We start from the raw sequence: 144,179 nt of genomic DNA, 5'->3' as shown, positions 1-144,179 counted from the left end.
TTTTTTAATTTTTTTTAGTTAGAGAAATGAAGCACATGGAACCTGCAACTCCCAATGCCCATGAGGTTAAAATCACTAGTTTTGGGCCTTTAACGGACACCGAGATCCAAATAGTTGACCTTGCCTATCCCTTCCCATTTGCAGATCTCTGCTATGAGATGTTTACCAACCATGTAATAAATGAGTAACCTTTTAGGGTTGTTAACTCCGAACTGTATTACCAAATTTCTCCTCCTGTTCACCTCCTCCCTGAGTTTATATCTTGGTTGGCCGAATCCTATCAAAAGGATAAGAATCACTTTGTTTATTCCTCAAGAGTTATAATCCTCGAGGTAACGCCTTCTTAATCCAAAGAGCTTTGAATTTCACTGAGTCTTCCACTATGCACATGTTCACCGATGCTTCCCTAGCCAACCATTTTGAAATGCGCCCAGTGGAGGAACAACAATCATTCATGGGACAAATCCTCACTCCTGAGGTCAAAACCCTACCTGTAGAAATTTGGTTTCCATTGACTCTCTTTTAGGCATCATTTCAACCTATTTTAGCTGCAATTCCTTGTCTGATAGGCAAAGATACCCCCCTGAAAATAAACAGGGTCGCTTTGGGATGTTTTCATAAAATGAAACAACCTAGGTGCTTACTCAATATCCCAAGATATCTTTCAACTTCCATTTTCTTCCAACTCAGCTATTTCTGGGTATCCTCTTATTTCTAATACTACTCCTTGTTGTTCTACTTGTTCCTATATGCTCACATCAAAGAGTTTCAATACCTTAACCTTGATGTGTTTTCCCCTAACAAAGAGAGAAATTCAATCTTTGATTGGAATATCTCAGTGAGAAAAATACCTAGTTTGGGTGGGTATTTTCATTACATTTCATATTTCATGGTCATTGCCTACCAAATCATCCATGGGGTCCCACCTCCTAGAATCTTCCCAGAGCAAATGGAGCTCCTCCAAATCAACAAGGAAGTTGTCATTGGAGACTATTACTTCTATGAGGACTACACAAAAATTTGGGTTTACTGATGTGAACTCCCTTCGTATCACCTACCAAAATTTCTGCCTATGAGGATCTTCACCCTTGAGTTCATCAGAGAAGTCCTCAATATAGATCTACTCCACTTTGTATTGGCAAAGAAAGGATACATTTTTAAAATGGGACAGCCAGTAGGACCTTTTGTGATAAGCACCATACATGCCTTCAAAATATTTGAGGCCCTACTTGAAGCCATGGATTTTGAAAAGGGACAAATTTAGCATTACAATCCCTGAGGCATCCTTGCTCGAATAAGGGAAAATATTAAAGCCTCAACTTACATACATGATCCTAAGCCTGAGGTTGAATGGAAAGCTAACTTTGATTCCTAGCCTCTTATTTTTGAGATGGAGACCGAATCCCCAGTCAGCATGGACAAAGCACAAAAGAGGACTTCTGACTCATCAGGGACAACTGACATGGAGGAGGAACATGTTCATAAAAAGGAAAGAAGTCAAGGGCTTGAATAAGGACAAGGATTGGAGTAGGAACATGAAGAGGAAGAACATGGTATACAACTAGAAACACTAGTGTCTAACAACCCAGGTTTCTAGATCAATTTGCAAATACCCCCAGTTGCTTCATCTACATCCTCAACTGAGGTAGTATTCCTTGAATCGAAGAAGAGTCTTTATGCTGCAAGAACAAGTTGGTCACAAGGAAATGCCATCCAAGTAAAAAACAGAAAAGCAAAGGAAAATTTGCACCAAGAAATGGCCTCTAAGATAATTCCTCGTCACACTAGAGAACTAGCAACAATGGACTTGGAGAAAGAAGAGATGAATAATATTGTAGCATCCCTGAATAAAAACCCCACCTTCTGGCTCTCAGTTCCAGGACTTGGATGTTTATTTAGAATTAATTAGTGTCCCCTTGGTAGATAAATTCAACTTACACAGGCAAGTCGGAGAAATGTTGTATAATGACATTAACAAGAACCATATGACCATCAATTGGGCCCAAACTTATATAGAGAAGATCTCCAACAAGGTGAAGATGGAGAATATCAAGTCCCACGCGATTTTTCTACAAAAGGAGGCCTATAAATATTTTATCATGAAGATGGGGGTATATCTCGAGGACAAGGCAACAATAACAACTTTTGACAGGTCACTGAGCAAGAGAACCATGATTTAAGGAAAAAATTAAAGATGTTTGGAGGTGAACATGTTCAAACTCTTGAGTTGATTCAGGTTGAAGAGGAGAATGAGGCTCTAATACAAGAGCTGACTGAGAGCAAGGACAAAGTCGCTACGTTGGAGCAGACAATAGCTGAGTTGTGTTATGATCTTGACCTGTGAGAAATTCCAGAATACCAAATATGTGAAGAAATAGAACCGAGAACATAGAACAAAATGAAAAATAGCAAGTATTTTATTATTCAGAGATGAAAGCAATGTTCACTTGCCTCTTCGAGGGGGAAACCTCCCGCTGAGCAGAGCTCGATTACAAAATAAGACTCAATATTTCTTAATGGGGAGTCTCTATCCCTTATATAGGATTCATACATACAATACCATGGGTCATTACCATGGTTCTGTCAATACCATCTATCTAATACCATGGCCCATTTGCAACTAACTATGGTCCCTTTCTTAAATGCGGGTCAGCCACTTACAATTATTAATATGGGCTTTATTGACTCTTTAACTAACTATAACTATGACTCGACCCTGTTACATAAATAAGGGGGTTAGGGTTGGACCTTAACAAGTTGTAGAATAGGTTCACCTCTCATATCTACATGATAGCAATGACCAAGGATCCTCAAAATCCCACTGAGCGCCTCACTCGGACATTGAACGAGTTACAGCTATCTAAAGGGGAATTAATGAAGGATTAGAGGGATCTATATGCTTCTAAGGCCCAAGTAGTTCAGAAAGAGAAACAACTCCGAACTTCAAATGCAATGCTAACAAGGTCTCTAGAGATCTACAATTCACCACTCAAGAAAACAAGGAACTAAAGGCCAAGCTCAAAGGGAACATGGCTCTTATTGAGACTAGACAATTGATATGACATGATATGATCCATGAGATCAACCTTAGTTGGGAACATATAGCCTTGATACAGGACCAAAAAATTCTCAGTGCAGAATGTGCTCCTTCTCTCCTCAATGACAAACAGGTAAGCCTAAATAACTCTCAGTATGCTAAGAAATACATTCACTTCCTAAATGAGAGGTAAATTGATGAGCTAAGGCAACTAGATATAGTCGATAGAATGGGTGTGGTGGTAGATATTTCTAAAGTAATTTCTAAGGAAGAAGCTAGATCTAGAGTAGAACAAAGTCTTGCTAGGCTGCAAAAATAGGTGGGTGCTTTCAATGAGGAATTCAAAAAGCTTCTACAAGCTAGGTTACCATATTTGTGGTGAAACAATGGGGACCTGTTTACATGAGAACTATATAATCAGAAAATGATTGTGTTCAAAAGTAAGATAGGGATAGCCCCCGAGAAGACGTCGGTTCTCAAAGGGATAACTATAATGAATTTCCTTAAAAAGGAATTTCATCTTCTTGAGTTGGTCAAAAGTACCTTTCATTGCAAATTAGACTATTCAGGGGTGATCCATCTCTGACTCAACTACAAACAGTTCAGCTCTATTCCTCCATCTCCTCCAGCCATGTGGTAATGGTGTGAACAATTTGCTAACCCTCCACTACTACAGATGGTTCATCCTCATGCTCCAATGACTTCCCATCAAGCATATTCATCATCTGTAGGTCCTAAGGACCACTTAGATTGTGCCAGCCATGGAATTTTATTTTACTTTCAAATGTTTTTACTTTATGATTTTACTATACTTTGTTAAAGACATTATGTATTGGTTAGGACAACTCTGCCCTCGTACATGCTAAAATTTTGAAGCATGTTTTAAGATGATGTGTGAGATCAAGAAATAATATTATTCTAATGGCCTATCACTATTTAAGAAGGCCTATATATTTATGATCTCAAAAAATGAAGAAGGGTTCTGAATTTTGGAAGAAATCTCTATTTATTTTTGTGGAAAGAGAGTTTCCCAGTTGTATCATGCTTTTGCACATATTATTAATGGATGATCTATAGTGATTCTCATGTTTTGGTGTTATAATATGTCTTCTATATTTAGTATTTTCACCTATGTTGCACATTCTTCTCATATCTCTATGGCATATAGTCACTAGATGCATTTCTTTTTATTTACAAATTCGTTTTAAATCAGACTTTGGTTGAAGGAATGTCTGTGTGAATGACTGGAACTAATCTTTAAAGAGAACTACTGAGATCTTAGCATCCATTTCGATCTTTCATTAATATCTTCACTCTGAATTTTGTAATGTCGAATTCTTTTTCCTCTAAGCTCCGCATAGACGGATTCCTTTCCTTCTATTCTTCTACCATAACTCCTCTAAAACAAAATGGGTTGTAATCTCCTGAATAAAGTTGGCCACTTCTGGTTGATACATTATATTTTCTTGTGACTGCAAATCATGAAGGCTTGATAGAATGAGTAATTTTCCATGTGTTTTGAACCACTCATAAACAAAATTACAAGTGACTTTAGTAAGGTTATCTTTACTTTCTAATGCATGATTATAGATGCACCTATTTCGGATGACTCAAGCACTAGTCTCTTTGCAATTTGGAGCTTGTCTCTAAGAACTACAACATATTTTTGCGCCATTGGTGGGGAATGTGTTAGAGAATTTTTCCCCTGGGATACGACATTCAAGCATTCTTTGTTAAGGTTAGCAAAGAAGCCCAGATTGCAGGTTCATCACCTTGGAGACTCCACTAGTTAATTCCTGAGGTATCGTCTTGGCTTATAGAAGACATCACACTCGTTCTGATACATCTTAACAAAAGACATCATCCATGTCTAATCCATAAAGGTTAATCTCCAAGAGAATTTGGAAAGAAAAGGCTCCCACCACTGATGCCACCATGTCTTCCCATCTTGATGCCTCTTCATCTAGTTTTGAGCACGTTGTCATTTATTGGCTAGATTTCACTTCAAGAACTCTTGTATACCTTGAAAAAAAATATATTTCTCCCTGATATTTTCCCCTTAGAGATTAAATAATAGGAGATCTCAGTTACACCCCTTCTTTCTAATTTCCTCTACCTCCTGATGTTGAAGAGGGAAAGAACTCTCACACCTATAGCCCTATTCGTGATTTGACCACTTCCACTAGCCTCAACCCAACTATCCTCCCTCCTGTTATCCAAATACAAAGAGATTTGATAAATCTAGCCCCACCTTTACTAGTACCAATGGATGTCCTAGGATTTTTATTGAACAAATATTCTCCATTAGACTTGCCCCATCCATTAAATGTAATGCCTCAAGATTACCTTAAGCTCCTACCTAGGTCCAATGGAGAAGATCAGATATCAATACAATGACATATAGAAGTCTTTTGTGCATTTGTGGAGAACCTAAATGTTGAACATATGGATGTGGTTCTAAGGCTCTTCATTCAATCTCTTGATGGGGAAACTTATAAGTGGTTTAAATTACTACTAAACACCACCATAACTACTTGAGAAGAGTTAGAGAACTCGTTTATGTAGAAGTGGGGAGAAAAGAGAGATCACGGGTATATCCTAACAGAATTCATTGCTATAAAGAAAAAGCTCGATGAGGATATTTCGGAATTCATAAAGAGGTTCAATAAACAATATAAAAACCTGCCAGTCGAGATCAAACTTCCTCGAGAAACAACCCAGGTAGCATTTGCTAGAGCTTTTGAATCTGAATTTGGTTTTACACTAAGAGAAAGGAAATCTCCCACACTGGATCAGATCTAGGTAGATTCCATTGAGGTAGAGGTTAAATTTACAACCACAGGGAATTCAAGAGGAAAGACTGATCAAGGGGACAAGAAGAAAGGAAAAGAGGAAGCATCCTCCTCCAATTAGATAAAGGAGACCCAAGAGAAAAAGTTAGAATAAATGGATAAGCTAATCAAGAGCTTGTCCAACAAACTAGTTAAACTTGAACTGGAGAATAAAATCCTCCCAAGACAGAATTCCCAAGCTCCCAATCAAGGTTTCAATCCCTAGTATCGAAGGCAACCCTTGCAAATACAACAAAGTGAAAGGAAGGAACAACTGGATCATATCCCCCCCATTATGTATAGAAGATGACCCAGATGAGAAGCCACAAGACTCTCATGAAATTCAAGGTAACCTATACTCTTCCTTCTCAAATGAAGAGAAAGAAGCCAGGACTTGCTAGGAAAGGTTGCATGAAGTAGATGTAATGTTGAAAGATGAAGAAATAGGTGATTATTGCAAGCAATTTGCAGAATTCATGCAAGTCCAATGACACCGGAAATATGATCTCAGGTATTATAGGAAAAGGTCCAGAGAATAGGACCATAATGAAAATGCTCCCCCCCCCGAGATCCCTGGAGAATTAGACAAGGGAAAAGGGCCTCTAGACCCAAATATGCTAAAAAAGAAGGCTTAGTTAAATCAGGACCACTGTATGCTTGAAATCCTTAAACAAGAGAAGCCTCCTCTTCTCAACAAGCAAGAAATTCAAAAAGAGAAAGAAACAGTTGAATTTGGTAATGCAAAAAAGGGTCTGAATGTCTTCAATCTGCAAAAAGAACTAGAAAAAAGTCAATATCCCAATCCCTCTGACTGAACTCATTAAGAATCCTAATTACAAAGCTCAAATCTCCCAATTTATGCATCCATCCACTTTGGGCCCTTCACATGATTGCTTGAATCTTCAAGAAGAAATACCAATGGTATTTTTTGATCCCCACGTTGAAGAATAGGATCCCTCAGTGGAAACTTTCTATGTTACTTTGATAATACATGATCTACTTCTCCACAATTGCATGTTTGATTCAGGTGCCTCTCACAACCTTATGCCCTTAACAATAATGGAGCAACTTGGCTTGCAAATAAAAGGGCCTTACAAATATTGTTACTCTTTTGATTCAAAGAAAGTGAAATGTTTGGGGATGATAAAGGACTTGGTGGTGAACTTAGCTCAAATTCCAGTCAAGAGCATGGTAATGGACATTATGGTCACTGATATCCCTGCCAGATTTGGCATGCTTCTGTCTAGATCATGGGGCTCTAAAATTGGAGGATCTATTAAGTTAGATTTGTCTTATGCCACCATCCCTACTTTTGAAGGGGAGGAGAGAATATTGTACAGGGAGTCTAGGTTCATGAAAATAGTTACAAAATTTGAAGGTTCAAAAAATTCACCTGTGTATGAAAGAGAGAGTGATCTTTCTTGCCTACTATTCGAGGAAGATGACGACATCCTTGAGGAAACTCAGGTACACTCGGAAATCCAACTGACCAAAGAAGGTAGAAACAAAGATAATTTATAGAAATTATACTTTGATGGAGTGAACTCTAAGGAAGGTAATAGAGCAGGTGTGTTTCTGGTATCACTGGAAGGTAATCTCATTCCTCTCTCATTTAAACTAGAATTTGAAGCAACCAATAATGTTGTAGAATATGAGGCTTTATTTCTTGGCTTACAAATGGAAATAAATATGAATATAGCATGTCTATCAATATATGGGGATTCTAAGTTAGTAGTGAAGCAAATAAGGAATGAGTGTCAGACTAAGCATCCCAGCCTAAGGACATACATAAATGAAGAATGGAACTTAATTGATAATTTCTTCTTGGCATTCAATGTTCAGTTCTTGCCTAGGGAAGGGAATAGAATGGAAGATTCCCTAGCTATAGATGCTAGTAATTTCAAGCCTCCTCAAAATCCACTCCTTAGATGTGAAGTGGAAGTTAGATATCGACCTTTTGTGCCTGATAACATAAATCACTGGCATGTGTTCGAGGATTATGAACAAATCAAATCATTGGGGATTTTAAAGTTTAGCTATTGATCAAGAGGAGGAAAAGGAGGAAGAGAAGAATAAGTATCTTTGGGAGGATACCATATCAGGGCACAAAGTCTAGCAACTGAAGGGAAATACCATTCCAAGTGGTCTAGTCCCTCTAGAAAGGTTATTCAACGTGAATGATGTACCCACAAAGTCGATTGAGAAAGGGACTGACGAGCAAGTATAATATTGTAACATTGGGGTAGAAGAGAAACCCCAACTAATCAAACTATTGAGAGAGATCCCTTCATTCTACAAATAGAGGTATTTAAATCTTTTCAAAACTTATAAAGATGTTTTTGCTTGGTCATATGATGATTTGAAAACATTTGATAATAACATTATTTAGCACAAGATTCCCCTCAAAAGTGGAATAAAACCCTGTAAGCAAAAGATGAGGAAAATGAACCCTCTCTTACTTCCATCTATAGAAAGAGAGGTCAAGAAACTGCTGCAAGAGAAAATCATAGTACCACTTAGATATTCAGAATGCATGGCAAACTTAGTCCCAGTGAGAAACAAGAATGGGGAGATAAGGTTGTGTGTGGACTTCCACAATCTAAAAAAAGCTTCATTAAAGGACAACTATCCACTGACTAAGATGGATCACATATTGCAGAAAGTGGTTGGTTTAGTTAGGATGTCCATGATGGAAAGATTCAATGGATATAACTAGGTGGAAGTAAATCCAGACAACCAAAAGAAAATGAAATTCTCTACACCTTCGGGTACTTTCATGTATGCCCGTATGCCATTTGGTCTCATAAACACTGGAGAAACATTTCAAAGAGCCATGGAAATAGCCTTTGTGGGGGAACATGACAGATTTGTAGTAGTCTACTTGGATGATATCATAGAATTCTCAAAAATTTATGAAGAGAACATCTTGCACTTGCAACTTACCTTCACGAAATGTAGAAGATATGGAATATCCTTGAATCCTAAGAAGTCCCAGTTTGCTTTGAGTGAAGGAAAATTGTTGGGACATATAGTTTCACAAGAAGGAGTTAAATTTAATCCCAAGTGGGTAGAGGCAATCATCCACATCCCCTACCAAGGAACAAGAAGGAAATCTAAGTGCTTTTGGGAAGAATCAACTTCTTGAGGAGATTCATACCCAATTACACTGAGATAGTAAAAGGATTCACAAAGATTATGATGAAGGAAAATGAGGTAAAATGGAACCAAACTTCTCAGGAATCCTTTGCTCGAATAAAGGTAGCCTTTGCAAAAGCACCTATTTTAGTCATTCCAGACTATGCTGCACCTTTTTATATTTTTTTCCTTTGCTTCCCCTCATATTGTTGCAACTGTTTTGTTACAGAAGAATAAGGATATGAACAACTGATAGCGTTTTTTAGTCATGTGCTAAGAGACGTTGAGCTGAAATATAATATTCTACAAAAATAGGCCTACGCTTTGGTCAAAGCGTTAAAGGCATTCAGAGTTTATGTCCTGCAATCCAATGTCAAGGCCTATGTCCCAATGACTGCAGTTAAATACATACTCACACAAGGAGACAATGAGGGAAAAAGGGGAAGGTGGATCTCTAAGATTTAGGAATATGAATTGGACATAAAGTCTACGAAGCTCATAAAGGGCTAGGGATTGGCCAAGATCCTGTCAGAATCTAACTGCCAAGCTTTGGGAATAAATTTTCTAGGAGGAGAGGATGAAGCATGAGTACAACGGAACTACATCAAGACCGCAGAACAAAAAAATTATATCAAATACGAAATGTCGGCCTAGTATAAGAATATCATTCATTATCTTTTATTTCTGAGGTGCCCACTAGGAATGGATAAGTCCAAATATCAAACATTGAGGCTACAAGCTCAAAAGTTCATCATATCAAATGGTCAACTCTATTGGAAAGATCTTGTTGGGATCCTGTTGTTGTGCTTAGTGGAAGGAGAAAATCATAGAGTAATTGAAGAGTTCCATGGAGTTGTTTGTGGAGGTCACTACAGTTGGAAGACCACTACTCATAAGATCCCAAAAGTCATATTTTATTAGCCCACACTCTTTGGAGAAGTTCATTCTTAGGTCCAGGCATGTCAGAAATACCAAGTCTTTGATGAAAAGAAAGAGTTAGTTCTTCTCCCTTTGATCCCAGTACATGTGGAAGAGCCTTTTAGACAATGGGGGTTGGATTTCATAGGAGAGATACATCCACCCTCTAGTGGTCAACATAAATGGATACTAACTTCCACTGACTATTTCACGAAGTGGGTGGAGGCCATCCCAACTTGAAATGCTACTGATTCTGTGGTGATTAAGTTTCTAGAGGAGAACATCTTGTCTCATTTTGGTTTCCCTACGAAGATCATAACAGATAATTCTTAGGTCTTTAAGTCCACTAAATTTATCAATTTATGTCAAAAGTTTAATATCACAATAGGGCATTCCACTACCTACTACCCTCAAGAAAATGGGTTAGTCGAGTCCTCTAATAAAACAATGGTAAGGGTGTTGAAGAAACCATTATAGAAAATCAAAGAAACTAGAACTCCTAGCTGAAATTTTCTCTCTGGGCTAACAAAGTAACCCCTAAACAATCCACTGGAAAGTCACCCTTCAAGCTGGTATATGGCAAAGCAACAATATTCCCAATCTAGTTGGCTATGCTAGTCGCGAATTTATCACAAGAAGAAGAGGAGGAACCAAATGCAGTAATTCAAAGGATAAATAAGTTGGTCGAACTCAACAAGACTGGAGAACAAGTAGGGGAAAAATTGGCCAATTATCAGTTGAAAATTAAATCTTTGTTTGACAAAAAGTCCAAAGATACACCTTTACAGCTGGGTGATTTGGTCCTACAATGGGATGTTAGAAGAGAGGATAAAGGAAAGCATGGAAAATTTGGCCCGTTATGGCTCGGTCCTTTCAAAATATATAAAGCGATAGGAGATAACACCTATATGCTAGAAATATTGGAAGTAGAATCACTGGAACTACTAGTAAATGGTTATTTCCTCAAACTCTATTTCTAGAATTAAAGGTACTCCTCCCACATGCATTGTAAATACCGGTGTGTGCATGTAAATATTTTTTGATGTTTCAAGTTTTTAAATGTTTGCTTTCATAAAAAAAAAATGAAAACACTCCATGCCCAAGAAAGAAATTACCAGATTGTAGGTTCTCGATGCATTGAAATCCAATGCCTCATCCCCAATTGGAGCCAATGTTATCTCCATCTCTCCAAAGTTCCTTCCTTGGATGGAAATGATATGTAAGACTTATAAGTTGACAACGAATACCCATTCATTGATGCTTATATCCCATGAAACCATGTGTCGGGTCGAAAGGAGGGATGGATTTGCAGTGGAATTAAACAATTCAAAGCATACATATTAATTTTTTCAAAGGTTCAGTTCATAATTAAAGGGCGAGAAGCTTCATGTTTGGGTCGCCCCCCCATCTAAGCCCCATGACTGTTTGCATCAACTCTGGCAACACACATGCACTTGAGTTAGTGGTAGAGTGGACCCCTAGCATTGAAAGGTTGGCACCCATCCAATGATTGTGATCCATTTTGGCGCCTGACACAGAGTGCATACGATCCACAGTGTAGTCCGCCATAACAATGTGGGAACCATCCGCCAGATAGACCTCTCCCATTGGCTCAATGATATTGGAGGAAACATGTAAAAGGTAAATGGTATAGGTAAATTGATGGCCTGTCTGCTCCCTCGGATCCTATCCTCTATCATCCTAGACCAATCCTTGAATGCCACGTGCCTTCCTATGCCTGCACCTAACTTCGCCACCTGTGTAATTGTCTCTTTCCTTTACATAAATCCCAGAAGCCCTAAAATTAACACACGACAACAATTATTCAGTCTCAGTCAAAGAACATTCTGCCTAGACCATTGCACAGGATTCACCTCTCTACACACTCCCAAAGGTCAAGGACACCTCCTAAATTCATTTTCAGTCTTCCCTGTGGGCTCCAGGTAACCTGAAACCCCGACCTCCTTGTTTTTTTATTTTTGTTATACTCAAAGAAATGAATCACACAACACCTGCAACTCCCAACACCCATGAGCACTGGTGCTAGGACTTTAATGGACACTGAGATCTAGATAGCTGATCCTGCCTATCCCTTCCCACTCGCGGATCTCCGTTATGAGATGTTTGTTGACCATGTAAGAAATGAGGACCCTTTTAGGGTTTTTAACTCCATATTGCATTACGAAATTTCTCCTCTGGTTCACCTCCTCCCCAAGTTTATATCTTGTCCAGTGGACTCCTATTAAAAGGATAAGAATCGCTTCATTTATGCATCAGGAGTTATAATCCTCGAGATAACACCCCTATTAATCCAAAGAGCTTTGAATTTCCCTGAGTCTTCCACTATGCATACGTTCACTGATGCTTCGCTAGCCGACCATTTCACAATGCTCTCAACCGAGGAACAACAATCATTCATCCTCGCTCCTAAGGTTAAAACCCTACTTGTAGAAGTTTGGTTTCCATTAACTCTCTTTCAGGCACCATTTCAACCTATTTTAGCCGCAATTTCTTGTCTGATGGGTGAATATACCTCCCTGAAAATAAACAGGGCCGCTTTGGGATATTTTTATAAAATGAAACAACCTGGGTGCTTACTCAATATCCTAAGATACCTTTTAGTTGCCATTTGCTTCCAACTTAGCTATTTCGGGGTCTCCTCTTATTTCTGCTGCTACTCCTTGATGTTCTACTTGTTCCTATATGCTCACATCAAAGAGTTAAAATGCCTTAACCTTGATGTATTTTCCCTAATAAAGAGCAAAATTTAGTCTTTGAATGGAATATCTCAATGAGAAAAAGACCTGGTTTGGGTGGGTATTCTCATTTCATTTCATATTTCATGGCCATTGCCTACCAAATCATCCATGGGGTCACACCTCCTAGAATCTTCCTAGAGCAGAAGGAGCTCCTCCAAATAACCGAGGAAACTACCATTAGAGGTTGATACCTTTATGAGGACTACACAAAAATTCGGGTTTATGGATGTGAACTCCCTCCATATCACTTGCCAGTATTTCTACCTATGAGGATCTTGACCCTTGATTTCATCAGAAAAGTCCTCAGTGTGGACCTACTCCACTTCATACTGGAAAAGAAAGGCTACATTTTTAAAATGGGACAGCCAGTAGGCCCTTTTGTGATAAGTATGAAACATGCCTTCAAAATAGTTGAGGCCCTACTTGAAGCCATGGAGTTTGAAACGGGACAAATTTTTTGGCATTATGATCCCCAAGGCATCCTTTATTGAAGAAGGGAAAATATTAAAGCCTCAACTTACATACATGATCCTAAGCCTGAGGTTAAATGGAAAGCTAGATTTGATTACTGGTCTCTTAATATAGCAATGGAGACCGAATTCCCAATCATCACAGACAAAGAACAAAAGAGGACTGCTGACTTATCAAGGACAACTGACATGGAGGAGGAACATATTCATAACAAGGAAAGATTTCAAGGGCCTGAACAGGGACAAGGATTGGAGAAGTAACAAGAAGGGGAAGAACATGGTCTATAGCTAGAAACACTAGTGTCTGATAGCCTAGGTTTCCAGATCAATCTGGAAATACCCCCAATTTCTTCATCTACATCCTCAACTGAGGTAGTGGTCTTGGAATCATAGGATAGTCATTATCCTTCAAGAACAAGTTGGTCGCAAGGAAAGGCCATCCAAGTAAAAAAAAGGAAAGAAAAGGAAAAGTTGCACTAGGAAATGACCTCTAAGATAAATCTTCGTCACATGAGAGTACTAGCCACAATGGACCTGGAGAAAGAAGAGATGAAGATAAGATTGCAACATCCATCAATACAAATCCTACCTTCTGGCTCTCAGTTCTAGGACTTGGATGTTTCTTTATATTTAACTAGTGTCCCCTTGGAGGATAAAGTCAACTCACATAGGCAGTTTGGATAAATGTTGTATAATGACATTAACAAGAACTAGATGACCATCGACTGGGCCCAAAATTATATAGAGAAGATCTCCAACAAGGTGAATATGGAGAAGATCAATTCACAGGCAATTTTTCTACAGAAGGATTCCTATAAAGATTTGATCATGAAGATGGGGGTAGATCCTGAGGACAAGGAAACAATAGTAATTGTCTTACAGGACACTCATAAAGAGAACCAAGAGTTAAGGAAATGATTAAAGATGCTTGGAGGTGAACATGTTCAAACTTCTGAGTTGATTCTGCTTGAAAAGGAGAAGGAGGCTCTAATACAAGAGCTAACTGAGAGAAAGAACATAGTCTCTGCCTTAGAGCAGACAATAGTTGAGTTGCAGAATAGGATGGCCTCTCATATCTGCAAGATAGTAATGCCCGAGGATCCTCAAAATCACACCAAGTGCCTCACTCAAGCATTGACCGAGTTATAACTATCCGAAGGAGATTTAAGGAAGGCTCAGAGGGATCTAAATGCTACCAAGGCCCCAGTAGCTTAGAAAGAGAAACAACTCCAAACTTCAAATGTCAATGTAGACAAGGTCTCTAGAGATCTACAAATCACCACTCAAGAAAATAAGGAACTAAAGGCCAAGCTCAACGGGAACATGGATCTTATTGAGACTAGAGAGTTGATATGGGATGAGATCATCCATGAGATCAACCTTAGTTGGGAACATATAGCCTTGATACAGGACCAAATAATTCTTAGTGCAGAATGTGCTTGCTCTCTCCTCAATGAAAAACATGTAAGCGTAACTAACTCTCAGTATGCTAAGAAATACATTCACTTCCTAACTGAGATGTCAATTGATGAGCTAAGGCCACTAGATATAGTCGATATAATGGGTGCAATGGCAAATATTTTTAAAGTAAGTTCGAAGGAAGAAGCTAGAGCCAGAGTAGAACAAAGTCTTACTAGCCTGCAAAAAGAGGTGTCTGCTGTCAATGAGGAATTCAACAAGATTCTACAATTTGGGTTACCGAATTTGTGGGGACCTAATGGGCAGTTGTTTACACAAGATCTATATAATCAGAAAATGATGGAGATCAAAATTAAGACAAGGTAGCCCCCCGAGAAGACGTTGGTTCTCAAAGGGATAACTATAATGAATTTCCTTAAAAAGGAATTTCATCTTCTTAAGTTGGTCAAAAGTACCTTTCATCTCAAATTAGACTATTCAGGGGTGATCCATCTCTGACTCAACTACAGATAGTTTAGCTCTATTCCTCCACCTCCTCCAGCCATGTGGTAGTGGTATGAGCAATTTGATAACCCCCCACTACTCTAGATTGTTCATTCTCATGCTCCAATGACTTCCCATAAAGCATCTTCATCATCCCACAGGTCCTGAGGACCACTCAGATTGTGCTAGCCATGGCATTTTATTTTACTTTCAGTGGTTTTTACTGTATGATTTTACTATACTTTGTTATAGACAATATACATTGGTTAGGATAGTTGTGCTCTCACACATGCTAAAATTTTGAAGCACGTTTTGAGATGATGTGTGAGATCAAGAAATAATAATATTCTAATGACCTATCACTATTTAAGAAGGCCTATATATATGTGATCTCGAAAAATGAAGAAGGGTTCTGAATTTTGGAAGAAACTTTGTTTATTTTTGTGGAAAGAGAGTTTCCTGGTTGTATCCATGTATGCTTTTGCACAGATTATTAATCGGTGCTATAGTGATTCCTGTGTTCCGATGTTACAATATGTCTTCTATCTTTATTTTTTTCACCTGTGTTGGACATTCTTCTAAGATCTCTATGGCATATAGTCACTAGATGTATTTATTTTTATTTACATATTCATTTTAAACCAGACTTTGGCTGAAAGAATGTCTATGTGAATGACTGAAACTAATCTTTAAAGATCACTACTGAGATCTTAGCATTCATTTCAATCTTTCATTCATCTCTTCACTCTGAATCGTGTATATGTAGAATTCTTGTTCCTCTAAGTTCTGCATAGGCGGATTTCGTTCCTTTTGTTCTTCTACCATAACTCCTCTAAAACAAAATGGGCTATAATCTCTTGAATAAAGCTAGCCATTGTTGATTGATACATTATATTATTGTGTGACTACAAAGCATGAAGGCTTGATAGAATGAGTAATTTGAAATGTGTTTTGAACCACTCATAAACAAAATTACAAGTGAATTTAGTAAGTTTCTCTTTACTTTCTAATGCACGATTATAGATGCACCTAATTAAGATGAATCAAGCACTAGTCTCTTTGCAATATGGAAGTTGTCTTCGAGAACTACAACACACTCTATGTTCCTTATCTTGTGGCTATTCCCCAACTTCCTGAGGTTCCTCCTTTGGAGCTAAAATATCCTCTCTCAGTGGAATCTGAAGCTCCCTCTCAAGAGAGTGCCGCATCACTTTATCCTCATCAAAATTTACACTGCTTTGCACAACTGTCATCCTGAGCGATGGTAAGTACACATGATAGTTGTGATGAGTTTTTGTGTAACCGATAAATTCCCCCAACTTAGCTATTGGCTCAAGCTTCTTCCTAGAATCTTCTTGAAGTGAGACACATATGGATTTCTCCCTGAGAAAGCCTCCTCTGGTGTAATCATTCCTAGAATCTAATGAGGACTCTCGTTCTGCAAGTATATTGTTGCGTTACATGCCTCTGCCCACAAATGCAGTGGTATGCCTTGGTTATGCAACATCACCCTTGTTGCTCCCAAAATACTACGATTCTTTCTCTCATCCGCCCCATTCTGCTATGGCTTGTGGGGTGTTGTCAACTCCTGTCAAATATCTTCTTTTGCACATAGATTTTTAAACTCATTCGACATGTACTCGCCTCCATTATTTCTCCTAAGAGCCTTCACCTTCTTATCGGTTTCTTTCTCTACCGGTGCCTTGAATTCTATGAACTTGGAGAACGTCTCATCCTTCTTCTGCATGAAGAAGATTCAACACTTCCATGAGAAATCATCTACAACAATAACATAATATTTGTTCCTGGAAGTGGAGGACACCAAGAAAGGTCCATAGACATCAGATTGGATCCTTTCAAGGACAACATGTGCTTTGTTGTCTCGATCATGGAATGAGGATTTTGAGTACTTCCCCAAGTTACACCTTTTGCATGTATCTTACTACTCAAGTGCTCCTTTGGGGAGGCATGTGGTTATTTTTTGCATAACCTCCATATTGCCATGATGAAAGTAGTAAGGTATTCTATGCCAAAGTTTATTGACATCACGACTCTGCACCTTCTCCGCCTTCAAGCTTAATGAAAAACATCCTTCCACATCTATTTTATATAGGTTCTTCACACAAACCCCAATCTGCTTCACCTGTCTCGTGGTTATGTGTCTCAAGAATGATTTCCCTTTGTTGAATATCACATCATAACCATAGTATTCCAACATTGTAACTGAGATGTGATTTTTCTTTAGGCCCATAACAAACATGACATCCTTGAGTCTAAGAGGGATGCCCGACTCCCTTTGAAAGGTGGTTGTACCAATCTCGGTAGCGTTGTACCTTCCATCATCTCCCATCTCAATGTGCATTTGGAGATATTTCTCCTCCAAGTCACTTAAAAAATGTCTAATCCCCGTCATGTGGAACGAGGCACCATTATCCAAGTACCACACGCTCCCCATCACTTTGCTTTCCATGCATGCAATAAGGGTGAAGTCAAGCTTGAACTGTGAAGCCAAAGCTTCACCTATCACTCCTCCTTAGGTATTCTTGCTTGAATTTTTGTGTGGACATTTCGTGACATAGTGCTCGAATTCATGACAATTGAAGCATTTAATTTTGGAAAATTCTTTCTTCTTGCCCCCTTAATTGAATTCTAGTTTGGGATGGGATTTCTACCCTTTTCCCTTCTTCACATTTCCATCCAATGAACAATTTTCTTCATCCTTGCACTTGGATGAAGTCCCATATCAGTTATTCCTCCTTATTTCCTCTTATACCAGATTAGACCATCAACGTTCCCAGTTTGGTAGTTTCTCCCTCCCATTCACCGAATCTTGGAAGTTATGCCGGCTCTTGGGAAGGACTAGAAGGGCTAGGCTTACCAAATCATATTATGCAACATTAACACCAATCCAACCAAGTTCATCACTACATTGTGTGAGCTTTCTCAAATACTGAGGTATGGAGTCATTCTTCTGCATCTGATATTTCAAAGTTTATCCTTGAGTGCCAGCTTCTTGTGGTCACTACTATTCACGAACAATTCTATTAGTGCTTTCCACATTGCGAACAAAGTTTCTTTTCCATGGATATTTGAGACAATGTGATCCCATACTCCCTCCAAGATTATGCTCCTCACCTTGGCTACATCTTTCTTCCACTAAGTTAGGTTCCGGGCATCAGATGCTTGTGGTTTTACAACACCTGTATTGATGTATTCTAGCAAGCCATTGTCATCCAATACTGCCTCCATGTGATCCTTCCATGCAATGAAATTAGAGCTTCCTTCCAAAGGATACTCTAGTCTCAACCTAGTGAAGATCATCTTCCCAACTCTTAGGAGATACTGCAACAACAAACTACAAATTTGATTGCACTGAGAAACAACTTTGAAATTTCTTCTCTATTGTGAATCTAGCTTTGATACCATGTAGACATTATGTGTAGATATGAAACTACTCATTTACTAAATCACAAGACTCAAATCTACTCTACTGCTCTACAAAATTCAAGTCATAGTCTAGAACACAAATCATAAACATGCATCAAGATATAACACACATAAACAAATATTTATCTAGGGGAAAGAAACTTCTCAAAACCCCTTCCTATCTGTATTGCATTAATCAAAGAATAGAGATGAATACATATGCTTGCTCAGGCCTAAGCACAACTTGCAAGTGTATAGTTTATCCCTCTACCTCACTGATTGACTTTGGCCAACACTTAACCAATTTTCAAACCCTCCAAGCCCCTATTTCTTTGTGTTGTTCCTTGAGGAATTAGGCTGCTATTATTAGGGAATTCCCTCAATTGGATTGCGCAATTCCTTTAGGCTAATCCTCTGGCTACATGCGCCACATGTACACATTGGAATAGTCCACAAATGATAATACACTTCCTTGGAATCTCCACCCCAACTAGATAACTTGAATTCTATGCATGCAATAATTATTTTGGGTTGGTTGATTAGTTAACTAGATGATCACTGAGTGTGACTGAAATCACACTTGACAACTTGAACTTCCACTAGTTTATCTAACAGTTAGAGCTAGTTTAACCGACAATAACTCAATTTAACTGAATTAGATCACTACAAATTAGAAATCACTCATGCTTAAATGAACTCAAGTCTTCCAACTAGAATTAGCTAAGCTAACAGGGTGACACAAGCCATGTCACTCAAGTTAACTCATCCAAGTTGTCTACTGAAATGGAACTTTAAATTTTCTCTAGTTTGACAAAGGAAAATCAAATTGAGATTTTCCTTACTGCATTTTCAACAATTGTAACCCAATATTCCCATGTTAAGACTTTTATATCAGTGATGTTTCTCCCTTCTTGGGTTAAAGATCAAGAATATTTTTTTTGTTTTCTGCTTTCTATTCAATGTCAAAATCATAACTGTCAATCCATAAAATCCATATTAAAATCTAATGGTTTCCCTACTCTAACAGTTTGAAATTGGAGAACATACCCTTCATATGCTTAAAATATGTTCTTATAGTAAAATAAACATGTTTTAGAAATAAATTGAAACATTTAATACCATTCTTGACTGCAAGAATCTCTTTATGAGATGAAGGATTGTGATTTTCTACATCTTTGAATGCTCTTGAGGCATACATACAAATTTATTCTCGTTTTTTGTGCTTTTGAAGAAGCATTCCTTCTCATCATCTGAAGCATCTATTTCAAAAATGAAGGGAAGTTCTATATTTGGAAGATGTAGTTGGGGAATATTTTCATTTTTCTGCTTGATGATCTAGACTACTTTGGTCATTTTATTAGTCCAAGCAATGCCATGTTTTAGCCTTTGCTGAAGGCATTTGACATCTTTTGCTTGGTTTTAAAAAAACTACCTTATATTATTTAAACTACCAAGGAATATCTATAGTTTTCTAGGATCTTGAATTTCATCAGGAAAGTCTTGTAGGGATTTTAATCCATGATCATGTAATTCAACTTTCCCCTATGTAAGAATAAGGCCAAGATACTCAATTTGATTTTGGTTTATGAAAAATTTTGAATCTACTATAGAGAGCACCAAATCATGTGAATAGATTTTGTGATGTACAATTGTTAAATGTTGTTGATGCTATCAAATATCTTTAGAGCACACTAATAAATCATCTATATAAATGAGAACAAAGTCAAGATCTCAAAATGTGTCTTCCATCCTTTTCTGGAATTCAGATGGAGCATTCTTTAACCCAAATGCCATCACACACCATTGTTATTCTCCAAAGGGAACTATGAAAGTTGTTTTAAATATATTTTTAGGGAAAATCATTATTTGAAAGTGGATCTTGAAGGAGAAGAATGTGATGTTGATATTGATGATGTAAAACAAATTCACTAGGAGTAAGTGATGTGTAACTTGTTGCAACTATTGAAGGGAATGCTTGGGAGAAGAATTGTTAGTGAGATGTCTCCTACCTCATTCATGTAATTGACTCCTATTGCAATAAATTCATGGACACTTTACTTGATGGTTTTGAGGCCCCTCTACATAATGGCATTGTTTGGTCATCAATTATTCCTCGCTATCAATTTTCTTTAATAGATCCTCATATTAATTAAACTCTAAAAACCTATATCCAATTCTCAAGTTTTGATATGTCACATTGATCTAATATTGTTTAGTTTCATACCACTATATGTCTCTAGTTTATGTCCACAACTACACCATCCTTTAATCCCAAGCTTATTGCTCGTGGATAGTCTGAAGGTGTGGTGGCAAGTCTTGGAAATGTTCCTCCCATAACACTTGGATTTTTAAAAATCACACTTCTCGAGGAATGGGAACATATATATAAACCATAAATTCATAAATATATTTCTGAAATAGAACCAAGAAGATTTCAAATTGACAATATAGCCAATGGCTAAGTAATTATATAGCGATCTACCTCCTCTCAAACTCCAAGACATGCTCCTGAATTGTTAAGATTAGGTCGATCACAATCCAAAAATGTTGCCTCTACTTTTGGTATATCTACTTTTGATTTTGATCGTAGATCACATGTACAATCACACATAATACTTCTTTCTTCTACCTGTAAATATTGCTTTGAAGAATCTAAAGCCTCTCCTTCAAGAGTCTCTCCTCTAAAAGAAAATAAAAGCTTTGAAGTTATAAAATTTATTCCCTCTACAACAGATGGTCATAATGGGTAGCATTCATATTGTCCTGAACGCATTCAGATATTAATTCTAACCAAAGAAATAAAAAAAAATCTCGTTCCCTTCCTAGGGAGAAGGAATATGAAAATAAAATATATTTTGAAGAAAGAAAACTTGGTCAAGGGAATTTTACCCCAAAATTTGCAAATGAATCATTAGCGTAAGATATTTAATTTATGCATTATAGAAAACCCTTAGAATTAGAGCCTTTTGAAGTTACCAACTTGCATAATTATAAAAGTTACTAGTCTCTCTATCATGCACAAAATATTGATAATCTAGCGGAGGATATCATCATGACAAAATAACATCTTGCTCAATTGCATCCCACTGTAAATGTTATCAGTGAATTATAAAAATAACATACAATGTGTTAATATACTAAGAAATGATTTTATTTTAAGAAAAGAAAGGAGGTTGCTAAAATCCACCCTACTAAGTCAAAGATTTTTTTTAAAAGTGGCAAACTCTTCCAAAGTCTTTAGTCTATTATATTTGCAAGAAAAGAGGGCATTGGGCTAATACATGCCTAATAATTTCTAAAAGAAAAAACCAACACAAACTAATGGATATTTTTAATTCAACTTATGAGATAGAAGGAAGGGAACACATTTCTCATTATAATTTGATGGTAAAAGTTTTTCTATCACAAAGTCTTCTTCAGATTCTAATACTAACTACCTTCAGCACAAGTTAGCTCAAAATTTAATTTTTTATTAATCTGACTCTGGTACAGAACATTCTTTTCTATTTGATTGTTTCATGTTCACTAACATTTATTCTCTCAAGAATTCCATTCAAAAATTGCAACAAATTCAAGCATCACTTACTCTTGGTGAATTTGTTTTGCAATGTCGATATCAAGATCACATTCTTCAACTTCAAGATCAACTTCACAGTCTTGAGCAACCCAACATGGTTGACTCCTATTAATACTAAACACCATCATATTAGGCTTCATACCAACAACTTGATAAGTCTCCGTTAGACCAAGTGACCCTACCATCCTCCAGTATTGCGAACCTGCTACAATTGTAAATGAAGATTAGAAAACAAAGATTGTAGAACAATGGCTAGAATCACAAATTAAACAAGAAGAAAATGATCTTAAGCAGAAAAGGAAAACAATAGCTGAATTTGTAATTTTTGCTAATGTTGATATCAAAGAACTAAATAAACTAAGAGAAAATATTTCTAAGGTCCTTTCTAGCCAAATTGACAACCATGTTAAATAAGTTCCTAAAGATGAAAGTTTTGCTGAGCAAGTTGACAATTATGTAAACAGTCATTTATTTGAGATTAAAGGATCTGATGATAGATTAGTCATCACCATACATATAAAAGTAAAAGGATTGAAACAATATTAATTGGATTCTCATATAGATATAGGTGTTATGAATAGTTGTACCAGATACAAGGCTATCCCTTAATACTATTGGAAGCCAACACAAGTTCATTTCAAAGAAATTAATAAGGCCATTATGACAATTAAGGCCTATACACCCAAATTTCCTATAGTATTGATGAGCATCTAACTTATGTAAATATTATTTCTTTGATGATGGTTTTGATATACTACTAGGCCAAGATTTTGTAAGAAAACATGGATTTTTTTTTTAATACTAGAGGAATCAACAACTAGCTAGTCTCGTACTCACATGACAGAAGTTTGATTCCAACTGTTACTGCTATAAACTCTAGGTGCCTATGTAAGCCCCTTCCACACACACACATTATTCAATGGATTTGAACACTGAACATCGTCACACATAATACTTCATTTACATGACCATTGTGAGTTGAGCTACCCCATGGGAGCTAGAAAACATAAACCTTTTACAGTAGACTTATATACAATTACTTTTCATATTCAAGGGCAACTAGTCAAGCTACAATGCAAGCATGATTTTACTATTAGAATATTTGATATATAACATGATCCATTTGACAAATCTATAGATGAATTATCCAGGATTCATAAAATTGTGGGACATGTTGAGCTACATGGGCAAGAAGAATTGTGAAATATTTCAGAAAAGCTCCAACAAGATTGTACTTATGATTATCTAGATGCCTTTTGGTCCCATGAAAATTACTTTGTTAATATACCCTATCTAGTAGATTTCCATGGAAGACCTTAAAAGTCCTAAGCTAATTTATGTCTTTGCAAGAATTGTAGTTATGTAAAGAATAAATTGATGATCCATTGAAAAGAAAATTGATTGAACCTAGCAGAAGTCGTTGGGCCTATACAACCTTCTATGTGAATAAACATTTTGAATAAAAAAGGCGAAAAAATAGATTGGTGATCAACTACAAGGCTCTAAATGATACACTCTTACTGATAAGGTATCCATTACCTTCTAAAGAATTTTTATTTGCAAATATAGGGAAAAATAATATCTTTAACAAGTTTGATTTGAAAAGTGGGTTCTGACATATAGGGTTTTTCCCTAAAGATAGATTTAAAACAACATTCATAGTTCCTTTTGGACAATAACAATGGTGTGTGATGCCCTTTGGAAAAAATAATGCTCCATTTGAATTCCAAAAAAGGATGGAAGACATATTTCATGATTTTGACTTTTTTATCATTTATATAGATGATTTATTGGTGTGCTCTAAATATATTCAATAGAATCAACAACATTTAACAATTGTACATTGAAGAGTCGCTTCACAATGTCTGGTGCTCTCTAAAGTAGATTCAAAATTTTCATAGGGAAAACTTGAATTGAGTATCTTGGTCTTATTTTTACACAAGGGAAATTTGAACTATAGGATCATGTATTAAAAGCCTTGCAAGAATTTCCTGATGAAATTCAAGATCGTAAATAAATATAGAGAGTCCCTGGTAGTCTAAATTATATAAGACAATTTGATGAAAACCAAGAAAAATATGTCAAATGCTTCCAGAAAAGGCTAAAATCGGGTGTTGCTTGGACTAATAAAATGACCAAAGTAGTCCAAATCATCAAGAATAAAATCCAAAATCTTCCTTGACTACATCTTCCAAATATAAATATTCCCTTCATTTTAGAAAAAAATGCTTCAGATGGAGTATGAGAAGGCGTGCTTCTTCAAAAGCACACAAAACGAAAATAAGTTTGTATGTATGCTTCAGGAGCTTTCAAATACAGAAACTCTCTATCCTTCTTCTCATAAATAGATTCTTGCAGTCAAGAATGGTAATAAACATTTCAAGTTATTTCTAAAACCTATTTATTTTAGTGTATGAACATATTGAAATCATATGAAGGGTATGCTTGGAGTCTAACAAACCAGTGGAGGAATTGTCCAAATCCTTAGTCAAAGAATTCTATGGTAGTACTCCTCAAACTGCTCATCCATATCTGTTTCGATGACTTTGCAAAATCAAACAATTTTCATAATTCTATTGTACAATGCAAAATATTCTCTACAAGACTCCTGATCCTAATAATGTTTCTTATCACTGGCATTATTTAGAAGTAATTCCTAGTTGGATTCTTGATCTTGCTTGAGAAAGTATTGAACTAAAAAATACATAGATTGAAAATATCTCACTTACAAGCCTTCAATATGAAATATTATTTCCTTACAAAAATAATGTCTTCATCACAGAGTACATAAGAATATTAAGAGGCAATTAGGATTCAATCTAGAAATTTTCAACATTTATGAAAAAACATATCATTTTTGGTGTTATAATAAAAGCAAGAATTTTGTTCATGCTGCTAAATGTACAAGTAAATATTGCTCATGTACAAAGTGTAAATATTTTAGGAAAGGGTTTTATTTTAATAAAAACAATGAGGTTGTTAAAATCCACCCTACTAAGTTGAAGACTTAATTTAAAAAGTGAAAAACTTCTCCAAAGTATTTAGTCTATTATATTTTTAATAAAAAGGGCATTGGGATAATTCATGCCCCCTAATGGCTAAAAGAAAACATTGACAAAAACTAATGGATATTTTTTATTTAGCTTATGAGCCAGAAGAATGGCAACATGTATCTCATTATAGTTATGATGATAAATATTTTTCTATCATAGAGTCTTCTTCAGATTCTGAGACTGAGTATCTTTAGGAAAACTTGGCTGAAAATTCCATTGTTGATGATTCTAATTGCTGTAAAAAACATTATTTTCTATCTAACTATTTAATTTTCACTAACGTTTCTTCTCTCAAGCATCCCCTTCAACATTTGCAACAACTTCAAGCATTATTTATTCCTAGTGAATTTGTTTTTCTCAACCTAATCTTAAAAAGTCAGGAGCATGTCATGGAGTTTGAGAGGAAGTAGATCACAATCTAATTATCAGGCCATTGTCTGTACCAACAATTTGTAATCTTATTCGTCCTATTTTAGGAAGAAATTTTTGCCTTAATGGTTTATATATGTGTCCATTCTTGGGAAATGTAATTTCTGAAAAATCAAATATTATGGGAAGAGCATTGCCTGGACCTACCACCATGCCTCTAGACTGGTAGTAAGCTTTGGATTAAGGGATGGCATAGTTGTGGACAAAAATCAGAGACAAACAATATTATGCATATGAGAAATACCAGATCGATGGGACATATCAAAACCTGAGAATCGGATATAGGATTGTAACAATTAATTAATATGAGGATATGCTAAAGAAACTTGGTATCGAGGTATAATTGATGACCAAACAAGGACATTATGTAGAGGGGCGTCAAAACAACCAAGGAAAGCATCTATAAATTTATTGTGATGGGAGTCAATTACATAAGTGAGGCAGGAAACATTATGTCTAGGGCGGACTAAAGGATTAACATTGGATTAAACCCAGATGCACATATTTATACCAATGATGTATTCCCCATTCAATATCTTTAGCTTTAATAAGAGGAATTTGATATATTGGATATGACAAGGAAATGGGAGTGTTGGTTGATATAAAACAAAACATATTTACTGCATGGAATTAGAACATGAGAAGATCATAAATTTTTTCAATTGCTATAGAAAGGAGTTTCCAATTAGGATTAGGATAAAACTCTTGTGCAATAACTATGATATCATACAATTTATCTTAATAAAGATTATTAAGAAACCTTGGAATCCAAGATGTGTCTTCTTTAAAGAGGTACTTTCATTGAATTCATAAGAAGAACTATTTCTTGAGATTTATTCCATTGGGGCTCTTTACACTGTGCTATGTAAGTAGGAAAATAATCCTATAGAAGCAAGAAATAAATGCACCTCCAAATAGGAGCAAAAAATTAATACGAACCTTCTATCCTTCAAATGTCCAACTCCTCAACAATAGCCTACAACAGGTTCCTCAATTTCAAGTTTACTTCCAGTCTTTCACATCTCCCTTACTAGAAAATTGAAACACATCACTCAAATACTTTTGATACAATTGAAGAGATAAAATTAGGTTTCAACAAAGGCTATAATATGAATTTTATAGGATCTTAAGATAGATGAACAACATATCAGGTATCGAGACATATGAGAATAGGATTTTGAAAGTAGAAACATGTAAGGTTTATTAGTTTAAATATCAACATTATAGAGAATCGATGTGCATTTTAACCTCAATGTTCTCAATTGAGGAAAGAGGATATAATACACTTCTGAATATATAAGACTCAGGGCACCATATTGACAAGCATCAAAACACACTAATACACACAGGAAGACACACTGACTCTTGAAGACTCTTTGGGATGTGATGCCTGAATGAGGAGGCTCGTACCTTATTTATATGAATTATGAGGAATTGGATGAAGAATCTAGAATTACTATTGAAGATCCTTTCTCTAGTGAGAGACAAAATATGGTGCAACCTATCTTCACATATCTTTACCTTTTTCAAAGAATATTTTAACAATAGTTGATACATAGTCATCATTGAACAACCCACGAAAATTGAATATTTACATAGTGGAGTTTTCCTTTTTGAACAACCCATGGAACCAAATATTTACACAATGTAGTTTTTTTTTGTCTAACAACCCATAGAACTGAATATTTACACACCGAAGTTTTAATTTTCGGACAACCCAAAAAACAAAATATTTTAAATATTTTTTTGTAAAATTATATAAAACGTGGTCCATAATACTTTCATATTTTTGGATGATGAAGAAGTAAGAAGTCACGTGGATCATTGAGATCGCTGATCCATGATGGTGTAAACATATTAAAATTAATGAAAATTGTTGATAAGTACGTTATGGGAACAAATTCTTCTACAAGAACACATAATTCTCCATAGAAATAACTTCAGATTTTGAAGTGAAGAAAACTTGGAGGTTCTTCATGAGTTAAATCCAATTTTGATGTGATGAAGTTCATCTGGAACTGGAACCATGCATTGAATTGGCTTCTTCCTCCATATATTGATGTAGAAGCTATATAAATTGGGGGCTTGTGAGAGAGACTAATGACTCATCTCTAGGACAAAATCTATACATAAAAAATAGAAACTAAGGAATCCAAAGAGTTATTTCTCCATAGGACATGTATACTTGGACACTCTTATATTTCTTAATATATAGAAACAATGTACAAAATTTTGTATAGCTAAGATAAGGATGGGAAATAAAAATATAACTAGTATAGGGATTATGGGCATGACTACAAACTAGCCTTAGTTCCCTATAGTAAGGATCTTTTATCCTTATGTTTATCCAATAGGATAGAATTTTATGTAGAACAAAAGAAGGAAGGCTATACATGGTTTCAATGAAACAAGAATCTCTTTATGAGATGAAGGATAAAGTGTTTTTGCATATTTGCACACTCCTGAGGCATACATACACACTACTCATTTTGTGTGCTTGTGCAGAAGCACTCCTGCCATACTTCATGTGAAGAATCTATTTATAAAATGAAAGGAATCTCTGCATTTGGACGATGTAGTTGGGGCAGATTTTTTATTTTCTTCTTGATGATTTGGACTGCTTTAGAAATTTATTATTCCAAGCAACATGAGGTTTTAGCCATTGTTAAAGGCATTTGACATGTTTTTCTTGGTTTTCATAAAAGTACCTTATATAATTTAGACTACCAAGGAATCTTTGTAGTTGTTTACGATCCTGAATTTCATCAAGAAAGTCTTGCAAGGATTTTAATACATGGTCCTATAATTAAAATTTCCCCTCTATAAGAATAAGACCAAGATACTCAATTTTAGTTTGGCTTATGAAAATTTTTGAATCTACTTTAGAGTGCACTAAACCATGTTAATAAACTATGTGGTGTAGAATTATTAAATGATGCTGATGCACTCAAATATATTTAGAGCACACTTATAAATCATCTATATAAATGACAACAAAGCCAAGATCTCCAAATATGTGTTCCATCCTTTTCTAGAATTCAAATGGAGCATTATTTAACCCAAAATGCATCACACGAAATTGATTGTCCAAAAGGAACTACGGAAGTTATTTTAAATCTATATTTAGGGGAAATCCCTATCTGCCAAAACCCACTTTTCAAATAGAACTTTCTAAAGATATCATTCTGCCCTATATTTTCAAATCACCATTCTTTAGAAGGTAGTGGATACTTGATTGGTAAGAGCACATAATTTAGATCCTTTTAGTTGATCAATGATCTTTTTTCCCCTTTTTGGTTCAGAATGTTATTTCACATAGAAGGTTGGATAAGTGTAAGGCCTTCTGTTGAATTCAATCAATTTTATTTTCAACAACTCATTAATTTATTCTTTACATGGCTGTAATTCCTATGGACACATTAAATTTGTTGAGGCATTTTGAGGTCTTCCATGGAAATCTTCTCGATAGTGTACATAAAAAAAGTACTTTTCATGGTACCAAAAGGCATCTGGATAATGAGAGGTACAATCATGCTAGATCTTTTTCTGCTTAAGAGAATTTTGTTTTTCTTTAATTTGTGATTCTATCCATTCTTCTACCATCTCTATTTGACAATATTTGGTGGATGGTAGGGTTTCTTGGTCTGATGGAGACTTATCAAGATGTTGGTTCGAATTCTGCTATGATGGAATGAAATATTCATAGGTTTCCACCATGGTGGGTTTCTCAAGACTTCGAAGTTGATATTGAAGCCAAATAATGTGGTCTTGATATCTAAGACACAAAACAAACTCACCAAGAGTAAGTGATGCTTGAAGATGTTGTAACTGTTGAAAGGAATACTTGAGAGAAGAAATGTTAGTGAACATGAAACAATTAGATAGAAATAATGTTCTATACAAGAATAAAAATCATCATAAATGGAATTTTGAGCCAATTTGTGCTTAAGGTAGTCAGTCTCAAAATATGGTATTTTGAGCCAATTTGTGTTGAAGGTACACAGTCTCAAAATCTGAAGTAGACCTTGTGATAGAAAAATTTCCACTGTCAAAACTATAATGAGAGACCTACTCCCATTTTTCTGGATCATAAGTTGAATTAAAAATATCCATTAGTTTTTGTTGGTGTTTTATTTTAGCCTTTAGTGGGCATGTATTAGCACAATGCCCTTTTTTCTTGCAAATGTAACACACTAGATACTCTGGAGGAGTTTGTTGCTTTTTAAATAAAGTCTTCGACTTAGTATGATTTCATTTTTCAGCCTTCCAACTTTTATTAAAATAAAATCCTTTCCTAAAATATTTGCACTTTGTATAAGAGAAATCTTTACTTGTATATTTATCAGTACAAACAAATTTCTTCCTTTTATTATTACACTCAAAGTGATATGTTTATGCATAAATGTCATAAATTTCTAGACTGAATCCCAATTGCTTCTTAACTTTCTTATGTACTCTGAGACAAATACATTCTCTTTGCAAGGAAAGAACTATTTCATATTGAAGGCTTGTAAGTGAGATATTTTCAATCTATGTCTTATTTAGTTCCATATTTTCTTGAACAAGATTAGCAATCCAACCATGCATTACTGCTAAATAATGTCATAGATAAGTAACATTATCAGGATGGAGAGTCTTGTAGAGAATTTTTTTCATTGTACAATAGAATTCTAGTAATTGTTTGATATTGCAAAGTCGTTGAGACATACAATTGAGCAAGATGATTAGTTGGAGGATGAGTAATACCACAAAATTCTTCAACTAAGGCTTTGGGCAATTCCTCTATTGGTTTATCAGACTCCATGGCACATATTTTATCCTCATGGTGGAGACTATCCCACCACATGCAAACTATACTAGTAAAACCCCATGTAATTCAAAGAGCTAATTCTTTCCATGATATCCTATTCTTATATTGGTAATTTTGTGTCATAGCCCATACATTAAGTCTTTGGATAATAATAAAAAAATCATCCTTTTATTTGTAACTCAAATTAATAATAAGACTAGGGTCTTCATTTTCTTTGCTCCATGTAGGATAATTATATGTATTAGAAGGATCATAAGGGGCTCTGGAACTAGATCCAAATTTAGCTTTGCACCATTTTCCCCAAGATTCAAAAGAATATTGAGCTTTATCTTAGCTTGTTGTTCTAGGAATTTTAACATCAAAATATTCAAATCCATTATGCTCACATTTTATCTGAGGTATTCTGCACTTTAAGAGAGTTTTTTTTTCTTTAGATAAATCTATTGTGGGCTGGATTTTTATGGTTTTCTCTTGGAGTCGACTTAGCTGCTTTAGGACTAAGATTTTATAATCCTTAGAACTAGAGGGATAATGTAGTTTTACGGTTTGTTGTTCAAACTCACTGTAATTTGGAGGGGAAGCTGGATCAGTGGATGACAAAGTATCTTTCAAATCAACAAGGGCTGACATAATAAGAGCCAACTTATTTTGGATATCCTCTATACTTTCTTGATGTTGTTTTTGTAATTCATTGATAACATTTACAGTGGGATGTAATTGAGCATGATGTTATTTTTTCATGATGACATCATTGTCCATATCATCAATATTTTGTTCAATACAGAGAGACTAGTAATTGTTATAATTCTATAGTTTGATAACTTCAAAGACTCTACTTTTGATGGTTTTCTATAATACAAAAATTCAAGATTTGACTCTAATTCTTTGTCTACAAATTTTTGGGTAAAATTCCTTGGACCAAGTTTTATTTCTTGAAAATATATTATATTTTTAGCTTCCTTCTCTTTAGGTAGGGCACTGGAAAACATTTTCATTTCATTGGTCAGAATTATAATCTAAATTCATTCAGGGTAGTATGAATGTTTCCAATTATGACCATTTGATATAGATGGAACACATTTTATAATTTCAAAGATTTTGTTTTGTGTTGGAGGAGAGACACTTGAAGGATAGGATTTAGATGCTTCCAAGAAAAATTTATAGGTAGAAGAAGGAAGTAATCTGTGACTATACATGGGATATAAGATCAAAGTTAGAGGTAGATATATCAAAAGTAGAGTAATTGTTTTTGGATTGTGATTGACATAATCCTAACAAATCAGGGGCATGTCTTGGAGTTTGAGAGGAAGTAGATCACAATCTAATTACCAAGCCATTTATTGTATCAACAATTTGCAATCTTCTTGTTTCTATTTCAGGAAGATGCTTCTGACTAAATGGTTTATTTATATGTGTCCATTCCTTGGGAAGTGTGAGTTATTAAAAACCAAGTGTTATAGAAAGAGTGTTCTCAAGACCTACTAACACGCCTTCAAACTGTGCATGAGTAGTATGCTTGGGATTAAGGGTTGGAATAATTGTTGTAGACACAAACTAGAGAAAGACAATAGTATGCAACTGAGAAATAGATCGATGGGACATATCAAAACCTAAGAATTGGATATATGATTGTAGAAATTCATTAATGTGAGGATTTATCAAAGAAACTTGGTATCAAATAATAATTGATAACCAAACATGGCCATTATGTAGAGGGGCCTCGAAACCACCAAGTAAAATGTCCGTGAATTTATTCTGATGAGATTCAATTACATAAGTAAGGTAGGAGACATTAAGCCTAGGGTGGACTAAAGGATTTACAACAAATTGGATTAAACCCATATGCACATATCTATGCCCATGATATATTCCCCATTCAATATCTTCAACTTTAATAAGAATAATTTGATATACTAGCTGTGACAAGGAAATGGGAATATTGACTAATGGAAAATGAAATAGATTTGCTATGTAGAATTGGAACATGGGAAGATCATAAATTTTTTCAACTTCTATAGGAGGGAATTTCCAATTAGGATTAGGTTGAAACTCTTGTGCAATCATTCTAGTATTGGACAATTTATCATGAGAAAGCTTATTAAGAAACATGGGAATCCAATAATGTTGTACCTTCTTTAAAAATATACTTTCATTGAATTCATAAGAAGAACTATTTCCTACCATTTCTTCTATTGGGACTCTTAACATTGTGATATGCAAGAAACAAAGTAAGCCTAAAGAAACAAGAAAGGAATGAAGCACCTATAAATATGAGTACAAACTTCATATGACCTTTCTGGCTTTTAGACATCCAACTTATTGGAAATAGCCTATAACAGGTTCAACAATTTCACATTTACTTCCAGTTTTTCATGTCTCCCTTACTAGATAGTTAAAGAACAATTCTCAAATACTTCTGAGGCAATTGAAGAGATCAATTCAAGATTAGAGAAAAAATAGAACTAAATAAGACACGGATTGAAAATCTCTCACTTTCAACCCTTCAAGATGAAGTAGTTTTTTCTTTATAAAAATAATGTCTTTGTTGCAAAGTACAAAAGAATGTTGAGAATTAATTGGGATTCAATCCAAAAATTTGTGACATTTATGCAAAGATATCAATTTGGGTGTAATAATACAATAAATAAATTTGTTCATGCTACTAAATGTATAGGTAAAGATTTATCTTGTAAAAAGTGTGAATATTATAGTAAAAGATTCTATTTTAAGAAAAGTAGGAAGGTTGCTAAAAGCCACCCTACTAAGTCAAAGGTTTTATTTAAAAAGTGTTGAACTCCTCCAAAGTCTTTGGTATATTATATTTGTAAGAAAAAATGGTGTTGGGCTAATAAATTCCATTTAAAAACTCTTGTCCAAAAATTTAGATCGTTTAAAACTCTCGGTGTAAAGTTAAAAAAGTATAAAATAGAAAAATTCGGGTGTTCACAGTCATTCGTGTCATCGCCCAGGAAAACCTTATCGCAAAGTTGGTCATGGGAAATTTTTAGAGAGCGCCATCACCTGCCAAGTTTATGGTGGGTATTTTATAGCTTCCATTACCAACAACACAAGGGCTTTGTCATCATCTGCATAAGGTAAGAATGCCCTCACCTGCCAAGTTTTTCGTGGGTAGTTTATAGCTGTCATTACCAGTGACACGGGGGCTTTATTATCATCTGCACAAGGTATGAAAATTTCTACGACTTTAGGGGTGTCCATGGAAACTACCTTGTAGATTGTAGCGGATGTGTCCAACTAAGAATTTCTTAAAATTATGTTTGAAGTCTAATACTATGTGAAAAATATATTAAATTATTGTGTGCCATACACAACCCATCAAATGGGCCTATAATCCACAGGTCCCAGGATTGAAACCTTGCTCTAATAAGTTCAGATGTGGCTTCCATGTGCTAGCTAATGATTTTTAAACAACCCCGTTACTCCGCATTTAGTCTCCACGCCTCTGCAAGAAGCTGAACTAATCCATATTCCAGACTATTAACTTGTATATGTTCCTGTTTTACTTGGTTTTCTACAACCTCGTCTTGTAGATATTTCGCCTTTTTTCAAATGCGTTTTCCTCTTAGGGATGTTTTGCTATTCTATCCTTTTGCAATGGGGTTTCCTTGCAGATCTCCACAAGCTGGAAATGCATTTTTTGACCTTTTGATAACATGCCTCACAATTCTTTGGTGCTCAATAGAAGTGTAAATACAATAATTTCCATTCCAAAATATTTAATTCGCAGTGTGATATTCTGTGGGTTCTTAGAATTTGCGTTCTTGCAAATTTCCACATCAAAGATATGTGATCTGCCTCATTTGTTCATCCTCTTAACTCACATGTTGAAAGACACGATTTATGGGTTAGGTTCTACAAAAAGTCAGAAGGGAAAAGTTGCTCTCCTCTAGTAGTCCATCTTCGGTCAATTGGAAGTCAGCAACCCTCACTTCATTTTCATACAAGTTCACACACAACAGTGAAATGTATTAAATTATGTTTTAAGTTTAATATATCATGTGTGGGAATTAAATGAAGTGTAAAGGATAACTACATTTTTTCACAATCACCTAAGTTATATTTAATTGACATCCACAACATAGTTATAATTGATTAGCATATAATTTATATTCTTCATTGAGTGGATCTTATGGTTAAGAACATGTGCTTCTTCATGAGAAATCATAGGTTCAAACCCAAAGAGGGTAGAGTATGTACACCTCTAGCCCTATACAACATTGTGCTTACATTTTTTCTTTCGCCATCACACAAGAAAAATCTTCATTTCCACCCTTCTTGTCATTTGTATTACAATATGGAATGCATTTTTATGAGAGTTGACTTTGTTCCTAAGCAAGAAATTCCTAACTTCAACTTCTCAAAGCACTTCTTGACATCTTTATTTGTCAATATCTTCTGTTGGTTGTCCTCTTCTGGTATTATCCATTGTACAAGTCAAAAACTTATATACTAAAGGATATGAAAGGACATCACTACCCTTGTCTTGAAGAGTGGAAAACTTTAAAAAAGGTTTGCCAATATTTAAGATTAATATTAATAACTAGTCTTGAAAGGAGGTTTGAAACCATTATGTATCTGATCTAAATTATCCTTGTTCTTATCCTTCCAATAATTTTGATAAGTCTCTCTACCCTTTAAGATTAATATTTCTCTTGAAAGGAGGTTTGAATCCATTATGTATATGATGTAAATTATCCTTGTTCTTATCCTTCCAATAATTTTGATAAGTCTCTCTACCCTTTATTTTCTCATATAGGTACTTGGCCTTTCTAATGTTTTCTACTAGAGTCTTGGATTCATCAAATTGAATTTTTTCTTCATAAAAGGATGGGAAACAACTTAAATACTTCTATATTTTCACATCCTTCTCATTAAGAAAGACCACATACCTCAACAACTCCAAGAACTTCCTTTCATACTCTTTTATGGTCATATTTTCCACCTTGAGTTTGAATAACTCCATCTTCTTGTCATAGTATCATTCTAAAAGATATTGTTGCTAAATATACTTCTTGAAGTTCTTCTAAGAAATTCTTTTGTCTTTAATATGATTTAATTTCTTCAATTGGTTATTAGATGATAAACAAAAATCATGGCCTCTAGATTAGATGAGTAACTATGCAACTAAAAATATCTTCTAATTCCAACCAACCAAATTTCAACATCATCTCCTCTCTTGTTTTCACCATCATTTTTTGGTGGCTTAATCTTCCTAAACTCATTTGAAAATATATCCCAATTATGTATTCTTATTTTTGGACTCCTGGGATACTCCTTGACTCTTCAGATGCAGAATAATTCTTGGCTAAATGTGTCAAGACGAGTAGTGATGTATTTGAGTTATACTAGGAGCTAGAAAAATAACTTGAAAGAAAAAAAAAGGTATCTTGTCTACCTCTTCTCCACAACCAGGGCATGAACCCTTTAATGCCACTAAGTTTTTCCTCCAGAGGCCTTGTAATGCTCAAACTAAAAAATGCATTCAAAGAAGTTTGTCATATTCCATGTCATTGTCAAATGATTCGTAAAGGCTAATGAAACTCCTACAAAGAGAGCATTGTTAATGAAATATATAGCTAATATAAAACCATCTCATCTTCAATAAAGATTGATCATCATATTTTCATGCCATTGAGATAAAAAGAGAATATACACAATATAGACCTCTAAATGTTTGCAAGACCACTCTACTTTATTTTCACTACAAAGAAAAGAATTTATAGACCACTGGAATGGTTATTGTACGATATAAAAATTTCTTAGAGATGGATGTTTGTTCATTATAAAGGCTCATTCCCTCCTCTGTCCAACCCTTAACAGGCAAACAATCACTATATACAACACCATATAACAACTAAGTTGTGGACACTAAAAACGATTTCTGACATGCACCATAACAATGAACTCAAACAAATCCACATTGACCTCTACCCATATAGATATTTTTCTAAAACCAAGGCTTTGATAACACAATATAATATTCCCAAATCCAAGCTAGGTCATGTCATGATACATTTTTTTTTATACCAACCCTTTTCTAGCATTATTATTCTTTCATATTAAATAATAAAAATATTTAAATCCATTTAACTTTAATTCTTTTCGAATGCCAATCTTCAAGATTAATATTAATAACTATTCCTCTTCTATATAGGAATAATGAAATTTAACAACCCCTCCAATGGCTCTTTGTTAGGAGGAGTTGTGTTAGATTCCAACAAACATATTAGATGACATTTCCACGAGTCTTCTAGGCATACTATAGGTACAAAATTGATTTCTAGTAAACATGTTCAATTCTATGCTATAAATTCTATGCTTAACATGCGAACAATCTTCTTTGACACACATTTAATGTGAACAAATATCTTTGTTGATAGGTGCATTAGTCTTGCTTTAGGTTGGAAGTAATGATTTTGAGTACACTGCCTTCAAGAAACAACCAAATTTTTGATAGAGTTGGTTCAAGTAAAATCTGAATATAAATCTTGAAGTGAGATGTTTAATGCATGAAAATTTATTGCACGTGTCTCATACTTGTGATTGACAATTTTGTGTAAATTGTACAACCCTTGCATATAGATCTATTGATAGGGCTTCAGGAACAAGTATACATGATTATAATGGGTCTTCTTCGCATGGTAGAGGTACATGCTCGATTTCTAGTTAACATGTTCAAGTCTAGACAATATATAAATTTAATATTTAACATGTGAATAATTTCTTCTTTCACACACATTTAATGTGAAAAAATATCATCATCCATAGGTGAATGCTCTCAGCATGAGGATGGCCATGTTGATTCTCAGCGAGTCGTCCAAGAGAATTCAGGTGAGGAGCATACTTAAATCTTGTTCAAGATATTTTTAATGTTAAAAGTTATCCCATCTCTCATACTTATGAACAATTGGCAATTTGATGTTTTGTACAAGGCATAAGAGCTTTGAGTTTGTTTGTCCAGAAGGGGAAAATCGTCCTCCAAATGATCACTTAGAGAATGAGAAAGTTCATGGACCAAGTAATTTTCAATGTAGGAATTTTTTGAATGCGAATTGTCCAAGTGAAATTAATTTATATCTAAATAGTGTGTGAACATTTATCATGTTACAGGGTTTGATCGTGCTCCTGTGGGACATCGTCATGGTGGGAGAGGTTGTAGGGTCCAACAGTATGCCCACAATCAAAACTATGAACCTATTTACCCCCATCCTCGAGATGTTCCTAAGGAGGTTCCTTGGGAAGACAACATCTCCACTCTTACTCTTGATGACTTCAGGGTGCATTCAATGAGATTGCAAAATGAGCTAGAAAATAACAATCTCTCTAGTTCTACTAGAGATTGTCTCCAAATAATTTTGCATAGTTTGGAGAATCTTGTAGCGGCGTATCATGGGGTTGGACCAATGATTGAGGTTTTTTATGACATGATACATAGGAGGAGAGCATCAATTATGGGTAGGAACTCCTTTAAATAAGTGAAAGAAAGGGTCACTAAAGAAATGGCCTTCTCATTGTTTGACTTGTGACTTGAAGATAAAAATCGTTTGAAGGTTGCAAGATTTAATGACCCTAATATTGCATCATTTCTTTATCAGAAGTTCATATATGCCAAACGCAAAGTTACCCAATAATGATGAAGTGCCACAATATTTTGTGAGGATGTTGTATCCCTAGTTTTGGGAGCACATGGATCAAAATTATAGAGATACAGGATCTGAATTCTATGGAGCTGGGAAAGGTCATACATATGAATGACCTGATGCTATGTGATATGTTGCATTTATGGCTCCAGAACCTCATTTAGCACCTCGACCACCTAAAGTTGTTTCATTTTGAGATGAATTAGATGTTGCATCCAACACATGAGCTCAAAGAAGGGAGAAGACTAAGGAGGTTGTTCAGGATGTTTTGTGGGTAGTATCAGTTGGATTAAGAAAGAGGAAGTGCTTAAAGGGTGAGGAGAAAATTACACCATTTGTTAATGTTCTGGATGAGGTGCAGAGAGAGATGTATCGATAGGATCTCGAGATATATTTTGGAAATAATACTGGGGGGGGGCACTGAATTAGTATTATTAAGTAAAATATTTTTCATTCCATAATCAAATTTGTATACGCTACTTCAGTTAGTGAAAACTGCGTATATACGCAACTGTAATTAAGGAAACTAGCGTATAACTTGCATACTTATAATTTAATTTATTCATCAGATGTTGATCATTAATATGTGCATCAGAACCATATAAGCAGTAACCAGGTATAGTAAAACAGAGCAAACATTCACACACAAGAACGAAAGATATAAGGTGGAAACCTAATGTGGGTGAAAACCACCTGCTGCAATTCGTCTCTATCTTCTTTTAATAAGAAACTTTTGTTTACAATGGTTCTGTACTTGTGCAGTCTTATACCAGTATGTAGGCTTCTACCTGTAGAAGGCTACAACCTTCTCTTTTCTTCCAGGGACCACGTTTCATAAATTTTCAGACTGGATCCATCAATAACAATAATCAATCATCAAATAAATCTGCATCAACCAATCTCCTTTGCACCAATCAAAACTGAATCAACCAATCACTTCTTTGAAAGATGTAACCAGAATATAGTAACAGTAACTAGAAACCAATCCTGAACTCAGAACACTGCAACAATAAATAGAATTAGCTAAAACATATATTCATGAGATGTACGCTACTTCAATATGTAGAACCTACGTGCATACGCTGCTGTATTAAGGCCAACCTGCATATACGCTATTTTGAATTACCGAACCAGCGTGTATATGCGCCTTTGCTACGCTGAACCTGCATACAGATCTATAAAAGATAATCTTACCCTTTTTAGTTATTCAGACATCAGTAATACCCAGATCATCAGATTTATAGATCAAGTCATGTGCTAAATATAACAGATCAAAATCACACAAAGATACTTCTCTTCAAGCCTTAAGATCTTGACCCATCAATAGAACTTATCCTTCTCCTTGCGCTCAGGTTCCTCCTTGATTCAGATCCAGCTATGCACCATAACCCAATGACCAATATTCTAGATCTTTCTCTTCATAAGATATTCAATCCTTGAGTGTGCCTTTGCCTAATGATCTCCTTACCCTTTTATAGTCTTAGGCCTTTCTTCAATACCATGGTCCAAAACCACTTAGAACCAATACTTGGGACCCAATACCTGGGTTCAACATTTCGGACGAGATACCATGGTCCAAAACCATAGGTCCAAAAACCAAGGACTAAATACCATGGACTAATAAATAAGTTTTCCCACATGTACGCGCTTCTCCTTGCATGAAAGTGCATGCATACGTATACACGCCTTTTGATCGGCTATCCCACGTGTATACGCAACTTTGTCAATAGGAACCTGAGTATACCTTCTTTTCCTTTATTCTAAGAGCCTGTGAGCCTGAGCTGTCATCTAAGTGATTTTCCAAGTAAGTTGCCATCAAGGACAATACCTGTGCCATAGTGCCAAACCTGTGTCATAATGCCAATAATCTCCCCCTTTGGACTTGATGGCAACCCCAAGATACTCAAAGTCATTCTTTCCCTTTTTCATCAAGGGAAAAGGGTTATGCTCCTCCTGAGTACATTCTGAAATCTTTGTTCTGCTGTGATGTCCATGCTCCCCCTGACTGTAGGCAAGGTTTGCAAAAGAGATGTTCTTCAAGAAAGAACATGACTCTATACATCATAAATGACCTTCCTATCACCAAAGATTCATACATACATCCATCTCCCAACCAAGTGGGGATTGAATCATCCACCCAACCAAGTGGGGATACACCAAAAGTTAACACATGATAAAATAAGAACATTACATCATCCATCCCAGGCATAGTGGGGAAACCAAAGTAGGCTGTTACATGACCTTGATAATAAAATAAATACATGACATAGAGACTAAATATCTAAGACAAGACTATGATAATCATCAATAACTAACATCAACAGTGTCTGTCAATCCTCATCCAGACCAACAACCATGATCTCCCTCTGCACCTGTTCCACCTGAACCAAAACCCGCTGCGAATTTGAACCAAGATCTTCTAAGATAATGCCAACAGTGAATTGTTAGAAGTATATGCTCCCCATGAACCTGTGCTAGATGGTCTCTGTCAAACGCACATCAGACTCTTTTCATCCTGAGTTTGGCCCACTTTTTGTCTTCAACCAACATATATGCGATTGTATCCATAGAAACCAGCGTATGTACGCAGATACACTTCATAAAACTCGCGTACAACCACTGTTCTCTGAAACAGATAAGTGTCAATAGCAAGATGATGCATCAACTAATCCCAACTTCTGTCTGAGGTATTCAAATGTCTCCCTGGGCAGCGGTTTGGTGAATATATCAGCAACCTATTCCTTGGAGGGGACATGCTCCAATTTGACCTTTTGTTCAAGCACTTGTTCTCGGAGAAAATGATACTTGATAGGTATGTGCTTGGTCTTGGACTGCATGACAGGATTCTTTGAAATGATGATTGCACTTGTATTATCACAAAAAATGGAGATAGGTGGAGTACAAGTGATTTGAATGTCTTGTAATGTTTGCATCATCTAAAGGAGTTGCGTGCAACAAGAAGCAACAGCAACATATTCTACTTTAGCTATAGATAATGCAATTGAACTTTGTTTCTTGCTGAACCAAGATACTAATCTGGATCCCATAAAGAATGCAACACCACTATTGTTTTTTCTATCATCCAAGCTTCCTGCCCAATCTGTGTCTGTATATGCATGAAGTGTGAGATCTGTGTCTCTAGGATACCATAAACCATAGTTTTGTGTTCCTTGAAGATATTCGAAAATCGTCTTCACTGCCTAAAGGTGTGCTTCCTTTGGATTTGCTTGGAATCTTCCAACTATTCCCACTGCATGCATGATGTCTGGTCGGGTACTTTTCAGATAAAGAAGACTACCAATCATGGATCTATAGGTTAGTTTATGTACTGTTGTTGATTCATCATTTTCGTTGAGCATCCTGTTACCATAGGAGTACATACTAGTTTCGAATCTTCCATGCCATATTTCTTCAAGATCTGTTTGAGGTACTTGGTTTGTGATAGAAAGATACCGCCTTTGTTTTGTTGGACTTGTAAGCCAAGAAAATATGTGAGCTCCTTAAGTAAGGACATTTCAAATTCTTTCTGCATCACCAAAGCAAAGTTTTGACTCATGGTTTCTTCATTACTACCAAAGATGATATCATCAACATACACAACAAGTATTAGCAATTTATCATTGTAAATTTTTATATATAGATTGCTATCTGTTGATCCTTTTGAAAAACCTTGTTTATGGAGGTATTTGTCGAAACGAAAATACCAAGCCCTTGGAGCCTATTTAAGGCCATAGAGAGCCTTTTTGAGTCTGCATACAAGTTTTGGATCATTTCCAAGGATGAATCCATCTGGTTGCTCACTGTACACTTCTTCTTCTAAGTCTCCATTTAGAAAGGCAGATTTCACATCCATTTGATATACTTTGAACTCCTGAAATCTAGAAAGGGCAAGGAACATTGTTATGGCATCAAGTCTAGCAACTGGTGCAAAAGTTTCTTCAAAGTCTATACCTTCTTGTTGAGCATACCCTTTACAAACAAATCTGGCCTTGTTTCTAATAACATCTCCATTTTCATTCAGCTTGTTTTTTAATATCCATTTTGTTCCTATGACATTCTTATCATTTGGTCTAGGAACCAACTCCCAAGTGTTATGCTTTTCAATTTGCTCAAGTTCTTCATTCATGGCCTTGACCCAGCATTCATCTTTGCATGCTTCACTTACATTTCGTGGTTCAATGGAGGAGAGAAACGCTAGAGAGCTTAAAGCTTCTGAAATAGTTCTTCTTTTTTGTACACATGCCCCTTTCTGCCCCAAAATTTGAGTCTCTGGATGATTCTTCTGGACGTACCTGGATGGAGTCTTTTCTTCTACCCTTATCTGTTCTTCTGGTGCCTCATAGGTTTCTTCTTCATCATTAGTCTGATTTGATGTTGAAGGATAGTCCTCATCATCTTCGAAATCTTTGGATTTTACCTGCCTTGGATTGTTTCCTGCTTCATCAATCACTACATCAATACTTTCAACTATTTTTCCGAGTATTTTATTGTAACACTTATATCCTTTACTTCGGGAAGAGTAACCAAGGATAATGCCTTCATCTGTCCTAGGTTCAAACTTGCCAAGGTTTTCATCAGTCCTTTTGATGTAACATTTGCTTCCAAAAATTTTGAAGTATTTTAATGTAGGAGTATTACCATACCAAAGTTCATGAGGAGTTTGAGTGCTGTTTACACGGACGTTTGTTTTGTTGAGAATAGTAATGGCAACAAATGAAGCTTCACCCCAGAAGGTTGCGGGAGTTCCAGGCTCATCAAGCATAACACGAGCCATTTTTTGAACTGTTCTGTTCATCCTTTCCACTACTCCATTTTGCTAAGGAGTCCTTGCAGTAGAGAATTCCCTTCTTATTCCAAGTTCTTCAAAAAAGTCAAAAAATTCATCCGAGGTAAATTCCCCTCCTCGATCAAACCTGAGGCATTTGATTTTGCGATCTGATTCATTTTCAACCAAGGCTTTGAAAGCTTTGAACTTTTCGAAAGCTTCATCTTTATGCTTCAGAAGTCCTATCCAACACATCCTAGAAAAATCGTCAATGAACAATATAAAGTATTCTTCTCCACGAGGTGATTTTTTCCTTGATGGACCACATAAATCAGTATGGACAAGTTCAAGTGGCTTACTAGCTGATCCTTCCTTCTCAGGGAAATGAGTTCTGGTTTGCTTACCAAACTGACATGATTTTCATATTGTATTGTCTGGAATTTTGATGTCAGGAAGATCACAAACAACCTGATATTTGCATGCTTTCCTTATTTGAGGGAAGCTTAGATGCCCCAATCTTCTATGCCATAGCCAATGTTCATCATTCTTGCTTAGATAGCATTGTTGTTGTCCTCCCTTGAGTATGTATAAATTATTTTGAGTTCTTATGCCTTTGACCATTGTTTCTTCTGTATCAAGCTCACGAACAATACATCCATTTGATCGAAATATTACCTCATTTCGTTGATCACACATTTGGCTAACACTCAATAGATTATGCTTTAAGCCATCAACATACATAACATTTCCTGCTTTGACTTTTTCTTTCAAAATAACAGAACCTTTACCTTTTATGAGTGCAGGGGTGTCATTTCCAAATGAGACCTTCCTTTCCTTTTCTAAGGCACTATATGACTAAAGTTTTTCTTTATCACCTGTCATACATTTCAAGCATCCACTAACGATGTACCAATGGTTTTCCTATCCTTCCACATATAATGCTATACCACATCTTTTTGGTTTTGGTTCTTTCTTTCTCCATGTTTTGGAACCCAATGAAGCTCGCTCCTTCTGAGATGTTTGCTGAAACCTACCCCTGCATTCAGAATCGTCATGACCGAAGTTGTTACAAATAGAACATTCTATTTCATTTTCAAGAGCAGAAAAGTTATTGTAGGTCATTTTCATGATCCCAATCACACTCCTTTGATTTCGTGCTTCTCTAGTCATGATGGTCTTGTAGGCAACACATTGAGAAGCTTTGTGTCCAAAGTTATGACAAGAGAAACATTGGCCATTAAAGAAATTCCTGCGATTATCAAAGCTATTGACCATGTGATTGTATTTTATATTAACATTCATTCTTGAAGCAAAATGATTTACCTGCGGTTGGTTGTAGCTTCTGTTCATCCTTGAAGTAGATTGACCTCAATTTACCTGGAGATCTGGTTTATGCCTTTGCTGACGATAGTCAACCTATTCACTTGTCCTTGCTACATCAAGATAACTTTTGGAGGTGGATGGCTTCTATGCTTGAGATGCTTCTTTAGTATATCCAAGGCCTGTCTTGATTAGAGGAGAACACTGCACTTTGATAATTTCATCTAAAGTTTCAAATCCTTTAGCAAATCTAAGATTAAGAGCTTTTGTTTTCTCAATATCTTTTCTAAGTCCCACAATTTCACATTCTAATTTTTCATTGTGTTTTTTTCTTTTCAGCAAGTTGGAATGTTAGATTATCTATGATCATACTCTTTTCTTCTGAATATATTTTAAGTTTAGAAATTTCTTCATAGAGATCATCTTCATCTATAGCATCCAAGAAATCATCATCTTCAAAAGCCATCGAAAGTCTATAATCATTACCATGTTCATCTTCTTCACTATTTGAAAGTCCATCATTGTCTTCATGAGTATAATAACTCTTCTTACTTACCGTCTGTTTTCTGCTCCATTTAACCAATTCCTTACCTCTATCAAGCTTATCCTTATGAGGACATTTGGCTGCATAGTGACCGACTCTTCCACAAGTAAAGCATTTGAAAGGTAGCTTACCTCTGAATCTTCCAGATCCCCGTTGAAGGTTCTTGACAAAGTTTTATTCTTCCTCTCCTTCTAACATATGTCCTGACTCATTGTATTCTCCTTTTCCTGAAGTTTTTAATGCGGATTCTCTCATGTTTGATGGACCCCCTTTTCTCATTTCAAAAGCAGTTAGAATATTGTGTAGCTGTGACATAGTAATGCTCTGAAGATTCTACTTTTCTTCTATGGCAGAAACTTTTGATTCAAACTTAGAATACAAGGATCTTAGAACCTTTTCAACTAAAGTAACTTATTTTATTTCTTCACCCAAAATTTTCATGCAATTAACAATCTCATCTATACGTAAGAAATAATTAGCCACACTTTCATCATTGTGCATTCTAAGAGTTTCTTATTGAATTATGAGAGATTGTAGTTTTACACGTTTTACCTGATCGTCTCCTTCATAGCTTAGAATGATCTTGTCCCATATTTCCTTGGCAGTTTTGAGCTGCATAACCTTGATGAATTTTGATTGAGATAGACTTCCCAATAGAGTATTGACATCCTTTGCATTTGTTTCATACCGCTTTTTACCAACCATATCTGTAGGAGTTGCTGATGGAAATGTGTATCCTCCTTCCACAATATCCCAAAATTTTGTACCCAGATATTGAAGATAGGTTGTGGTTCTTACCTTCCAATAGATGAAGTTGCTCCCATCAAAGATAGGTGGCCTGATGGATGCCTCCTTTTCGTAGTTTCTCATGATGAAAGATCTTCCTTCAAGCGATCAAGCTTCTTCTAAAGGACCTGCTTTGATACCAATTGTTGGAAATAATACTGAGAGGGAGGGTTGAATCAGTATTATTAAGTCAAATATTTTTCATTCCACAATCAGATTTGTATACGCTACTTCAGTTAGTGAAAACTGCATATATACGCAACTGTAATTAAGGAAACTAGTGTATAACTTGCAGACTTGTAACTTAATTTATTCTTCAGATGTTGATCATTTTTTTTTTGTAAGCTTAGGTAGGACCTTCTCATTTTCAAGTTTTTACATGTCCGTTACTCACCCCATTTCAGGGGAGGGTAGCACAAGAATCGAACCCAAGATCTCCGGTTCGGTGAGACTTCATTTCCACGGCCATTTCCACTTGAGCTACCCCATGCAGACTTCTTCAGATGTTGATCATTAATATGTGCATCAGAACCATATAAACAGTAACCAGATACAGTAAAATAGAGCAGACAGTCACAAACAAGAACACAAGATATAAGATGGAAACCTAATGTGGGTGAAAACCACCTGCTGCAATTCGTATCTATCTTCTTTTAATAAGAAACTTCTGTTTACAATGGTTCTGTACTGGTGCAGTCTTATACCGGTATGCAGGCTTCTACCTGTAGAAGGCTACAACCTTCTTTCATTCTCCAACTTCTCCTGGAAGGGAGCTACAACCCCCTTAGCTCTTGTACTAGCTGAAGTACTAGTACATAGGTGCTGACCTACAGAAGGCTACAACCTTATCTTTTCTTCTAGGGACCACATTTCATAAATTTTCAAATTGGATCCATCAATAACAATAATCAATCATCAAATACATCTGCATCAACCAATCTCCTTTTCACCAATAAAAACTGAATCAACCAATCACTTCTTTGAAAGTTGTAACCAGAATACACAGTAACCAGAAACCAATCCTGAACTAAGAACACTGCAGCAATAAACAGAAGTAGCTAAAACATATTTTCATGAGACGTACACTACTTCAATATGTAAAACCTACGTGCATACACTGATGTATTAAGGCCAACCTGCATATACGCTATTTTGAATTACCGAACTAGCGTTAATACACGCCTTTGCTACACTGAACCTACGTACAGATCTATAAAAGATAATCTTACCCTTTCCAATTATTCAGACATAAGTAATACCCAGATCATTAGATTCATAGATCAAGTCATGCACCAAATATAACATATCAAAATCACACAAAGGTACTTCTCTTCAAGCCTTAAGATCTTGACCCATCAATAGAACTTATCCTTCTCCTTGCGCTCAAGTTCCTCCTTGATTCAGATCCAGCTATGCACTATAGAAATTTTGAATAATATGACACTTATTCAAAGATATTATCCCGATTATACACTATTGCGGAATACATGCATAATACATAACCTCCTCTACATTGATCATCAATTTAGCAGCATCAAAAACAATGAAACATCAATCGCATGCACACATTAACACAATATGTAACCCGGGGAAGGATTACAGCTAAAAACCCCACACTATCTGTATATTAATGATTGAGACATGTAACAATACATAGTACAATACTCCTCTGAAGTATCCAGCACTATCTCCACCTATTACACACAAAACTAGCTCAGATACAAACAAGTCACAGGTTCAAATCTCCTCCGCTGCTTTGCCTGCCTCCACTGCACAATCCAAAGTGAAAAACACGTGAGCACAAGCTACAATTGCCTTGATATTGGCCCACACTATGCAATCCTCATTGGCATTAACTCAATCCCTGCATGTGCAAATCGCATGCACAACTGATAGTCACAACTCACCCTTTCACTGACCTCTAACACCTATCTCTGTTGAACTGTCCATGCATTGAGTTAACTGATGTATTCTTTAGTTGCTTTATGAGTTAATAATTAGTGAATTAATTAACAATCAATTCACACAACTCATCACTAGTGTATTCTTTAGTTAGACTAAATACAACTAGTTCAACCAAGTCAAATTGAACACAACTCCATCAACTCCACATCCAACTCCACAGAACTCACATGCATGAGTTCTAACTGAAGTCCTCCATCCAATAGCTCAACTAACACATAAGAAGCCACGTGATTCCTTTTGTCAGCTGCATGTGCCACATCCGTAGCTCGAACTGAAGTGCTCCAAGAGAATAAGATAATGTTTAGAGTCCAAATATTACTATTAAGGGCTAATAATATTTGATTGTTTCTATTTTTAGCCCGGCAGTCTAAAAATAGACTCTGATCACTCCACTGTGAACCAAAAATAGAAGTCCATCTGTTTTTCCCAACATGACCAATCATCCATAAACAACATACTGCAACTCATAGACTGTGATCCATATGTCTAAAAATAGACATGGTCTAAAAATAGACTTTGCGCCAAAAATAGCCTGCGGGCCCACTTAGTGAAGGCGACTCCTTTCCACTAAGCTCCATCATCTTGTTGCATTTTCAACATGCACCATAACCCAATGACCAGTATTCTAGATCTTGTTTTTCATAAGATATTCAATCCTTGAGTGTGCCTATGCCTAATGATCTCCTTCCCCTTTTATAGTCTTAGGCCTTTCTTCAATACCATGGTCCAAAACCACTTAGAACCAATACTTGGGACCCAATACCTGGGTTCAACATTTCAGACAAGATACCATGGTCCAAAACCATAGGTCCAAAAAACAAGGACTAAATACCATGGACTAAAAAATAAGTTTTCCCACATGTACGCGCTTTTCCTTGCATGAAAGTGCATGCATACGTATACACGCCTTTTGATTGGCTATCCCACGTGTGTTGGAGAGGTAAATCCCCTCTACGGATAGAGGCGATCCCTACTAGCCCAGAACGGGTCTAGCAACAATTAGTCAATGCTACTATGCAAGTTCATAATTGCAAATAAAAGGTAGGCAATGAAAACCTACTTGGATTCCAACGCTAATGTTTGATAAAGAGACGTCGCCCTCGCTCCTTCGCTTTGGCCGGTCACAATCCTCCACGATCCTCGTGAATAGACACCTGCACACACAAAGAGAAACACAAACACAAGCGTGAAACCTAATAAATGCAATTATACATCAGTCAGAAAGGACATAACTCACATTAACCATTACAAAGACAAATGAGAGTGGAACCATAATAGTAGTCATCTATTATTAATAATCAACAAAAGAGAATACAACCAATGTTATGACGTTGAGTCCTCCTTTGGCTGGGTGCTCATCTACACAAGTCTTGCAAAGCATGATGGGATGGGGAACAAGCCTCTCTCTCTCTAGTAACAAGATCTCCTTACTTAGATTAAGCCTTATGGACACAAGGAAACCTCTTGCAACTCTTCTTGATCTCTTGATATCTTCCTTACAACATCAACATTACCACTACCATTACTACTAGCTTGCTCAAGGTATGGAGACAAGCTTTTATAGATGAAGGAGGGAAAGATAAGATCAATCACATTAATCATGGATTTGGCATTATCACTTGGAAACTTCCATGGAAGGGTGGCAAACTACTTCCAATTCAAGGAGATTCGAAGCCAAACCATCCTCACCTAACATAGCTTCAGTTGGTGAATGAGTTGGAGAGAACTTTCGGAAGTTGATTTGTTAAAAACTTTGCCCAAGTAGGTTGGCGCGATTGCGACTCTGGGACAGAGCGCCAATTGGCGCGCCCTCTTTAGAGGATTTCCCTCATTGGCGCGAGCAGTACACAAGGGACCCGCGCTAATGCAAAAAGGGCTATTTTTATGGGCAAGCTGCAGGAGATGTCTTCAGGGCACATGAAGCTTGTATTCAGAGGGGAACAATGCAAGTGGTTTCAAGTCTTGTCACTTCTCACAAGTCCCGGGATGAGTCCTCCAAGGTGCAGGAGAGGGATAATGGGGACGGTGACAAACGGTGACAAATTACTGTGTAACAACGTGTATACGCGACTTTGTCAACAGGAACCTGCGTATACCTCCTTTTCCTTTATTCTGAGAGCCTGTGAGCCTGAGCTGTCATCTGAGTGATTTTCCAAGTAAGTTGCCATCAAGGACAATACCTGTGCCATAGTGCCAAACCTGTGTCATAATGCCAACAATATATGCAACATCTTGTAGAGATCATGTGGAGTAATCCTTGGATCACGATAGTCATAGCCTTGGCGAGGCATGTTCTAGGAAGCTATGATTAATGAACTATAAAATCACACTTACAAGATTAGCTATAATTCATGTTACATATAAATTTATTATGTTGAACTATATATACATTTTGTCTCCAAAAATCACTTATATATTTATTCTAATTTATGCAGTTTTCAACATTTTTGAATGACGAAATACTTAAACAAATGGAACAATTGTTGCTTAATGAACTCATTGATGTACATAAACCCTAAGTATTACCATGTATATAGATTTTTTTCTTCAAATTGTGAATGAATTAAAGTCACATAAATTTTATGGTGTTGCTCATACATTTTATGTTCACCTTTTAGGTTAGTAGTAGACATGAAAGAATCGATCAGGAAACTAAGCCCAAAGGAGATGGCACAAAATCTACACAATATGGTATTTTCATACCCTAGTAGCCTATTATCCATCTAGTTGTTTGGACAAATTTTCTTAATATTGATTGTAAAATCTAATTAATGGTATGTTATTTTAGAAATCCCATATATGACATGTTTGGTATTTATTAATTTCTTTTGATTAATTAAATTATGTTCTTGCAATTTAATGAGATTTCTCTCAAGGTATGTGCAATACAAGTTCATGATGTAAGTGTTTTTCATTTTTATTTGAAGGATAAAATTATAGTTTCCCATGTTGCATTAGGTGATCCGTTGGTCTATCTAGATCTCATAGATGCATGGTTGCAAGCCAATTGTTCTATGACATTCATTTTATATTGTATTACTAGAATTTAAAATTCATGTTTATGTTATCGAGTGACAACACTCCTGTTTTCCTTGAATTGAGAGATGGCCTTGATATTTATTTTATTAGAATGGAAACATCTCCTATATCATAAACTAATAACCTCAATGAATTCCATGTGCTTGTACTTCTAATAAGTCCGTAATCCTAGGAGCTCTTGTTGATGCCTCAAACTTCTCCATTTATTTTTATTATGGAAAAGGAGTGGTAAGTATCACTCCACATGAATAGAAGAAGCCATTTATATTTGTATGGAACACACTTCTAAACTAATTGATGACCTATGATTATCATCCTTTGCCATGCATCCAATTTTATTTTCAAGCTACTTCTCCAATTAGAATCATCATATATTATGTGAAGAAACTTTGACAATTTTTTTCTCCTTCTTGACTCTCTTTTTCAAGTTACTAGCTATTCCCTTCAATGATCAAAGCCTATAATCGGTTGTTAGCTTCCATTAATGAAATGAATTTGAGAGATTTTGGTTTCACTATTTGGTTTGTTTCTTGTGGAAGGCTAGGATAAGTGCTAGACAAACATATAGTTTCATTGCTTGGTTTGTTTCTTGTGGAAAGCTAGGATCAGCGCTAGACTAGCTCTTTTAGATCACATGAGTTAGAGGAATGAGCTGCTATAATTTTCTAGTGGCCATAAAAGTAATTTCCAATGAGAATAGAGGGTACGTCAAATTATTAAAGAATTCATGTCATGCACCCAATTTTCTTTTCAAGCTATTTCTCCTAATTAGAATCATCATATATTATGTGAATGTAGTTTGACAATATTTTTCTCCTTCTTGACTCTCTTTTTCAAGTTATTAGCTATTCCCTTCAATGATCTAAGCCTATAACTGATTGGTGTGAATATTATGTAACTTCTCTACTATATACAACTAACATCTCACATATGGAATCTTGTTGTTAGGATTACAAAAACCCTCTTTTTTGTTTTTTGTAAAAGAAAAAAGCAATGTCCCTATATAAATTTTTCTTGTCTTCCCTAAAAAGATTTTTTTTTTTTGAAAAAACAAAAAATTAACTTATTAAGTAGGAGGTCAGATTATATTTTTTTTCATGAATAATTGAAATGCATAATCCCAACCCCAACCTTCCAACATCAAAGTCGGGCCGACTTCCGATTTATCCAATCATATTTCAAACTCGGCCACCCGACCACCTGAATCTTTGACCTCCCGACTATCATTCACCGTTCGACCTTTCAGTATCACCCAACTCCTGTGTAGTTAGGGTCAGAGGTAGGTAAAATTCATTAAGAAAATAAACAACCATCCGACTCCCCAACTTCTTGACTACCTGATTGTTTAATAAACTACTATTTTTCTCGATTTGCGTAAATTTTTGTTTTTTATTTATCATTAATAAATTGACTTGAAGCTTGGTTTTCCACTTTTTCACACTTAAATAATTTTGATTTAATACCGACATTAAAATTCTCTTGCATTGTCTCGATTTTGCAGAAGAAAACAGTTGGATTACATAATGCGAAATTAATGATAAAGTCATATCAAATAATTCACGCATTCCCCGATTTTTAATCAAAATTCATAACTTCTCAACTCATTTTTAGCTTGCATGTTGTTTCAAAGTGCTAGACCTGTTTTAGAGAAATTTGAAATGTAAGAAGGAAAAGTGATCTATTTAGGTAAAATTATATTATTAAAGGATTGTTCATCCTTATTTCATAAATTTTTACCAAAGATAACTCACTTTTTATTTTTTTGTTCACATGCAAGAAGGGAAAATCTACTACAACGAGACAAGCAGTGGAGCATATAAAAGGAACACTAAAAGAATTGGACAATCTAGAACCAGAGGAATATAACCTCAATGCATCCCTGACCTCTGATTCCACTTATAAAAATCAGAAAGCAGGTACAATGAAGTGGGAGGAGATTTTTGCTTTCTTTGAAAATAGAAAGTGGTTGAAAATTGGAAAAGCTTCTCAATCAAAGAATAATATTTTGGAGGGAATTAGGAAAATATGATTGCATTAGGTAGTTGTTAGGGCTAAAATATTCCCTTATTATGATATAATTTCTTGTATTTTCGTACATGTGGATATCCCAACAAGTATTGTGTCATACCACAACATGAATGTTATAGCCTCTTGAAAACTAGAAGTCGTGTTTGCCATTTATAAGCTCAGTTCCCCTGAAATCCACCTCAATATTTAATTCCTTGACAATTTGTGAAACACTGTTTTCAAACCATGTGAGGAGGATAATGACAAAGTTATTGAAGGTTGGTTACGAGAAGAAGAAGAAGGGTTTAAGCTCAAATATTCAAAAGAATATCCCATTTCTATTTTTAAGAAAGCGTCAGATTTCTTATCAAATTGTTAACCCGATTGCATGGAGAAAAGGATCCAGAACATTGTAGAAGGAAATGGATTCCCATAATCCATAGTACCCTTCATGATTCAAATCACCTTAATTGGGCTGATATTTTATCACAAAACATCACAGACACTTTGAAATTATCATTGATATCTCCTCCTGACTACAAATAGATATTTTGTATGTTTTCTTTCCTAATGGATATCATTATTGCTTCAGTCCCATTTCCCCTAATGAAATGGAATTATCTGGCTAATCAAAAACTCCCCATTCATAATTATGCCCCAATACTTTGGAAAGGAATTTCAAATTACACTTTTATGATATCTGTCATTTGTTTATGATCCCTCTTCATGAAATTCTTTTTGGTAATTCCCCTCCAAGGATAAGTGAAAGTCTCAAAGAAGGCCTAGAATAATTAGGAAATTGGTTTGTAGAAGAACTATTTTCTTAGATAAGGGTTTATCGCAGTAAGGTTGTTCTTCACCTTTTACCGAGATACATTCTTGAAAGACTTGCTTTAAGGGAAGTATCAAATCAAGCTGCTTTGTACAACCACGATCAGAAATTTAGCAAACTGCAAAAGATAATCTGGCCAGTATTTCCAATTGAATTTGGAGAAATAAATATCAGAAATCGGGGACACGCATTCAAAGAATCATAGGAGTTCCAATATTTTTGGATTTATTCTTTACCTCATTATGAATATGAACCCCATGGAATCATTGGTAATCATTATAAAACAATAAGATATGTTAAAATATTCACTCATCAGGATCCTCCTTTCAATGAGGTTTTCATAACCATTGATGATTTCCAGTAGGATTTGATAGAGGAAAGTTCTTATATGTTGAAGGAAGGGCCAAATTACAAGAATTAAGAGAAAATATTTTTGAAGGATTCTTAAGGGAGAAGAGTCTCCATGTTAATATCTTTGTAGAAGAACTTAAAACTTTTGAGTTCTTTCAATTTAATTTCAAATAAATTACTTCAGATCCTTCCTCTATCTCTCAAGAAGAGTAAGGAATTCAAATTGAAAAAAAAACAGATGTTTTTATTACAGGTGAAAAATCAATTACAAGGGAATAAATAGTTATAAAGTAATATAAACATGTCACAAAATATGCTACAACTACAGAATTCCCTGAGAAAAAGGAAGAAGACCCAAAAATAGTGAATTTAGCGGACAAGGAAACATGACATGAACATGGGATTATTGTCATCAGTTCTCTCGAAGACATAGAGAAGAGGAAGTCAGAGAACATAAAAAGTGAAGAAATGGAGGTTCATGTAGAAAAGGATAAGAAAATACCTATTGATATTCTCTCTGAAAAATATAAAGAGACACTGGAGCACCACACAGATTGATAAATGTTCAGTCCTTCAAACAGCTCTTGATACTTAAATGAAACCTATTTCAACTAATATTCCTTGGGATTATTTTATATTTAAACATGTTTCTGAACTCAAAATGGTTTCTAATATTGTTCCTTTTCTAGTAGAGTATTACTTTAATTCCCCAACTAAGTCAGTGTTTAGAAAAACTAAGAAGATAAAGTTTGATTCTCTAGAAAATGTTTCTAAATACAGTTGGCAAGCTTCAGGCAATGTAAAGGAGAAAGAAAATGAATCTTCACATACCTTAGGTTATTTTGTAAATTATAATCAATATCATATTAATGAGCTAGAAGCTTCTTACAATAGTAGTTTATAAAGAATTAAAGCATTGGAAAAACAATTAGAGAAGAGAAAATTATTTAATGAAGAGAAATGGCAAAGATATTTTGCAACTCTTGTTCCAGTTTTTGCAATAAAAAGAGAAAATATTTAGAATCAATTCCAGATGGAATTGAATGAGTTAAAATCAAATCATGCTCATTATATTTTGGAATTGAAAGAAGCCCATGAGAATCAAACTAGGATATTGAAAGAAGAAACTGAAAGTAACATTGAAATCATGACCATAACTCTGAAAGATAAGGCCGATTCTCTTTAGTATCAACTCAATCAAAACCAGGGAGAAATACAGAGTTTAGAAATTTTCAAAGAATATGCATTACAAATCTGCTTAATTTTAAAGAAGGATCAATCCAAGTTTTACAAGCACATGGATACAATTTTAATATTTTATAAAGAAATTTTAAATCTTATTGAGAGAATTGATTCCTTAGTAGAAGAAGATAAATATATCAAGGTCAAATTTTTTTCCATCCTTTACTTGGAGAAGGAATTATAGTCATAAGTAATTCCAAAAGTTTCTAAGAAGGATAAAAGACTAATGCATTCATCCTTAAGCCGAAAAGATACAGAATCCAAGGAAGTAAGAGAATGGGCTAAAAATGCCATGGGTCAATGTTTAGCAATATGGGAGAAGGGAACTGGTTTTATTGAGGAATTCGATCTTCCAGGTTCTAAACCATTAAAGGAATACCTTCTAGGAGAGCTAAAGAAACCATCATAAAACATCATTCAAGGACCAAACAACAATAAGTGAGATCAAAATATGGATGCAGCAAGATTTCCATAAGTTTTTGCAGTTCCCTTTCGAATAGATCAAACTCATTTCTAAGTTTGGTAACAAGTATAAAAAAAAGAAGAATTTTTTTGTTGTTGTTGTAGGTTCGATAACCACCCTCAAAAATTTTGCCCATGCTTTGATTTTGGAGCCTCCCTTTTGTCCATAGGAGCTTATCATTTGTTGTCATCAAATATTCATGTTATGATTAGGACTTATATTTTCATGCAGTGCTTGTGATGTATTGTTTTGATCCTAATTTGAACCTTTTCAACACAAGCTATATTTTTCCCACACCTTGCAGCATTGTCGGCCTTCCTTTTAGAAATTGTGCAATTTTATAAGGCATGACAACCTTGAGAATCTGAATTACACAATCCAGATAGGCAAACCAACCTTGAGCTCATAAACTACACAATCCTGAGGGACATCCCAACCTTGAGCTCAGAAATTGTGTAAATCTTCCCTTGCTCTTAGAAACTGCGTAATTCATTGAGTCAAAGAGTTTCCCAGTCCCTTGTGGTTGGGAATTGCGCAATCCTTCTTAGCAGTGTGAATGGTCAGTTTCTTGAAAAAGAAAAAATAAAAAGGAAATCCATAGAAAATAGGGAATGATCAATTAGTTTCCAAAGAGTGGCACAAGTTTTTATTTTTGGACTTTCCACCAAGTGTCGTTTTTTCCTTGATTTTATGCATGTAGGTCAGAAACCCAAACCAACCTATATTTATATAATAAATGCCCCTAGATCTCATTTTAAAATTTGATCTTGGAGCACTGGCCTTCCCAAGGAGATCAAGGAGACTTCGAAGGAGTTTGTGGCACTTTTCTATATGAGTTTTGCATTTGTTGTATTTTATCATTTTTTGTCGTTTCAGTTTTGTGAGTGTTGTTTTACTTGTTTGTTTTCATGGTTGCTGGTATTTTAACTTATATTAGCTTGTAAAATTTTTGGTTTAGTACGTCATACACCTTTTACAAGTGTCGCATCAACTTTCTTGTTTTTCCCATTAGTGGTCGCCATTTCAACGACTCCTTGTGCATGTTTGTTTTTTCTTTTGAATTTAATATTCTACACTTGATTTTCATTGATCTATCTTTCCATAGTCATATATACACTCTATCACTTAGATTTACCACTTTCCCATCCTCTTTCCTGGCATATTTTCCCTTCACTTGGCCAATAGTTGTCATGTTCAACTAGGTATTGCGCAAGTCCAAGGCTCAATCCTCATGCTTAGCCTCTAAGACTGCCTAATGCAAATTCCCTAGATTTCCCAAATGTGCATTGCACAATTCTAGGGCTCAAGCCTCACCCTTGGCCACTGAGACTACACAATGCACAGTCTCTCCCTTAGTCTTCTGAGGTTGAGATTATGCATTGTGCAATATCAAGCCTCAATTTGCTCTCCTGACTATTGAGACTGCGCAATGTGCAATTCATGAAGCCGGTCTCTTCCCCCAACTTAGGAATTGCGTGGTCTTCCCTCTCAGTCTTATCATTGTTGCCTTGATTTTGCTTTGTGATTCATTTTTATGAAGCTAATTTATGTTTTCGATGAGTGCATTTTCCTCCTATAGGTATTGTAGTTGTTTAGCACTTCTCTTGATGAGTTACTATCATCATGGCCCCCAAGGGATTTGCCTCAAAGGACACCATAGAAAGCAACACCGAGGAGGAAGTTAAGAGTACTCTAGTGAACTTGCCAATTTTCTCAGATACGTAATTGTTCATAGAGAAAGAGTCAGACATCACACGGCATAAAGTGAATGAAGCATTCTCAACAAGAATCTTCAAAGAAGATCTTGAAGACTGAGAGTTTTATATCATTGTCCAAAGGTTAGGGCTACACAAGATTACATGTAGGTACCTAAATTTCCTATGTGAAGACATTGTCAGTTGGATACTATCTCTAACATATGTGAATACCATGACTCTTAGCAGTACTAGTGGACAAAGGATTTCCTCTTTCCTGGCACTAGATTACCATCTCATGTATTATTTTCTGGAGCCAGAATTGCTCATGGATTCCCACTTATATGCAGTCACCAACTACTTGAGTACAAAGGATCTTGTTAAAGGCTGGGTGAAAGACCCAATAGAGTTCCATCAGACACCCACCAACACTTATAAGACCAAATCTCTCAGGAAGTCATTTTAGTACTTGATAGTTTTATGTTGTAGGATCTATGTGTTATCACTTGGATTGAACCTCAGGCTGAAGGAAGGCAATGCTAGGGTAACCACAAACCATGCTTAGCCAAGTGGCTAGCCCTAGTAGGCCGTGAGAGGGATCTCTCTGTAAGGATCTCAGCTAAGATGACTGGATCAGGAAAAGGATTTTAGGCTAGGTATAGTAGCTCGAAATTTTGATTTGATTTTGAAAGGGTTTTGCTGGATTAGGAGGAGTTGGACAGTTTAGGTCTAGGGAATTAGGTCAAAATTGTAGGTTGTTTAATGGGGCAAGGTAGGCATAAGGTTTATCACTCTAGGGCTTGATGGGTGAGGTGTTTAATACTAGTGAGAGGCTAGGAAGAGCATTTGATTATCATGGATCCTTCCCAAACTGTAGTAAACATGAAATGGTGAGTATTTTCCCAAAGTAGAGCACTCATGTAATGAATTTTGCCTATCAACTTGAAAGCATTCACTTAGAAGAAATGAAATTATTAATGGAATACACAAAACATACTAACATATTATCACAAGAGGAAAAATTGTACTGAAACTCCATACCACATGGATCCCATAAAAATCATTGCAATTCTTATTAATCTCCTGCTAGACTGCTACAAAATGATGTACAATTAAGGTATGAGCATCCAACTGAGTCCAACCCTTTACAATGAGAAAGAAGAAGAAGATATAGGCTTTGTTTCAACCTCCTCCCATCCTCAGGGGTCGAGTCCCTAAGATGAGGAGCTAAACTAACCAACACTGGACAAGAAACAAGAATATAGGCATCTTAACGACTTGCCTCTAAAAGTGAAAAATTGATTCATTTGAGCTCAAATTGACTTTTAATGTAATGTACTACACTCTACTACTAATTATCCATCATATTTACAATCCAAGTCATCATTTACCATAGTAAAACAACCTCCATGAGAGAAAATCCATGAACATAGTAAAAAAAATGGAAAAATAGCCATCCTGTGAAAATCTGCCCTATGCGTAGTGCCACTGGCCCAACGCGTAGTGCCACTGGCCTAATGCGTAGTGCCACTTTCAGATCCATTTTGGAGGTCATCCCGGGATCCAAATGGAGCTCATGATAGCTCATTGAAAATTTCTTCAAGTCTACTTTCCAAAGCACCCATAATTTCTTCATTTGAAGCTCATTTGACCCCTCAAAAGTTGATTCTCCCAATACTGCTTTTGTGTGTCCAAAAAGTGGCAGAAAGGTCATTTTTAGGGTGATTTTTGACCTTTTGGTGGACTAGTTCTGCCCCAAAAACTTATAAAATCCATAGGGTGCATGTATTCATCGCTCTGAATCAGAAAATGAAAGCCATTTGTGCATTGGGTGCCGCTAGGAAAAGCTGGCACTGCGCGTTGAGCCTGATTTTCTGTGTTTAAAATTTCAAAATTTGCAAATGACAAAAACTCTTCTAAACTTGACCAAAATTGGTGAGAAGCACCATCATCAAGTATCCTGATGAGCCAAGGAAGCTTCAACAAGAAAACTAAGCCTATCCTCCTCTTTTTTTTCCCTTTAGAGCCCGCCTTAGCCTAGATTTCATCTTTTTAACCCTCATGTTGCAAATTTTGTTTTGGATCCTGTAATGGTAGGCCATGTACCTGATCATCTGATTGCCCCTATTGGCCTTTTGTAATAGCTTCTCTAGGTGCAAATTGAGTCTCTCAAGCCAAGTCTCTTTATCATCCTCAATTTCCCTTTCAATAGGAGACAAAGTGACCGGTGCCTCCTTGTCACTTTGTCGTTTTACCTTGAGAAGTTCTAGCTCCATGAGGACTTACTTGTCACTCAACTGCTTGTTCTATTGTTCCAAATATGTGATGACATACTTGGCTCTCTCCAAATTGTCCATCAATGCTTGGACTTGAGCCTCCTTTTCCTATATGATGATGTCCTTTATTGTTTCTTCATCCTGAGCCTCTAAATCAATTGTTCGAGTATAATGTTTCTCAGCTCATCATGATCTGTGAAATCAAAATCTCTCTTTTCCTCCTCATCAAAATTTTCCTCCAACATCTTTTCTTTCCCTTTGTGGAGCTGCCACACCGGTACCTGTTATGTTGATGAAGAAAGCAAAGCCCCTTCCACATCCTGTGGAGCTATAATTTGCCTATGAGTTGATTAAGAAGGCAAGGTCCCTTCCACATTATGTGGAGCAAACACTTGCCTATTAGCTGCAAACAATCTCCTTGTGCTCCTCTGATATGTCTACCTCCCTTATGTGTTTTTCTCTGACGCTGAGGTTCATCTGCCATGCTTTCACTGCCACTGTTTTCCTCCTCCTCATAATCTTTTTCCTTTGTGTCCATGTTGGTTGAGTTTTGAAGCCTTTGAAACCCTAGAGAAGGTAATTGAGGAATGAGTTATGGTGAATATGGGTAGGGGAAGGGAGATGACCTTATGAGGTGTCTTGGTAGACTAGAAAAGGAAGGGAAGGATATGAATTATGAAAGTGAGAGGTAGGGCTTGGTTTGTTTGAGAAATTTCTGTTTGGGGAGAGGGATAAATGGATGTGGATGTTATGGAATCATATAGGGAAAGAGTTTAGAGTTTTAGTGATAGGTGATAGAAGGAATAATCGGGGTTTAGGGTTTAGGCATAACCAAGGGATAATTTAGGGTTTAGGTATAACCAAGGGAAATTATGTTTAAAATTTGAATTGAAAACCAACAATGGGAGGACCACTTACTTGTATGAAGGTAAAAGAGGGAAATTTTGAATTTTTTTGAAGTTTTGAGGCCTCTCTAGCCCTTCTGCTCAACGCGCAACGTTACCTCGTGAACGCGCAGCACCACCTCCTAAATGCGCAGTGCCACTTCAAGATGACTTCTGATTGCCTTCTTGATGTCCAAGTTGAGTGTGAGATAGCTTGTTGGAAATATTGTCGAGTTTAATTTCCAGAACATATTTAATTTTTCAATTTGGAGCTAATTTTCCCTGTCAAAAGCTCAATCTCCCAACACTGGTCAAAATGTGCAGAATGAGGCTGCCAAAATGCGGAGTGTTGTTTCAGTCAACTTGTGGAGGTCTTCCACAACTCCAAATTGAGCTCATGATAGCTCATTGGAAATATCTCTGTGTATAGTTATTATGTAACTCATCAATAAAGTCATTTGGTCACTCTAGCTAGGAGAGAGCTTGATTTTCCCAAGGTCACTCTAGAAGTGCATCAGCTCTCCTAAGGCAAATGATTTTTGGACATTTCTCCCAAACCATGAGACCTGTGTAAAAACTGAAGGAGGTTTTTATTATGGGCCTATGATGGAAAAAAAAACTCTCTCACTTTTTTCAAATTCATCTTTTCTTGCTCAGAAACATCATTTTAATAAAACCTATCCCGATGTGTGAAACAGGGGATTTGTAGAAATAAAGGGAAATGAAGAGGATGAGGGGCTTATAAATTATTGAGAAAATTTTGGGAAGTAGGGGGTAATGTTAGGAAGTAGGAGAAAGTGGAATTTCAATGATTGAGTGAGTGGAAGGGGTCCAAAAGGGAAAAATGTAGGCCTAACCTAGGAAAGTGTCAAATTGTAGCAATAAGCTAGGGTTTGTGGGAAAATGATGAATTTGAGGGATATCACTGACATGAAGTGATTAAGAAGGTAAATTAAGGATAGGGGAAGGTGTATGAGCATCAGGATACAAGTTTTGTTGATGATTTGACCATCCACGAAAAATTACCTTCAAAACCCTAGGAGAGGGAGATGAGCCTTACCCAAGCACAACTGAAGCACAAACAAGGTGCAAAATGAACCACTAGAACCTTAAACAATGATGAAAACTCTTTGAATGATGGTGCACTCAGTCGAATGGTGACATGAACCAATACTTGGGAGACTTTGGAAGGAGTGAAAACAAATCCTAGACCTAATACCTAGTGACCAAATTTTTACTTGAAGGCTCATTGAAATGAAAAAAATTGACTGACACCTAAGACCACTTTATAAGAGCATATTTGATCATTGGTGGTAGTATGAAAATACTGAATCTAACACTATGGTCAGTAGAGTACTGAATTATTCCCCAAAGTTTGGGCATTCTTACTAAATCAGATCATGAACGAAGGAAAAACATTCATTTGGTCATACTTGTTGGCTCAACATCTAAAGATCCATGTAGCTAATGCCCAAAATGATCCCAAGGGCAAGCAAGTTAGATTCTACATGTTTTACTACCTACTAGATTCAATATGTGCTCACAATCATTTCCTGGCATGAATTGACCTGGTCACCAAGAGAGACTGCCATGCACATTTACTGCGAGCTTCTTTCAGAGTGAAGCTACAAAGGAGTAACGGAGAATCTGGTTGATAACTTCCTAATCCCACTGTACAATTTAATCTTTAAGGAAGAACCACCTTGCATGTCACATGGGTCAATGGAAGCAGTGTCATAAATAACATATTGGTTTGCCTCAACAGATGGCACTTTCCTCAGAATGTTTGGTGCTTAGAAGTATCCAAACATTCTAACATGGTATGCTACCGACAAGTTGGTCATGCAAGAATTTCCTTACCATCTTTCCACAGGGTTACAAATTTTTTTGTACAGGAAGAATAAAGCACCTTGGCCTATTCTTCCTTTGAAAATCAGATTGTACGAGATCAAGAATTTGAAGGTTAAAAACACGGAAAGCAAGGAGATAGAGAAATTTTCATTTGATTGTTTGGACTTCAATCCGTACGGTCCTAGGAATATATGTAAAGAAAATTGTGCAAGGATTCATTTATAGTAGAAAAGCGGGACATTTCATAGGCCTGAGGAAGCGGAGATGAAGAATTGTTACAATGCCTCCAAGTCCCGTGAGCCAGTCAGCTTCACAGGAGCATCACAAGTTACTTTGCAGAAGGAAGTCACTCCAAAGGTAGTACCAATTGGAAGGCACAACCTAGTGCGTGAAAAGAGAAAGAGGAAAGTTGCACATAGCCTAGTGCAAGAACAAAGCCGCAAAATGAAAGAAAATCCAGTTATCCTAAAAGTGGCCATAACAGTAGAGAAGAAGAGGAAATAGAGGGTGCAGGAATCATAATAGAATCAAAAGGAAGAAAAAGAGAAGAGGATATTACAAGAAGGAAAAATAAAGAAGGAGAAGAAAGACAAAGAATAGAAGAAGAATAATCAGCACAGAGACAAGCCAAACAACAAGCGAAAAACTGGCTATTAGAAGAGGAGAGAAAATAGTTGCACGACAAGGAGCTTGCTCAAGAAATTCAAGAGATGATTATGATTCAAGACATAGAGGTGGAACCAGAGCCATTAAATAAATATGTTGATATGATGTCGAGAATTCAACAAGTCACCATTCGGTCCTCCTCTCCTCTAAAAACAGAGCAAGCTCCAAGCGAGGAACTGGAAATTGTTCCTCTTGATGATGGTCCAGTCATGGATATGTACAATCTAACTTACGAAAAGATTTAGAAGAACATTATACAAGCAAAGAAGAAACACTTTCTGAATGACCTCACATATCCATTAATTATGAGAGACACCAGAAGGAATCTAAATTCCATTGTTGCAGCCAACTTGGCCTTCACAGGAGCAGCAAAGTCAAATATAGAATTTCTGATGGCCGAGAACAAACAGATGGAAAAGAACTTACAGGCTGTGAGGAAATAAGTTGAACAACTCCGAATAGAGATCCAAAATGCAACTCTCATAAAAATATATCTGGAATAACTTAAGTTAGCCATGCTTGGAGAAATATCGACATTGGAAGACACCGCGTAGAACCTTTATGAGGATCTTGTCACCGTGCATATGGTATATTTCCATTTGCATGACTTGCATCAGAAGTGTAAAGATCATGCAAAATCCCTCAAGGTTGTTCAAGTACCCATCATTGTCGTGCATGAGTGGTCAATGCAATACAAAGGGGCACTGCCCGATTTGGGAAAGAAAACAAGGCAATAGGCTGAGATGGAGAAATCAAAAGCTCGGATGCTCATCCAAAATAACAAACAACACGTCTCATTCATTGCCAACATTCATGCCTCTTATGAACAATTATACAATAGTATTGATTTCATGGTGAAATCACACAGGATCCCATCAATTGGTTCACTTATTGAAGCCAAACATAGGAATTAGGTCAGGAAGGAGGTTGAAGAATACTTGGATCATTTCAGACAAATCACTACCAAGGAAGATATTAAGGTGAACAAATAGAATATGCAGAAGTAAAATGGTGGCACTGTCCAGATCAATACAATGTTACTCCTGCTAAAGAAGGAAAATCAGACCAGTTCCAAGTCAATGTACCTGGATGCAATGGAGACTAAAGTCTTCTTCCAGCATGATCCCATTGCATAGTTTGGGGAAGTCATCGCATAGTAAAAATATTGGCATCACCATGCGACCGAGAAACTTCCAGTTGAAGTGGTTAAGATGGAGTTTCTCCAAACTCAAGATTTACTTGTTTTGTCTAATTAGGTTGTTGAGTTGGCTCTACCCAAGTTTTTCCTATATGGGTATGATTATATTCTAATATTATTTTGTAATTAATTTGTAAGTGGAATTCCAAGTGTAAATTGTGGAATGTGAAGAGTCATTTTGTAATGAAGTAAAAGAGTACTGAGGGAAGTCCAAGAGTCACAAAAGGGAGATGAACAATCACCCCCTTTTGTTATAAATATGTCCTCATAACTCATGTAAAGGGCTTTTGGGAGCCAAGCCTTTGGCTAGGCTTTTAGCTTAGGATCAAAATCTTGGGAGTTTTTTTGAGATCCATGGCTTATCCTTAGCATAGAGGGAGTATCTTTCTTTGGATGAGAAGGTGTAGAATTTATGTTCCACTATTGGGACTAGTGGTTTGTCAATGGCATATGTATGCTTGGAAATTTCACTTTAATAAAAGCTTAGAGCCGACACGTTTTCATTCATATGTTGTGAATGTAGTAGGAATATTCTTGTTATGTTTCAAATATGTGGTATTTCATTTACGCTAACACTTATGAACTATTTTTTTTGCATTAGTATGAATCTTGTTGAATGTGTGTTGATTGTATATTTCCATGATGGTTAACTTGTGAACTATTTTGTAGGTTAATTTGTGATGCCTTTTATGATCGTGTGTTCCTTTCAAGCTGTGTACTCTTATAGGATTATGAGGGGCTCACTCACCTTGTATTATTGCAGCCAAGGAAACTGGGCCATATTAAAACCCACTACTTCGGCAACCGGCCCGTATTCCGTATGGGGCTCCTACTCCAAACAATGTGAGGTCTAATTAAGACTTCATATCAAGGAGACCCCTTGAATGTTGGCAGGTCCAACATTGTCAACATTTTTGGCGCTAGAAGGAGGGCCAAATGATAAGTTGAGTCTGTGAAGTCTGTTTCAATTTTCCTCATCTTTAAATGGTTTTTTCCCATATCTTAACCCTGACATGTTTTTCTAGAGCTACAAATATGAAATTGTCCGTGGGGATAATTAATGACTTATCAAATCTGAAGTTTGATGGTGAGGATGCAATTCTCAAGCACATCGATCGAATTCTTGAATTTTTCACTCAACACAATATTCACTGTGAGGATACTACTTTCAGGTTGTTTGTTATCACGTTCGAAGCACACGTAAAGGAATGGTCTTACACATTTCCAACCACTTCCATTGAATCTTTAGAACATATTTTCAAGGAGATGTACCATGCCTTTGATAGGTATGATTACAAATATGTTTACAAGAAAAACATGCATCTAAGAAAATCAACTGATGAATCTCTTGATGATTTTCAGGATCGCTTCATCCATTTTTGTTACGAAATTTCTGAAGATGATATTGATTGGAATTTCATGAAAGAGAAGTTCAAATTTATTATTCGTATTTCAATTAATCCAAAAGAATATAAATATTTCGAAAGTATACCAACATACACTGGTTATGGAGCTACTAAACCAACAACGAAAGAAGTTGTTGTTCCAAGTGGCTCTTCATCTTCCTCTCATCAAATAGAACCATTTACGCATGTTGAGGTTGGAGAACTTGAGATTCCATCCATCGATCTACCACCATATTCTCCCACCTCACATATTCAAAATTTAAATGCAAGTTTGGACTACGGATCTTATTTGTCTTGTGACGTTCTTTCTCCTCTCCCCCCATCGTTCAATTCCTATGGTCATCCCGATTGTCAGTTGTTGTATCCATCAGTTTCAATCGGTTCTTATGATGTTCATGAGGATCAAATTATGAATGGGGTTACTATTAGCCCAGCAACTTGTGATATCATTTACGATGATTATGTGTGGGATTTTAGGTTTGAAAGGGAGCCTATGATACAAGTGGATGTTTCTCATTTTTTCACCTCTCCCTAATTATCCTGACATCTTCCACTATTCTATCATACCTATTATATATTTCGAAGAATTAGTTTTTGATGATGTTAATTCTAATCACACTCAAAACTCATGGAATGTCACTTTTACATCTGAACTTGGAGAGGTAAAATATTCTTTTTCGGATCTCCCCAATCCATCATCTAATATTTGTGAAGAAACCAAGGGTTAAATTTCTTGTTTTCAATCTTCCCCTCCCTATGATTCATCAAATCAAGAGGAAGCATTTTTTTTTGATGTTAAACTCTCTGATCATGGTTGTCATGATCTATTCTTTGATTCATCTATTCACGAATCTATGTTTTATACTGTTAAATTTTCTAAGCCATCAATTTTTGATGATCTACATTTTGATGTCTTGGAACTTCCACAAGTTGTCGAGGCAATTCAGGCCTCGTTGATGGTTATGTCAGGTTCTTGCAGTCTTGAGGACAACTCCAATCATGATTAATAGAATGATTTATCATTCAAGAATCCTCATTAGTTGACTGTGCAGATTAAAACTAAATCAATTTCACAATCTTTTACACATCCTCCATTTGTCTTTCATGATCCTATTGCTCAATCATTGGAGGAATCATACCTGGAAATCTCATTTGTGCAATGTAAGTTTTTCACTTTCTTTATGTTTTCTGATTTTGGAATTTAGAAAGATTTCTTTCACATGGCATCCTTTTGTGATGTGGACAAGCACCATCATCCATCCGCAGAGTGTTTTGCATATTATTTCATGTTGTATTTTTTTTATGTGAATTTTCAGTCTTCAAATGTTGCAGCATGTCATGATTTATCATTATTGTTTGTTGTTATTCTTGAACATCTTTCTTACTATGGATTTCCTCACCTCTATAGGTCAATCTATGCTTCAGTGGTTGCATAGGAAATTTCATTTTACATGATCCTAGCCTATTCTCAATTAGTTTAGGAGTAGGGGTAGTTTTGTTTGTCTCTTTGCTTTGTTTGATTTATTTTCTTCCTTGTCGTTTTGTTTCCTTTTTCATTGTAGGAAACTTCTGCATGAGACCGTGTTTGGTTACCTAAGCAAGCATGGTGAAGTTCAAGGGGAAATTGTGCTACTACCAATGCTTAGTTATTTGTTTATTCCCTCTCTTTGTGTGGATCTTGAACCTTTTAGTCGATGATACCCTGATGGAAAATACGTTCTTTCTTGGAGAGAACCATGGTGGAATCGTGATGGTTAATATATAACTAGTACCACCTACTCTAATCAGTTTTTTTATAATTATTTGGTTTTGTCTTGTCAACTAAGTCGAGTAGAGTAAGGAGGGGAGGAAACTTTAAGAAGTGAACTATATTTCAGAGGTGCATAAATATCCTTCCTTGAAGGGGAAACCACTTTTTCTTTCAATAAGTCAGGATCTCTATTCTGCCTCATTAGATCAATAAGAGCTAATGCACATTTCTCTAAACAAAAATACAAAAATAAATAAAAACTGAAAGAAAAGAAAGGTTTCTTGTGCATGGAGGTGAAGCAAGAAACTCGTTGGGGTACATTCCAAGCTCGGTGGCAGCAGATCAATATTTGTGTACTTGAAGTGACTATGTCAAGGTACTTTCCAAGATTTCTAGTAGCAAAGAAACACCAGATATGAAAACCAAGACCCTGACAATCCTTTTCCACTTATGCATCTATATACCCCTCATCCTCAATCAGAATAATAGAGTTTGACTTGTCTTTGTTAATGTGCTACTAATGAAGAGAATGGTAGGGATTATATCCTTAACTTAAGCTAAGTAAAGAAGCTATGTTGATCACTGAAATGAACAATATTTCCTGAAGTGTTAGACTTGTTTTACATGAAGTATGATCCACACGGAGAGCTGGAGTTCGACCAATGTGTCGCCAAGTGTTGAAGCTGCTACAACCACCCTCCAAAATTTTTCCCATGCTTTGATTTTGGAGGCTCCCTTTTGTCCACAAGAGCATATCATTTGTTGTTGTCAAGTATTCATGTTATGATCAAGACATATCTTTTCATGTAGTGTTTGTGATGTATTTTTTTAATCCCGATTTGAACCTTTTCAGCACAAGTTATCGTCTACCCACACCTTGCAGCATTGTCGGTCTTCCTTTTATAAACTGCACAATCTTGGAAGGTAGGCCAACCTTGAGGATTTGAATTGTGCAATCCTAATAGCAGGCCAACCTCAATCTCAAAAACTGTGCAATCATGAGTGACATCCCGGCTTTGAACTTAGAAATTGTGCAAAGCTTCCCTTGCTCTCAAAAACTGTGCAATTCATTGAGTCAATGAGTTTCCAAGTCCCTTGTTGGGAATTGTGAAATCCTTCTTGAAAGTGTGAATGGAAAGTTTCTCGAAAAACAAAAAAAAAGGGAAATCCCTAGAAAATAGGGAATGATCAATTACTTTCCCGAAGAGTGGCACAAGTTACTATTTTTGGACTTTCCGCCAAGTGTCACTTTTTCCTTGATTTTAGGCATGTGCGTCAGAAAACCTAACTGGCCTAGATCTATATAATAGACACCCTTATAGATCATTTTCACATTTGATCTTGGAGCTCTATCCTTCCTAAGGATATCAAGGAGCTTTCAATGGAGTTTGCAACGCTTTTCCGGGTGAGTTTTTCTTTTGTCATCTTTTATCTCTTTTTTTCATTTCGTTTCTGTGAGTGTTGTTTTTCTTGTTTATTTTCATGGTTGATAGACTTTTAACTTATATTAGATTGTACAAGTTTTGGTTTAGTCCTTCGTTCACCTTTTACAAGTGTCGCATCAACTTTCTTGTTTTTTCTCATTTGTCATTGTTTCTGCGACTCCTTGTGCATGTTGATCTTATGCACTTGTTTTTAATTGATATATCTTTCCTTAGTTATATCTACACTATAACCTACACTATCACTCATATTTTTCACTTTCCTATCCTCTTTCTAGGCATATATTCCCTTCACTTGGCCAGAAGTTTCCATGTTCAACCAGGCATTGTGCAAGTTTGAGGATCAAGCCTCATGCTTGTTCCTCTAAGATTGTGCAATGCACAGTCCCTAGCTTACCCAACTGCGCATTATGCATTTCCACGCTCAAGACTCACCCTTGGCCATTAAGACTATGTAATTCACAATCTCTCCCTCAGTCAACCCCAGGTGAGACTGCACATTGCACTGTGTCAAGCCTCAAGCTACTCCCCTGGCTAATGATACTACGTAATGCGCAGTTCATGAAGCCAATATCTTCCCCTAGCTCAGGAATTGTATAATTTTCCCTCTCAGTCTTGTGGTTGATGCATTAATCTTGCTTTGTGAGTCATTTTGATGAAGCTAATTTATGTTTGCCATGAGTGCATTTTCCTCCTACAAGTATTGCAGTTTTTGAGCACTTCCCTTAATGATTGATTATCATCATGGTCCCCAAGAGATCTAGCCCAAAGGAAACCACATAAAGAAACACCGGGGAGGAATTTGAGAGTAATCCATTGAACTTTCCAATTTTCTCAGATGCTCAACTATTCATAGAGAAAGAGTTAGACATCACATGGCACAAAGTGAATGATGCATTCTTAGCAAGAAGCTTCAAAGCAGATTTTGAAGACTAACAAGTGTATATTAATGTCCAAAGGTTATGGTTACACAATATTGCATGTAGGTACCCAAATTTCCCATGTACATACATTGCCAGTTGGATGTTGTCTCATACAGATGCAAAGACCATGACTCTTAGAAGTACTAGTGGAGAAAGTCTCGACTCTTTCCAGGAATTGGATTACAATCTCATGTATCATTTGTCAAAGCCATAATCGCTCATGGATTCCAACTTCTTTTCCGTCACCAACTACTTAAGTACAAATAATATTGTTAAAGGATGGGTGATAGAGACAACAATGTTCTGTCAGACACCCAACAACACTTACAAGACCAAATCTCTCAGGAAGGTATTTCAGTACTTGATAGTTCTATGTTGTAGGATCTATGATCAACAGAGTATTGAAACATTCCATGAAGGTTTGGAAATTCTTATTGAATCAGATCGTGAATGAAAGAAAACCATTCAACTCGTTAGACTTGTTGGCTCAACAGTTGAAGATCCATGTAGATAAGTCCTAGAATCCTCCCAATGGAAATCAAGCCATATTCTACATGTCTGCCTACTTATTCGATCCAATATGTGCTCACAATTCATTACCTAGCATGAATTGGATGTGGTCACTGAGAGAGAATGTTGTGCATATTTATTACAAGGTGCTTTTAGAGTTCAACTACAAAGGAATAATGGAGAAGCTAGATGATCACTTCCTAATTCCACTGTACAAGTTAATTTTTAAGGAAGAACCACCTTGCATGTCACGTGGGGAAATGGAAGTAGTGTTAGAAATAGTAGTTTGGTTTGCCTCATCAGATGGAACTTTCCTCATAATGTTTGGCACTCAAAAGTCTCCACATAATCTACTGAGGTATGCCACGAACAATTTGGTCATGAAAGAATTTTCTTACCATCTTTCCACGGGGTTATCAATAAGTTTGTACATGAAGTATTTGAAGGAAGAATGTAATGATTGCAAACATTGAAGGAAAGGAGATAAAGAAATTCACATTCGTTCTTCTGGACTTCAATCTCTATGACCCTATGAATATTTGTAATGAACATTGAGCAAGGATTCATTTCGAGTGGCCAATCTGGACATTTCATAGGTGCAAGGAGGAGGAGACAAAGAATTGTTACAATGCCTCCAAGTCGTGCAAGTAAGTCATCTTCACATGAACATGACAGGTTACTAGTCAAAGGAAGTCACTTCGAAAGAAGTACCAACAGGAAGGTGAAACCCTGTACGTGAAAAAGGCAAGAGGAAGGTCGCACATAGCCTAGTGGAAGAGCGAAGGCGCAAGATGAAAGCACATCTAGTCATCCTAAAAGTGGGCATAAAAATAGAGAATAAGAGGAAACAGAGGAATTAGGAAGCATAACAGAAGTAGAAGGAAGAATAAATAATAAGGGTGAAGAATAAATAAAGATGGAGACAAGCCAAAGAAGAAGAACATAACTAGCTACTAGAAGAGGAGAGAAATAATTGCATGACAATGAGCTCGCTCAAGAAATTGAAGAGATTATTGTGATTCAAGATGTGGAGGTGGAACCAGAGTCATTAAATCAAGATGTTGATCTGATGATGAGCACTCAGTAGGTCACCATTCAGTCTCCCTCTCCTCCAACAACAGAGAAAGCTCCAAGTGAGGAAGTGGAAATTGTTCCTCTTGATGATGTTTCAGTCATGGATACATACAATCTAACTTACGAAGAGCTTCTGAAGAATATTTTACAAGGAAGAAACAATTTCTGGATGATCTTGCATCTCTTCCATTCATGAGAGAAAGGGTGATTTTAATAGACACCAAGAGGAATCAAAATGTCATTGTCTCAACCAAATTGGCCTTCGTAGGAGTTTTTATCACCAAAAAAATTCTCAAAACATCATTGTGTCAACTCTGCTTTTGGTCATGATTTCAAGGAGGTCTAAAGGTCATTTTAGTCTTGATAATGGGTAGGTGATAGGTTAAGAGTCTCATTTTCATATCCAAATAAAGCTAAATCAGACTTGTTCCATGTCCTTGAAGTCTCACATGCTGTTTACAACCCATATCTTTAACCATTTTGAAATATGTGTTGAAAAAAGAGCATACACAGCGGTTTCGTAGCGCGCTATGAAACTGCTGAAGGGGAACTTTTTGCACTTTTTTTTTCTGTTTTTAGTAGTCAACTTCTAAGGGGGTTCTTGAGCAATTGAAAACTCATTTTTAAAAACGGCAAGAGGTTTTGCTTCCTAACATATTTAACTACAAAAACCTCTCTTAGTTTCTTTAAATAAATTATGAGGTGGGATAAATTGATACTCAACTTGCGCTACAAAATTGCTGAAAGTCATTGAGAGAAAAACTTTGTTTTTTGGTTTTAGTAGTTCACTTCATGATCACTTTCTGGCCAAATGAAAAAGTATTTTAGAATTATGAAATATTTTCATCTTCATAAAATATCCAGCTACAATAACCTCTCTCACTTTCTGCAAAAGTGTTACCAGTTGAGAGAAACAAGGCTTTCTTTGAAGCCATATTTTCAGAAATCAGAGTTTTCCAGTTTTACACATGTTGTTCAAAGACAGTTTCTAGATAGTTAGGTCATGAATCAGCAGGGTTGGTAACAATGTTGGAGACATCATAAAGGTTGAAGACATGGATTAGCAGCTGTCAAAGAATGTATTTAAGTCTTAGATAAGGTTTTTGAAGCATGTTTTAGGAGTTTCACTCCTATTTGTATTAGGACTCTTAAAGACAGTTAGCTGTTAGTTTGTAATTAAGAGTTTGTTTTATGAGTAGATAGGTGTCAATTTTAGAAATTTGAATTCTCCTAAGGATGGATCATAGAATGCAAGGTTGTAAAGAGTCTATATGAAGCATGAGGTCGAATTCCTCATGGTTGGTAGTTGTATTAGCAAAAGAAGTTGTGTTATGGGAGCAGACTGTGCGTTTTTCAACTTAATGCAGAGATCAATTTGACTACTCAAGATTCACAAGGAGTTTATGTGTTTGATGTTCTTATGGCCTTTTTCAATTAATTATTTGCAGTGGTATGAGCTTGTGATACTTAGAATTCATTGGAAAATGCTCTAACTTCCTTCACATGCTTGTAAACTGTGTTGATTTACTGTGTTATTGTTCTACTTATAAACCTAAACTCCAAGTGCCTTGACTTCCATGTTTTGTTGATCATGTTGTTTTTTTGAAGACTATCTTGACTCCATAGCCCAATAGAAATTTCTTCATCCATGAATTCATCATCATCGTAACAATCCTCCAAATATTGAATAAATTTCACAAAATGTTTACAACAATCTCTGACCAGCAATAAGGAGGGATGACGCTCTTTATACATCTCATTGAATACCTCATTGAAATTAGCAAGAGAATATAATGAAGCATTTTCCAAGCCTTTATACCAAGACCATGCTTTTCCCTCTAAAGTGGTCATAAACATCTTCATGAGACAATCTTCAGGGAACTAAACCTTAAGACTGCGTAAATGCATATGTAACCTAACCAAATGAAGAGAAACATTGTCTTTCTTTTCATCTTTGAATATTGGAATATCATATAACCATTCAACCTTTGGCATAGGATTTGGAAAACTAGGGATATGAGACCTGATTCATAGGGGCATACCTGGCATTCATTCTTGCAATGACACTCATATTGAAACTTCATCAAGCTACTGATCTTCTAGCAGTGGAGTCACCTTCCAATTTTTTATTTGATGTGTGGAGTTTCCAAGGTAGATGTAGCCTAGAAAAACTTCCTGAGCTCCTGCTACCTTCAGAAGTTTAGCTTCTTGATTTCAGGAATGAGTAGTCTTCAGGCTTCCAGCAGATGCACCAAAATGTATCACAAAATCTGACCCTAACAGGCTGTTGATCAAGTAGACTCTAAGTAACTCTTTCAAACCAATCGTTTGGTTGAGGCTTAGCCTCCTCAACCTGAGAGGTCTCTCTCAATAGGTTTAAGATTTTTGATTAATGATTAGATGGCTAAATCTAGGAACAAAAATGGACAAATGTATAACTGGTTAACTGGTTGAATCAAAGATTAGAAAACATCTATTGGGCTATGGAGTCAAGATAGTCTTCAACAAAACAACATGATCAAAAAAACATGGAATTCAAGGCACTTGGAGTTTAGGTTTATAAGTAGAACAGTAACACAATAAATCAACACAGTTTACAAGCATGTGAAGGAAGTTAGAGCATTTTCCAATGAATTCTAAGTATCACAAGCTCATGCCACTGCAAATAAGTAATTGAAAAATTCCATAAGAAAATCAAACTCATAAACCCCTTGTGAATCTTGCGTATTCAAATTGATCTCTGCATTAAGTTGAAAAACACACAATCTGCTCCCATAACACAACTTCTTTTGCTAATACAACTGCCAACCATGAGGAATTCGACCTCATACTTCATATAGAATCTTTACAACATTGTATTCTATGATCCATCCATAGTAGAGTTCGAATTTCTAAAATTGACACCTATCTACTCATAAAACAAACTCTTAAGTACAAACTGACAGCTAATTGTCTTTAAGAGTCCTAATACAAATTTGACTGAAACTCCTAAAACATGCTTCAACAACCTTATATAAGACTTAAATACATTATTTAATAGCTGCTAATCCATGTCTTCAACCTTTATGATGTCTCTAACATTGTTACCAACCCTGCTGATCTGTGACCTAACTGTCCAGAAACTATCTTTGAACAACATGTGTAAAAATGGAAAACTCTGATTTCTAAAAATATGGCTTCAAAGAAAGCCTTTTTGCTCTCAACTAGTAAGACTTTTGCAGAAAGTGAGAGAGGTTATTGTGTCTAGAGATTTTAAGAAGAGAAACCTCTTTCATAATTCTAAAATACTTCTGTATTTTTCTAGAAATGGATCCTGAAGTGAACTACTAAAACCCGAAAACAGAGTTTTTCTCTCAATGACTTTCAACAGTTTTGTAGTGCAAGTTGAGTCATCAATTTATCCTACCTCATAATTAATTTAAAGAAACCGAGAGAGTTTTTTGTATTTAATTATTTTAGGAAGAAAAACCTCTTTCAAGTTTTAAAAATGAGTTTTCAATTGCTCAGGAACCCCCTTGGAAGTTGACTACAAAAAACAAAAAAAAGTGCAAAAATTTCACCTTCAGCAATTTCATAGTGCGCTACGAAACTGCTGCGTATGCTCTTTTTTCAACACATATTTCAAAATGGTTAAAGATATGGGTTCTAAACAGAATGTGAGACTTCTAGGACATGGACCAAGGTTGATTTAACTTTATTTGGATATGAAAATGAGACTCTTAACCTATCACCTACCCATTATCAAGACTAAAATGACCTTTAGACCTCCTTGAAATCATGACCAAAAGCAGAGTTGACACAATGATATTTTGAGAATTTTTTGGGTGATAACAGGAGTAGCAAAGCCAAATATGGAATATATGATGGCTGAGAACAAATAGATTGAAAAGAACTTACAGGCTGCGAAGCAATAATTTGAACAACTCCAAACAAAGATCTACAATGTAGCTCCCGCACAAATATATGTCGAAGAACTTAAGGCAACCATACTTGGAGAAGTATCGACATTGGGAGAGACCATGTAGAACCTTTATGAAGAGCTTATCATTGAGCATAAGGTAGTTTTCCACTTGCACAACTTGTAGCTTTACACATTCTAAATCCCTCAAGGTTGTTCAAGCAACCATTGTTGTCATGCATAAGTGGTCAATGCAATACAAAGGGACATCAACCAAATTGGGAAAGAAAACAAGGCAACATGTTGAGTTGGAGAAAGAAAAATTTTAGATGCTCATCTAGAATAAAAAATAGCTCGCTTCATTCATTACCAACATTTAGGACTCATATGCATGATTATACAACAACATCTATTTCATAGTGAAATCGCACAGGACCCCATCAGTTGGCTCACTCACTGAATCCAAATGCAGGAATCAGGTCAAGGAGGAGGTTGAATAATACTTGGATCATTTTTGACAGATTGCTACCAAGGAAGATCTTGAGGTGAACAAGTAGAATATGCAGAATTACATTGGTGGCCTTGTCTAGATCAATACAATGTTGCTCCTGCTAAAGAAGGAAACTTAGACCGGTTCCAAGTCAGTGTACTCGGGTGCAATGAAGGCTAGAATTTGCTTCCAGCCTAATCCCATCATGCATTTTGGGGAATTCATCTCATAGTACAAATCTTTGCATGACCATGTGACCGAGAAACTAAAAGTTGAAGTGGCCGAGCTGGAGTTTCCCCAAATTCAAGCTTGACTTGTTTTGTCTTATTAGACTGTCTAGTTGGATCTACCCAATTTTGTCCTATATGGGTATGAGTATATTTTAATATTATTTTGTAATGAATTTTCAAGTGGAATTCCAAGTGTCAATTATGTAATGTGGAGAGTCATTTTGTAATGAATTCAAAGAGTCATGAGGGAAGTCCAAGAGTCACAAAAGGGGGATGAAAAATCACACCCTTTTGTTATAAATATGTCATCATAACTCATGTAAATGGATTTTGGGAGCCAAGCCTTTGCATAGGTTTCTGGCTTAGCATCAGAAGCTTGGGATTTTTGTTGAGAGCCTTGGCTTCTTCGTCGCATAGAGGGAGTGTACTTCTTTGGAGGAGCAGGTGTAGACTTCATGTTCCACTATTGGGGCTAGTGGTTCATCAATGGTATATGTATTCTTGGAACTTTCACTTTAATAAAAGCTCAGAGTCAACACAATTTCATACATATTTTGTGAATGTAGTAGGAATGTTATCATTATGTTTGGAATACGTGTTATTTCATTTACGCCAATTCTTAAGATATATGCCATCCTTGGAGACAACACACCCCAAGTAATGTAACTCAGTCTAAAATAATTTGCACTTGCTAAGTTTACCATACAATTGATGCTCTCTTATCAATCTCAACACTACTGCTAAATTCTCGGCATGTTCTTCCTCATCCTTAGAATGTACCAATATGTCATCAATGAATACAATAAGAAACTTGTCCAGATAAGGATGTGACACACTATTCATCAAACACATAATGTAGCTGGAGAATTAGTCAAACTGAAGGGAACAACAACAAAATCATAATGCCCATACCTGGTCTTGAACGCAGTCTTGAATATATCCTCTTCCTTGATGCATACCAAATGGTATCCCGATCTCAATTCAATCTTAGAGAACAATGTTGCTCCCTTCAAATGATCAAACAAATCATCAATCCTCAGGAAAGGGTACATGTTCTTTATATTTACTTTGTTCAGTTTCTTATAATCAATGCACAATCTAAGAGTACCATTTTTCTTATTTATGAACAACACCGGTGCGCCCCAAGGTGATACACTTGACCTAATGTACCCCTTGTCAAACATTTCCTTCAGCTGCAACTTTAACTCAACCAACTCAAGTGTGCTCATTTTGTAAGGTGTTTTTGACGTTGGAGATTCCCCTGACACCAACTAAATAGAAAGTCTACCTCCCTGTGAGGTGGCAACTCTATAATGTCCTTCAAGAATACATCTTGAAACTACTACAAAACTAGGTACCTTATTAACACATATGCATCCTCAACCTCCTTACCCTTGTCACTCGAAATGTGGGCTGAAAACATTACACAACATTTTTTGCAACTACATTTAGCCTACATAGTGGTAACCATCCTCACTGATGTAGGCTTCTTCTTCCTTTACAAATTCCTCTTTTCTCCACTATCATCCACACACTCAATGGCCTTGTCGAAGCAATCCACTTTGGTTCTGTGAAGGTATAACCAATCCATACCCAAAATCATATTGTACAATCCAAATGGCAATACATTCAAATGTGTTGTTGTAGTCACCATTTAACTCAAATGCACAAGCTCTCACCCAATGGTGAACTCTCTTCTTCGTGCTTATAGACAATTGTACCAACCAAGATTTTGCATGCACTTCTTTTCTCAAACCACACTTATCCACCTTGTTAGGATTAATATAGCGATAGTTAGATCCAATATCAATCCAAATAGAAACAACTTGATCACAAAGTTTATTCTCCATCTCAATGATCGATGTATGATGATCCCCCTACCTATTGTCCACAACTACATAGATATGAGGAATTCTATGACCAACATCACCAACTATATTCCCCTCCTGAGCATTGTAGATCCGGGGTCTACCACCACTCTCATACTGTGGATAATACATCTCACAATGATCCTTACCACATATCCAACACTACAATGGTTTCCTACTTCCGCCTCTAGCTTGTTTCTCTCCATGTCCCTTCTCAGCTGTATTAAATCTCTTGTAAGTAACTGCATTTTCTTTCTCACTTGTATCTTGAGCTCTTCCTCCCTTTGGTGGTCATTTTCCTTTAGCTTTCTCACTTCTTTTCAAGTCATGCTTAGGCTCAACTTTGCACTTTGACTGTTGATAACAATGCTTCAACTTTCGTATGGCCTTCTCCAATGATTTAGGCTCATCGAAAAAAAATTGGTCTCTATATGCTACTGGAAGTCCATTGATGAAACTCTGAACATTGGCCTTCTCCTTCGTAAGGTAAGGAAAATATTTCAACAACTCCAAAAGTCTACTCGTATACTCATCATCTATCATAGAATCCATCCATAACTCATAAAACTCCTTAGCCCTGTCATCATAGTACCCGTCCAAAAATTACTTCTTGAAGAGCCTCTCAAATTTATGCCAAGTCAAATATTCCTCATGTATCCCTTTGAAACTCTTCATGTCTTCCCACTGAATATTTGCTTTACCTTTGAGAATGAAAGTGGCTAACTTTGCTTTCATGTTTTTTGAATAATCATGAAATCAGAAGAATTTCTTAATACCAACCAACCATGCCTCCTGTGATTTCTTTATTTATCCCTCAAAGGTAGGCGACTTTGCCTTATTAAACTCATCTAGAAAGTATCCCCTATCACTCCTCTTGTAAGGATGATAATGATGACGATCATGATGTTTATCAATGTTAGAACTAGAATAGTACCCGCGTCTATCACCTATCCTATCTAGAGTGTCCAACAGCCTGCCATCTCTGATCATGCTAGATCTATCTAAACTATGTCTACTAGGAGACATACTTCCATATGCCCCATTAGTTTTTTCCTCATCTCCATGGTTGATCTGAATTGTCCCCTGTCACTACAATTAGGATAAACTTTGAAGTAGTATCACATTCACCTCTACTTGTTTCTCTTGTGCTTTCATGATTTTGTCATTGTCTACTTTGCAACCCCTTCTTTCTTCCTTTAGGCTTCTTAATGTGTTTTCCAAGTCAGAAGACTTCCCCACACCATGCTTCCCATCTGATTCATAGGGGATTCTATGTAGTCTACCATCTTACTAGCCATTTGATCTCTTTCCTACAAGGCATACTATGTCAGCTAAACCAAATCACAATAAACCAATGTACCTTAGTATAATTTGGGGATGATACCTTGTCTGCAAGATCATAAAATCAACATGATATATGTATAACATAAACATAACAACATATAGACATATATCGAATAAGTGTGTCAACACATAAATATCATTCTAGTTATGGTCCTGTCATCAATGCAAGGCCATATCAACAATGCATGCTATGACCTCATGCATGACAAAAACCATTGCTCCATGTACACATTTCCACATGTAACTATCAACATGCATAAGAAATTCATAATCAACTACACATACGTATGAATGCATGTAGTTGAGCGTAAGCGATCAATTCTTGTAACCAATCTACAAGACTGATACATGTAATCAAACAACCAAGAATGCAACCTAACATACAAGGATGTAATCAAGCAACATATAATTATTTAACCAATCATATACTTCTAGTTAGGGTCCCATCATCAATCCAAGGCCATAGCAACAATGCATGTTATGACCTCATGAATGACAACAACCATTAATCCATGTACACATTTCCACATGTAACTATCAACATGCATAAGCAATGCATAATCAACTACACATATGTATGAATGCATGTAGTCGAGCATAAGCGATCAATTCGTGTAACCAACCTACAAGATTGATACATGTAATCAAACAAACAAGAATGCAACCTAACATACAAGTATGTAATCAAGCGACATATAATCATATAACCAATCATATGCTTCTGATGATGCATTCCACAAAATAAACATCAAGTTCCTCATGAAAACCTTACTACCATCATGATCAACATGATGCAATGGAACAAGCACATGGAATGAAAGTGTAAGATACACACATGCAACTGACATGCATGCATGACCAACACATTCAACCAATGAGAGTGCAACCACGCTCTCATACCAATCTGTAACACCCCCTCCTTCGAGGTCTACCCAGGCAACTGACCAACTAGGGTAAACATGTGACGAGAGAGGTCACTATAAGGGATTCAACCTCCTTGGTGACCTTAAGGAAATGGAATTGATGAAACATATTGAACAAACCCATCCACATTAGCACCAACCCCCTCAAGACACATGTCAGCCACTTAGACATCATGTCCCTTAGTCCCACTGATGTTTTAAGCCTTTTAAACCCTAGTGGATCTCATGCTATAGGAATGACAATGTCGAGAAGACAAAGTCACTCTCACAGGCCTATGTGCTAGCATCCCTGAAATCTTTTCAACAGACTTATGCCAGCGCCCCTGAGATTTGAGCCACTTTTCTAGCCCAAAATCTTGGCCTCTGCCCAGAACTGGTTACAACCTCCAGAATCCATCAAATACATGATGACAATACTAATAAATAAATAAATAAACCTCAAGATTAAGCTTGAGCATCCCTGTTGGAGAGGTAAATCCCCTCTGCGGACAGAGGCAATCCCACTAGCCCAAAATGGGTCTAGCAACAATCAATCAACGCTACCATGCAAGTTCCTAGTTGCAAATTGAAAGTGGATTATGAGAACCAACCTGGAGTCCAAAGCTAGTGTCATAGACGAGTTAATACTCCTTCCCTTGCTCCGGCAGGTCACGATCCTCACGATCTCCGCGAATGGATACCTGCACATGCAAAGAACAAAGCGAATACAAGCATAAAATCCACTAAATACAACTATATATCGGTCAGAAAAGATATAGATCAATCATTATCATAATGAACGATAAGATTGGAACCATAATAGTAGTCGTCTATTAATGAATAATCAACAGAGAAAAGTACAACCAAAGTTCTGACGTTGAATCCCTCCTCTGGCTGGGTGAACAGCTACATATGTCTTGCGATAAACCTTTCTCTCTCTTTGATTATGAATACACGGCTCAGACTTCTGACAGTATAATCTCCCTATGCTCCAAGACTCTTACTATCACTCAAGACAAGCGTTATCACTACTAGCATTACCACCACTACTCAAAAAACTAGCTTGTCAAATGCATGAGGACAAACTTTTATAGATGGAGAAGGGGAAGAGATACAATGCATCAAGACACCCATTATGGATTGGCATTATCTCCAAAAATCCGCTGTGGATAGATGTAAAGGATAGATGATGATTCTCGACATCTAGAAGATCAGCTTTATCCTCAAAAGACTTCATGACTTGAAGGGAAAAAACATCCGGGCGCGCGTTTGTTAAAAATCTTTTCCAAACTTGGTTGGCGCGGGTGTTACTCTATGACAGAGCGCCAATGGGTGCGCCTTCTTCTGAGGATCTCCTTCATTGGCGCGGGCAGTACATTGTGGACCCGCGCTAATGGAAAAAGGGCACTTTTCAGGGATATTTTGCAGGAGGTGTCTTCAGGGCACATGAAGTCCATACTAAGGGGAACATAATGCAAGTGTTTTTAAGTTATGTTACTACTCACAGGTCCCGGAATGAGGCCTCCAAAGTACGGGAAAGGGGTAACAGGGATGGTGACCAATGGTGACAAATTACTATGTAACAGATGCCCCCTAAAGCATGAGGCCCGAGAGAGAGAGAGGGGTGAAATGCTTTACAAGAACACATGTAGCTGCCGCGGAGAATCTGCATCGAGAGATACAACTGATAGCTCAAATACATGACGTATGTGGTATGGTCGCAGCCATCCATAAGAGAGTACATAATAATCTAGATCCATAGTATGGGCGCAGCCATCTAGTTAGGATCAATGAATAGACTCAAGTATGGTCGCAGCCATCCAGTGAATGAGTCATGTAACAAGAATCACACCTGGATTACAACAGACAAAATCCAGGGTCTTGTGCTCCATCTCGACCCAAACAAAAGTACAAGTTCAAGCATGCGAATATATGAGCTGAAGTCGAACATGCATGAACATCGTCTGATTACCAGTCAATAATGAAAACTGTTAACAGACGCGAGAGGTACCACCAATAATGACAATGGCCCTCAAGGTACTATAGGTACAATCTACGGTGTGAATTAGTGATTTGGCGTCGAACACCCGTAGAATCATTCGATCGGAGGCCAGTGATGAAAACCTCACATCGAACACGAAGAACCTGCCATTGAGGCATGTAGGCTCCAAGGCACCGGAAGGGAGTCTCTAGATCAGCTTCCTGGATAATGAGCTGAAGTCGACAGGAAGTGACCTTGATCGAAGGTGGGCCATAATGTTTCCCACATCATCGACACGAGACAGAGAGATAATGTTGTGAATCAGGATTATGTGAGCTATCAGAGGGAGGTTGTTTTTTTGCGGAGGTCAACTTCTCTTGAACATATCGGCAGCACGATAGTGGAATTGGCAGTATTTGACATCAATGGATCATCGGTCATGGTGACAAGGCAATGAGCAAATGAGAGGTCAAATAGGATTACCCAAATCCACGGAGGCAAGTGAAAAATGAGATGAGATATCCCCACCCAGACACGAAAGCAGACAAGTGCCATGTTCAAGAGCGACATACTGCCGACACGACAATAATTATGGTGTGTTTCTAGCGAGTACCCCAATTATTTTAACAAGCTTGACATAGCATATGCTTGTGGTGCGTCATTTCGACAGGATCCAATGTCATCAGGTTTTAACGAGTCTGACAAAGGAAGAACTCAGCATCTTTTCATGTTTAGAGATTTTGAAAAGACAGCAGAAAAGGAAACTCCAAGGTGTCCTTTTTCATAAAGTTGTGTCTCCCGAGCCCGAAAAAGTATAAAACAATGCTTGAAAGAACCGCCCGACCATTATGATCGAGGAGTACTTTTCGTAAGTAGTGACATCGATCTGAAAAAGTAAAAAAGCGATCGGTATCACGTCGTTTCATAACCATTAACGAGCCAGAAATGACAAGGGCCCGACAATCTTTTTGTGTTTACACGGTCGTAAAAAGAGTTTTAAAAGCGACCGCCTCTTATTTACGTTTAACGAGTCAAGAGGGATAACTCGGCAATCTTTTCGTCTTTAAACGGTCAAAAAAGAGCTGAAAGCAGACCTCCATTTTTATTCTCTTTAATGAGTCAAAAAGGGAAAAATACTCGGCAATCTTTTCATTTTTTACGAGTCAGAAAAGAGCTTAAAAGGAGACTCGTCCTAGAGGAACGAGTGGTATAAAGGGTAGCAACTGGTTCCAGTAATGGTGGAACTACTCAAAACATATAATGGTCAAGAGGCTGGCTAATAAAACCACTCATCACTGCAGTTCCTCAGGAAAGGATAAACAACCAAGTGAAAGCATATGATCGGCCAAAGAGATGGTGGCAATGGAATGAAACAACCAAGGCTCATCTAACAGAATTTAGCAGATAGGTAGCAATCACGAGATGTAAATCAGGTATGGGTTCATTTTTACACAAGCTTGAACCATGGAGAACTCTGCTTGGATTCGGTTTCATGTTTACACAAGCTTGAAACGAAAAACTATGCTTGTTATAAGTTCGCATGCCCCCAGCATGATAACGCAAATCGAGGTACATGCCCCCCAAGCTTCATTGCATTCAATGAGGTGGATGGAATGAAGGTTCACTCTCGAGATCTATGAAAGACTCGACTTGTATTTTACGAGATCTTAATCAAAAGACTCGATTTGGAAAGGGAGTTGTTTCATTTTTTAATGAGGTTGACAGAAGAAAAGAACTATCCTCATAACCTTTGTTTCATTTTTAAACGAGGTCGCCACAAGATCAAAATTATCCTCGGCCAGACCTAGTTTCATTTTTTAAGGAGCTTGACATAGGAAAGGAACTATGCTCCGTCCAAACCTCATCATAATGAACAAGAAGTCAGGGCTTCCAAGAGCGTCACTCCCGGTGGAAGGATAACATCTCGGAAGTCAGGACCCAATGCCCCCAGGACACTATGCACAACGGGACATCACTGGATACAAGCACGGGATAGGTGGCCACGTAGTTGATCTGTGTTGGGGTAGATGCAACTAGTGGATGAAAACCAGGAGGGGATGATGACTGCGCAGGAGGGACCCGTGGACGAACGAATGATAATTGATCGATAGTCACAATTCTTCCATCGTGTGGAAAGCAAACCACATGGAAAAGTGAAGAGACAAGGGCCCCCATGGTATAAACATAGTCACGGCCAAGGAGAAGATTGAAATCTAAAGCACCTTGGGTAACCGATACGTCTATATAGACGGTTTTTCCTCCCAAAGTAATAGGGAACTTTGGAAGGATCCCTAATGGTTGACTAATTCCTGGTCGAAATCCTTCAGATTCGGCGCGACTGGCACAAGCTGTGGGGAACCCAAAGCTTGCCAAGTAGTGGCAGGCATAAGACTGACAGATGCACCCTCATCCAAAACAGTGCCAAGTATTGCCTTATCATAGGCATGAACCGTGACCCAGAAAGGCACATGGAATGGGAGGCAGAAGGTAGTCAAATGACTCCAGTCGAAGGAAATGACTGAACTACTTGGTGGGGGAATCGTATGATTACCCCCCTACTCTAAAAGAACTGAAGCGGACTCTCGGGAGCAGATGGGATAGGAGAGTCATTTCCGGACGCAGGAGAATCTGAGGAGACGAGAAGAACATGGGAATGATGCTCTTCCGAAACAGAGTGGTCGACGGGTGGTGAACTCGAGTCGTCACTCTTTCCAACCAATGGTTGGTTTGGAACGGGCTTGGCAAAGCCAGGTTCAGGAAGAGGAGGCTAGACAAGAGAGGAATCTTGTTCAATCTCTTTGTCAGCAGGAGAACGATCTGCGGCTGCAGAGAGACGTTGATAGCCAATGGGTAGTTGGGGTGAAGGAGCTGTGAGAGTTTCCAAGACAACGGAGGCTTTATCCATGAGTGGACAAAGGTGAAGGGGATGATTGCCTTCACAGAGTCTACAAGGGATTCGAATCTTCCCTTTTCCCTTACCATTTCCAGGTGATAAGGAAACATCGCCATGATCTCCAGAGGACAATGAGGGGCGGGCCGGATCGTGAGACCATACTTCTAAAACCCTGGGAATGCCAGGACAATCGCGAAGAAGATGGTCCTCCTTGCACAACTTACAAGGAAATTTGACCTTCCGCGGAGGAGCAGAAGGTGGCTCGACTTGAGTTGTACTTTTAACCTCTCGTTTAGGAGTCTTCTTCTTCCTCTTCTTAGCCACCTAGTTACTTGAATCCAGACTTTTGCCAGGTGAAGTAGAAGATGAGGACGGAGAAACAGGCGAAGAAGGGGAGAGGTCCACCTTGGAATCAACATGATGTTGTTCGGGTGGAGGAGATGGTGGAACAGGAGTCATCACACTCGGGACCACCGAGGTTGAAAACAACCATACGGGCAAACCGATGGTTAACCCAGGCAAAGACAAAGTTTCCATATACGGAGCACCGAAATTTCCAAAAGAAGGAAATGGACTAGGGTTTCCATCCAAGGGAACACCTTGGCCGGTAGACTCAGGGAAGGATGCCATTGAAAACGAGAAAGAACCCTACTCAAGCTAACGCAAACAAGATCTAACTGGGTAAATGTGAATCGTGGCCGAATAAATTTTAAGATGCACGGACTTAACTTGACCTTTTCATGTTTTAAGAGTCGAGAAAAGGACGAAAATATGACTCTAGTCTCCTTCGAATGTTTAATGAGCATGAAGTGACAAGACGCTCACTGGCACCTTTTCTTTTAAGGAGTCTGAAAAGGATCAAAAGTGACTACTCTGGAGAACTAGGCAAAAGGTTTACCAAACAATCCGTAAAACTGCTTATACACCTTGGCAATCGTATGAGAACCAAGGACTTTCCGTACTGCAGTCAATCTTCCCGAATGCTGTGTTCGGTGCGTTACGGCTCGCAAGGCGGCAGACACGGCTTCCTATGGATCAAGGATGATAACCTAGTGGGGTCTCCACATATACTCGACGGTACGTGGGAGCACAAATCCGTGCTAGACCACTATCGAGTCACAAAAGGAGGAATCACCCAACCGTAATGTGAAACAATAGTGACTAGGTTTAACGACGCCGGAACACGTCTCTAGCCTAGACCTCTAGAATGTTTGTGTTAAGTTCCAATGTGTTGTTAGATTCATTCAGTTCATTTGATAGTTGATCTTTGATTAGGTTTCGATTTTCAGGCCTTACCGTATGTAATATCTCAAAATTTCCTAGATGCAAACTATATGCCAAAATATATCATTTCATTCGATGAATGCTAACTACGAGAGAGTTGAGATCTTTCAATCGAACAAAATGATCATAAAACAAACAATGATAACTCTAATGCAGCTAATGGCAATAAAATAAACTTTTCTTTAAAGTCATTAATCACTAACAACAACGAAATTTTTTAATTTCCATTAACTAATATAACGCAAAAGAGATTGTTCGTTTTTCTTTTATTGGAAAAATGCACTAAGTAAATTTTGAGAAACAATAACAGAGAGCAAAAAAGTAAATTTCACTCAATGGACACAATCAAGTCTTTGAAAAGAAAGGCAATCCTTCAAACCAAGAAAAACTCCAAAATCTCAATGAGCCATGTGATCTAGGCTCAAAACGAAGCCATATGGAAATCAAGCAAAAAGAACTAAATTGCTCGAATAACCCAAAAACAAGCTTCAACAACCACCAAACAGATGCAAAAGAGTATCCAAAAAGTTGACTGGGTCAAGAGAAGACCGAAACAGAAACTGGCAACCCAAAGTATGCAAATGTAATCTATGCACACTTTTCATTCATATCCTGAAAATGAGAATTCTAATTATGCAAGTGTGATCTATGCAAGAGAATTCTCAAAAACACAATGATTCTAATGTAATCTAAGAACCAATCAAGTGCAAACCAAGAAAAACGGGTGAGAGTTCCAAATATCATAAACTAAAAACACTCAAAGGCGATTAACACTCATACACAATTTAGCAAAAAGATGCAAAATTGTGAAAAGATCGAGACAAACCTCCAAGTAATGATCAAAGGAAATAAAATTAATAATTTGCCAGAAAAAGACTCAAAACCAGTCAAAAAAGACTCTGATACATTCAGATGATTGAACAAAACAGGAAACCCAAGCTTGGGAGGCTGTAAACAAGCAAAATGAACAAGTTCACAGGGTTGGCGAGTCTGTCAGGAAGAAAACTGCACTAATTAAGGATTAGCGCGGTCTGTCAATGTGAAACCTGCGCCAACTGGCGCGACTGTCAGGCCTAAAAATGCGCTAATCAAATTTTCTGAATAAAAACCAACAGTTCACGGCTTGAACAACAGTCCACGGCTTGACTAACAGAAACCAGACAGATCAAATATATAGACAGGCAGACCAAGCATAAAAATCCAGCTCAGAAAACTCATCTAAGCAAGCAAACAAGAGAGAACCAAAGTGCAAGACAAACAACAAATAGCTTCCCCAGCGGAGTCGCCAAATTGTTGGAGAGGTAAATCCCCTCTGCGGACAGAGGCGATCCCACTAGCCCAAAATGGGTTTAGCAACAATCAATCAACGCTACCATGCAAGTTCCTAGTTGCAAATTGAAAGTGGATTATGAGAACCAACCTGGATTCCAACGCTAGTGTCGTAGACGAGTTGATACTCCCGTTCCCTTGCTCCGGCAGGTCACGATCCTCACGATCTCCGCGAATGGATACCTGCACATGCAAAGAACGAAGCAAATACAAGCATAAAATCCACTAAATACAACTATATATCGGTCAGAAAAGATATAGATCAATCATTATCATAATGAACGATAAGATCGGAACCATAATAATAGTCGTCTATTAATGAATAATCAACAGAGAAAAGTACAACCAAAGTTCTGACGTTGAATCCCTCCTCTAGCTGGGCGAACAGCTACATATGTCTTGCGATAAACCTTTCTCTCTCTTTGATTATGAATACACGGCTCAGACTTCTGACAGTATAATCTCCCTATGCTCCAAGACTCTTACTATCACTCAAGACAAGCGTTATCACTACTAGCATTACCACCACTACTCAAAAAACTAGCTTGTCAAATGCATGAGGACAGACTTTTATAGATGGAGAAGGGGAAGAGATACAATGCATCAAGACACCCATTATGGATTGGCATTATCTCCAAAAAGCTGTTGTGGATAGATGTAAAGGATAGATGATGAGTCTCGACATCTAGAAGATCAGCTTTATCCTCAAAAGACTTCATGACTTGAAGGGAAAAAACATCCGGGCGCGCGTTTGTTAAAAATCTTTTCCAAACTTGGTTGGCGGGTGTTACTCTAAGACAGAGCGCCAATGGGCGCCTTCTTCTGAGGATCTCCTTCATTGGCACGGGCAGTACATTGTGGACCCACGCTAATGGAAAAAGGGCACTTTTCAGGGATATTTTGCAGGAGGTGTCTTCAGGGCACATGAAGTCCATACTAAGGGGAACATAATGCAAGTGTTTTTAAGTTATGTCACTGCTCACAGGTCCCGGAATGAGTCCTCCAAAGTATGGGAAAGGGGTAACAGGGATGGTGACCAATGGTGACAAATTACTGTGTAACAATCCCCAACTGGAACTGAAATCTGTTAAGAACTTGGCATCAATGCAACCTACAGGTCTAGGATACAAGACAAAGCATAAATGACTGAAGCACTTATTAAACATAGCCAGAAGGATCGTCACCTTCTCCATTGAACTATTATAACATCAATTAGGTCTTGCATCCATCCATTTAGCAATTATAGGTGAATACATGAAATGATCATGACATGAACCAGTCATATAACCATGCTTATAACCAACATAAAACGATATAAATACCAGAGATATGACAGCCATTAAATCCACATATAAACAAGTGAAAAAGTAAGAGAACTTAGCTTTTATTAATCTTAGGAAAATCCGATCAGGTTCGAGAGTTCCACGTACCACCTGACCATATACATGGTTGAACCGAATATTTCTTTTAGCCAATCACCCCCATGCCATATTCCAAGCATGATGTGGGATCTCATATAAAAACCAATCCAAGGACAACTAAGGGAATCTAGAGGTTAAACCACGTCCACCCTCACCAAACCACAATCACACCAAAAATAGTACTCTGATCACCACTGAACTGAACTTGGAATTCCATCTGGAATCCATCACTATACTTGAGGAATTTTTTATCTCCTTGCCTCTCAAGATTTACCGCAATCCAATCCCAGAGTGACTAGGCCCTAAACCAAGACCAGTCTCTCAGGGTTTACCACAATCCAAACACGGATCACTAGCCCCTAAACCAAGACTCCTCCCTCAAGCTTTATCATGTATCCTGCCAAAACCAGTCAAGGTATTATTAGGCCTTTGGGAATGAAACTTGAGATGACCTCTGCCCTAGATTCCGAAATCGATCCAGTAAACCAAAGTTCAAAATCAAGATAAATATCCCAACGTACCATGGCATCCATAAAAGGCAAGGCTAGGCAGAAAACCACTATCATAACCTGGAAAAGCCATGCCACCGATAGAAGGAGAACCATATACTGACATGCAAGGCCATGCATGTCCAAACCATCTAGGAAATCACACATACAAAAGGTTACCCGCAAGTATTCCTGTTGAAGCTACCTAATCATTCTCTTCTTCCTTGATCCTTGCTTTCCTTCCTTTCCCTTTTCTTTCTTTTCCTTCCTTGATTCAAAGCTAGAGTGCTCTAAGAAAACTCTAAGTTACCAAGAGTGAGAAAGAGAGAGAGATAATAGTGAGAGAGATCGAAACTTGAACTAACAAAAGGTTACCAACTAACCCTCAAAAGCCTTTTTATTAATGAGGCCTCTATTTTCTTCATTTTCCATTATTTTCCTTCAATTTCCTCCTCACATGCAACTTGTGATCTTTCACCTTACTTTTCTCTTAATTTCCTTTATTTTTATAACTAAGTGTGCCAAAAATGTTTTTTTTTTTTTTTTTTTTTTTAATGCCTTTGCCTTAGCCTTTTCCAATTTTCCTTAGCCAAAACACACATCCAGTGATGCCCACTAGGATATATTTTCCCAACATTCAGCTTGGTATAAGTGTCCCTTAATCGTGGTATTATTTTTCCTTTATTAACTTTTATTACATGAGTTTTCATCAGGGTTGTTACAATGTGATCCACCCATTCTAAATATACTTAAAAAGCAACTGAGAAATGAATCAGATGAAATTGATTTGTGGTGACCTTGTAATTTGAAATTAAACTTTAGATTGTGTTGATAGTGTTTGACCTTCCAACGTTTAAGGGGTCTCCCCGATATAAATTCCCAATTAGACCTCACAATGTTTAGATTAGGAGGCCCATCCGGAATATAACCCAGTTGCTGAAGTAGTGGGTTTTAAGGATGTGCATTGGCTGCAATAATGCATAGAATGGTGTATTTTTACTTTGATGAAACAAGTTTATGACTTTGTGAAGGGTCAAGTGTGATGTATTAAAGGTTCTAACACGATGAAGGGGAAGGTGAGTGAGCCCCTTAGAAGCCTGTAATAGTATGCATATTGAAAGGAATGCACAAGCATACAAGGAATCACATGTTAGCCTACAAAATAGTCACAAGTTAACCATAATGGAAATATACAATCAACATGCATTCAACAAGATTCATACTAATGCAAATGAAATAGTTCACTAGTAGAAAATGAGAAATTAGTGACTACATGACTAAAACCTTTAGTCACTGCAACTTTTCCAAGTGAAATACTACCAAAAATGTGTAATCTTAAGTGACCCAACTAAAAATGACTAACACAAATGACTAATTTAGTCGCGAGTTAAAATATATGACTAGCTAATAGTAATACAACTAAAATTGACTAAAGTGAACGACTAATTTAGTCTATAAACAAAAATACATCTACCTAACAAGTACTACAATAATACGAATCAATCATTTGTGTTAGTCATTTTAACTGTGTCACTTTAGAAATCTAAACTTAGATTCAAACATTACTACAAAAAAGGCCTTTAGCAGCGGTTTAGCTTGTGACAGTCTTGCCAAAACCACCTCTAAAATATTTTTCAGGGATTTAGGGGTAGTTTTTGAAACCCCCTTGAAAGTCATGAAAATTTGAACTTTTAGGGTGGGTTTTATGACAATTTCCTCTTAGAAACTTAAATATAGTGGTGAAAAATTAGTCATAGGTATACTTATAGTGGTCAAACGTGTGGCATGCATAACACCTCCCATGAGCACACACACATGTTTAGTTGAATCCCACCTCCATTTTGTCCTTTAGGCTTACTAATGAAATGTTTATTCACCACCTTAAGGTGGCCTCATGGTCACCTAGAATCAATTATTGAATGCGTGATAGATATGACATCCCTTACACAAAGATATAGTCCAAAGTCAATTTCAATATGTCTCTCATAGCTTGTAATTTTCTATTCTAAAATCTAGAAGATTTTAAAACAAATAATGAAAAATAATGATTTTCTCACTATCAAGAAAGTTCTGTTGTCATAAAAACTTATTTCAATATCTTAAAAGATTATCTAAATATGATCATAAATAATAAAAAATAAATATCTTAAAATTTAAATAGAATATATAAAAATAAAATTCATTTTTTCATACGACAAATTAATCTAATCTTAAAATTATTATTATTATCCAAATTTTAAGGTCACGGTCAAGCCAGACACCAAATCGGTGTATGGGACCCCCTTATTTGTGGGACAAGGGACTCACCTCCACGTAGTGATTTGATTACTAAGTCTACAAAGGCATACATACTCTACCCCCATCTAGTTTTGAACCTGTGACCTTTTAAGAGGAAACACATGATCTTAACCATAGGCCCACTCAAGCTGTATTATTGTAAAAAAAATCCTATCAAGATGATTATGAAAGCATTCCAACACACTATAAAAATATACATATATATAAATAAACTTACCAAAATTACTATTATGTTACAATCCTTGTAAAATTTGTTTGTTACTTGAAGCACATGAAGTGAAACTTTTAAAAATATATTGAATTTATTAATAAATAAGAAAAAATACATTATGCATTTTTATCTTTTACTTCAATGAAGCAACATAGACTATAAGAAGGGAAAGGGATATACTTTTGAATTTTGAATGTAGCATACAAAAGTATTTTTTAGGTCTATCCAACCATGCAATGTAAAACCTAATTAAACTTTAACATGCACAGTTTTTATTTTTTGATTCATTTTTCATATGGAAACACCTAAAAGGAAAAACTACTATGCAATTACATTAACCATTTCATTTTTTAATTAATGTGCTATATATGCAATAATCTAGATACATAGGCCATAAAGAAAGAATATTTTATATATAAACTACAAAAATATAAATATTTATAAATGAACTTATTATTATTGGTTTTGTGGACCCCAGTGGTTTCAAACTAGGTTGGGGCTCTGCATTTATCCTCTACAATCAATTTTTCGATGGATTGTTTCAACAAACTATCTCAATGCAGACTCCCCTTTGTTAAACTTCAAGAGGGAAAGGGAGTCTGCATTCTATTGATCTAGGCATAAAATAGTTTGTGTCATTGATGGTTGGTAAAAAAAAAGCTTTGATTTACCAAAACAATGTATCGCATGAAATTTTGGCGCAACCAAGGCTTCAAATGCCACAAAATTGTGTGGGTTGTATCTGCTTGCTTACATGGTTCAGTTTAATTTGTAACACACTCAGGTCAAGGGTTCTTTGATTTATTAACCGTAAAGTTGGTTCTGGTCATAGTTGTGTATGCCACCCAATTGTGTGGGTTATATCTACATCCTTACATTGTTTTGTGCAATTGGCAACACACTTTTGTCGAGGGTTCTTCAATTTCTTCGACTATAAAGCTATTTCTAGTCATAGATTTGTTATTATTCTTACTGGTATTTTCCTTTTCTACCATCATCAAAACCAGGGCTTTGAAGAAGATTAATGTTGCAATATCCTAGAAGCTAAGGGTTTGATGCAGAGTAAGGAGGAATTTGCAGTGAAGAGGTTTCCTGGGATTGGAAGAGGGTATTTTCATGACCATGGGTTTGCTACAAAGATTCAGACATTGGGCAAGATTCGACATTGTCATATAGTGAGAATGTTGGGCTTTTTCTCAAATCAATAAATCAATCTACTTTTTTATGAGTACATACCAAATTGAACCCTAGGAGAGTTACTACATGGGAAGAATGGTGGGAATTTACAATGGGCTACCGATATAATATTTCCATTGAGGTAGCTAAATGAATCTACTATTTGAACCATGATTTCTACCCAATTATAATACATTGTGATGTAAAGTCCAACAACATCATATTGGATTCCAGTTTTGAGGCCTGTGTATCCGATTTCAACCTTGCAATTTTTTTGCAAGATTCAGGAGCTTCGAAATGTATGCTCCATTGCAGGTTCCTATGGCTACATTGCTTTAGGTAAACAATAAATATTATCTCCTTTCCCCTTATATTATTTCACTATTAATTTTTATGCCATGTTTTTCTCTAAAGAGAATCAACCAGATAAAGCCTATAGATTTCACGTTTCCTCTTAGATTTCTACATCCAAATTTCAAACATGAGTTGTCTCATTTTGTAATCCTCCCATCACATAGATTGATGATCTCATGGACATTTTTATAAAATCAATCATTTGATATCATTTTCAAACCTCTTTATTTTTGTACTTGAGTTCTTAAACAACTAGGGGGATATCCATGTTTGTAATGTCAGTTCATTTAGCTTTGATTTTAGATTTATGTTTCCTCTTAGATTTATGTATCTATATTTAGAAAAAAATGTCTCACTATGTAATTCTCTTGCCCCATATATTGATGATCTCACATGCATTTTTATAAAATAAATTATTTCATATCATTTTCAAGCCTCTCTCTATTTTTCTTTTGAAATTTTAAACAAACTTAAGCCTTGTGATTAGAGCTAAGTTTTTTCCCTTATAATTGGTAGTTTGTCCAAGTCCATGGCTAAAAGTCAAAATCACATTTCCTTTGTGAATCCTTATTACACTCCCCTCTTCTATCTCGACACTATTTGCTTTGGGTGACACCTCTCTAGCCTTAGAGACAATTCGATGGATGGAAATTTGTGTTGAGTCCTTTTATGTAGCAGAATTAGCATGATTCCTAGGACAAGATTTTGAGTTTTAGGATTTGAAGCTTTATGGTGAATTTTCTTTTTTCAAGCTTATAATAGAAGAGAGAATTGTTTTTTCATTTGGATGGCCTTAGTTTTATAGAAACTATATGACACATATATGGTAGTAAGAATATTCTATAATGTAAGCACAATTTTGGATCCACATTCCAGTCATATTCTTAGCAGTGAATTTCTCCAGGAACTGGAGAAGTGTTTTTTGTTTTTTTTCTTCATATTGGTGAGGTGCTTTAATGCTCACTACACCTTTTTTCCCAACAAATTTGAAAATTCTAAATTTCTATTCTTTCTTATATCATTTTTTAATGTCTTTCTATTTCAATAAAATATTAGTCAACAACCCTAAGAGCTATGTTTCACAATATTTTGAATCCTTGCAAACCAATATCCCTATGGAAGTGCAACTGGTTTAATTTTTGGATCTCTTTGTGAATATATTATCAACCATCACATCTTATTTATTTTAAAGTTATAACATGAGAATCTACATAAATAAAATAGAAAGAAATAGCTCTTTTATAATGTAAATGACACAATGTAAAAACCAAATGATTTGTGCATCAATGTTACTCATTTGAGAACATGCATTGTTTATGTACATTGGAGTAGGTTTCATCTTCTTCTAGAGTTTGATGAGGGGAAAAGAAGTTGTTGAAGATGCCTAGCTGGTCATACTAGGCGATGAAAAGAAACTCATTTAAATCACGTTATGGATGGGACTTTTTTAAACGATGATCATGGACATTACTCTCTAATCATAAATATGTTGAAGGTTCTAGCTCAGTTACAGAGTAAATTTATGCTCTTATTTTTTTTCTTCACTAAAAAAAAAAATAATGGTTTTGAGTCCTTTATATAATCTTATTCTAAGAGTTGAATTCTTCTTCTGAATGTGTTGTGTTGGTTTTGGAAATTTCTTTTGATTGGCAATGAATCATGCATTTATAGCGTCTTTTTAAATTGCACTTTCAACCATTTCTAAGTACATTTGAGGGCATTCATCTAAAGAGTGGTGTTCCATGTGACTGAGGAGGATATGATACAATAAGACATCCATTTGGTTGAAGTTCCTATGTTTAGGAAGTATTGGCCATAGTTCATAGCTTTTGATTGGTGAAGTGTTGTGAGTTAGTGAGATTGTATTAACAGGTTACATAAAAAGGTTGCTTCTAAAACATTTCATTCAACCTAAGGAGTATAGAGATTCATAAAAGTGCTTTCTATTCTTATTGACTTGAGTATATCACTTTTAATTATTTTCGTAATTCATCTTAGCATACATGATAAGAAGCATAATATGATAGTTACTAATATTTTTGTAAAAGCTCTTTAGTTCTTTCTTGTGTAATTAATAGTCGTTATTTTACTCTTTTAGAAAGTGATGGGTTTTTTTTCCCTCTCTAGATGAAGAAGCCAATATTTCGTTTCTTGGGATCATATCACAATGGGAACTTATAGTATTAGGAGCTACATGATTCATACATGGGTATGAAGACTCTAGGGACATGTTGCTATCCATTTTCATATTCTTCAAATTAGGGGCTGGAACAACTTCATGATACTCTTCACAAACTATAGTCCTCTTGGTGGATTTCAGGCAAGTTCTGCCTACTTACTCTACTTATTTTCTCCTCCATGTTCAGGTTTTTTGTTTAAGATATTTATAACTTCTCTTTTGAGCTCAGAGTTTGATGAATGTCACGTTCTATTTGTTTAGTATCCTTTGCTACATATGTATTTAGGTCAAAATCTGAGACTTATTTTTCTATATTCTCAATGTGTGAACCCATATTGGGTTCCAAATTTTTTGTTAATCACCTAAAAAATCCTTTCTTTTTAGTAGAATGTCCTTTGGTTTCGTGTCGTGGGAAATTTCCAAATGTAAACAATTGTGATAAAAATCTTAATATGAAAGAAAGAGTCTCATATTATATTTTTTTGATCCTATGCACTTCTTTGAGTTAAAGATTTATGGCCCCCAGGAAGGTCTTCTGAGTGACCAACAACAATGAAAATTTGAGGAAAAGTCAAAATGCTACCCTTATCTCTAGAATTTACCAAGACAAACCTGCTAATTGGTGTGCTTGATAATGTCTTTAAATTTTGGAGCAAAGGTGCAGAGGCTTGTGTGGTGGACCAAACCAGTACAAAGTACTATCCATTCGATATCAATCATCAAAGTCTGAATGACATGGTTTAAGGAAGGTACTAGCTCTACCCGAAAACCATGGCTCCATTTCCATGAGTTTTCTAAATGGTATTGATTTTTGAAGAAAACAATAAATAAGCTCTTAACACAGGAAAATTCTTGAAATGACTTGTCACAAACCCACCCAACAGAAGTTGAAAAGCCTTCAATCTAATTCTTGGTCAATACAGTCTTGGAGATCCCACTTAGTAATGGATGAGATTAACCTCAAAGGTGCAGGTTTGTGTCTTCAAAGCACCAACTAGAGAAAACTCAAGTGTAAAGCCAATGCATCACATTGCACTCTGAAGGTTTCTCACTTGTGATGGCATCTTTGAAGGACTAAGGTGTTGTATATGCTTGATATAGATACTAAATCCCTCCAAAACCGTCATATTGCATCTTGAGATTCTTTGAATTATGAAATAGAATCAGGCTTGAAGAAAACTAAGTTGGTGCATTTGTTGCAAGCTCAATGTGCCCACTATTGCATAATTACTAGAATAAAATTACTTAAAGTGATTTTAGTAAATATCTTTTAAGTTTAAAGAAATCCCCAGTGTGAGTTATTTGAAGAAAATAATCATTTTTTTTTCTCGAAGACAAATGTATAATATTGGTAAATGGTGGTTTTTAAAAGGATGAAATCAAGAAAAAGGAAGAGAGGGATGGTGTGGAAGCTTTGAAGTGTGAGGAAGAGCTTAGAGAAGCTAAAAAAAAAAAACAAAGGCTAAATTTTTTAGCTCTTTAGTGATTTCATGTAGAATAAAACAACTTAACCTACCAAACCTTCAATGCTAGTTGTTGAACCCTCTACTGTTGAAGAAGATGTGGGTCAAAATGTAGAGGATCTGAAACCAATGGAGGAAGAAGATCCATATGAATATGTATTTAAATAAGAAGCTATTAGAGTTATAAAGAACATAGTGTCTAAAAAGAAAAAAAAACGAGCGCATTTGATGACAAGTGTTTGAAATTTCTCGAACTATAAGCTTTTAGATGATAAATTTCTAACTTGGTACTTAAATAAGATTATTTAGTGCCATCTTGCATTGTTGTCTTTGTTATGCCCTCTAGAATCTACATATCCTTGCTCATCTTGTTCTGTGTAGTTCCTCATGCCTCTTACCTCATTAATGCAAAAAAAAAAAATGTTCACTGGTATTGACGCAGGTGGAAAAAGACTAAAGAAAACCCCAAAATCACCCCACAGATCCCCTTTAATCTATAACCCAAATGTTTTCCTTTTTACCGAAATACACTGAAAAACAAGCTGAAACAATGAATATTTACCTTTTTAATCAGCGCGCTCGTCATACCTGAAAGTCAACGCACCGATCTTTGGTGACCGTTGATCTGGAGCTATGAGATCTGACGGTCCAGATTAAATCGCTTTATCACTAGTCGCAAGACCTTTGATTCAGTGCTTTCCTTTGACAAAGTCCTGATGTGATTTATCGCTAATCGCTATCGGTGATCGCTACTTTCCCCACCTAAAGCCTTACCGCTCCCCCTCAAGAGTTCCGATGCGATGTGTCGGCAATCGCATGTTGCAAGGTTTCAGGGTTGAGCCTTTAACATATGTCACTCCACTTTTGCGATGTGATATGTAATGTTTCATGAACCCGATAACATTAAAAACCTCCATCTATAATATTTGAAGTCCGAATTCCAAATCCGACTAAGTTTTGCGCCGACTCTTAGTGTAACTTGGGTTTTTCGCTTGCGGTACCATAACAATATAATAAACTCGTCAATTATTCTTTTAACTTTGTGTTTCCGATTGTAAAGTATGGAAACAAGGCAATCATTGATTCTCTCCTGAACACAAACAACACATATGAAAGCATAATACGATTTCCGCAGGTTTGATAATGAAATTACACAAACAACATCATTTATTCATAAATAAAAGAGTTACAGAGTCTCGGAATTAGGCCTGATTACGACAACATAAAAGACCTCTGTTTCCTATGAAATCCACAAACAATTCTTGGTTCTCGCTCTACTCGATCCTCCCCTCAATCCTCTCTCTCTCATTACAATTTTCCTTTCTTTTTATCAATCGAATATCACTCTAATTGTATCTAAAAACTCAATCCCTATTTTAATCAATCTAACAACAAATCTTCTAATTCCTAGATCTATCTCACACCTATGCTAACAACTCATCTTTGAGCCTAAAATAAGATAATTTCTAACTTTTTTTTTTGACAAATTCGGTTGCTTTTATAAATCTGAAAAAAAGAGGGAGACTGAGCTCCTAAAATACATGCTGAGGTGCCAAGAAGAGCTAGGGAAGAAGGAGTTACAGCTTAAACAAAATTCCTTCTTAATCCTGCCTTTTGGGCTTCTAAAAACCAAAGACCAAAGGTAAATCCTAACAAACTGCAGTAATAAATAACAGCATTTATAAAGCATATCAATCTATATTACTGTGGCTGATGTGTCGAGCAGTGGACTCTTTAGGTTTTTCATCGGCATCGACTTGCTTCAAGCTTGACGAACTTGTTGGCGCTGCGTTTTTCTTTTCTTTTGTTCCTTTTTTGTTGTTCCGTTTTTTTTGCTGTTCCTTTTCTATTGTATTTTCTGCTGTTCCTTTTCTGTTGTTCCTTTGGGAAAAAGGAACAACAGAAACCAAAGGTGTTGTTCCTTTAGATCTATGCGGATCTTAGTCACAGGCGGAATGAGGAAAATCTTTGACCAAGCTATCATATCGGATGAGCTGAGATGTTGTTCGGATCCAGGAGGTCTCTTCATTATGGTATATGCTGAAATGATTCCACGCCATTGCAGATAAGGCAGCCCAGTGATCTGGCACAAGCTTTGTTGGCTTGACTGTCAGCAATTTTATTGAGCAATCACAAAACATGATAGTAGCGCACATCTTTCATGGTGTGTCCTAAGATTTGGCACCGTTTGATAATCTGCTGAAGGAGAGCATTGGGAAGATCCCTGTTCTGAACCATTGCACTGATGACTATCGCCGAGTCTCCCAATATCGTGACTGTGTCTATACCAAGCTTCCCAAGTTGGATAAGACCTTGGTAAAGGGCTAGGGCTTGTGCTCTATTATTGGAATTATGGCCAAGACCCCACTCGTATGAGAGTATGTTATCCCCATTAGCATTAAAAATAACTCCTCCCGCCCCTGCTGCCCCGGGATTCGACTTTGAGGCCCCATCGAAATAGAGATAATGCCTATTGCTGTTTTTAAGCCAACCTGCAAATTCTTCCTCTTTTAGCCTGATCTTCCAGTTAGGGGAAACATTGTTGTTTTTGTTGCTAGCAGCGTTGCCCTTCTGATTGCTGGTGTTTTGGTCTAACATGTGTCCAATGAAAATGCGTTCTTCTATGTTGAGTTCACTGACATTTATACTTCTCGGATTCTTAACTGAGATGATCTCAAGGGCAAGACTCCTTGCCTTGGTGCAAAGGCTTCTAACAGTCGAGTCCTTATCCTTAAAAACCTTCCGATTTCGTGCCAGCCAAATATTCCATAGCATATTGTGGGGAAGAATATCCCAGACTCTCTTCACTGTGTTATTTTTCCTGTGCTGCCAGGGGTAGTTTTTTTTCCATTTGTAAAGAATTTCTCCTATGGTGTTTTGGGTGTTCCATGGGATTTGATTGTTATGAGACAAGTTCCTCCAATAGTTGATGGCAAAAGGGCATTCAATAAAGAGATGATGCATTGATTCTTCAGCAGCTAAGTAGTTAGGACAACGAGAGGGGCCATTAATTCCCCTCTTTTGAAAATTTTCGGCCGTGAGGACTTTCCCTTTGAGGAGGGTCTAGAGAAAAAACTTGATTTTTGGAATTGCCTCGGATTTCCAAACCACCTTCCAGTGGTGCCAACTTGGCATGGGGTAGCTGATGTTGCAAATATAATGGTGAGTAGCTTGGATGGTGTAAGAGGATCTGGATGGGTCCCAACGAAACTCATCAAGATCGTTCTTTTTGACAAGGGCTATACTGTGCAAATGGGATTGAAAGATAGAAATACTTGCGTTTAGACTATTGGGTATGGCTGGAAAGGCCCAACCTGACCAAAGAAGGGTGTGAGGATCCCATTGGGAGATCTTGTCTAGGTAATGAATGCCTATTCTTTCAAAAAAAGAAAGGATAGGGTGGACTCCCCCATGTCTGTTTATTGGCTGCTGACCCATGATTTTGTCAGCTCTAATATTGATGCTTGCATCTCCCTTGGGGATTTTTGAAGTATTTTGAGCGATTAGTGGAATTGATCTCTTGCATAATCGCCAAATTTTGGAGGATTCTCTATTGGGAATATCTCAATCAAGAAGCTGATGTCTAGGAAAATTGAGGTATTTAATTTCCAGAACTTTTTTCCACCATGCTGGGAGTCCAATAATGAGTCTCCAGACAATTTTGCCTCCAAAGGATAAATTGAGAAATTTAGGAGATCTAATTCCAAGACCTCCTCGATCTTGGGGTTGGATCACCTGCTTCCAATTAATCAAGTTGAATTTCTTTTTATCATTTTTCCCCCCCTGCCATAGGAATTGGCGAAGGATGATTTCCATTTTGTTGTGGAAGGAGGCCGGAGCTTGAAGAAGAGAAAAATGATATAGGGGGAGAGAAGATATACCTGACTTAAGAAGAGTGAGGTGACCAGCTGGGTTGAGCCAAATAGATCCCCACTGCTACACTTTTCTTTTCATTTTGTCGACTACTGTGTCCCAGACTTCTGCTCTCAAAGGTCCAACACTTACAGGCATGCCCAAGTAAGAGAAGTGAGTCCAATCATACTTGCATGTGACTCCAAAGATGTTGGTGATATTGTGAAGCACCTGTACTATTGTGTTCCAACCATATATGCAGCTTTTCAAATTATTTACCATTTTTCCAGAGTAGCTCATGTATTTGTCAAGGAGAGATTTGAAGCGCTTAGCTATTATGGTGGAGGCCCCTCTAATCAGCAGGGTGTCATTAGAAAATTGTGAATGATTTATGTTCTTGACCCTATCCCCAAATTTTATTCCTGTGATTAAGCCAACCCTCCGGATGAAGTCCAATGCCCTGTTGAAGGATTCAACCATTAGAATGAAGAGATAAGGTGAGAGGGGACAACCTTGTCGGAGGCCTCTAGAGGATTGGAAAGCTTCTCCAGGCCTGCCATTTACAAGAGGGGAGATCCATGGCCCCGAAATGCAGGCTCGAATGAGGTTGAGAAAGCGGTCATCAAATCCCATCTTCTTCAAAGCTTCCAAGAGGAAGGAGTGTCTCACTCTGTCAAATGCATTGGCCAGATCAAGCTTGAGGATAAACCCTTTCTCATTTCTGGTTTGACTCAAATGGATGGCTTCTTGCACAAGTAAAATGGAATCAGTTATTTGTCTGTTGGCTAAGAATCCCCCTTGATTTTCAGAAATGAGAGAAAGGAGCAAAGGCTTTAGGCGAGTAGCAATGATTTTTGTCAAGATTTTATAGGAGGAGTTACAGAGTGATATGGGCCTGAAACGAGCAAAGGAAGATGGCCTGTTTTCTTTGGGGATGAGTGCTAGATGAGTAGCATTGGTATATCCTCCTATTTTTCCTTTTCGTTGGATCCAATTGAGCATTTTTGTCAAGTCCTTTTTAATAATTCCCCAGAATGCTCGATAAAAGTAGATGGGAAAGCCATCCGGTCGTGGGGCTTTATTAGGTTGAAGAGTCGATATTGATCTCCTGATTTCCTCCTCATCTATCTCCTTGCTTAAAATGTCATTCATTTCCCTGCTTATCCCTGTTGGGAGATGTTGCAATAAATCTGTATAATCCTCTGCTTCCTTTGTTTTAGTTAGCAGGTTCCGATAGTGATCTATAGTAGCTCTTCGAATAGCTTCCTAAGTGCTTTGTCTATCACCTTCTGCATCTAGGATGGAGCTAACATTATCCATTATCTTTTTGGCTGTCGTTTGCTTGTGAAAAAAAGTTGAGTTCTTATCACCCCTTTGTAACCATAATTGTCTTGACTCGAGCCTCCATTTTGTTTCCTCTTCTTTGTTAACTCGGTATAGTTGTAAGTAGAGTTCATTTTCCTGCTGTTTGTTCTCTTGGGAAAGGCCATTTTCCTCTATTGCTCTTTGGATACTCTCCAGATTGTTCTTAATTTCTTTTTTTACCTTCTCTGGTTCTTGATACTTTATTTAGCCCATTCTTTGATGGCTTGTTTTGTTTTCCATAGTTTTGTTTCCCAAATGAAACCTGGAGAGCCTTCCACGTGTTGGATCTAAGAGTTGTAAACAATTCCTGCAACTGCTAGTATATCATTCCAGAGAGAACTGTATCTGAATGAGATGGGCCCAAATGGCCTATGATTTTCCAGTGTTAGAGTTATTGGGAAGTGGTCGGAGGTAGAGCACGTTAGAATGTTAGCATATCCGACGGAGAAAGCAGAGGGAAGTGTTATATTGATGAGAATTTTGTCCAACTGCTCCATGATGTTACCAGCACCCATCCTGCGGTTGTTCCAGGTGTATCTACAGTTTTTTGGAGGGACATCCATAAGGTCATGATCCTGCATGATACTTTCCAACTGTATTCTATATGGATCAGGTGTAAAACTGCCTCCCCTTTTCTCATTGGCGTGGAGGATTAAATTAAAGTCACCTCCTAGAATAATGTTAGTGTTCTCTTCTGCGTCCAAATTGTCTTTTAGATAATGGCTTGCTGATCTGCTTTATTTTCCAGAGTTGTTTTGATCTAGTGTTGATTTATTTTTTCCGAAATACAGTTCCATATACCTTGATTCCAAATTGTTGCTATTCCTCCTGAGGCTCCTCTTGCCTCACTAATGCTTCCTCTATACTGCCTCTGCTGCTCAATGACTTTACTCATTTCCTTGTGGTTTTGTTTTGTTTCTTGTAACATAATAATTCCTAGCTTCTCAGAGATGATAAGATCCCTTAGGGCTGCTACCTTAGAGGGGTGCCCAAGTCCCTTGATGTTCCAAGATAATATTTTCATCATTGGATATGCAGTGTGCGGGGAGGTGCTCGCCCCCCTTGGTCCTTGTTGATTGCTTCTTTGTCATGCTGTCCCAGGATATAAGTTTCTATGGGTGTCTGCGTTCCCATTGCTATGTCCTTTTGCGCGTTCTCATCCCTGTGTTTCTTAGTAGATTTCCTGCCTGGGCTAGTTTTCTTGGAGGGTTCACTAGAACCCCCGTCATCTTTAGATGAGCTTCTGGTAATTTTTTTGAGGGGAGGATCAAGAAGAGGCTGAGAGGAAATAGTAAGAGGCAATGAGGATTCAATAGTGTCTTGGTGTTGGCTTTTAGGTAGAGGGGGCTCTTGGGGATCAGGGGTGGAGAGGACAGAGAAGGGTTTGGATGAGGGAAGGGTCTGAGGACGGGAGAGGGGAGGTGGTTTAGAGGGAGCAGGGGAGGAAGGGGTGGGATGGGCTACAGAAGAAGTCGAAGGGCCTGAATCAAGGGGAGATTTTACTGAAGAGATCATTTTCTTTTTTTTAACCATTTCCCATTGTTCTTCTTGTGATCCATTTTCTACATCAATAAGCTTAGTGAATCTATTGGCAAAGTGGCCATATTCGTGACATACCTTACACTTAAATGGGATCGACTCGTAATCTAGTTGCTGTATGTGGCTCTAGTCGTCCACTTCAAGCTTGATGGCTTCCGGGAGGCCTTTGTCGAGGTCCACTTCAACACAGATCCGTGCACAGGCTTGCATATTTTCTTTTGGTTCACTGCAATCAATATATTTTCCGACTGCATTCCCGATGGCATGAACCAATTCATCTCCCCAGCAATGAAGAGGGGGGTGAGGGAGCTGGACCCAAACCGGGACTGCACTAGGAACATCCATCTCTGGATCAAAATCTAGGGTCCATTTGTTGAGATACAGGCCCCTTGAGTCCATGAAATAGGGCCCATTTCTAAAGATTAAATCCTTATCTTCTTTAGTTTCGAAGTGGAAGGTGAAGTACCCTTTCCTGCAGAATCTGATGGAGATTTTCCCTTGTATTTTGTCGAACTAGTTCCTTTCAACCCATCTTTGAACAGTTTTTGGAGATGGCCAGAGGCCTATGAATTGACCTATAAGTCCTCTTTCTACCAAGGACAGGGCAGCCATGCGTGGGAGAACTGAGGGCAGGCTAACCTCCCGAAGAACATCCAGCTTTTTGATAAATTTCGAGACTACTGGTCGGGGGCGCTATGGGGGCAACGATTTAATCAGTGTTGAAAAATATATCTAAGGATCGATCCCCTCCAGTGGAGCTTCCGGAGGGGCCATGATGGAGGGTCGAAGCTCAGTCCCTGCACTGTGATCACCTAGGTCAGTTGCGTGGCTGCAACTCGGGTGCATCGGTTTGTACTCTTGTTATCACTAAGTTATGATTTATAACTTATTACAATAACGAAATACAACTAATTTCTTGAGAGATGAAACCCTCTCAGTAAAACTTCCTTTCTGACCCATTAGGTCAATGAATTTCAACTTGTTTAGCCACAACATGTGAAAAAAATTTCACATTGCTGGCTAAGTCTGGATGCTCCTGCATCAGACTCCCGAGGAAGAAAAGAATCATCCTTCAAACTTTCAGGACTTACTCCATACTCCTGTAATTCTGCTGTTGTCAACCAGCTAGCATCCTCCACTGGCTATCCTTTCCATTTGACTAGATATTGGAAATAAGTCTGTAATCTAGTTATTTTGGATACCTTTTTCTCCAAAATAGCTTCCACTTCTTTCTTAGTTGTCTTTGGCATTTGTTCTTCCCAATTCATAGTTTGAACTTTTTCTCCTGTAGTTTCCTCTTGTAGCTCTGTCTCTGCCTCTTTGTATGGATACAAATCTGCAACATTAAAAATGGGTGATATTCCAACCCCTTATGGAAACTCAATTTCATATGCATTGGTTGAAAATTTTCTTACAATTCTACATGGTCATATCTTTTTAATTTTCAGTTTATTGTATGTTTTAGCAGGAAATCTTTCTTTTCTCAAATATACCATCACTAAATCTCCCACTTGGAATTATTTTTCTCTTCTTTTCAAATCTACCCTCTGTTTGTATTTGTTGTTGCCTTCCTGTAATTTGCCTTTGACTTCTTCCTGTAGTCTCTGCATTTGTTTTGCAAACTCTTTAGCTTTTGCACTTCTGGTCTCCTACTTTCCCAAATCCCTAAGCTCATACACACCTCTTGGATTCATTCCAAAAACAATCTGAAATGGACTCATTCCAGTACTTTGGTTTGGAGTATCATTATAAGCAAACTTAACTTGAGCTAGTGTTAAATCCCACTGCTTAGGATTTTGATACACTAAACTTCTCAATATATTCCCCAAGCTCTTGTTTACTACTTCGATCTATCCATCTGTTTGAGGATGGTATGCAGAAATAAAACTGAGGTTAGCTCCCAGTTTCTTCGAAAGAGTTCTCCATAAATGCCCTACAAACTTGGTATCTTGATCAGACACAATACTTACAGGTAACCCATGTAATCTTACGATCTCTAAAAATAATAAATTAGCTATGTGTGTTGCATCACTAGTTTTCCTACATGCAATGAAATGTGCCATTTTAGAAAATCTATCTACCACAACATAAATGGAATCATTCCCTCTTTGGGTTTTTAGTAATCCCATAACAAAATCCATGCTGACTGCATCCCACGACCGGTCTAGTATTGGCAATGGTTGATACAATCCTGCATTTTGACTCCTTCCCTTTGCATGCTAACATATCTTGCATTTCTCAAGAAACTTCTTAACATCAGTTCGAATTTTCGGCCAATAATAAAAATCATCCACCCAAGAAAAGGTTTTATCTTGTCCAAAGTGACCAGATAATCCTCCACTATGTTTCTCCTTTATTATGTTTTCCCTCATGGAACATCTGGGAATACACAACTTATTGCTTTTAAACAATAGGCCTCCTTGAATGAGGTAGTCCAACCACTGACTTCTATTATGACTCATTGGCTTCTGAACTGTTTTATAGATATCTTTGAAATCTACGCCATGCTTGTACATTTCAATCATTTCCTCAAATACTACAACACCCACTTTGAATTCTTGCACAATAAACTTACCTTGCTCAATGCATTTGCTACTTTATTTTTCTTACCACTCTTGTGCTTTATTACAAAAGTAAAGCTTTGCAGAAATTCTACCCACTTGGCATGTTTTTGATTTAGCTTCGGCTGGTTATTGATGAACTATAAGGCATGATTATTTGAATACAATATGAGTTCTTTTGGCAGAAAATAATGTCTCCAGTTTTTCAAGGCCAACACAATAGCATAAAACTCTTTATCATAAGAAGAATATTTCTTCTTTGCATCATTCAATTTCTCAGTGAAGTATGATATCGATCTTTGCTCCTAACTTAGAACTACACCAACTGCGACTCCACTAGCATCGGTTTCTACTTGAAAGACTTTCTCAAAATCAGGCAAAGCTAAAATTGGTTCCTCTGTGATTTTCTTCTTCAGAAAATCAAAATTTATGTCTGTTTCTTCTGTCCACTTGAATGGTTGATTGATCTCCTTGATTGTCTCAAGGATTGGTGCACAAATATGACTAAAGCCTTTGATAAACTTTCTGTAAAAACTTGCAAGACCATGGAAGCTTCTTACCTCAAATATATTCTGGGAGTAGGCCAGTTCCAAATTGCTTGGAATTTCTCTTAATCCATCTTCAAGACTTCTTTAGAAACTACAAATACCAAGTAAACTAGTTCTTCCTTCATGAAACTGCATTTCTTCAGATTTATCCGTAGTTTCTCTTTCTGCAGAGTTCTTAGGACCAACTTAATATGCTCTAAATTTTCTTCTTTACTTTTACTAAAAACTAGAATATCATCAAGATAAACAATAACAAACTTGCCTGCATAATCCTTCAAGACTTCATTCATTAATCGCATGAATGTGCTAGGTGCATTAGTGAGTCCAGAAGGCATCACTAACCACTCATACAACCCACTATTTGTTTTAAATGCAGTCTTCCATTCATTGCCTTCTGGAATTCTTATTTGATGATATCTACTCTTCAAATCTATTTTAGTAAAGTATTTTGATCCACTCAAACAGTCCATTAAATCATCCATGCATGGCAAAGGAAATATGTACCTGATTGTGATCTTGTTGATAGCTCTGGAATCTATGCACATATGCCATTCTCCTCCTTTCTTTGGACTGAGTACTATTGGTACAACACATGGGCTAAGACTTTCTCTGATCAACCCCTTATCCATCAGCTCTTGCACTTGCCTTCCAACTTCTGCATTCCCTTGAGGAGTTAATCTATATGCTGCTTTATTTGGCAAACTTTCTCCTAGTATCAGATCAATATGATGACTAATACTCCTGATCGGTGGCAATGCATTCTTCAACTCATCCACAATAATATCAGCAAAATCATCTAACATAATTTTAACTTCTTTAGGCAAATCGTCCAAGTTTTTGGAAGTCAAAATTACCTTTGGTCTTCCCATAATAGCAAAATGCATCTCCTCATTCTTCACTACTTCCTGCAGTAGCTCCTTTCCACTTATCAGCATAATACTACTTCCAAGTGTTCCTTTGTCAGCAGTGTCCTTCAGTGGCAGCAATGTGTGTTTAGTTCCATCCTTCTCCAGAGTATAAGTGTTTCTCCTTCCATCATGAATAGCTTTTTGATCAATTTTCCACGGTCTTCCCAGCAATACATGGCATACATCCATGGGCATGACATCACATAATATCACATATTTATACGTATCAATTTGTATCTCCACCTTGCATTGTTCAGTCACAATAATCTGATGTCCCTTCTGTAACCATGATACCTTTTAAGGAGTAGGGTGTATGGTCTTTGCTAGTTCGATCTTGTCCACCATCTCTGTAGAAACAAGATTGTCAATGATTCCACTATCAATTATTACTTTAAAACACTTACCTTTGGATTTAAAGGTAGTTCTAAACAAATTCTTCATCTGTGCTGGTTCTCTAATCTCCTGCTCTGCCCTAAGCAAAGTCCTTCTCAACAACAGTGATTCACCTTCTTCAGGGGGTTCTTCCTTTTCCATAAGTCAAGGTAGTTCTGGCTTTGCCTCAGCCACATTCTCACTCCTCTGACTTGCTAGTTTATTATATGGACAGTCCCATGGCATATGTCCCCATTCTCCATATGTATAACACTGAACATCTCTTCCTCGCCCTCTTCCTCTGGGCACAAATATTCTTCTGTTAGATTCTCCCCTCTGTGGTGGTTTTCTACTTGAGCTTCCTGCTTCATGCTGATGTTATTGTCCCCTTGGTCGGTAGTTCCTCTACCTCTTACTGAGCTTCTTCCTCTATTCCTTTGACTCTGTTTCCTCAATATCTTGTCTTATGCCTTCAAACTTGCTTGATAGGCATCTTCAATGGTCTTCAGACTTAACAAGCTAATCTCATCTTTTATATCATACCTTAAACCATTGATATATCTAGCTACCTTTTCCATATCATCCTCTACATGCCCTGGTCTAATACTCAATCTATAAAACTCTTCAATAGAAATTCCTTAATATAAATTCCTTTTTACCTTAAATTTCGTAACTGTTTAAAAAGATTTAATTGATAGTCTTTAGGAAAAAACTTGGCTTTCATTTTACTTACCATTTTGTCCCATTGTTGATCTTGGACTTTCCTTTCCTCGTTCTTGATGTCTATACCTCCTCCCACCAAATAGCTGCATGACCCCTCAATCTCGTAACTACAAACTTCACCATCTTCTTGTCATCAACCTCCTCATAATCAAAGTACTTGTCTAACGATCTGATCCAATCCATTAGCTCTTCTACATTCAGACTCCCTTCATATGTAGGAATTTCCACCTTAGGTTTTCCTCCTACTTTTTCCAACACCTTGATGACTTTGGTAGTTTCATTGTCTTCATCTACTTCCTCCTTGGGAGATTCTTTTGAAGAGCTCTCATCTCCTTCATCAAAATCTCTTCTCTGAGAAGTCTCAATTGTCTCCATTCTCGTACACAGACTCCAGACCTCTTCTAGTAGAACTGAATTTTCTTTAGGTCTTCCTCGACCAATTCCAGCTCCTCTCCTTGACGGCATTTTTGCTGCAAACTACCCTTTCTTCTGCTCTGATACCACAAATGATGTAGGTGGAAGCAAACTCAAGAAAACCCCAAAATCATCCCACGGTTCCCCTTTAAACTATAACCCTGTTGGTCACTTTAATTGCTTATTAATTCAAACAACCAAGTGCTACATAAATTTTCAACCCAGGGAAGTCTGTTTATTTCAAAGGCAATTATGTACTATATGTACTCAATCTTAAAAGCAATAAAAGTTGTAGTAAAAACTAGTCACACCTTGCTTCAAGCAAACTGAAGCTCCACTCTGAGTTACAACAAAAACAATCTATTGCAGACAGCTACCAAAGGATGCTTAATTTCATTAAAGGAGTAATCTAATGAAAAAGAATCAATCTGCAAAGGAAAGCACTAGTTATGCTGTAACAGAGAACAGGACCCTATTCCTAGAGCGGGAATCTTCAGCACCTGTTTCTGATTACCAAGCTTGCCAACTCACTATATAAACTCAATTGCCAATGAAACACTCATGAACTAATTGTGGATAAACTAAATAATGCAGCAATCAATTGGAAAGAAAACATAGTTTCAACAATAATGTATAAACAATATTTAGTAAATAGTACTGTTAACAAGGCATGGATAAAAGACACACTTAACACACTGCAGAAATATAATGGGTGAATCTTGTGATGAAGGTGGGCCCTGTCCTTCTCACAAGATTCCCCAGGAGACAAGAACTAGAAAGAAATTTTCAGAACAAGATTTTATTCATCCATCAATATGTCATGTTACAAAAGGATTCCAGTTTTGTTCCTTCAACTAGACCTTTCTCGCAGTCTGTTCGTCCCCCTATAATGTATATGTCTCCTCTTTTTAAAGAGGAGACATCTATTACAACAGATTACATTGTAAGTCCTATTTTAACCCAATATAAAAAATAGGGAAATCAGTTTTCCCATCAACAAAAAGCTGTTACAGTAATGCTGTCTTTGGATCATGGTCGTTACATCCAGTGTAGCAGCTCCTTCGGTGATCTTCTTCTGTTGCTATCAAATCAAGAATGAAAATCACAACTGTTTCAACCACGATATTTGCACATCGTTCCTACTGTTTCAGCAACTGTAGAAGTAATCTTGCAATCTCCAGGCAGTTTTAGCAACGTGCACTGCACATCGTTCTTTAACTGTTCAGCAACTATCAATTCAATGATTAACTATGAAGATAGCGTAATGATATGTAAAATAATTAAACGTATAGTGATGAGAAGAAATATTGTGTACCTTTGGAACAATTGGGTTAAAACAATAACAAGGACTTTAAATATAGGTTGAAAAGGATGACATCATAGCAAAATGTATGGTCAAAATGGGACAATATGAGGTCCTAACATCCCCCCCAACTGAAAGGGTTGCATGTCCTTACGCAACTTTTACTCTGAGTCTGAGTCCAAGTACTGGGATGTATAGTGAAAATTACGTAGATAGTAAGTATAGAAGGTGCTATCAACCAAATCTCTGAAACCATGGACATTCTGTAATCTTTGTCATGCTGCGAGCTCCTCCTTTTTGGACTACCTGAAGTAAGCCTTGTATTGTTGTGCTGGCAACCATAGAAGAGGGAAGTGAAAATGATATCCTAACCATCTTTTGGCACACTGTTGAATGCATTTGACATAGTTAGGTAGCTGTGAAATTGTTGTTTGAAGATTAAGAGGGTTAAAGGGATTATATTCCTTTCTCTCCTTAGGGCACTGTTCCCAAAATAGGTTGTTTGCCTGTAAGGCAAGAGCTCCCTTGGCTTTGACATAATGTTGGCAATCTTTTAAGACTGCTACCTGTAACTCTCTGATATGCTCGGTCATTCCTGGTTCCCTTAAAAACTGATGATATTCAGCGATGAAAACAACAGTATTTTGTGGCTCGGATTGAATCCACAGAAGGCGATTATCTTCGTTGTGTTTTGCTAAAAGGAAGGCATTTTGCCATGTGAACTAATTGGCCAGGAAAGAGACAAAGGCTCTAATATGAATGTCCCCAACCAAAGGGATTAGATTAAGCTTTCTATCCTCAGGCATGGCTTCATTATGGAGGTATAATTCACAGAGTAAATTTTGTTCACTGATTGATGCCTCTGTGAATGTTTTGACAAACTGTTGAGGTGTAGATACCTCATGAGGTCATCCATCTCTGATTTCCTTTACTTGGAAGAACGCTAAGCGTTCTACAAGAAACAAAGAATAATTAAAGGATGGTTTCCTGGTGGCCAGTAGTCTTTGAACCAGATCAAATATGAGAGACAATCTAATTTTTAACTGCTTATTTTCCTTGTACTGTGCATGAGACTGTTCCAAAACTTCCCAATTTGCATATATATGATTTTTCCATGATAATTTGTGTTCCTGCAAGATCATTTCTTGTGACATAACATATTCCTTCTTCCATATATCCATTTGTGCTTGAGTGCTTGTGGTCTGAGTGAAGACAATATTTGAACACAGAGGTTTAGTCTGAGTAAACGTAGTCTTTGTAGGCCTTGGTACAGGACTTTCAGTTTTAACAACCAGAGTAGGCCGAGATATTTTTGGTTTAACCTCTTTTTCAAAAATATTTGAAGGCCCTGCTGGTTCTTGTGTAACAGCAGGGCGTTCCTTTTTAACTATAACAGAAGTAGATGCAGGAATGGCTCCAGGCAATGGAACTTCAACTATCTTATAACCAGCTTGATGATAAATATTACGACATTGGCTGCACATGTATTCATTATATCGATATTTCTCTACACTTTTCTCAGTTGTGGATGCTGCATGAGCTAAAGTATACAAATTAAGCTCTCTTTCATAGGCATCCCTTGCCATTATTAATTTCTTCTTATAAACCTCGAGATCTGATTTTAGAAACTCGTTTTCCTATAGAAGGGAAGCCAAGGTGACTGGGCTTTGTGTAGCAGTCACAATCTCAGTAGCTGATTCTAGTGGATGGAAGGGTTGTTGTTCTGTAGCAGCTTCATTATCTGCAGCCTCAGCAGGTGGTTTTTGTGTGACATCTGCTGAATCATCAGCTGGTTATGTAACAACTATATCATCCTGAGCATCCAAATTTTGCGTATCAGTAGATGGTTCTTGTGTGGCAGTTGTTGACTGAGTAGCTAGTTCTTGTGTAACAGCTACAGTTTGTGCAATATCCTGGTTATCTATATTTTGTTCTTCAGCAGGTGGTTCTTGTGTACCAACTGTTGAATCAGTAGCTGGTTCTTGTGGGGCAGCTAATTCTTGATCATCTGTTTTATGGTCATCAGCAGATGGTCCTTGTGTAGCAACTATTGAGTCAGTAGCTGGTTCTTGTGGGGCAGATACATGTTGTACATCATATTGGGTATCTAAATTTGATGGATCAGCAACTGGTTCTTGTGTGGCCGCTACGTTTTCTGAAAGGAATGATGTCACGAAATCTTGGGCATTTTGCATTTCAGTACCTGAGGGTGAGGTAGGTAAAGATTTAGGGCCTTGGGACTATGGTGGGGTATGGGATTTTAGGATAATAGGTGGGGAATTTAGGGTGGTGGTATCAGTTGTTGCTTTAGAAGACATCCTCATTTGTCTTCGAGGTAAAAAGGCAGGAAGAACAATGGTTTTTCTTTTATGAGTAGTTTTCTTTAGGGTAGGAGGGTCATCAGGAGTGGTGGCTTCTTTGGTTGAGGCCCTTGTTCATCTTTTTGGTAGGGGCACAACCTTTTCTTTCCTTTTTCTTTTTAGCATAGCAATGGGAAGGTTGTCATCAGAATCATCACTAGGGATATGGACAATGGGATTAGATGATTCAGCTAAATTATGGGGTGGGGTCAATGTAGTAGAGGGGTCAATTGGATTGACTGCTACGGGTGGTGGAATTTCTGGGGAATCAAAGATGCTCCCTGGTTGTTGTGCAGAAGGATTTTCAATTTGCTGAGGGATTCCAGGGGTTTGTTAAGGATTTTCAACATCTAATTGGGGAGTTTTGGCTACTGTTTGAGGAATTTCAGTAGTTTCTTGAGGATTTTCAGCTGCTACTTGAGGAATTTCAGCAGCTTCTTGGGGTTCTGGGGGTGGGTTGTTAAGGGGAGGGGGGTTCTGTTGGGAAAAACCCCTCTAAATTAAAAGCTGGAAAAGATGATGATGGGTGAGGGAAAGGAGTGGGTACTTCGCATTCATGCAATAATGTGACATATTCTTCAGACACCCAAGTAGATAGTATGGCATATTTAGCAGTTGATCATGTCTCAAATGATTTAACAACACAAAATCATGCTTATAAACTACCTAGTAACGTCCTTTGCAGGTGAGGTAGTGCTTGACAAACTGTGAAACCATCGGCCATGGAGGTGGTAATGAATGAAGCGGAACACCCCTGCCTTTAGGCTCGACCTGCTCTCTAGGTAGGAGAAAGTCCTGTTGTGCATTCAAAATGATGTGTTTACAACTAAACCATCGAATGCCATCAGCCGGTAAACCTGAAACCTGTGCTATATCATCCTCTGATACTGGAATTCGGACTCCTTGAATAGTAGAGTAGCCTTCCTGTAGATTACGTGTGAATTCAAGGACTTGCTAAGGATCGAATCCCTGGAGCCTCCGAAAATAATCTACCCAGCCTGCCTGCTGAAAAATCTGATATACTTCTAGGTGTAATTCCAATAGAGCTATTGAGACGGGTTCATTTCAAATAGCAGAACCTCCCATAGTTACTAGCTTTAGTAAAATGCACAGTGCAAAGCCGAGTTACCGCACCCGAAACAGAGTAAATTTTGCAAATGAGGTTGTGACATAATAGGACAGAAATGGGGTGACAAGACATGATCGTGGTAAAAAAACGACAGTGATTGGCATATCGTGAAATGATTGCATAATTTTGGTATTCCCCCCCCCCCGCAACTGTGGCTAAAATGATGAGTTTGAATGTATGGAGATTGTGGTAATCATGTCATAATCTTCTCATTAACTATAGTTTAATAACATTTACACATAACAAATGCATACCTCATGTTTACCTTTGATTGATATTCTGAAAATATAATGTCATTGCTAATAGATCACCAATGGTTATGGAAAAGGGTTTTAAAATATAAGGGTATTTATATGAAATGCTTTTATAAACATAGGAAGAGGTAGTGAAAGAACAAAGTTATAAGGATCAATAGATGGTTCTCACAATGGAAAGTAATATGTATTCATCCTTTTGAGAACAACTGATGTTTCAATTACGGGAAAAATGGGAAAAAAATTGGTGTTTTTAGGAAAAATGGAAAAAGTTGGTGTTTCAACAATGGGGAAAATGAGACAAGTTGGTGTTTTAGCAACAGGAAGAATGGGAAAAGTTGGTGTTTCAGCAATGGGGAGAATGGGAAAAATTGGTGTTTCAGCAATGGAAAAATAAAGAGATATGTTGTTGTAAAGAAAAATAGGAAAATGTTGCTGAGAGGTAATGTGGGGGAATGAGTTGTGAATTGAGGTGGAATGACAATGTTTCCCGAAATGGAACTCAATCCTGCTTGCAATACAATTGTTCTTTTCAACCAGCCTCCCAATTTGAGACCTGCAAAATAATAAATTGTAACATGGAAACCCTTGACAGGGATTATTAGTTAAGAAATCTAATCAAATAAAAAAAATATATAATGCGGAGATTAAATGCAGCAGGCTCCCCAAAAAAGATATAATGTGAATATGCCATGCAAGTGGCCTTAAAATCTTCCTTAGAAATAGGTTGCTGGTACAGATGGAGTCGATACCTGGTGAGCTCCAGTATTGTAACAATAATGCTACAACTCCTGGGGCTTCCTGTCTCTTAATTTTATCAACCCGGTAGTTCGTACAAACTTGGAAGCGGCGGTGTTGTATGCACAAGTACTAGCTCTTGTCGCAGCTGTCACTTGGTCAGCTGGCACAAGTCCGCTAGGGCTCAAGCCAACTTCTATAGGCTCTCAGAAGAAGCTTGCTAATTGATGGACGAAAGCTATTCTCAAAGGAAAGCTACTCTACTTAACAAACTGAACTGAAAGCAAATCAAAGCATGTAAACCTAGGAAACCCTAATTTGACTAGTCTAACCTCTACAATGCAAAGAATGTAAATGCAACTTCTACCAATGTTGTCATTACCTCTAATAAGTGAAAATGCATGGATCTAAGCTACTTGCATCATAAAAGACATGTTTTTGTATTTTTTCTTTAAGTGTGTGGGATGATTGTGATTTTGTGCTAACTAGGGTTTGGTTGTGCAGATGGGATGGAGAAGGAAGGAAAGCGTGGGAAAGGTTGGGGAGGCTAGGAGAGGTCCCTAGGGATCCTTAGCATCCATCCACAGAGGTTCCTCACGTTCAGAAGCTCAGCAACCGAGTGAGTGGCCTCCTACAGGATGTCTGCAGGGGATCCTACAGGATACTCTGGTTTCTACAGGATGTCTACAAACTGCTACAGGATGACCTACCGTGAGTGTTTGAAGTGATGGAGGAGTGATGGAATGGTAGGGGGAGATGTGTAAGGTAGGAATAAGGCTGGTGATGGCTCAGAAGTGGAGGAATAGGATGGGGAGTGAGTGTAGGGAGTGGGTTGGAAGATAGAGGGCTATGTCAACGAAAGGGCTAAAGAGTGAAGCTACGTGAGGAGTGAAAGACTTTGGGAGATAACAGAGCAGAGCAGAGGTCAAAGATGTGTTTGCATGCGTGATCAAGATGGAGGAGAAGGTAATGGAATGAGGGAAAGCAGTGTAAATGGAACAAATGCTTGTGACTGTCACCAAACCGAAAATGCATTAACCTAGACTACCTGTGCTTATGAATTAAATGAACAGCAATCCAAAACGTGAAGAAGAATGTGCATGAAGCTGTGGTAAAGGAGTGTGGTGCAGGTGTGAATTACATGGAAGCATCTAACATAACCGTGATTGTGTTGCAGCAATCATCAAGTGGAGAAATGCGTATTTTTGGTGGTTAGTTATGGACTGCACCCCAATCCCAAATGAGATGGCAGTGAGCCTTAACAACCTTTTTGCTGGAGCTCCAATAGATTATATCTATCCTCTGCTAACCTAAGCAACTGGAAACCAATTCACCATAAGCAAATCCTATCTAAACTCATGAAAAAGACTAAATTAACAACCTGTAATTCAAATTGCATGTGAAAGTAAAAACTCAAAGGGCTGAAACGAAATGCACACAACATTACAACACCGAGGAGATCTATTGCTATCTTAGAAACTCAGAATTAGATCAAAATCTGCTGCCTTTATTCATAATCAAAAGTCTGATATCATGCCAAAACTGGCTTACAAAGAAAAGACTAATTGGCTAACCGAAATGACTAACTAGCTAATCCCAAGAATGACTAACTACTAGCTACAAAATGACTACTAACTAGCTAACCAAAATGAGGCCCCAAGCCTTCTTATTTATACAATTTGAGGACCCAATAGTCCTCCTAAAAGTTAGGGACTTGGCTGCCCAAGACTTGTAGTTAACAGCAGTCCAACTTGACTTGCTTGGCTGCCCTTGAGCTGATTGATTCGGTGGCCCTTGAACTCCGAGCTGATGGTGGAGAATTCGAGGTAAGGGTCCATAAATGAGGGGGACACCTTCCTACAAATCCTCTATCTTGTTCTCCCACGAATTTGGCTGCCAAGTGCTCATTAAGACCTTCAAATTTGTCTCCAAGTTGACCAAAAAGGCTACACAAAGCACCCATTAGACTTGTTGGCATAATGACTAACCAAATTCACTCTATTAACATAAAAATAATCAAAAACATGCAATAAACAAATGAGAATGGTGGACTAAGCCAAATTAGGAGGTTGAATGAGCCCAAATAATTGTACATTTTTGGGGCTCATCATCACCCCCCTACTGAAAGTGTTGCTCATCCTCTGAGCAACCAATCTCTCTCCTCATCTTTGATGGCCCTGATGGCCTCCTTGTCATGCCAAGCTTCTGAAGTGATGTCCTTTTCTCTGTCATGAAACCATGCTTCTTTGCTTTTTCCCACTACTTGCTCCTTTTCCTAAAGAATTCTCAGCTTGGGTATGATTGTGCAAGTATATTCAATCTGATGGCGGAAACGGTGGTGAAAGGAGATGAAACCAGTGGAGGATGGAAGAAAAGAGTGGTTGCATGCCTCCTTAACAGACTTCAAGCTTCAAATCCCTCTCCATAATTGATTCTGGCCTGCCAAAAGGCTTCTACAGGATGTTTTTGGGTAAAAATACAGAACTTCCTGTAGAAAGTCCTGTAGCTTCCTGTAGAAGGTTAAACCGTGACTAAATTGTGCCCGAACCTTGAAAGAAATGAGTATTCATGGAGGGGATGGATGTGCTTAGGGTGGCCAACACAGGTGCTGCCTCCTTAGCTAAAATCTCGGCCGATTTCTCCTTTTGCTGCCCTTTTTCCAAACTTCCTGTAGAAACAGTCCTGAAGCTGAGTTTTGGCTTCCTGTAGAAACAAACAGCACCACTATATCCCGCTCGGCTGTGGGTGATTTTCCTTTCAGCTTGGCTGTGGCTATCCTTCATCTTCTCCCCTTCTCTGCTCTTCTTCCTTACTGTGGGAGCAACACCATTATGCTGTGCATTGCTGTGGGCAATATGACTCTACTTGAGAACCTGAAAGTATGCCCTTGCCAACATTAGCTATTGCTGAGTGGTTTTCCATGCGTGGTCTTGCATTTATGATTTCATCTACAGTCCTGCCATGCCCAAAATGTGAAATTTCCATTTTCTTTAGATGAGAAGGGTGATCAGAAATGAATAGCCTGCTAGCAGTGCCTTTGTTATTTGTCAGGATACCATAATAGCACAGAAATTCCGAAATAACAACTTTGAACACTGCAACCAACACTCTAAAATTAGTGATGGAAATCCATTCATACCTGAACACGACAAGATTGATACATTACATTCTCCTTCACTTGGACAACAAGCCAAGCTGATCATAACCTTTCACTCCTTCAAATTAGAACAACCCATCCACTTTTCTTTCACAAGACAATCTTAAGAAGAGCACATTCCTCCAGGTCTGCTTTCTTTGGATTTCCATAGATATTGAACATATTAAGGTTTACAACAAAGTCCCTATAAAAATCTTACCAACTTTAAAGGGTTCCCTTTATCAGGTTAACTATCAACTTGCTCATTTAAAGTTGGTTCAATCTGACCCTCAAATCTTTAATGCCTGAATTTTTCCTATTTCTGTAAACATGCCAGTGCTCACAACAATGCATTTGCAGCAGCCGTTGGTAACTGTAGTTCCTGCAAACACCATGCATGCTTTTGACTGCAACTTACAGTCACACAGGGTGGCTGGATATGTTCTTTTGATCAGATTCTGAATTCAAACAGATTTCTCCATCATTAACAGATCTATAATGCGTTAAAAAAACTCTGAAATCAACACTTTCAAGAACCCTGGTAACCTTGGACACGGGCTTTAACTACCTTTCTCATTTCAAGCGTGAATTTTGACAAGAATCTCGGGTTTTCCTTCTGCAGAGCTGTTCTCTGCCCTTCCTGTAGACGCCTTCCTGTAGGCGGCTCTCGTTTCCTGTAGAACGAAACAGTGCTCCCTGTAGAATGCCGATAAGCCGAAGGGTCTTGAAAAATGGCCGAGAAAGATCGGTGGAGGATGAAAAGTTAATAGATTGTGGAAACTTTAGTTGAAAATGTTGCAAGTGCAAGTTGGCAACCATCTGTGAGTTTCAGCTGAGCGTGGATTAATTGTTGCGTGATTTATGGTGAAGGAGTGCAGTGGCCAAGCGTACGTGGCCACATGCAGACGGCAGTGCTGTGAAGCTGCATGTCCTCTTCCCGTTAACCAACTACACTGGAGTTAAACTCTCTATCACCGTTTTTCTTTAAAAAAATTTTAATTCTTACGTGAGTCCATTGTCCACGTGCACTGCGTACTTGCTGGCTGAGTTCTAAAGCAGACAATCAGTTGAGCCTTGCTAATCCTTGGCTTAATTCCATCACCCCATTCGTTCATGCAGTTCTTGAATTACATTCATGAAACAGAGGAATTAGTTTAGTCACGTACCTGCAAATCGACTGGCTGCTGTGAAGCTTTTTGCTGCTGCATGCTTCGATTCCTTGGTTGCATGAGGGCATGGCTGATGATTCATGGCTGGTTTTCTTGTGCAGGTGTCCTCTGGCCAGATGCATGCAACAAGAGTTCATTTCCACGTTCAGATCTGCATCCTGAAACTGCTGCCATTGACTTTTCACAGGACCAGAACTTCTTTTTGCCATTTCTCCCAAACGGCAAACCGGATTGAGCTGAAACTCGGTGGGAATGTTCCTACCATCATGATGCATCTCCCATAGAAAATTCGTGATCAATGGATGCACGAATTTCGAAAAATTGGAAAATGGCTGAAGATTTCAGAGCTCGATTTCTCGGAAACCGTGCATCGGAATTGGCTGAAACTGCTTGGGTAGGCTACTATCACCCACGTGCATCTCCCCATGAAACAGGTTTTGAAACGGATGCACGGTTATGGAGAAAATGCAAAAATGGCTGATGGTGATGGAGGCTGATTTCTTGGAAACCGTGCATCGGAATTGCATGAAACTGCTCAGGCATGTTGTCATCAACCTTGTACAATTCCCCATGAAACGGTTTGTCAAATGGATGCATGGTTTTCAAGTTATGGCAAAAACAAATTCTGCTCTATGGATTTTTGCTTCAAGGTACTTTGCATGTGCTTGCATGGGATGACAAAATGAATTTTGGCTGTGATGCAGGTATGGAGATGATGGAGGAGGAGTTGGAAAATTGCAGGAGGACTTCTGAACCTTTGAGGAAGCTACCATGCTTGCCAAACCACTTTTTGAAATGCATGCCTAGTTTCCCACAATTTCTATAGGAAGTTCCTGTAGAAGCACAATGAGAAGCACAAGGAGGTGGAAAAATGATGGAGAAAGGAAATGGATGGACACACAAGTGCTTGAAGGCCTAATCAACAGATTCCCACCATTGGATTCACTTTTGAAATTGGATTTGGCTCGTCCATAGGTTCTACAGGATGTTTCCTGTAGAAATACAGAGCTTTCCTGTAGAAGGCACAAGAAAGTTCCTTTGACCTTGATTTGAGTGCTCCTCCTGTCATGAAACGTCCTTCTTGAACCTGCAATGTCATTGCTGCAACATGAACTTATTCAAATGGAGATTAGCTTTATTTTTCTTTTTCTTTTTTCCTCTTTTTTTTTTTTGAAAAACAACTAGGGCGCCTCATGGAGGTTTTCACCCTAATTGCCTGCCTTGGGCGCCTCCAAGGGAGGTTTTCACCCAAAGATATTTTTCTCTTTTATTTTCTTTTCTTTCCAACCCATTGACCGCTTCATGGAGGTTTTCAATCAATGAGCCAATCTAAGGCGCCTCCGAGGGGGTTTTCACCTTAGATTTTTATTTTTCTCTTATTTTCATTTTTTCATTTCTTTTTTTTTTTCTTTTTTTTTCATTTTTTCTACCCTACCCTACTTGAAAAACAAAATCATTTTCAAGTATAAGAATACTTCCAATGGAGCCATGTGCACATCGAGATTAGAGAAAAAATGATGTGAAGGCTTGAAATGCATGCTTGGACAACTATCCAACTTTCAGAGACAAAATGATCTGACTTTGAGAGTACAAAACATAGCTGAGGAGGAGAGTGCTGCTGCAACTTAGTGACCTTCTGAAACCATATCTCAATATAGCTTTGATATCCTTGGTCATCTTGCTGATTTGGATCATTCTTCATGTCACCTTCTATCGTGACCTTCTGATCTTCCTCTTTTTGTTGATCTTTCTCTTGAACACATGGAAGATTTGATGGTAACCATGAGGGAACTTTCTCCATCTCTGAGTCTGATCTCTTCTCTTCATTAAGTGCAGCCCATGGTTCTTTGATCTCATCTCTTGAATCTTCTTTTGCTTTTGGTCCTTCAATGCTTTCAAGAGAATCTCTGTTTTGCAACACTCGTCCTGAGCTTTGGTGAAGATCATTGGGCTCAAGAGGGGTCATTTGCACATGTTGTGCCTCAGCTTTGCAATTGGGTTGAGCTACTCCACTGCATGGTTTTGGAAATGGAGGTACGGGTAGCTGAGTGGAGGTGTGAAATTGAGATGCAGATGGATGGCATTGTGGTTGGGTAGGCATTTGGGGTTGCCTTGGTGGAGGAGGAGGCGATGGTTGTGGATGAGTAGGTGGTGGAGGAAAATGAGCGGGATGAGATTTGTACTGGGGCCTCCACTCCTGATAAGGTGCATTCCACTGAGGCTGTGGCTGAGCATAAGAGTGAAACGAATGAGCAGCTGGTTGGGCATAGTATGGATCTGTGAAGGAATAAGGAGGATATGACCAAGGAGGAGGTGTAGACCAGGAAGGATGAGCAGGGGGACCCCAAGAAGGCATGAAGGTGGCTTGGTAAGGGTCATAATAGGTCTCGGGTGTCCCTTGTAGTTCCTGCTGGTAGGGTATGGGTCCATGTGGCCTCCTTTGGTTCATATAATAGAGTGATTCAGTGGCTCCCTTGGCTCTTTGATATGTAGCTTTGATTCTGGGCAAGGAAGGGCACTGATCTGTAGGATGGTATTCTTCACAGATGAAACACACTTCTAGAGAGTGCATTGGACATTCGTTCCAAGGATGCTTTCTAGTGCACCTAGGACAAAAAATGGCCAAAGCCCTCTTGGCTTCTTCTTGCTTCTTTTGGATCCGCAAGGTATCCAGTTGCATGGCAAGAAACTGCCTCATATCACTCTTGAAACCTTCGATCTGATTTTCAAATTCATCTTTGGACAAGGGACTGCTCCAATCATTTCTGCTTGTAGCCATTTGCTTCAGAGGAGTGTTTCTTTCTTCTTCTCCCCTAGAGGTTCTTCAGATATGTCTTGATGTCCACCCAGGGGTTCTTTCATCACAGCCATCGAAGAAGAACGTTGGCTGTGTGAAGCAGTGGGGGGGTTGTGCAATCATTTTTCTAACTTATCTCTACTCTTACAAAGCATGAAATGAAATCTTTTTTGGTTGTTTTTTTCTTTTTCTCTACTTCTACTTGCAAAACTGAAATAGATTGAACTGCAACTAACTATCTTACTGAAACAAAAATGCGGAATTGAAATGAAAGCAGGAAAGGACTAATCTATTTTGCTCAAATGAAATTGCAGGAATGAAATGCTAGGCTACGCTTGCGAAATTGAAAGGCTAATCTACGCTTGCAGAAATGAAATTGCCGAATTGAAATGCTAATCTACGCTTGCAGAATTGAAATTGCGGAATTGAAAGGCTAATCTATGAAAGCAGGAAATGCTAATCTATGAAAGCAGGAAATGCTAATCTATGAAAGCAGGAAATGCTAATCTATGAAAGCAAGAAATGCTAATCTACTTTTGCATAAATGAAATTGCATAATGGAAATGAAATAAACTACTTAGCAGAAAGTTGTAGTAGAAAATAGAAGAATAGCAACAATCACCAATACTCTGCCGCTTCCCCGGCAACGGCGCCAAAAAGATGGTGAGCTCCAGTATTGTAGCAATAATGCTACAACTCCTGGGGCTTCCTGTCTCTTAATTTTATCAACCCGGTAGTTCGTACAAACTTGGAAGCGGCGGTGCTGTATGCACAAGTACTAGCTCTTGTCGCAGCTGTCACTTGGTCAGCTGGCACAAGTCCGCTAGGGCTCAAGCCAACTTCTATAGGCTCTCAGAAGAAGCTTGCTAATTGATGGACGAAAGCTATTCTCAAAGGAAAGCTACTCTACTTAACAAACTGAACTGAAAGCAAATCAAAGCATGTAAACCTAGGAAACCCTAATTTGACTAGTCTAACCTCTACAATGCAAAGAATGTAAATGCAACTTCTACCAATGCTGTCATTACCTCTAATAAGTGAAAATGCATGGATCTAAGCTACTTGCATCATAAAAGACATGTTTTTGTATTTTTTCTTTAAGTGTGTGGGATGGTTGTGATTTTGTGCTAACTAGGGTTTGGTTGTGCAGATGGGATGGAGAAGGAAGGAAAGCGTGGGAAAGGTTGGGGAGGCTAGGAGAGGTCCCTAGGGATCCTTAGCATCCATCCACAGAGGTTCCTCATGTTCAGAAGCTCGGCAACCGAGTGAGTGGCCTCCTACAGGATGTCTGCAGGGGATCCTACAGGATACTCTGGTTTCTACAGGATGTCTACAAACTGCTACAGGATGACCTACCGTGAGTGTTTGAAGTGATGGAGGAGTGATGGAATGGTAGGGGGAGATGTGTAAGGTAGGAATAAGGCTGGTGATGGCTCAGAAGTGGAGGAATAGGATGGGGAGTGAGTGTAGGGAGTGGGTTGGAAGATATAGGGCTATGTCAACGAAAGGGCTAAAGAGTGAAGCTACATGAGGAGTGAAAGACTTTGGGAGATAACAGAGCGGAGCAGAGTTCAAAGATGTGTTTGCATGCGTGATCAAGATGGAGGAGAAGGTAATGGAATGAGGGAAAGCAGTGTAAATGGAACAAATGCTTGTGACTGTCACCAAACCGAAAATGCATTAACCTAGACTACCTGTGCTTAGGAATTAAATGAACAGCAATCCAAAATGTGAAGAAGAATGTGCATGAAGCTGTGGTAAAGGAGTGTGGTGCAGGTGTGAATTACATGGAAGCATCTAACATAACCGTGACTGTGTTGCAGCAATCATCAAGTGGAGAAATGCGTATTTTTGGTGGTTAGTTATGGACTGCACCCCAATCCCAAATGAGATGGCAGTGAGCCTTAACAACCTTTTTGCTGGAGCTCCAATAGATTATATCTATCCTCTGCTAACCTAAGCAACTGGAAACCAATTCACCATAAGCAAATCCTATCTAAACTCATGAAAAAGACTAAATTAACAACCTGTAATTCAAATTGCATGTGAAAGTAAAAACTCAAAGGGCTGAAACGAAATGCACACAACATTACAACACCGAGGAGATCTATTGCTATCTTAGAAACTCAGAATTAGATCAAAATTTGCTGCCTTTATTCATAATCAAAAGTCTGATATCATGCCAAAACTGGCTTACAAAGAAAAGACTAATTGGCTAACCGAAATGACTAACTAGCTAATCCCAAGAATGACTAACTACTAGCTACAAAATGACTACTAACTAGCTAACCAAAATGAGGCCCCAAGCCTTCTTATTTATACAATTTGAGGACCCAACAGTCCTCCTAAAAGTTAGGGACTTGGCTGCCCAAGACTTGTAGTTAACAGCAGTCCAACTTGACTTGCTTGGCTGCCCTTGATCTGATTGATTCGGTGGCCCTTGAACTCCGAGCTGATGGTGGAGAATTCGAGGTAAGGGTCCATAAATGAGGGGGACACCTTCCTACAAATCCTCTAGCTTGTTCTCCCACGAATTTGGCTGCCAAGTGCTCATTAAGACCTTCAAATTTGTCTCCAAGTTGACCAAAAAGGCTACACAAAGCACCCATTAGACTTGTTGGCATAATGACTAACCAAATTCACTCTATTAACATAAAAATAATCAAAAACATGCAATAAACAAATGAGAATGGTGGACTAAGACAAATTAGGAGGTTGAATGAGCCCAAATAATCATACATTTTTGGGGCTCATCAATACCCATTCACTAACAATGGTGTTCTAGAATCATCAATTGTTAGGAGCCTTACTGTTCCATTGGGGAAAATAGTATCTATCTCATAAGGTCCCAGCCACCTTGTTCGTAATTTTCCTTGAAAATTTTCAAACCAAGAATCATACAATAGAGACCAATTACCTTTTTGGAACCGCTTGTTCTTAATAGTTTTATCATGCCACCTGGTTCTTTGCTGTTGAATCATAGTTGTTTGATGGATGGCATCCAACCTCTTTTCATCCAATTCCTGAAGCTGCTGCAACCTAGCTGTCTGTGCATCAGTCAAATCAAGGTTAACAGCTAAAGTAGTTCTTAAGGTTTTAATTTCAAATTCCACAGGAAAAACAACACTTTTACCATAAACCAATTCATAGGGTGAAAAACCTGTAGTGTTCCTCCAGGTAGTTCTGTAAGCCCATAATGCTTCAGGCAACCTTTGAGACCAATCCTTCCTATTCTCCTTCACTGTTTTTGTTAAAATGGCCTCTATGACTTTATTTGTACTTTCCACCTGACCATTAGCTTGGGGGTGGTAAGGTGTAGTCATTTTATGATTAATATGATATTTTTGAAGCGTAGCTTTAAAACCATGGGAATTGAAAGGAGGTCCTCCATCTATGACTAGTTCTCTAGGCACTCCAAACCTAACAAAGATTTCTTCAAATAAAAAGGTTAAAACAGCTTCTTCATTGGCTCTAATAAGTGCCTTAGCTTCCACCCATTTTGTCATATAATCTGTACAGACCAATATGCAAACTCTTTGACTAGATGGAGGGTTGATGGGTCCTATAAAGCCTATAGCCCATCTTTCAAAGGGCTCAAGTATTACCTAGGGATTCAATGGCATTTCATCTCTATGATTAGGTTGGCCCATTCTCTGACAACTGTCACAGGCCCTAACATATTTCTTTGCATACTTGAAAAGTGAGGGCCAATAATAACCCATTCTGAGAATTTTATGTGTTGTTCTCTTATCAACAAAATTCCATCCACAAGGGCCATCATGACAAGCCTTCAATATATCAGAAACCTCATCTTCTCTAATGCACCTTCGGATTTCATGATCAAGTCCTGTATGGAAAAGACACCCACTTATCCAGCTATACCGAGCACTTTGTTGAATGATCTTTCTTTTCTCCCGATGTGATAGGTGTGACGGTAACTTCCCTGCAACCAAATAATTGGCAATGTCTGCATACCAAGTTGAGTGAGAAGATACTGCAAATAAGTATTCATCAAGAAAGGAATCATATACTGGAGTATTATCATCAGTTTTTATCCGAGAAAGGAAGTCAGCAACTACATTTTCTTTACCTGTTCGATCTACATTTGTAATATCAAATTATTGTAATAATAATAACCACCTGGTAACTCAGGCACTTGTAACATATTTGTTCATTAAATACTTAATGACTGAGTGATCAGTATGAACAAAAGTAGGGTAACCAGTAATTTAATGTCAAAATTTTATTAATAGCATAAATGACTGCTAAAAATTCCTTTTCGGTAACTGTGTAATTAAGCTCAGCAGGGGTCATATTCTTACTAATGAAATAGATAGCATAAGGAAGATTATTTTCTTCTTGCCCCAAGACAGCTCCAATTGCAGTGTCTGAAGCATCAGAGGATATATGAAAGGGAAGTGCCCAATCAGGTCCCCTTAGAATAGGGGTTGTAGACAACTGATGCTTAATTTCATCAAATGCTTTCTGACAGACATCAGTCCACTTAAATTCAACATTTTTCATAAGTAACACAAACAAAGGAGAAGCTATTTTAGAAAAAGTTTTGATAAATCTTCTGTAATATCTAGCATGTCCTAAAAAACTTCTTACATCAGTTTGTTTTTTAGGGATAGGAAGGGTCTGAATTACCTGTACTTTGGATGGATCTACTTGAATCCCTAAGAATGAAATGAAGTGTCTCAGTACAATTCCTTTGTTCATCATCATATGACATTTTTCAGTACTCAAGGAAAGGTGAGCTTGTATACAACGTTTAAGTACTTTCTCAAGGTTTTGTAATGCATCTTCAAAAGTCACACCATAAGGAGTAAAGTCATCCATAAATATCTCCATAGAGTCATTAAGCATATCAGAAAATATTCCTATCACTGCTCTTTGAAACATTGCTGGAGCATTACATAGTCCAAATGGGAGAACTCTATAGGCAAAAGTTCCCCAAGGACTAGTAAAAGTGGTCTTGTCTTGGTCTTGGGGTGCAATTTTGATTTGGTTATATCCGCTAAAACCATCTAAAAAGGAAAAGAATCTCTTTCCTGACAAGTTGGCTAGCACCTGATCAATAAATGGCAAGGGGAAATGATCTTTTTCAGTGGATTTGTTTAAGGCTCTATAATCTACACATACTCTCCATTTCCCATTTTTCTTAGGTACTATCAGCAATGGAGAAACCCATTCACTGTCATATATGGGGTATATAAACCCTACATTAAGTAATTTTTGAAGTTCTTCTTTAACAATTTCCCTCAGATTGGGATTCATTCGCCGCTGGGGTTGATAGACTGGTCGGCATCTTTCCTTAATATAGATACGATGAGTACATAATTCAGGGGAGATCCCCTTCATAGCTATGTAGTCCCATGTGAATGATTCCTTATTTTCACGAAGCAACTTCATTAGCTGTTTTGTTTCAGCATCTGACAAATTAGGGTTTATGTTCAATGTTTTGCCAGGTTCGATTTCTACTGTTATGCTTTTAGAGGAGATAGCAGTTGATGTTTGAGGTAAATTTTCAGATTTAAGCTTTTCCTGGGTTTCAGGTTCCAAAATTGTAGTTAACTAATTATACGTTTCAGAAGTGACCGAGGAGGGTTCAGAAATAAAATTACTAATTAGTTCATCTTCCGTGGTGTCTTTAAGAGTTAAGGCTTGTCCAATGGTCAAAATGGGTTGAGTGTCATTATCATCATAGTCTAACCATACATAATCATCATTGTTAATCATAGGTGTAGCATGAGGGTAAAGAGTAAGCTTCTTAGTTTCACATCCATTAGAAATTGTCATTGAACCTGATCTACAGCTGATAAAGGCATCTGTTGTAGCCAGCCAGGGTCTCCCCAAAATCAGAGAACGTCCCCCCAAATTTGTTTTAGTCTGTAATACAACAAAGTCAGCTGGGTAGTTCTAGGATTCAACTGAAATGATCAGGTCTTCAATAACCCCTTCTGGTTTGATTGTGGAACGGTCAGCTAACTCTAGGATAGTTGGTGTCTCTCTGATTACATTTTTCAGCTGTAACAGTTGTGCAGTTTCAAGGGTCATAATATTTATAGCAGCACCTAAGTCTACCAGAACTCGTGAAACAATAGTTTTTCCAACTTGTACTGTGACCGTAGGATGGCCGGGATCACCATATTTTACAGGAGGGGTTTTTCCCAACATTAAAGCAGTTAGATCACCCATCACATGAAATGTAAGGGGATCCTTAGCTTTCTTACCAGGTTTCTTAATGCAAATGTCTCTGACAGTTCTAGCATAAATTGGTACATCCATGAGTGCTTGTAAAAGTGGAATTTTAACATAAAGATTCTGCAATTCCCCTAGAAGATTAAAAGCAGGCAGCTCAGGTGTCTTAGTGAGAGCTAGACGCTCAGGGAATGGTGGCTCTACTATTTCAGTAGTTTTATTAGAGGGTGGCTCAATTGTTTCAACACCCTTATTAGGTAAATTATTCTTTTCTGTCTCTTCTTTGTCAGAGTCAGAAGAGGTAATATCATCAATAATCGGCTCAACTACTCTCCCGGATCGTAAATGAATATCATTACACTGCATAAGGTAAACATGAGATGTAGGCAGGTTCTGAATATCGATGACTTGCACAGCTTTATTATTATTAGGGTTAGGGTTTGGTTGTATAGGCAGCTGGTGTCTTATTGTCTGATTGTTTGGTGGAGTACCTGACGGCAGAGAGAGGTTGCTGAAACTGAGGAAATTGGTTTGGGAACGAGATTTGTTGAGCTCTCCAGTTTGGGTTCCATTGATTAAAATAAGATTGCTGTGGGGGCCAAGGATTCCACCTTGTAGGGTCTACAAAGGGAGGGTTGGTTTGTTTCATGGGTGGGAAATTCATTTGATTAAAGGCTGGGTATTGCATTTGGTTAAAGGGCGGGTAGTTTGCTTGATTAAAAGAAGGATAATTATTCCAACGATTAAATGGCATACTAGAGTTCATACCTTGTCCTCGTGGTTGCCATTGCCTCCTTTGTGTCAGCAGATAAACTGCTTCAGCTTCCTCCTCAGTTGGTTGCAACAGTGCTTTTATCCCTGGTAAAGAAGGGCATTGTTGAGTTTCATGTTCCTTCTCACAAATGGTGCAAATTGGTACCTTGTCCAATGGACATTCCCTTAGTGGATGTTTTTCTCTGCATTTAGGATAGAAGATGGCCAAAGTGGCTTCTACCTCTGCTTGTTTCTTCTTAACCTGCAAGGTATCAATCCGTGAAGCAAAAGAACTTAACATTTCAGTTTTGAATTCCTCAAGTAGATTACCTATTTCAGTTCTTGTTTCTCCTCCACTGGCTGATTTTTGGACTCTTGAATAAGTATTATCCCTGCTTTTTTATTTATCTGCAGCTCCTCTTAAACATCTCTTGCAGAGGTTGACGATTTCATCATACGATTCTTTAGATATGTCCCCTTTACCAAGCATATTTAACATGTCTAAACAATCATCCCTTACCCCTTTCAATAATATTGTCTTAAGAATATCTTTACTTACATTGGGGTGATTAGATCTCTGCAGATTGTACTGGAGTCTTTCCACAAAGTCCTCCAGATTTTCGTCGTCCTTCTGAACCATCTTAAATAATTACTCCCTTTTTTCTCTCATCCGGAAATAGTCTTGATATTTGGCCAGAAACTTCTCCTTCATCTGCTCCCATGTTGTGATCACATGACCTCCCAGGCTCATAAACCATCTTAGTGCATTTCCTTTTAATGTTGCTGGAAATAACTTCAACTTTTGAGCATTAGTAACATAATCATAACTTCTACACAATATATCAAACTCGAAAAGAAACTCATCAGGGTCTTCAGAGGATAAACCATGGAAGTTAGGTAAGGCTGAGAGTGGGATGTTCTTCATAGGAGTTGCTCCTCTGGGAAGATCCCCAATAGGGAATTCCAAGGTGGAGAGAGAATTCTCGCCTCTTCCTTCTCCTCCTCCATGTCCCCCACCAAAGAGTCCTTCATTGTTTCCATCCATTGGTTGTTCCCTTGTTGCACTTGCCCAGTCTTCAGCGCTTTCTGTTGGACTCTCAATGTCCTGAACTGGTTCCTCAACTTCTATTGGTCCCTCAATATCTTCTATTGGTTCTTCAATGTCCTCTACTGGTTCCTCAGTATGTTCTACTATCTCTTCAACCCTTTCAGGTCCCACTACTTCCTCCATTTCGTAGTTCGTTTGGAGAGAGTTCTGAGGCTATGGCCTCCGAGAGCTTAGCCTCTGAGAAGTTTCAGCTTTTGAGATAATTTCATCAATAAAAGTTTTTCTTCCTCCTCTTCCTTTCCCCTTGCCACCTGTAGGATTAGTTTTCTTGCGTCCTCTCATGCATCCTGCACATCTAAAAGAAAATCATTAATGCTTTTAAAATCTATGATTGACTTCCCCGGCAACAGCGCCAAAATGTTGGTCACTTTAATTGCTTATTAATTCAAACAATCAAGTCCTACATAAATTGTCAACCCAAGGAAGTCTGTTTATTTCAAAGGAAACTATGCACTATATGTACTCAATCTTAAAAGCAATAAAAGTTGTAGTAAAAACTAGTCACACCTTGCTTCAAGCAAACTGAAGCTCCACTTTGAGTTACAGCAAAAACAATCTATTGCAGACAGCTACCAAAGGATGCTTAATTTAATTAAAGGAGTAATCTAATGAAAAAGAATCAATCTGCAAAGGAAAGCACTAGTTATGCTGTAACAGAGAACATGACCCTATTCCCGGAGCGGGAATCTTCAGCACCTGTTTCTAATTACCAAGCTTGCCAACTCACTCTATAAACTCAATTGCCAATGAAACACCCATGAACTAATTGTGGATAAACTAAATAATGTAGCAATCAATTGGAAAGAAAATAGAGTTTCAGCAATAATGTATAAACAATATTCAGTAAACAGTACTGTTAACAAGGCATGAATAAAAGACACACTTAACACACTGTAGAAATATAATGGGTGAATCTTGTGATGAAGGTGGGCCCTGTCCTTCTCACAAGATTCCCCAAGAGACAAGAACTAGAAAGAAATGTTCAGAACAAGATTTTATTCATCCATCAATATGTCATGTTACAAAAGGATTCCAATTATGTTCCTTCAACTAGACCTTTCCCGCAGTATGTTCGTCCCCCTCTAATGTAGATGTCTCCTCTTTTTAAAGAGGAGACATCTATTACAACAGATTACATTGTAAGTCCTATTTTAACCCAATATAAAAAAATAGGGAAATCAGTTTTCCCATCAACAAAATGTTGTTACAGTAATGTTGTCTTTGGATCATGGTCGTTACATCCAGTGTAGCAGCTCCTTCGATGATATTCTTTTGTTGCTGTCAAATCTAGAATTCAAATCACAACTGTTTCAGCCACGAGATTTGCACATTGTTCCTACTGTTTCAGCAACTGTAGAAGTAATCTTGCAATCTCCAAGCAGTTTCAGCAACGTGGACTACACATCGTTCTTTAACTATTCAGCAACTATCAATTCAATGATTAACTATGAAGATAGCGTAATTATATGTAAAACAATTAAACGTATAGTGATGAGAAGAAATGTTGTGTACCTTTGGAACAATTGGGTTAAAAAAATAACAAGGACTTTAAATATAGGTTGAAAAGGATGACATCATAGAAAAATGTATGGTCAAAAAGGGACAATATGAGGTCCTAACAAACCCAACTATTTTCCTTTTTACCGAAATACACTGAAAAACAAGCCGAAACAATGAATATTTACCTTTTTAATCGGTGTGCTCATCGTACTCGAAAGTCAACACACCGATCTTTGGTGATCGTGATGGTCTAGATTAAATCACTTTATCGCTAGTCGCAAGACCTTTAATTTGGCGCTTTCCTTTGACAGAGTCCCAAAGCGATTTATCGATAATCGCTATCGATGATAGCTACTTTCCCCGCCTAAAGCCTTACCACTCCCCCTCAAGAGTTTTGATGTGATGTGTCGGCAATCGCATGTCGCAAGGTTTCGGGGTTGAGCCTTTAACATATGCTGTTGTACTTTTGCGATGCGATATGTAATGTTTCACGGACCCGATAACATTAAAAACCTTTGTCCATAATATTTGAAGTCCGGATTCCAAATCCGACTAAGTTTTGCGCCAATTCTTAGTGTAATTTGGGTTTTCTGCTTGCAGGACCAAAACAATATAATAAACTCACCGATTATTCTTTTAACTCTGTGTTTCCTATTGTAAAGTATGGAAACAAGGCAATCATTGATTCTCTCCCGAACACAAACAAAGCATATGAAAGCATAATACGATTTTTGTAGGTTTGATAATGAAATTACACAGACATCATCATTTATTCATAAATAAAAGGGTTACAGAGTCTCGGCCTTGGGCCTGATTACAACAAAATAAAAGACCTCTGTTTCCTATGAAATCCACACACAATTCTTGGTTCTCACTCTACTCGATCCTCTCCTCAATCCTCTCTCTCTCCATTACATTTTTCCTTTCTTTTTATCAATCGAATATCACTCTAACTGTATCTAACAACTCAATCCCTATTTTAATCAATCTAACAACAAATATTCTAATTCCTAGCTCTATCTCACACCTATGCTAACAATTCATCTTTGAGCCTAAAATAAGACAATTTATAACTTATTACAATAATGAAATACAACTCATTTCTTGAGAGATCAAACTCTCTCAGTAAAATTTCCTTTTTGACCCATCAGGTCAATGAATTTCAACTTGTTTAGCCACAACATGTGAACAAACTTTCACATTGTTGGCTAAGTCCGAATGCTCCTGCATCAGGGATTCTAAAACAGTACCAACTCAAGGGTGTCCAATGGCTCGTAAATTCTTATGAACAGGTGAGTACCTTTTAGATGAAGTTGCAAAAATAACTCTTTTTTTTTGGGGATTCTATTTTTCGATGAGTAGTTTTATTTCATATATGTAGGGGTTGAATGGCATCCTAGCTAATGAAATCGGTTTAGGCTATACCATTTAAGCAAGGATGTTCTTAACTCATCTACTTTCTATTTTGAGAATATTTGCTACCTTTTAAATTGTTTTTTCTTGCTTATAACAAATAAACTTAAGGTTGTTAATTTGTTCAGTACCTAGCAATGTTGATACATAGTTTTTGTTATTGTATTTTACAAATTCATGATTTTTTCCTTTGGCAGGAAAAGGATATATGGGGACCATTTCTTTTGGTTGCACATGCCTTGGTGTTGAGTAACTAGACTGATGAAATTGGAAGGTTATGTCCTAATTTGTTATCTCTCCCTTACTAGGGTAGTGAATGGATTGTACTTTGAAAAAACATAAATCCTGAATGACTTTATCTAAGGTAGTACTTGTGAGATTTCATGTTTTGCACATGGATGAATTTTAATTCATATATTTCATATATATACACAAAGCATGTTTACTTTTTATTGTTTTCTTCTTGTGATAATAAATTCCATCTTATATGAAAGTGCTTCAATTTTGTTAATTTGTTCAAGGTAGCAATTTTTCATACACTTTTCATAAGTTAACAGCTCCTTGTAACTGATGAGAAGTACTTAAGGCGATTTAAATGGAAATATATGGTTTTAGATGAAGCTCAAGTGATTAAGAGTTCAAACATGTAGGTGAAATATAATTTCTTGAATCACTATAAAGCTCCAAAGAGTCAAAATGTTATCCAGTATTTAATGCTTGAGATCCTTTTTAGATTTTGGTGTTCCATTCAAAAGGAATTTATAGGTGCCAGATATAAGTGATTTCACTTCTAAAGGGTAACTTATATTTTTACAGTATACCATGGAAAACACTAATGGGTTTCAACTTTCGAAATCACCTTTTTCTTACTGGAATGCCCATTCAAAATAACATGGCAGAACTTTTGTCACTGCTTCATTTTATCATGTCAACATTGTTTGATAGGCATGGGAAATTCAATGAATGGTTTTTCAAATGGTATGACCTCATTCATCAATAGTTGTTTTGATAATCGAGCATGTTATATGATTTGAGCATGTATATTTTCACAACTGGCCATACATTTACTAAATATTTTATGGATCTAAACTATGTTGGATTTTTAAAATGACCCAAATTTTTGAGTGGACACTCCACCCATCATTAGATCCAATTGAAGTTTCTGGTGGATGGAGTGTCCTCTTGAAAGCTTGGGTTGTTTTAAAAATCCAACACACTTAATATCCAAAATGTGTTTACTGTACAATCTTATATGGTGTTGATGGTAATTAAATATTTTTATCACATTATAACATTTGTTATGATTTTGATGCCTTTGGAAGAATAGAAAACCATGTAGGGCATGGAGGAATTTTGAATGAACGCCAACCTATAAATCAACTAGTAAGTGTTTTTTATTTATTTCGAATTTTCTCTTATTTTTGAAATCTCTTAGATTCAGACTCGGTAAAAGCTTGGACACCTTTTAAGTTTGGAGGACTCGGTGATTTGACAAAACTGGGCTCCAATACTTGGCACAATGGAAAAACATACAATACAAGAGTGTGACTAGTGAATAACAAGTCTTGGTGAGTTTTTCCAAGGAAGTGAGTTCTAGTGTTTCTTTTAGAACTGACATTGTGAAACTCGGAAAGAATTATGCATTCAAGAAAAGTCTCACAACTTTTTTAATAATTAGTGTAAATTCACAGAGAATGATACATCATGAAGCCAAAGGCACAAGTCACTATGGTTGAATAAGCGAGTAGGGAAATAATGTTTGATTTTTATCCAACTTTGATATATCTATCTTATCTCTTATAGAGTAAGCCTTAACTACATTCATTTTTTAGATTTAGTCCATGTATTAAAAGTTAAAGGCATACTAGATCTTCTAAGGACAAATATAACATTTTTTGAGTGAGGATGACTTTATCTCTTTAGGTCCTTTTTTGGACCTAGACCTAGACCTATGAGATATTCTCATTTTCTTCCTGTGCAAAAACTACCCTCTCTTGATGCCACTTATTAGAAGGAAACTCTTAATCCTCTTCTTGTCCACTTTATTTATTTTCTTGTCTATTTGTAAATTCCTATTTCTCCTTCTCATTTTCCTCATCACTATCTTTCCATCGAGAGAGTTTCCTAGCATCTCCCTTTGTCAGATTCCTTAAATGTAATAGGGTCATCCTTGAGCTAGGTTGGCCATATTTTTTTTTCCTTCCTTACCCTCAGGAAATTGATGAATCCATTTCTTGATAATTTCCCTTATTGGGTCTTTCCTAAAAGGACTTTTGTTTCAAGCATGCCAATTCATACTACATGACTCTTCATGACCTGATGATAGGCGTGCATTACCTTTTCCATTCATGTCATGTCACACATTTTATCCTCACACTAGGTTTGAGAAGCTATGTTCATATAATCAAGAATTTGCCTACGGAAGATTCCTAGTAATTGAAGGGTTACCTTTATTTTCGTACACCTTTGAATATTTAGTTCTTGACAAATTTCTAGCTTAAGATATTAGGTCTTTGTCACTTGGCCTATACTTGAATACAAAGACCTTTTTAATGTAATTTTTTATACTTTCCAAAGTATCATCAACCTGATAATGGAGGGAAAACTTTGATTTTTTACCAAGACAAGGGTAGAGTAGAGAACCAATAAGGTTGGATCAAACCCTTGAAATGAGGTTTTAGAGGTAATTTTGAACTTTCCCAAAGCTAGGGTCCCTATTCCATTACTCTAGGTTCCTGTCCTCAAATTCTTAGAGTTGTCAATGGTCAGTCTCCTTGATCAAGGATATATGCTATAACTCTTTGTCAATGTATCATCCAATCAACTTATTCATTAACTGAATGACCAAAGTCCTTTGCATATGTAAAATAAAGAAAAATTTAAAGTCTTTTTAAAGGTTTATCTATTACATTTTGAAGGAATCTTCATCAATAATGAATTTCCTGGTAGCCTATTTACTTTTTCTTGATTCCCTAATTATTCAATCCTTTTCCTTGTCCAAGAAAAACCTTTTGGGGGAATCCCAAGGGCTCCTTCCCCACATCTGTGGGTGACATTCCTAGTAAACCCATTGGCATAGACTAGTGCATTTAACCCTGGGGGCTTTGACAGGGCACCTACTGGCATGGAACTAGAAAAAGGTCCAACAACACTGGTGACAACAAATTGAGCTAACCCCCCACGTTAAAATGTTCAGTACCTATTTTGGAAGTATATCTTTATATGAGAGTCCTAGTTGAATTGAGATATGAATAAAAGTTATTTCCTTCAACATAGGCACAGTTCTTTTATGTGCTTCCACTGACTGCAAAATTTGCATAAATGATTTATTACTAGGTGCAACTAAAGTTTATCTAGTGACTATTGAACTAGGTTGCGTTTTCAAATTAAAAGAGCATTATGGGCACTAAAATGTCAAACCAATTGTTGAAAGTGCTAACAAAGTAGTTGAAATAATTTGTAAAACCTAAAATATGACTAATTGTTTGTGGCACATATTGCTAGCTAGTTACTGCTTTTAATTTTCATTTCTTTGAACTTATTGATAGAACCCTTGTGGAATTTCTAGTGGCATTAGATGTTCCTTGTAGACGACAACTGCATGCTGCCATTTGTGTTGATGTGACACCTTCTTAACATTTTTTTTGAAATTATAAAGATAATTTGGACCACTAATTGATTTAGTTGTTGAAATATTTCTCAAAAAGTGCTCCATTCCATAAAATGGAAGTGAGCATGTCCAAAAATGCTTCATAGAAATGATTTCCAACTTTCCATTCTCCCAGCAATCCTCAACCAATATGCTTCACCAGTATAACTTAATTACTACAAAGCATTAATCCAAAAATGGAAAAATGTTACTTTTGTCACCATCCCATCCAAGCCTTCAACTTTATGCCTTTGTTGTATGGGCACTACCACAAGTATCTTTTTCAAAGCACCTATAATGGTCCATTGACCCCCACCATCCTAGTGGATTTTTAGTTGTTGTTATTATAGTTTAGAAAAGTGAAAGAATGTAGAAGCATGTGTTATTGTAGAGGACATGGACTTGAAGAATAGGAAATTGCTTGCTGCAATTTTGGATTAGTATACAAACCATGATCATGGGTCTCTGATGCATAATCATCAAATTTACTTTTAGTTCGCAGTAAATATTTAGTCCTTCATTTCTGTAGCTTATCAATTTCATTTTCATTTTACAATAAATAAGTAGCTAAAATAATATTTTTTTATGATTGTTTATTCATCAACATGTTGTCCTCAAGCCTCTCATGTTGCATTGAGTCAAGAAAGATGTGATCACTGAAATTACCAGTAAAAAGGAAGTAACTATGAATTGTACATTGAGCTCTTGCCAGCAAGCCTTTTATCAGTCTACCAAGAACAAGATTTATGTAACTGAATTACTTGATAGTGCCAGAGGTCATATAAACTACAAAAGGTTGAAAACCTCATGAACATTGTTATCTAGTTGAGGAAGGTATGGTTAATGCCACTCTTGTTGATATATATTCTTGAAGATGTTTTTTCTTTTAATTGCAAAAGTTGGTTGCATTTCTTAACTCAGTTTACTATCGTAAATGAATTTTCATTGTAATAGAAAAGTTTTCATTAGGACTGCCTCATTTTAAAAAACACAAGGACATGTTTAATTAAAAAAATTACTAGATTTTATTTAGTTTTTTCAATGTTCAGGTCAATTTTTGAAAAAAATAGTGATTAGAATATCTTCTAAACAGCATGCATGGTTATTGAACAATTTAAAAGAAATTAGGTCGAACTTCCAATGAAATAACGTAATACTGTTCAATGTGAACTTGGTTTGAAGGGAGCATGTTTTAGTTTTTGCCTCATTTAGAAGGGTTATTCCTTGTCTGATCTTCAAAAAAATATACGCATTTTTTTAGAATGGTTGTTTCTAATTGAGTTTAAAATGTTTCTCTGTTCCTTTGATAGACTTTTGTGGTCATTTGGTGGACACAAATAAAATTATCTTATCTTGTACTTGGAACACAACTTGTATGAATATTTATCCATATTTTTTTTCGTTGTCCTATTGCTGGGTTAGCCCTAGGATATTTTTGTGTTAATAAAGAAATCATCATAGAGTGAATGCCTCTTTATTTCTTGTTAATCTCGGGGACATCCTAGGATCGTGCCTGTGTGTTCTATGATTAAATATTTAGAATAAATGGGTTAAATGAAAATGTTTAATACAACCAATAATTTATCTATGGATAGAGTCACCAAATCAGATAAGTTTGAGAGGTTCACCCTCATTTAATACTATGAATAGATGATTGCGGCTCTATATGGGATTCAAATTGGTAACATTATCCCATAGGAAATCAATAGAGTCACATATTCACACCAAACATTTTTCTAGACATCACAAATGACATCTATCCTAACACTGCTTGGTTTATGCTTAATATCATTGAGCATGTAAATGATAGTAGTTAGTGTGAATCCTTGTATTTTCCAACCATTACAAGGTTAGTGACATCATTTCCTACTATACCTTTCTTCCTATAGAGTTTAACCAGTCTTCAAATAATGGATAAGCATGGGTGAAAAACATAGGGTGTAGAGAAAATACAGTTTTTGTGGCAGAATGCTTCAATAGGATGAATCCTAACTATACAGATAAAAGGATGATAATTGTTCATCAACTCATAAAACTCAAAAACTTGTGTATTTGAACCCTAGTGTGAAAAATCAAAACAAAAAACACACCATACATCGTGGTTTAATGCCTAACAAAGACACAAGGTCTTCACTCAGTGAACCTATGATGTAACACATGTTTTTGGGCAGTTAAAAAATATCTCTAATTTCGCTATATATTTGATAAATACCTTCCAAAAGTCTTCTATTGAACCCCATTCCCAATACATCTTTCCAATAAAAAACCCTATTTTTACTAGGTGTCCCCTATTTTTACTAGATACCTTTTTTAGAACCCCCAATACATATAAATTCCCCCCATATAATTACAATATATTAACTCTATTTTGCAAAATTGTAAAACCCCCTTATGAATGAATGCTCTGAGATAGTGGTCAACAAGGTGAAGTACTTGTGCACAAAGATTGGATATGTTTGTTATAAAAACCAATTTCTGAACTTTAAGGAATCCACAAAAAAAAAGATATAACTGATAAGCTGCTTAATAAGATCGAACTAAAAGTCTGCAAGATAGGAAATAATTTGTGCCTTTTAGTTGGTACCCAGATAACGGATGACATTTGGCATAATACTACATATTTTGTGCTTAACATCGTGAATATTGTTAGTAATGGGTAGTTAGTATGCAACAATTTCAATGTTCAAGCATCATGAGGATCATGACATCATATTGATTTCTATAGTTCTAATGTGATAGATGTTCTGCGACAAAATGCTTGAACATGATGAATCCTAGTTGTAGTGTTGCAATTTTTTTACCTATATAAAATGATTCCTTTAACTATCAATAAAATATATTACATATTAGTAATGTCACACAAAATGGTGCGCAGTTGGGCAGCCTCAACAATTGAAAAAAGTGGTGTGAAAAGCCCTAGTATCTATCAAAAACTACCCAAAAACATAAATCCTATCAAAATTGACACATGGACATACATTTTAGAAGCAACATTTCTTAAAAGCCGCTTGACATAATAAATAAATAAAAAAGTATTTCCATAAAGGCACAAAATTAGTGTTCACACATTTCCAAACAATTCACTAACTATCATGATGAAACCTGCAATTAAAGGGGTATCTTATTTGTTATTAGGAATGGCCCCCAACCATCATTAATTTCCTAAAAAATTGTGATAATGTAAATTCAAGCATCATGAACTTGATAAACATCTTTGGTTGGCTTCTTGTTCTTTGAAATAACAAGGGCAAGTGTTAGCAACTTATCAATCTCAGGTAATGGTGGAGGGCTACATGGTCTAGCTATAGTGATGTATACCTTTAGTGATCAACACAACTAGATTTGTGCCTTGTCCTTCTACTCAAAATTTACGATTCCCTAGAGCAAGAAGAGGGCATATGAGAGCCAATAAAATGTTCCCTACTCATAATGCAAAGAGACCCCCAAAAATTATTGCAATTGGCATAATTGTGGCACATCCCACTAAATTTTTCATTTGCAAAATAAGTTGCATATAAATATTAAAGACAAGCATAAGTATTTCTTTGTTTGCCCAAGTAAAAAATTGAGCATCTTGGCCCTTGTTAAGCTCTAAACAAGAATTATTTCTTTTCTTACACACATGAAATAGAATTCCTACTCTAATAATCTATTGAGTTGTAGGGAAGTTGATGGCCTAAGATACTTTGTACCCTAAGAGAGAAACCTATTAGGAAATGGGTGTTGTCAGTATTACACACCCAAGTGGATAACCTCTAGGATAATTTTTCTCCCATTTTATTCACTAGCATAACCTAATGAGTGTTATTCAATATCATTTATTTTGTAAAGCCCTCAACCTTGTTCCAGTTCAACTCCATCCACCAGGTTACAGAGGATTGCAAGCCTAATTTCATGAAGAGTAATTTGGGGTTAATCACCTTGACCTGCTTAATGAAATGTCTATGAAGATTGGCTACCTTGAAATTTTTTTATGCTTAGGGAAATATACACATTACCATGTCTGAGCATAAAAAATTCCTTTGATATAGTTAATGCCTCTTTTGAAAAATGAAAGGACCAAGAACCATACTGTCTTGACTTTTATCTCATAAAGTAGGATGAGGCCACCATAAAGAGTAATCATTCAAAATAAACCAACTTCAAAGCCTTGGAATTTCCAGTTGAATCTTCTAGGGAACCTTCTAGGCCTTCCAAATGCTCAAAGTATTAAAATTCCCTTTCACACTCACAATGGTTGGGTTAACAATCAAAGTTTGTAACTTTATTCTCTGTGCGTGTGACCTCCATTGTTTTGTAGCAGTAGCAACTCGCAGGATTGGAATTATTTAGGAACCATCTTCGTGTAAGGGTTATGGTGGTAGAGGTACTCTTATTATAGGATCACTAGATGAAGCACCTTCAAATCTCAAATAAAGAAGAACAAAACCAAATCTGCAAAAAATATGTCAAAATTTCACACAACTAAGACTCCAAAGTCGTACCTGTTTCCTGCCTGAAAAATCTTCTGCAAATATTTATGAGTAAGATCCACCGTATTTATGGATACATTTGTAGAAACAATTTATCTACCATGCAATTATCCCTCTTGACAAATCCCCAATTTCTTTAACAAAAATATAAATTCTTTGAATATTATTTTCTGCTAATATTTATGAGTATTTGTACTATGCAATTAGCATGCTTGAAAAATCTCCAATTTTTTCTACAAAAATATAAAATCGTTCGTTTGAATGTTACTAGACTCTGGTGTGGATAGATTACAAGAAATAAGATTGGAAAAAGGATGGGGAGACAATGAAGAGCATGACTTGGATATGATTCTTTTGTTGTTAGAAATCCTTTAAGCACCTTATCCATCAACTTTGGAAATGATTCTAGTAGGGGTTCCTATGGTTTTTAATGTTGTGATTCTTTCACCTCGTTGATTATTTTGGGAAATCAAATGTTTTAGGAATGACAAAAAAGACATTAGTGGACAATTAAACAAATTTTTTATAATTGCAATGTCCATTCCATGATATCCTCTCTTTATTGTTTGATTGCCTTTTGGACATTTCTTTGATTTTGTTTTGTCTTTTAACTATGAAATTGAAAATACTTGGTATCATGTCCATTTAAACAAAAGCTAAAGCTTGAAGATGAAATTAGTATTACACGATATTGATTGAAATCCTTTTAGATGTTTTGTTTTTAAAGATTTTCATGACTATTAGAAAAGTTTACTTTCATGTTGTTAGCTGAGAACTGGTTGTTTATATACTTGACCATGTTCATTCATTAGAGAATTAAATGTTGTTGCAAATAAAATGACAAGGATTAGACATCACACCTCAGATTATTTTTTTTCACAAGTTATCTACATCTTGAGCTTTTTAACATGTAACTTAGTTGGCATGATTGTGCCTTAAGCTTTCCCTAGAGGTTGAATACTAATTTACTAAGGTGTTCTTTTCTATGGTGATGTTTTATTTTCTTTGTTTATATAGGTCATCTGGCCACATTATGACCGCCATCACCCAACTGAAGAAAAATTGTTTGAGTTTCTTGCTTTTATGGGGGGAAATGCCTTTGACATTGACGATGTTGGGTATATGTCATATAAATCATTTATATTATACTTTATTTTATATTATAGTGTTCATTGTCTTTCATGTCTTACACTTTGCACTATATCTTCTTTTGTTTTCAGAAAATGAACTCAATATTGATGGTAAGAAGCAAAAATTGAAGAAAGAGGAGAACAATAACACTGGAGTGACAAATGAAAAAAGAGGGAGAGAAGAGAATCGGTTTAGTGATACCCTTAGAGCCAATATCTCACATAGTACACACACATAGAGACTAATGATCAAGTCTTCAAAGTTGGTGAATTCACCTGCAATGCTTTGGCAACACAATGATAATGTTTTGAAGTGATGAAACAACATTTCATGTCTAAATTGTAGTCCAACCAATATTAAGTTGGAAACTCATATTGTAATACTTGACATTTTAGATAATATAATTTATTGTTGAAATTATTTATAATTACACTTGATATTGTTTAGTATTGTAATTAACATATGTAACTTTGTGTTTGTATATTAGATGAACATGAACATTATATTCTTTGTTTATTTATTTTTAATTAGTCGCAAAAAGATACCAATTAATTTATGTTGATTAATAATGAACACATAAAATAAATATAACACTACTAAATTAGTAGTTTATATTGATTTATGATGAACACAAATAAGATGAATAGATGACTAAATTAGTTGTTTATAATAACTAATAATGAAAGTAAATGAAATGAATATAAACTATTAAATTAGTCGTTTATATAATGAATATGAAACAACAACAAAAAAATGACTATTGCAAATGATAAATTTATGATTACAAATTATGACTAAATTTTTCTTATAACACATCCAAAATTTAGTCATGTTTCTTTGGTCATTAATTGGTTTCAAACGATGACTAAATTTTTTATATATATGACTATTAGTAGCTAATTTACAGTATCTTATAACACAACCAACATTTTATTCATATTTCTTTAGTCATTAATTGGTTTATTCAAGTGATCATATAGTAATATATGTTGTTGTATATTTGGTTTTTAATTATGAAAATTAATGATTAAATCAATGATCAAATTTATGACTAAATATATTACTAGATGGTGAAATTGAGATAACCAATTAATGACTAAGCTAAAAATGACTAAAAGTTGGTCGTGTTATAAGACACTGTAAATTAGCTATTACTCGTCACCGACTGAAAAATGGTTGTTTATATCCAAATTTTAGTCATTTTTTTAGTAACTAATTAGCCATTTTGTACTAGTTATAGAAGTAGATACAGAAAGGATAAGGGTCATCATGGAGTGGGAAGCTCCTAATAATGTGGATGAGGTGAGATCATTCATGGGATTGGCTGGGTTACTACAGGAGGTTCATTAAGAAATTATCATGCATCGCATTACCTATTACATCATTGCAGTGGAAAGGTAAGAAGTTCGAATGGACAGAAGAATGTGAGTCTAGTTTCGAGCAGCTTAAGCAGTTGTTTACACATGCACCTGTGCTAAATATTCTGGATCTAGACAAGGAGTTTGTAGTGTGTACAAATTCTTGCAAGAGAGGACTTGGTGGAGTTGTCATGCAAGAAGGACATGTAGTGTTCTATGAGTCACAGAAACTGAGTGAGCATGAGTAGAACTATCTAACGCATGATCTTGAGCTAGAAGCAATCATACATGCATTGAAGATGTGGAGACACTATCTTCTAGGTAGGAGGTTTACATTGATGAGTGATCACAGTGGGTTGAAGTATTTGTTTGACCAGCCAAATCTAAATGCCAAGAAAGCTAGATGGTTGGGTACCCTCAGTGAGTTCGACTTTGATATTAGATACATCAATGGGAAGGAGAACCGAGTTGTAGATGCTCTTAGTAGGAAGGTACTAGTAAATCATATAGGATTTATAAGCTCTTATGGGACAGAGTTATAGGATAGGATCTTGCAAGAAGGATAGCGGGATGAAAAATACATGAAGATTATGCATGGTTACAACAGAGCATAGGTAC

At 37.0% G+C, this 144,179-nt stretch overlaps 1 long non-coding RNA gene across 1 annotated transcript; it reads left to right on the top strand.

Annotated features, from left to right (window-relative positions):
* The first annotated feature begins 33,309 nt into the window (after positions 1-33,309).
* Positions 33,310-133,337, top strand: LOC149228579 (uncharacterized). The gene is made up of 3 exons (XR_016247216.1): positions 33,310-33,442; positions 50,007-50,079; positions 133,149-133,337. It is a non-coding gene; the product is annotated as an uncharacterized LOC149228579 (long non-coding RNA).
* Positions 133,338-144,179: the final 10,842 nt, after the last annotated feature.

This window comes from Pinus tabuliformis, chromosome J (assembly GCF_031772625.1).
Source record: "Pinus tabuliformis cultivar Carrire ecotype Pingquan chromosome J, CPIR1, whole genome shotgun sequence".
Lineage (NCBI taxonomy): Eukaryota > Viridiplantae > Streptophyta > Pinopsida > Pinales > Pinaceae > Pinus > Pinus tabuliformis.
The sequence above is the reverse complement of the archived record's forward strand: the minus strand, read 5'-3'. Positions and strand labels throughout refer to the sequence as shown.